Raw genomic sequence first — 139,239 nt, forward strand, 5'->3', positions numbered from 1 at the left:
AAAGAAAGACTCTGCGTGGTGTTGGGAGGCTCAGCAGTGGATGCTATGGCCGAGATAAACATCGAATTATACATTATCTTCTTTGCCAGTGCTTCGTCTTTTCGATGTGTCTAAGCCTATACTTGTGTCGGTGGACGCGTCACCTGTTGAATCGGGAGCTGTTTCAATGCTATTTCAATGCAGGTCAGCCGGATGGTCTTCTCTTCCACATATTTAACTCCAACACAAAGAAGATATTGTCAAATTGAAAATGGGCTGTTTGCTGTCCAGTTCAGGCTTGTCAGATTTCGGCAATATGTTACTGCCAACATGTCATTGTGGAATCTGACCACAAACCTTTGGATAGTTTGTTGGACAAACCAATCGCCAATTGCTCCCCGCGAATTCAGCGAATGAGGCTGCAGCTTCAAATGCTTGACTTAAATCTTGTGTACAAGCCAGGAAGTGAGCCCTCCATTGTTGACACCCTCAGCAGACCCCCTTCTCCTCGTGTGTTTGATGACGATGTTGCAGCTGAGTGCAAGGATTGGAAGGATTGGAGCTGGGTGCATGTCTTTTCGAATGGTTTTTTGTTCATCATTTCATTCAGAGTGTTGTATCTATTGATTATATTATATGGTAAGAGCTCTAGACTGTTTACTAGAACATGGGTTGTCAAAATTTGTACAACGAAAATAATAAATTGAGTATTAACAAACGTTTGTAATGGCGACCAATACTTGGATTGATGGACTCTTTGATTCTTAGGTATGCCATGTCCATGCTAGAAATTAACTGAGGGGGGGGGGGGTGACATTCCAAAGATGATGAGAGATTCAACAGCAAGGTGGAGCAAACTAGCCGCCGGAGAACAAAACAATTTCATCACAATGGCCAAAGTGAATTACAAGAAATACTACGGTATGGATATCATTTCGCAAACAATCTAGCATTCTCAGTCTAATGGTGTTACATTGTTTATAACAGGGGCCTTTGAAGGTGACGTCATAATTGAGGAGATCTTACAAATTGAGCTAGACCAAAATTACGCAATCATAAAAGAATCTCAGTTTGACCTTGATGCGACATTAATAAATTTAAGTGTGTCGGACGACAATTAAATTATGTTCATGTGGAACGAATAGAGGAAGCAATGAGACCAGTAATAAAATTTGAAATCCAGCCTCTGAAGTACGTTACTTAACATTTCTAAATGCATGTTGGACAATGTGCAGGGCATTCGCCATTCGCTTCTCTTTCGGTGCGAACGAATAGCGGAAAAGCTACGAATGGAAAGACAAAAAGAGAGTAAATAAAGGAACCGACCCCTTTTTCCCCATTCTATTCTTCCCTTCCTTGACTGTCCTTCCATTCGTACCCATTTTTGATGGACAATGTCATTGCTTTCCAGTTGTGGCTGCACTAAGGGAGGAGGGGGGGGGGAGAAATCCCATGCCAAAATGGCAACTACGAACCACCCTATTCATTCGCCTATGCATTCATTTTCTTGTGTTCATTACCATTCTCCATTTCGTTCAAGTATTCATTCTAAATACTCTTAACATCATATAATGTTGCGGGTGTATTTTGTTTCCATGGCCCTTGTTTGCTTTGTTTGTTTGTTAATTTTTTATGTTTTTCAGATAAGGGAGATGTGTACGCTTCACCTGTGTCTCACCAGATGTCGCCACTGACTAGTGCGCAACTGAGGAGGATACCAGGCAATCTAGAACTGAATACAGACAGTCTCCGTCTCACACTTGAGACTACAAACAAGTGAAACAACACACTTCTCGTTTTCGAGCTGAATTAATAAAAAATTTATAAATTTTTACTTATTTATTGCCTTCATCGCTTCGTGATATTCCTGGAAATAGACTAATGGGTAGTTCAGAATTATTTTAATACTCTTGACCTCTCCGTGCTCTACAACCAACTCCTTCAACAAGGCCTCGGTGAATTTTTTCTTCAAACTGAAACAAAACGCACGGAATCCTAAATTTTATTAAACGAACGTTATTAAATCATGATAAAAGATAAGACTAATCCGGAAAAAAAACTCAACTTACTTTTGACAGAGTGTCGGAATCCTCATGCGCTGCTTCTTCTGGGAACGACTTCGTGTCAGAGTCATATTTACTCTACTTGTCCTGTGAGGACACGAGCAACATCTTGAGCTAATTTTTTTACTTAAAACGAACCGCTTCTCCAAAAAACAATCGACATATATGTAGTTTTCCTAAATATGGCAACATCACCCCGCTATCCCCTGGCTGAGGGCAGTTGAGAAACACCCAACCAGGTGACCCAGGATAATCCTCCTCCGTATCACCTTAAGTTCAAGCTTTAATTTAGAATATAGCAACCGAGTTAAGATACCCGTTTCGGCACTTTTTTCGGCACTTTGAATTTTGGCGGTTTCGGCGCCAATTTTTTCCGTTCCGGCACTATTATTTCTGTTTCGGCACCGCCCCAAAAATTCGTAAACAATAAATTCCACTAGGTTCCTTTTGGCAGTCCTCGAGCGATTCTGTCCAACCGACTTCTAATAATCCATCTCTAACACCTGATGATGATATTGGTTCTACGCATAACTCTTTTATCGACGAAATGAATTCAAGGCAAAGACAAGGGAACAGCAGTATTGGCAATGCCTTAATCGTCTTGGCAGACTATAAAAAAGCACCTCTTCAACATTGGAATGAGGACCCTTTTAAGTTCTGGAGTATGAAAAAAGGGAAGGGGTTCTTCGTCCTCTTTTTCCAATCGCAATTAAATATTTGTGCGTACCAGCCACATCTGTTCCTTCTGAGGAACTTTTTTCGTGTGCTGGAGATCTCATTAGGGAAGCACGGAACAGGCTTTTTCCTGACAATGTGGATATATTATTGTTTCTTTATAAAATGCTTGATGTTGTAGAAATAAAAATAAAAATAAAATGACAGAAGATGGCAGTCGATAGGGTTCTTCAACATGTACTCATTTTTGTTATTGCTCCTTTTTCCAACCTTCGTCGTTCACTGTAGGAGAAACTACTTGAGAAACTAGATCTGGAACAGCGTTAGAGCCAGAGCTCCCGAGCGATCCTGTGAGGTAACTTAAATATGTTTGAATTGCAGGAATTTTCTTATATAGCGCTTGCAACAAATTTGGAGGAATCAGCTGTAAAAATTCTCTCAGCCACGTTTGACAGTTATTTTTAAAAACGTTTTAGCATGGGGATTGCTTGGTTGTTGAAACTTGTTTGGCTTTCGTCAACAGTTCACTGGGACAAGTCTCGATGGTGCTGAAATACTTGGCTTTCTCGAAGATTTCATAGTCGACACCGTATGCACGGCTGGCTTGAAGAAGGCCATTTTCACCCTTGCCAGCTTCGAAAATATACATTTTATTGCCTCTGGGAAAGTGAACGACCAGGGCCCAATGCTGGATGTTCTTAGGATCCGTGTCAGTGTTTTTTTCACCTGCGGGAGAAAAAGAAGAAGAAGCAGCCCAGCTGCCTAAATCGATGGAATCGAAATGCAAATTTGGCCTTTCTGATCTTTTCGTCACATTCTTGTAATTTCACAAGGTGAGCGTTCACAGATGGGGCGCCACTTGAACTTTCATTTTGGAACAACAAAGAAGAAGAAGAAATAAGATGAGTTGTTTTTAAAAAGTACAATTTGAATACCTTGGGAGAAGGGAACTGCTTGCAGCTCGTCTGACAACGGCAGATGCAGCAGAACCCATTTTATCGTAAAAAGAAATTTGGTCCGAAAGGTGCAATATTTGTTGGGGAATGAAACTCATTGCATCAGTTCAGTTGTGATTTCTTGTCAATTAAAATCGTAATTAGGAATTTGTATCAATTTTGATGATTTCTTATATGATGCGGTTTGCACATGTTCTCCGTTCACGACAATCGAATTCATTTTTTAAACTAATGCTACGGTCATTAAAGATTGATTAATACCTTTATTAAGAGAGGCTATTTCTTGCGATGAAATTTTCAAGAATGACGTGCGACAGACGCGATGGATCGTTTTGGCAGTGCGGATATGTTAGTTATTCAATGCTAAAAAGGGTTGGGAATGAAATAGCTGACGAAACAAAAGAAACGCAATGCGTATCAACTTGAATAAATATTATATGTCTTGGTTCAATTTTCAATCTGTAAAAGGCGAAAGGTTTCGCTTTTTTTAGGTTTAGGCGCTCTTTTTCAAAACAAAAACAAAAACACTTTATGAGGCTTACGAGGTTCACTTCATCATCAAACGGAAGCCTTGCCTGAAATCGCCTGAAACACGACGAAGGATCGAGGCTTCACTGTACTGTTATAAGAATTCAGTTTATACAGTACAACTAAATAGCCTGGTATCTCCAGCAGGTGAAATTCAGAAATTGTTCACTTAAATGAAAGTTCCATCTGGGTTTCATGATATGAATATAATAAGTTCTGGAATCTATGATTTAACAAGCGAGATGTCAATGAAAGAACAGGACTCCTCTTGACTATTCAAGATTTGCCACCAGAATTTGATTTTTATCTTAAGTAGCCTATGTGCATTATATTGCTAAATCCATTTGTCTTTCAGTGTTTCTGTTCTGATTAGATTGATGATTTGATGAAAGGTTTTAGAGCAATGCAGAGAAGTGTTAGATGCTATTGTCAAGTGCTACCCTCATAAAATGAAATTAATGTTGAGGAAATACAAGTTCCAGGTATGCGAAATATCTTGCTATCAAGTGTGATTGCCTTTTTTAGAAATAATTTATTTGCCAAATGGGGCCGTCAAATCTAAGACGTATTTATTCGAAACGAGTTAACAGCGATGATAGGACGAAGATTTACTCAAAGCCGCACTGAGCCCTAAGCCTGCCGGGTATTGCAAACAATTTCCGCAATTTCATGTTTCGTGTATTGCCGCACTTGAAATAACCATTTATTTCATGTTCAATAGGAAGGAGGCTCCCACCTAACCACAGCGTTCGAATATCCTATTGTATAGAATAAAAAATTTTGCGCGAAGATGTGATTTGTGATTGAAAGAACAGCAGGACAACAGTTGCAATGGCGGCGTGGGACAGAGGGGCTAAGCCCGCTGCACCTAAAGCCGCCCTTTTTGGCGAATCGCAAGTCTTGCCGAGCGGGGCTTACTGATCAAGCGTGATAGCGGTTTCCTCCGAACACCCAGCAATCAAACATTTCAGGTTTTAAAACCAAGGACAGCAACTTCCGATGAAATTATGCGACCTCTATCGGGAAACTCGCGCGCACAGCAAGAGATCGGAATTACTAACACAACCATACAAAAATATTTACAAATGACATTTTACTTCAAATCCACAATGAATGAAAAATATCTGCCCTTCGGGAACCTCTCCAAGGACACTCGGCGCATTGGTAACAGTAGTACATGCCGGAAACAGGCTTACTAGCGCCACTGTCCTGAAAAAAAATATTTTAAATCACCCCTAGATGACTTGAAAAATAATTTTTTGCTTTTGTGCCGAAACGGACACAGTTGGTTCCGAAAAAGACACAATTTGTGCCAAAACGGAGAATATTAGTGCCGAAACGGAGAATATTAGTACCGAAACGGAAATATTTTTTAATGAACGAGGAGATTTTGAATACAAGGGGGGACCAAGCGTTTTATATGGGTGCCGAAAACGCCAAAATAGAAAGTGCCGAAAAAAGTGCCGAAACGGGTGGACACCATTGGAAATATGCCACTCAGCCCGGACACGAAGAGATAAATTGTCCATATTCAGAACCAAGAATATTCAGGACGACCTCTTGGAAAATACATCGGTGGTATGTAGCAATTAATCAGTTTTGAAGATTACATGAAAAAGGCCATCAATTAGTTTGTCCAATGAAGCCTTTTTAAATAGGTTTTTCTAAAGAGCGAAATTTCAAAACACGGTGCGATTTTTTTTATCGGAATCAAATCCAATGGAATTAAACCACTCCTCGGGCACAAAATTTACCTGTTCTGACATGGAGCTGCGGTAAAAACCACTTTAAATAAAACCCCAAAATATAGTTTCCAAGAAATGTTTGCCTATTATAAAAAAAAATAACAAAAAAACACAAGACAAATTCAATACAATTCTACAGATCTTCAAATAGTATTGTTTTGTCTTCCTTTTTGACGATCTGAGAGGTTTGATAGGCAGTTAATTCGACTAAAAAAAACCTACTCCGTCTTCTGTTTTTTTTCACGAAATTAAGATGGTGTCGGCATTTGTCTGCACCGGTATCGGTACCCAGCTAGCAGAGTATATTTCCCAAATATTGCTAAAATATTATATTCCTACAATTGAGATGTTGGTAAAATAATTTTTTTAAATATTTTTCCAATATATTTTTGCACCCAAATTTGTTGGCTCACAATATTTTTTCAACTTGTTTTACTTATTTCATTTTTATTGGTGAAATAACAGTTTTACTACTTTTAAAATTTTGACGGAAATCTGGTTGTTGTGTTTATGGTTATATAGTCCAGCGTGGAATATTTATTCATCTTCAACTTATTAATAGACAAGTTCTTGATTATGGCCTTGAGTGGGTTTGAACCATCACACCTTGAGTCACCTTGAGTCACCAATCCAATGCTATAACCACTACACCAAGATCAGTATTACAAATATTTTTCGACTTGATTCAATAAAAGTTTTTAACTTCTAGAAGCCACGTAAACAAGGGTTAAGAGGGGATTCCCTATAGGGGTTTGTCCCGACAGGCAATAGACAGATGCAGAGGATCTCGCCAAGGATTTCCCTACGGCCAAAAAATGGATAAGTCTAGTCCCGTAATGGTAAAATATTGTTTTCCGAGAAGATTCTTCGGTCGATAACCCACATATTGGTATAATATTAGATTATTACTTTGCTGCGTCAAGGTGGCTGATAAATTGTTTTGTTGTTTTCCCAATGAATGGCTATTATGAAAGATGAATAAATCAATATTACTTTTTGTTATTTTCCCAATAACGGACCATTAAAAAAATAATAAATCCTTTTTTTATGAAAAAGCTATAGTCTTTTACATTTAACATGCGTTCAAAATCCAAAATGTTTTATATCGTATTCAATTCGTTAGTTCTGCATACAATTGCCTAAATGAACAATCCAATTGTCTTAAAATCCATATCTTGCACAAGTCTCGAACAACTAACTTACGTACTTCGAGTTTAAAACTCTACCTTCACGCTAGCGTGATATAATTTATCTTAAACGTTAAGGAGATGAAATGTTAAAACTGCTATTATTATATATCCATATAGGTAATTCTATGGAGGTTGGTTCAAACCCACTTTCAGCAAACAAATGACTTATGAAACAAATAGTCTCAATAATCATAAATGCCTACACTGATGTAAATTAAATCGATTTTGCTCACGCTGGGCTATAATCATGACAATGTGTAAGTATGCACTATCCATCCGGTCACATCGGGACTTTATTATCATCACCGTTTCTGGTGTAGTGGTTATAGTGTTGAATTGGTGACACAAAGGACGATGGTTCAAACCCACTCTCGGCTTAAAAGGCAGCAGCTATCCAATCATTTAGGATTTTGAACATGTGGTAAATGTAAAAGACTATAGCTTTATCATAGAAAACGATGTAATCATTATTTAATGATCCGTTATTGGGAAAATAAAAAAAAATTATATTAATTTATTCATCTTTGATAATAGTCATTTATTGGTAAAATAACAAAAAAATTTAACAGCCACCTTGTCGCAACAAAGTAATAATATAATATTATACCAATATGTGGGTTATCGATCGAAGAATATTGTTGGAAAAAAATATTTTACCAATAAAGACATGCTAGCTGGGTAAGGCCAGCTCCAATTAACCCTGGGGAGTTTCGTCAATGGAATTCCGGGTGGATGCTGAACCATTTTTCAGTACCACAATCTTAGGGTGGCAAGATGGCATTCCGGCAGCGATTTTCTTAGAAAATACTCCTTCGATGTTGGAGGCAATTTTCGGCCAAGAACAGGTGATTCTGGCAGTGGAAGTTCCTGGTCCACTGCCCACAAGAGAAAATTCCGCTACAGTCACGCCTCCAAGTAACGAAGCGAAAATGATAAGCATCTCATTGCTAGTATCCGGATCTCTATAAACCTCCATCAAAACTGGTTGGTTGGAACACACTAGACTACACACTACACAGATTTATCCAAAGAAGTCTTTTTAAATTCAGCTTTTCTAAGAAGTGGAATTTCAAAACAAAAATCAATGCTTGTGGCCGGAATCATACATCCAATATATGGAACTAAGCCTAAATTTAGTCTTCCGTCGTTAAAAAACCCACTGAGGAAGAATCCATCGGTTCTTGCAGAAACGCCCGAGTCATCATTCCGTTAAAAAATTGAATTTTAGTAAACATGATCAAGCAAACAAATACAAAATACCTGGATATGTTTTCCATGTGGTTTAGAATGAAAGGATAAAACCGAAGTTTTAAGTACTTCACTTTTTATTCAGCAGCTACCGCTTTAAAGAAAGTGGCATTCGCAACGCTAAGAACAATAATTGTCTCGTCGGTTTCAGCTGGCTTAATTTTTAATTTTCTCTCTTCTGACAATGAAAAATCCACAGGAAATAGATCAAATTCGTTTCTGACGTTGGAAGAGCAGCTGTCTATTTGTTCTGATAGATGGACAACCTTTTCTTATCGCTTATCGCTTATCGTGTTTTTTAAATGTAGTTTTCTGTGTTTTCGTTTTGCTCAAATAATTGGTTCTTGGAAGATTTTAAAGTGTTGTTGATCTCCTTTTTGAATTGGGACGTTGATCTGTTTCCTGGAGGAATTTCACATCCGATTTCTCCTTTTGCTAGATTCAAGGAACTTTTCTTCTTCACAGTTTCTTCTGACTGTGTTCAGAGGGAATATATCAATGATGACAGTTCCTTGCCATCGTACCCTACTTGCTAAGTTTCCTGTTGGAGATTCTTTAGTTTTTCTGATTTTATTTTCTTATTTTTTTTCTTTGTGCCCGTTATCATGAACACCTAGTCTGGCCTTAAGGAGGTTTTCCATCTCACTTTACTTGGACTAGAAAAAAATGTGGAGTATCCAGCACAAAACTACCCGCACAAGTTTGGTGGATTTGATGGAGGGCTCCAGCGGCGCCATTCCCGATATTTAGTGGTCGTCCGTGGCTGCAACTTGCTCCGTTTACCCAGTGATGGCTTTTTTCTGTCAAGCAATCATTGGTGGGTTCCCCAATGCAAATTGTAATCTCCCCCCTGGAGCTCTGTCCATTCTGGCAAGTGCGAAGCCAACTATCCCTCGACGATGCAGAAGGTCTCATCATGGTTGGCCCCATGTTTGATCATTCCGACTTCCTTGCGTCAGGAGGTCATCTTCTTCAAATAAACCAGGGGGCTACGAAAATCCATCAGCCCACCCGCCTCTCAGTCTACTGACCCTCTCTTATTCTTTAAAATACTTGTTTCCAGACGTAATACAAAATCGCACCGTCTTGGTTGTACAGCAGCTGTATGTCGGGATGGTTAACGGTCTGTTTGGAACCTTTCGCTGAGCAACGGCGTGATACAGAACCACACCATTATGAAAGTACAACAGATGATTTTGCCGATAGACAGAAATAGAAAGTTGAAAGAATGTAGTAGTAGAGGAGTGGTGGGCCCCAGATCCCCTGGATCGAGTACTGGATCTCTCTTGACAAGGTAGGGGATGTCGGCTTCACCAACCAGCTCCTTCCATCCGCCTTCTTGTAGCGAAATAAGCCACAATATCGGGCTCTTTGGTGAATGGATGCTAGAAAAGCTAACCTTAAATTGTGACAAACAGGGAGAATAATCATCGTGAAAAACGGGGAGTTGCATCTTTTTTCTTCTTTTGAAACTTTTACGTCAAAGATTTTGGCACCCCGCTGACCTTTTTCTTCTTTTGATGTTGTTGTGCCTTACTGCCGGACGGTAACGAGTGCCAAATTTTGGCGATATGCTTGCACCTCTCCGTTCAGGCTGAAAAAGAGCAAGATAATTGTGTAGGGCGTCAACCGAATTATATTATAGCATATTATATCATCGACCGACAAGATAAAAACTTCCATTTTCACATCACTTTTCACCCCACACGCCTTTTTCTCTGTTAAACAGAGAAAACGCGCGCTCATGAGGGGGCGACAACTCGGCGGGGATGGAATGGGAGGAAGAAAGGGACTAGAAAGGGCCAAAAAATAAAATCTGAAAAATTTACAATTGACTACATAAAATATGACGCGAAAAATATAAATTAATACTATTGTTAAGCTTGTGAAGTTCTTCATTTCAGAGTTTTCCATTTTAACCCGTTTTATAGTTAACCCCTTTAAAGTAATCTATTAATTTGCATGGAGTTCTAGCGTTCCCAAAATTTGGGATTCATTTAAAACCTACTCTTCCCCTGATCGGAAAATCTAAAAAAAAAATTGGCTTAATGCTACCCATAATGGCTTCAACCAAAAAAAATCGTCGCGTTCCGTTGTTAAATGTTGTTCCGTTGTCGATGTTCATAATGTTGAAATGCTGAAATATTTTAGTCTTTACAGCTGAAAATGGCCAAATTTATTTGATAAATATTATACAATATTTGAAACAATCGACAGTTTCAAATGCTGTATTCAACTTTGTAATTTTGAGGAAGCATCAGCATTATTATTGTGTGCAATGTGACATATCAAGGATGAAACATTTGAAAACCTATGTTTGTATTCCAAGATATGCTTCCACACTGCATATTTTCATTCTTTCTACGGATTGAAATCACATCAGCAGTCCGCATTCTGAATTCTTTCATGAATATCAACTGCTTTCTCGTAAGAAGAACACAAAATTCATTGAGACAAAAAATCACGACGACTTCAGCCACTCAAAAATGGTTTTTGTTTGTTCATCTTCCTTTAATAATTGGTTCTAGAATTCCAGTTTCTGATAGACATTGGCGAGTGTACAAAATACTTCTATCAATTACTAGATTAATTTTCATGGAATCTATGTCCTCCTGTGACATTCTGAAACAAGGTGACCTCATTTCATAATTTCAAATTTTTTTCTCGTTTTAAATAGGTTTTTGAGAAAAAAATCACACCCAAGATAAACCACTTGACTCATTACCTAGCACTTTCAACTCTTTGGACATTTGGGGTCTGTTTGGTGCATGCGAAGATGCGATATGAAGTAAAACATTACTATTTTTAAACAACTAAAAGTAATTGGTAATTTTACAAACCTTGACGCTTGTCTATCACCACAAACAGTGTATGAGTAAGCGAATATGTGATTCTGCCGTGGCAAGTATTTGAAACTTGCCATTGAGTGCTTTAAACCTTCATCCCTTTTTTAAGAAAGGGTCATTCCATGACAACTCGAATATTCCAGTCGCAAAAAAAAATTTATTTCCAAAATTTTTTTTACTGTTGGTTATTCTTGTTATTAGGGTTACTTTTGCAAAAAGGAAAATTTTGCCGTGTTGAGGAATAAATCCCCGAAATTTCCCTTTTTTGATTTTTTATGCGCTTTTTTGCGATTTATTTATAGTAGGGGAGAACGGGGCAATTGAGGTAGTGGGTAACTTGGCACCCACCGTTTTTCGTCTTCTTGCGACCGAGGAATTACATTTTAAAAATTACCAGTTATAGTCTTCAATAGTGCGCATCTTTTAAACAACAAATTACTGAAATAGTCCAAGTAGTATGGTAAAAAAATTAAAAAGTTTTTCTAACCTTAATTTGTGTGGTACATTTCGTTTTCTTTTTTTCCCCCTAGTTAACTTAAAATTTATAAAAAATAAGTTGCTGAAAGGAAATTTCTTCTTCTTTCAGACACAAATTTTTATTTATTTTTAGTAACAAAATTATTGCTTGAAAACGAATAATAACAAAGAAAACTTTTCTCGGGGCAACTTGTGTTGCTGGGTTAGAGATGGGAGAGAACATTTTTCGGAAAATTTAGTTGATGACGCCATCGCCAGGTGTTTTTTTAGCCAAAAAGGATAACATGGGCCGTCCTACCCCACGCACATGAGCATGTTGCCCCCTACTCTACCCACCCTCCTTCATTTTCAAAGCGCTTTTCGTTTTAAACAATTCAAATTGTCATAAACTAAAAATACGCTTTCAAAAGCTATTTTTTTCCTCTTTTTTTTAAACCTAGCGGGGATAAAAAAGTGAGAAATAAAGAAGTGAGGGCTCAAAAACGAAAAAAAGCGCCAACTAGTAGGGGAAACCGGAGCTATGTGGGACATTTTTTTTACGCTACCATTTAAATTTAAAAAATTTAAAAACCATTTAAATAAAAAAAAGAATAATGAAAAAATAAAAGTATAGGGGTGATTCCCTGGCATTTTTTTACATTTGGTTATTTTTTTTTGTTGAATCATTTAATAGTTATGTGATGAAATTCCAACATTAAAAAATGCCAAAAAACAAAAAAAAATTGGTTAAACGGAACAGAGCCAGGGGTAAAATGGAACATCGTTTTTCTCTGCAACGGCTTAATTATATTTATTAAATAATGCACTGGTGAAAAGGAAATTCATTTATCTTTCAGAAATGCTGCATTTTTATTTATTTTATAGAGTAGAAGTGGAGATACTGTCAAAAAAGTTTTTTCGATAATTTTTTCTTTGTTTTTTGTTGCCAGGGGGCGTTTTTCTGGAAATAACATTGATCTGGCAATACCTGTTTTACCCCGTTTTCCATGTTCCGTTTAACCCAAACCAAAACAACATGAAATAAACATATTATAGCATACTACGGGATAAAAAATGGCGACTGGGCTGGGTGGGAAACTTGTAAAAATTACACTTTACTAGATTGGGAATAACTCGGCCAATCTAATCTAGAATGTAAATTCCTTTTGGATTCGTATTGAGGAATGAACGAGCAAACTTTTGGGATAATTTGTTTTTTTTTAAAGGTTAGCATTTACCCATAAATCGATACCAAAGACCCCCCAAAATTGTTAAAATTTGAAAAAACCCAAACTTTAACAATAAATATCTCCCGAACGGCAGAGAATATTTAATTCTGCAACAACAGGTGAATCCGGAGTAAAAAACTGATTATGCCTGAATTATTTCAGATTTTTAGGTCCCATAGCGGAATGGGAAAAAAAGTGGGGTCCATGGATTTGGTGCACTTGAGTGGTGGATTGCTTGTTAAATAAGGATTTCCACACGTTCAAAATCCTATATGATTGTTTAGGTGCTGCCATTATTGCCGAAAGTAGGTTTGAATCATCATCCATAGAATCACCCATCCAATGCTGAAACCACTACACCATCATCGACGATGTGCATAAAGTCCCGACGTGACCAGATGGATAGTGCATACTTACACATTGTCATGGTTATAGCCCAGCGTGAGCAAAATCGACTTAATTAAATCAGTGTAGGAATTTATGATTATTGAGACTATTTGTTTCATAAGTCATTTGTTTGCTGAAAGTGGGTTTGAACCAACCTCCATAGAATCCATAGATCTAAATGGATTTATAATAATAGCAGTTTTAACATTTCATCTCCTTAACGTTTAAGATAAATTATATCACGTTAGCGTGAAGGTAGAGTTTTAAATTGGAAGTACGAAAGTTAGTTGTTCGAGACTCGTGCAACATCTGGAATTTAAGACAATTGGATTGTTCATTTAGGCAATTGTATGCAGAACTAACGAATTGAATACGATATAAAACATTTAGGATTTTGAACGCAAGTTACATGTAAAAGACTATAGCTTTTTCATAAAAAAAGAATTTATTAATTTTTTAATGGTCTGTTTTTGGTAAAATAACAAAACATAATATTGATTTATTCATCTATGATAATAGTCATTCATTGGGAAAACAACAAAACAATTTAACAGCCACCTTGACGCAGCAAAGTAATAATATTATATTATACCAATATGTGGGTTATCGACCGAAGAATATTCTCGAAAAACAATATTTTACCATTACGGGACTTGACTTATCCCTTTTTCGGCCGTAGGGACATCCGTGGCGAGATCCTCTGGATCTCTCTATCGCCTGTCGGGACAAAGCCCTATAGGGAATCCCCTCTTAACCCTTGTTTACGTGGCGTCTAGAAGTTAAAAACTTTTATTGGCTCACGTCGATAAAAGGTTGTAATACCGCTGATGGTGTAGTGTTTATAGCATTGGATTGTTTACTCAAGGTATGGTGTTTCAAACCCACTCTCGGCAAAAAACCAAACAGCAAATGAATCTTTTTTAATAACAAGTTGGAAATGAATTAATATACCACGCTGGACTATATAACCATAAACACAACAACCAGATTTCATCTAAACACAATACAAATAACGTTTGCCAAAATTTTAAAAGTAGTAAAACTTTTATTTTACCAATAAAAGTAAAATAACTTGAAAAATATTGTGAGTCAATAAATTTTGGTGCAAAAATTTATTGGAAAAATATTTTAAAAAAAATATATTTTACCAACATCTCAATTGTAGGAATATAATATTTTAGCAATATTTGGGAAATATACTCTGCTAGCTGGGTAGGGTTGTCCACTCGAATGGAACCTTTCAAGTTTCCCAGTCTAGATATTAGCCAAATTACGACCTTTGAACAAATTGCTAAATAACCAAACTGTAAGCGTATGGTAGGGTTTGTAAGGTATAGACTTCTGTTGGCGCTATATGTTGTCATTATCGCCATAGACCAAATAGACGGGTACGATCACTTTAGTGAGATTGTACTCGGGCGAATAAATCGTTCCGTATCGCTCAAAATTTTCTGCTGATCCGCAGTCGAAGTGGAGAAATGATTCACCTAAATTAACAGACAATGGCTGGTATTAAACGTATTAAATTCGGATGGAGTTATTCAATGTATTCAATTTTACGTATGGCTGCCATCTTTTACCAGAATTCAAATTTTGAAGAAACTGTGCCATGGAATTCATCGAGCTACCAGATGGGTGATGAACGGCTGAACGAAAGGGGAAATTCTGAGAGGATAACCGTTTTTTAATTGATTGTTGATTTATAATAATCATTTTTAACTTAAACAAACCTCCTCATAAATTTTGGAGTAGCCAAATATCTGGAATAGCATATGCTTCCCAATTTCCGCACCGAAATGGGAAGTTTCACAAAAAAAGACGAGTCAATAAGTGAAAAAGACACCAATTCCTTCACCGATTCCAAACAGTTGCTGCAAAAACTATACACGAAAATTAAAATTTACAACTCGATTTTTTTTTTCAAAGGTACAATTTTGTTACAAACTATCATGACATTGTGCAAATAGAATGCATTTTCATTTAGCACTTACTTGGTAGACTTGTACAAACGGTGACATGTAACAGTAAATACTTTACAACAGTCGGTCCCAGTCAAATCATGACTTCCACTTTGTCGTTTTTTTCCGGATGCTGGATGGCACCCATGAAAAACACGCTGACGCCTAGCGAATATCCAAAATAAGTGGCCAATTTCTCGTGTCCTGTTGCATTCAAGACGTAATCGATACTGGCAGGGATGTCGTACTTGCGCCATTTCATCTCATCTATAGAAATATCTTTAGAATCGAACTAAAAAAAATCTATATAACGTATTGTTATAGCCTACAAAAAGTCCCAGTATTCATGGTCAGTGTACGCGGGTTCAGAGAAACGTGTTTCCTAGAATAAAAATTCCCTCTGCTGTTTCCTAACCATACGTCTGAGAAATAAATGTACAACAATCCGCTAAAATGTAAGCTGTAAAAAAAATTGAATAGTAAGATTTTTGGTTTTAATTGAATGAATTGGCTAAATGAGAAAATATTACCGTACCTAGCGAATTTTTGGACGAACTAAACAACCACATATGGTCTTAAAGAAACAAGAACTGAGTCGCGCCGTACTGGCAGCACATTTTTCGAGCTCCTACTACACTGTTTATTCTTGTGTATTTCTAGCAAGTCTGTGTGTCTCAAATTTTGACCGTTCGTGAAACTAGTGACCGTGAACCTGAATGTCAAGTCTTTTTGGCTGGTCTGAGTTCATTTTTCTCTCATTTTGGGGGGTCAAATCTCTTGTTTTCTGCCTGCATGCCAGGATCTGGGTGACGCCATTGTGCCGATGTTAATAACGCGCTTTTTCACTTCCTCGTTTATCCGAGCCTTCCCAGCTAGCAGAGTATATTTCCCAAATATTGCTTAAATATTATATTCCTACAATTGAGATGTTGGTAAAATAATTTTTTTTAAATATTGTTCCAATCTATTTTTGCACCCAAATTTGTTGGCTCACAATATTTTTTCAACTTATTTTACTTATTTTACTTTTATTGGTGAAATAGCAGTTTTACTACTTTTAAAATTTTAGCGGAAATCTGGTTGTTGTGTCTTTGGTTATATAGTCCAGCATGGCATATTTTTTCAACTTCAACTTGTTATTAGAAATGATTCTATTTATAGTTCTATTTTGTTTTTGGGCTAGATTGGGTTTGAACCATCACACCTTGAGTCGCCAATCCAATGCTATAACCACTACACCATCAGCGATATTACAACTAGTTTTCGACTTGAGACAATAAAAGTTTTTAACTTCTAGAAGCCACGTAAACAAGGGTTAAGAGGGGATTCCTTATGGGGGAATGTCCCGACAGGCAATGGAGAGATCCAGAGGATCTCGCCACGGATGTCCCTACGGCCAAAAAAGGGATAAGTCAAGTCCCGTAATGGTAAAATATTGTTTTCCGAGAATATTCTTCGGTCGATAACCCACATATTGGTATAATATTAAATTATTACTTTGCTGCGTCAAGGTGGCTGTTAAATTGTTTTGTTGTTTTCCCAATGAATGACTATAATCAAAGAAGAATAAATAAATATTACGTTTTGTTATTTTCCCAATAACGGACCATTAAAAAAGTAATAAATCCTTTTTTTATGAAGAAGCTATAGTTTTCTACATTTAACATGCGTTCAAAATCCTAAATGTTTTATATCGTATTCAATTCGTTAGTTCTGCATACAATTGCCTAAATGAACAATCCAATTGTCTTAAAATCCAGATCTTGTACAAGTCTCGGACAACTAAATTACGTACTTCGAATCTAAAACTCTACCTCCACGCTAACGTGATAACGTTAAGGAGATGAAATGTTAAAACTGCTATTATTATATATCCATATCGATAATTCTATGGAGGTTGGTTCAAACCCACTTTCAGCAAACAAATGACTTATGAAACAAATAGTCTCAATAATCATAAATTCCTACACTGATGTAATTAAATCGATTTTGCTCACGCTGGGCTATAACCATGACAATGTGTAAGTATGCACTGGTCACATCGGGACTTTTTAATCATATATCTGTGGCTGGTGTAGTGGTTATAGCATTGGATTGGTGACACAAATGATAATGGTTCAAACCCAATCTCGGTAATAAAGTCAGCAACTAAACAATCATTTAGGATTTTGAACGTGTGGTGAATGTAAAAAACTATAGTTTTTTCATAGAAAACGATGTATTCCTTATTTAATGATCCGTTATTGGGAAAATAAAACAAAATAATATTAATTTATTCATCTTTGATAATAGTCATTTATTGGGAAAATAACAAAAAAATTTAACAGCCACCTTGTCGCAACAAAAAAATAATTTAATATTATACCAATATGTGGGTGTTCAATCGAAGAATATTGTCGGAAAAAAATATTTTACCAATAAAGACATGCTAGCTGGGTTGTCTCATTCTCCGCGAATTAGCCCGAAGCTAGAGAAAGATGTTTTTATTGTATAACTCGCCCCACGTCTAAGAAAGCAGGAATCATCACGTTAGGTCCTTTAATCAAATCACCATTATCTCCCAATTCCAACTGTTAATTTAAGATAAAAGAGGAGTGTGTAAGAACTTGAATTGTAGTGTGAATCAATAGTATACCCTTTTGCTTTTTTCCAGTATTTTGTCTCCATTTATTCTAATTCTACTTTAATAAAAGACAGTATCCATTTTACTGTATAAAAAAGATTCCACAATATAAAATTAGCTTCCAGTATTATTAATAAAGTTCTAAACAAATTTAATTCTTGGCAGTTCAAAGTCATGCTTTGAGAAAGGTATCAAGTGTAAGTGAATTCAGTTATTTCTAAATTATTTTAACATCTTTACCATACACGTCAGCAAGAATATCGGAATGCAGTGCCTTAAAAATTACACAAATGAATATTAAGGTACAAATTTCAACTATTAAAAACAACAAAAAAAAACTCATACTTCTGACCATGTTTTTTTAAATCAAATAGAAACAAAAGGAATTCGAAAATTTAACAAAGTCCCGCCACAAAAAGAAAATTCAAATTTAATTTTAAATCTAGGTTTTTTAAAATCCAGAAACGAGACCTTGTCATAGACAAAACTGATACACCAAAGATCTTTTTTAAAAAATCTATTCAACTTAATTATTTCCGTAATTATGTAATGTTTAATGTATTTTCCCAACTATTGATCCTTCCCTCCCACATCGCTTTCCCTTTTCCGCAACCTCAGCTTCCGCACCAGCTAATCAATCTACAACTACCTATCTCTGACTCTGCCGAGTCAGACCCATCACTCACCTTATTATCACCCATATGTATTCCTATTACCCTCCTGTCAAACCTTTCGGGGTACCTTTTCCCCTTATCCTATTCCCCTCAATCACCGTGCAATTGAGCCATCTCCAAATTACACCGGCTACACTACGGGTACATAACCCAGCAGCCACAACATCCTCGGGGGCAGTAGCACCAGTAGTAGCAGAGCAGTAGCATCGACAGTAGCAGCAGCAACAACCGCAGAGCAGTCACCAGCAGCCACCGGAAGCAGAGTCCAGCCGACAGTCCGTCAGCCAGCCAAGCCGCCGGTCGTCGACCACTCCGTGGTCTCCTCCCCTTGTTGTTCGATAGCAGTTACTCTCCCTCTCTATTCTCCCTTGCTATTCTCCGTCTCTTTTCTCCCTCTCCATCCATCCTATCAGTGAACGCTTGTGTAAGAGTGTGTACGTGTTCAGTGTCAATAAAAGGTGAAACCCTCTGACTTATTCTCTACATAATGTAATTTTTTCTTAACTTAAGCATTTTCTTAATAAGACTTTCAGCTCCTGTGATGGAACACTGAGAAACAAAATGAATTCTTCGATGAATAACCATCTACTTTTTGTAACAACAACAATAAAACAACGAAAAAAAAACAATAAAAAAGAAATTCGTACTTGTTTAGTTGGGAAAAAGGAGAAGTTAAATAGCTTTTGTGACGCAGTAAAAGCAACACCATCTAATCTCTCTGTGTCTTTCTCGATGACACATGTCCCAATAAACTTAGATGAAACACCTAACAAAAAGATTGCAACATAAACAACCAAAATTTTGAACTAGGAAACCAAAAATACCTAAAATCTTTTTTGCAATCGCAGAAGTAGCCAAAACTTCGAAATCATTGCAACCATCGAAAAGAATACACAGAACATTTTAAGTTTTCCCCATCTTGTTCCAATTTCTGCATGCAATCAGAAGAAAAGCAACAAACAGGAAATTCCCAATGATGAGGAACAAGAGAATTTAAAAAAAAGGGATTCCCATTGTATCCCACTATCAGATAATGTAAGAATAGAACTATCAATCGACGGGTCAATCAAAGATGTCGACAAATTTCAATGATGACATTCTCCTCGACTTTCATAATTTTTTGGGGAGTATACTACCTATCACAGACCAAATCTAAAAAAAAATATTTAAGTAACAATGCCAAATTTTCAAAATGAAAATTACGGACCAGATTACTGGCGGGTAATAAAAGTTCACACTTTTGAGAAAATCTACCATCACGAGAATAAGCTGCATTAGCTTCTTTTACAGCACAATTTTCAAATCTATACGTTCCTCCAGCCTTAATAGAAAAACCATTTAAAAGACGTAAAAACAATAATCTAACCTATTAACTATTTTTTACCTTTAATCTTTTAACTATTATCTCTGCATATTGAAACATCACACACTGAATAATTCCAGTGGAATCACTCTACTTCGCGGATGAGTAAATACAGCCACCTTTACGTGCACTTTTTAAACAATCAACACTATCGACCTTGGCTATCAAAGCCCACCTTGAAAAAAAAGTTCAAAAAACAAGATTCATCAAAACACAATACACACATACAAAAAAAATGAAAAACTCACAGAAACTTATCAGCTAGCCACGGTGAAACGATCTCATTGATCAAATACTTCTTAGCATTTACATTTATTTCATTAGAATTTCCAGCCAACTCTACATCTCACGAAGACATTTTGAAACAACTTGCCAAATAAGAGTCTACGATTATACTGACAAATGTGACGATTGCACGAAACGTTGCTGATGATCCAACGATGAACAATACGTTGATGAAGAGTACGCAAACAAAATGCTGGAAAAGTCATCTATTTAACGTTGACCACACAAAAAAAAAAAAGAACTACAAAAAAAAAAAAAAAAAAACTCCAAGAGGGACCTGCCGCCACACCGGCACCTCCTGGTTTTATTGTATGGAAAAAACTAGGCATCATCTCCGCTCCGCCAACCAGACGTAGCTATCATGCAGGGGCACAAGTGAGACGGGAATACGCATTGAAGCAGTTCCTGCTTCTTGTTTACATGAATGCACGGTCGATTCGTAACAAAATTCCTCGACTCCAACATCACATTGAGTCTCTTGATTTGGACGTGCTTGCCATCACTGAGACATTGGCGAAGAGTGCAGAGGATGGCAACTATCTGCTGAGGCGAGCCTATCCACCTGGCTATTTATTTGTCCACTCGGTGAGATGCACTGGAAGCGGAGGAGGTGTAGCCGTTGTTTATAGAGACACGTTCCGCTCCTTTGATTCGGAAGCAGTTAAAGCTGCAGGTGACTGCACATCATTTGAACTGACTGGTACGATGTTCTGCGTAAATTCGGTCTCTATTGATCTTCTTGTTATCTATCGACCACCACTAAACTGCATCAACCGATTTTTTTACTGAATTCACTTCACTTCTAGAACGTCTGGCCTCCTCTACTAAAAAGACTATGCCTATGGGTGATTTTAACATTCACGCATGCGAAAGGCCCCACTCAGACTAAGGGACACACACTGGATCTTATTCTTTCGCGTGTGACCGACAACCTAATCTCTTGTTGCAATGTCGGCGGTATTTTCAGTGATCATCTGACCATTGAGGTACTGGTTCGAGCTCATCGCCCTGTTTGGTCGATAATACAACCTTCAGGAGTGACCTGTTGGAGCTGCCGCTAATACAGGACCCTTCTGATGATGTAACCGATTTGATGGAGCAATACGATCGAGGGCTGGCGTCTTTACTGGACAAACATGCACCTCTAAAGAAAAGTGTTGTAGTGCCCGATTCGACCAGAGAATTTTTGGAGCACTGAATTGGTCGAAAATTGCGAGAAGGCGAGCACGTTCGGTTGAGAGAAGATGGATCAATCGTAGATTAGAGATTGACAAGCAACTACTGCGGGATGGCCGCGACCTTCTTACATTATTGTGTGACGAGGCCAAGACCAAACAGCTGAGTAGGATGATACTTGACTGCGGCGCTGATCAGAGGAAGCTGTTTGGTGCAGTTGGTGATCGGCTTCTGGAGAAACCGGCGAGGAAACTTCCAGAGCATGACTCATTGCTGCTACTGGCTGATGATTTCATCGCCTTCTTTGCTGACAAACCGACCAAACTTTGAGCTGAACTGGATTCGCGACTGTCTGGGCCAACGACGAAGAGGATGTTACTGCGATGGTGGTTCCTGATAAATATTCTCTCCTTGATTTTCCTCAAGTTTCTCATAGTGATGTGATTAAAATGGTTAAATTATGCCCAACTTAATCGTGTTCTCTTCACCCAATCCCGACTTCTCTCCTGAAAACAGTCATTAATGTCCTTGCTGTACCGATTGCCTCCTTGTATAACTTATCTGTTTCCACTGGTGTGTTTCCCTCAAAGCTCAAAATTGGTCTTATATCTCCAGTCATAAAAAAGCCTAATCTCTGTCCCAGACTTTTCAACAATTTCCGTAATTTAACGAATGTTGCTTTCTCTTCAAAATGTCTGGAGCGCATTGCTTCTTTTACGCTTGTACACCATCTCTCTAGCAAAAACCTCTTTGTACCTGTCCAGTCAGCATATCGGGCCAACCATTCGACTGAAACGGCTCTTCTTCGTGTCTACAACGATCTGCTCCTGGCTGTCGATGCTGGAGATGCGGCAGGGCTGGTGCTTCTGGACTTTAGTGCAGCATTTGACACCATTGACCATAGCATCTTGTTTCAGCGGCTGGAGCCAATATTTTGAATTCGGGGCCTGGCGCTCTAATGGATGCGGTCTTATATCACTGGCAGGCATCAAGCGGTTCTTATTGATGGGTTTTACCTCTGCGCTCGTCCCCTTACTGTTATGTGTGGCGCAAGGATCAGTGTTTGGACCAATCGTGTTCATTCTTTACAGTACGCTTCTTGGAGGTGTTTCTCAACAAATTGTCTGCTCTACTTTGGCAAACTGCTTTGCTGATATTCAACAATGGACGATTGGCAACAAGATGATGCTGAACGTGGGAAAGACGGATGTGCTGACGGTATCGGATGTGAAAGCTACTGTTCCTGGTTCAGTGATTGAACTGTGTGGTAAGTCCATCACATCGTCTCGATTTGTCCGTAACCTTGGAGCCACGTTTGACGCCAATTTCAACATGGAGAATCATGTCAGCGATATTTGTAGACGTGTATTCTATCACATCCATCGAATTGGTCTTATAAGAAAGTACCTGGACCAAATTGGAACAACTAGTCTTATCTCTGTTTTCGTCCTATCTCTCCTTGACAATGGCAACTCGCTTTTACTTGGTTTACCTGGAAATCAACTTGACCGGCTTCAGTCAGTCCAAAACTCTGCGGTCCGAATGATCAATAGGACGTAAAGAATGGAGCACATAACCCCCCAGTTGGCTGCACTACATTGGCTGCCGATCCGGTACATAATCGACTTTAAGGTCGCCACACTTGCCTTCCGCTGTGTTCACGGCACGGCACCAGCTTATCTGATGGAATTGGTATCACTTCAAACAGCAACGTGGAGTGGGCTTCGTTCGGAAAAGGACACACTCAAACTCGTCGTTCCTCCTGCAAAGAAAGTTCGATGGGGAGAGCGCTCTTTTTTCTAGCAGTGCACCCAGGATTTGGAATGGCCTCCCTCTTGAACTCCGCTCTCTTTCCATCCTGACTAGTTTTCGATCCAGACTAAAAACTTACTAGTACAGACTTGCCTTCCCCACCCCCTAATAACAGTGTAGTCAACCTATTGTGAGCTTCAGGGTGACTTTGACCATGTAATGAAAAAGGCGCCTTATAAATACATATTATTATTATTATTATATTATTAAACAACCTGTGCTGCAAAAACACGGCCTTTCTTTGTGTCGTGCGGTTTTCGTAGGGAGTTTTCGGTCTTCCAAAAGGTATACGATGGAGATCAAAGATGTATCCATCATCGGTGACAACATGATGAATTTCCACTGGAAAGCCTCGATAGGCAATGATTTCTGGCTATAATAAATACACCTTTAGGTTAATTAAATTTCCAGTAATACGAGTGATAATACCGTTGTCATAAAAGCCTCTGAATCTTTAAAGAAGATACGCTCAATTCGAGGCTGGAGTAAACTTTGAAATGTTTTAGTGATTAACTTAAACGGATTGGTGATCAGCGTAGATACATTTTGACCTTTGTTTAAAACTAAAAAGCAATAGATAAGCGTAATGGAATAAATCCCTATTTTTACAAATGCGTGAACATCCAGGCTCCTCGTCCCCTGACAAAACTATTTCACTTTCAGTTTGGCCATCTTAAAAATTAAAGAAATTTACATAAATGTAATTTGAATTCAATCACAAGAAATATACAGAAAATCGGTCTTACTCGTATTTTTCAACTATAATTTTTCTTTCTTACCCACTTATTTTTCTCTTCGACCCTATTTCTTTGTTCTTCCATGTTGAGGAAATTTTGATACGCCTTAGCATTAATATCAGCTTTGTATTTGGAATCTGAAATAAAGATACACACGTGCGTAACACGCGAAGAGAACAATTAAATCACTGCAAAGATAGTTAGAAAATTGAGATTACTTTACCATTCTCATGTTGGGTTTCCATCTCCCCAACACTCGAAGATATACGATGCCACCACAAGAAAATAATATTTCAAAACGCTGGATCCATTCCCAAAAACTTGATTATCAGACATGATTCTCTTTCACCATCTCCCGTTAACACATGTTACAGACTAAAGAAAAAAACACACTTTAACCCTGAAAAGGTTTTAGTTCCCCAACGTCAAAATTCAATATTTTGCTTTATGATCTACCTAACTTTCTATCCCCAACTACTCAACAGATTTTTTTTTGTTTTCTTTCAAACAATACATTTAACGCGCTTTGCATCCTCTCTGTAGTCTGCTACAGCATACACAAAACTCAGTCTAGATCCATTTTTCCCCTTGATCAAGTTGAGGGCTTAGAAACTGGATACGCCCCATAACTACAAAAATCTCATTAGTTTACGGTATTTATTGTATTGTTATTATTTAATAATCAATTTTATCTAATTTAATTTTGTTCGTGCGTTATGTTACAATTCATAAACTGTGCTATTACTATTCCTTAACTAAATTGCTTTCACGCCAACTGAATGAAAATATTTTCTTTCAACAAGTTTTGTGTGTTGGTGTAGAATATTGGTGTATGTCAATGAATCAAATCTTCTAGTCACTCGGCACAGGGAAACCTTTAAGTGTGAAGAAAAATTACAAATAAATATAGAATATAAAATATTTAGAAGGTAATAATCACTTGTCTAAAATTGTACCAACAGCCTCGGGCAATTTTTTTCCGGGAAAGCGGCAGCCATCACTTTCACAATTGAAATGTAGTCAGATAATGTTAGATGCTCCTTCCCCAGTTTTTTTATACTTCTATAACCCTATAACCCTGGAAAAGAGTAAGCTAAAAGGATTGGGTCTTTTCAGTCATGATTGCATAGACGAACGGGAACCTATATCAAAATTATAAATTAAAAATAGCTTTTCACTCATGGGTGAGGAGGCTAACACGTTCAGTTTTGAGAGCGACCTGAAGCTGTTTGGTAAAAGAGAAACAAACAGACTGGAGGTCGCGACTCCACCACCGACACACACACCAACACAGAGAAAAGTCCAACAACCGAGAAACATGCTCCCCCCTATTGCATGCCTCTGTCAACGTCGTCTCGTCCCCAATGACTATTGTTGTCAAGCGTCGGGGAATCGTCAACTTCCCAGGATCAGAATCGACTGCAAATATCTGTTCTGGGAACCAATCAATTGCTACGTTATAGAAACGTGACAATATCTATAAGAAAAACCGCGAATAGTGAATAGTTGCGCAAACAAAAAAGGAAGAGTGGCAATTGTAACATCTCAGGCCAACTCTTCCAAACTATGCAAAATAGGGAGAATACCAAGGGAGATGAAGAAGATTGTCGTACCCGTATCAGGTGAAACCCTTCCGTAAAAAAAGTTAATTGCCATTGTTGGTCATACTATGTTAAAGAAATGAAATGAAATACACCCTGTCTAAAATACAATAAACTAAAATGAGTGTAAAAAATTTGCCAAGGCGTGCTTACTTGTAATATTGGTTGTTGATTAAATAAGATTCAGCTTCGTCAATGGACCCGGGAACAGCCGTTTGATTCGAGCTTCTAGCGTGCTGCATTTTGCGCTGTTTTTTCGCATCATTATCTATAAACGCTGGATGTCTTCAAATGATGACAATGGAAAAAAAATGAATTTTAATGGATCAAAAAAATTAGAAGGTTACACATATTTTATGAGCCTCGAAAATCGAACGCATTGATTGTCTGGTATCTCGAGATAGAATCATCATTTCATTGACAGCGGCAATTTTCTCCATTTTATCTGTTTTTTAGTGTGGCCGTAATGTCCATTAGTCATTAAGTATGTTCCGTTCTACCATAACAATTGAATTTTTTGGAAAATTGATAGAAACTATATCTTCGTTCAAAAATTATGACATATACGACAATTAAACACAAAAGGTATTGCGTGTAATTTAAAATCAACGTACAACTCATTAGGACTGTTTTTCTGCCAAACATGATTGTGTTCACACACAATTTTGTGTAACAAAAAATATCCGAAACACTCACCAAGAACTCGTCGACACTCAATAACTGCATTATTTTGGAGGTCTGCCACCGTAACTGACCATGAGGTAAACTCTTCAAGGAACTCTCAATTGAACTAAAAACCTTTTGACAGACGGAAATAGTTTAAGCTCTAAAATCCAATGTCAAGCCCCATGGGGGGGGGGGGGGTGTTTTTTAATGTAAATAACCTGATTAAAACCTCCTCTTTTAAAACAGAAAGTCGAAATAATTAAAGAAAAGAGTTCAAATGATGAAGTTTAGTAATTTTAACTAACTAATGTTTAGCTGCAATCCTTTTTTGTTGCTGTTTACAGCTTGAAAAATGGATTCAAACAAATCCAAAAAGCCGATTGTGCCATTCACTTTTCGCTAAATTTTGCATAAAATTGTCTACATTACCATGCCCTCCGACGCCTACTCGCGATTTCAGCAATAAAAAAAAACCCAAACCTGGTTTGGCCTGGTTGAGAGCATTATCATGTTTTCAACCTAGGTTTCCCTGAGCAGATTAACTTGTGTACAATTAATTTTGTTAGGTTTTCAACGAACTTTCATTTAGAATTTTGCAAATGTAGCAGTAAAATTTTTGTATGATTTCTTTTCAATAACATGGTGCATAGTTTTTTTTCTTAAATGTGTTACTTGTCTTCCCTTTTTGGTAACCTCTCTCTTATATATAAGTATAACGAACAGATCAAGCTACAGGGAAGAAATTTTCCTTTATATTTGCATTTATGCATATTTTGGAAATTTTATCGAAATAATTCATGTTATCCAATAACAATTAAATTAATAAATCATTGCGTGATTATCTAACAAATTTCATCATAATAACGAAGGCCGTTTCCATATATCCTGACAGTGCTGGAGAAGACGAAACTAGAAAGAAGAGGGGAACCAGATAGATGGACCTTGGGAATAATGAGGGGGCTTATTTGCCATTTTTCAAGCAGCAAAAGCCAATAACAACGACAATACTTTTGGTAATGCTGATCAAAGACGAAATGACTTGAACAATATGGTTGTTGTCGTGATCTTAGAGAAAACTATAACAAGAAGCTATAAATAGAATTTAGCGATACTTAAGTGTATATTTTCATGACGACACATTTCACACGATAACGCCGTTACAGTTACACAAGGCAACTATTAATTTTCTCTGCTCGGCTTTTGGTCTTTCACAAGTTGGCGCATCAGCTTTACCTTCTCATCTCCTTGAGCTTGAATTCCTTTAAGAACGTCTAAGAATCTGTTATATAATGATGATAGCTTGGCCTCCGCAATCATCATCATCTGAATAGTTTCTCCATTAGAAATCTTTTTTCTTTTTGGAGCAGGAAGCTCATATTCATCGTCTATTTCACCCTCGACTTCATGATGGTCATAAAATTTACAAATAAATCTTTAAGTCCCATTTTACATGAAATTTACCAATAAATCTTACTGCTCATCTTGGAATATAGTTAAATCCAGCAGCTTCAATTTCTGCAATGTTTTGTGGATTAACGGCCACGTCGTGGCGCAGAAGTTTATCCATAGTATCAAAGTAAGGCCACGATGGAGGTCCTCCTCTTCCTGTTTTGCCATTTCTTTTCTTAATGTTCTTGTACTGTGCTTTCATGTTTTTCAAATTTTATTTCGAAAATGCGACCAGGTTCAATCCTCGTCAGTATTGACGTTTTTTTTTAGTTATGTCATGTCATGTTTTAACTGAAATTTTTGTTCAACTATTTCTGCTCTCCGTTTCCTCAAACATGGCTGACACTTTCTAATGGAACAATTTTTTAACATCAACCGGCAGCATCCAAGCACCAAGCAAGCATCCAGATAGACAGAAAATTAGAAATAGTTTCATTCTAGGTTGATTTAAAATAATTTCGTTTGTAATAACTAAATTACTTATTGACATTCCGGTAAATGTATATAATTTAAAAAAAACTTTACTCCCCTTTTTTAAAAAATGAAATCATACATTTCTTTTAAATTCAAAAAAGAAACATAACAAATCAGTTTTAATTGATCTGCAAAGCAACCAATAGCAGTTAAATTAGAGGAATGTAAAAATTGCATTTGCTGAGTTAGCCGGTGGGTCATACCGCGCCCATCCAACAAATTGTTGGCGCGCGTAAAATTCCGATTTGGTTCAAATTTGGACCATATATTCATAAACACGAAAAAAACTACCGAGTAAAAAAAATTATCTTGAACGTTTATTTAGTTATAGTCGTTTCAAAATTGTGTTTTTTTTATTTTGCCGTATGGCACCGCTCAATAAAAAAAAATTATTTTTATCATTTTGCGTCCTTGTTTTATTTTTGAGAACGAGACCATAACAAATCGATAGAGAATTTAATTTTCTATTGAATCGTTGTAAATTTTTATCAAAAATCAATTAAAAATTAACCGTAATGTACATTTGAACATTTAAAAGTTGGGCATTTTTAAATGCAAATAGCGAAAAGGGCTATCTCGATCAAAATAAAATGTATCCCAACATATAGAACGGGTTTCGAAGTTTAACATATATTTTTTTTTACCTTGGGATACGTAGCTTCAGACTTACCACGCGATTTTTTTTGCCGATAATCGGCTGCTAGCGATAATCGCTGAAAAATAATCGGCGATTAAATTTCTGTGGGAAAAATTTGATATTCCTTCAATTTTTGTCGATTATTTTTCCGATTGTTTTTAACCTCCATCTAGCGCTAAAAAATAAACTTTTTTGTGAAAATTTGACGAACAATATACACGCTAAGTGGCTACTATTTCAATGTTGAATTTATCATCCTTGGGTATAACACTTATGAGACATCAAAAACTTTTATAAAACACACATTTCTTTTAGTCATTTCCAATAGGTAAATGGTCGAATAAGACGTGTAATGAAAAAAAAAAGAAACTGCGCGAGATTTACATATCCGCCTTAAAGATTGTGTATTTGTAAGCCAATAAATGGAAATAACCATCAACTAAAGTCTATCATTTTTTATGATGAGGAAGATCCAAATGTCTTTAAAGCTTTTAAACACGCGCATTAGCTTTAAAGCTAATTCGTCTAGAATTATCATTGAAATTTCAAGGAAATAGGATGTGAAAATCCCCTTTGGATTTTTTGCATACTGGCAACTCTTAAATATGTGCTTAGTTTGTTTGTATTAAGTGATGCGTAGAAATGTCCGGTAGAGGGCCGCCAAAGACGAAGATAGAAGATCTCATTCCGACTAGCACCGGCATCTAGAGAGGTTCTCTTTTGTGGCCGCGCATATCAAAATACATAATTACAGTAAACATACCAAAGGCATGTTCTTTTGATATATTGGGCGTTAAAGGCGGCACAGCATTGTAATTAAATTGACCATAAAACATGTATGAAATGTAATTTTATTAATCTTTAAATTAAAAAAACTTTAAAAATTAAAAATTAAAATATTTATTAAAATTTATTTTCTTGTGAATTCTTGGTTAGGGATATGTCAATGTGCGGACATATCCCATACTTTTTGCCTTCCATAATCTCTTTGATTTGGACCAGAATTGTGTCTTGCCGCATGAGCAGCTGCTGCTGCTGCATGAGCATCTGCTCCATATTTATTGTTGTTTGTGGTGGAGCTGACAAAGGGGAAGATGTGGTGGAGACAGGGGAGGCAGAGGTTGCTGCATGCAATGAAAAAACAGCAAAATATTTAAAAATGATGGCATCCTTGCTTTTAACTGAATCTTACCATTGTGGTCACGCCACCAATACTTTTTCACAAGGGGCCAGATGAAATATTTTATGGCTATCATCAGTAAGAGGCCGAAAGTGCCTTGCAAGAATGTTATTTCTTATTTTTTTTTCAAAACGTCGGCCACATCACCAGAAAACTTATCAGGTATCTTCAATCCATTTCGGTTCACCTTAAGAAAAATCACACATAAAAATTTATTATTTTCCTTACAAAAGAAATACGTGTCTTACCTTTCCCAAAGTAGTTTGGGTTGCCACATCGTATTAGTAAACTACAACATGGAAGAAAATAAGTAAAGGGGACTATGGTAAGTGAAATTGATGTCATTTTAAAGAAATCCATTGAAATTTTTGCTTTCAAAATCAGGTACAATGGCAAGTTAACTAAAGTGGATCTTCAGTCCCGAACCAAAAGAAAGATTACTTAGACGCTCATGCAAGATTATTTCGATTATGAAAAATGAACTGCCATATGTGAGATGAAATATAATGAGATGAAATGAATGAATTATGAATGAATGAAATATACGACAACAACAAACAAATACTTTTCAAAATTTTTATTTAGATAAGGAACCTCGATTGCAATCCACCTTCAAGAAAATACACACGGAATGTTTGAACATTGATATCATCTTGCATCTCAGTCGTGTGATGGCCCCATCATTGGGGACTGGCTCCCGGGCAGATCTTGCTCTTCCTCAATTTTTCTGGCTAATTGAGATAGCACCACCTGCACTTCTTTCTGTAAATAATCAACACGATAAATTAAAATGTTTTTTGGGCAATGAAGGGGGATTGGGTAAGGTGATAACTTACCACAGTCAGTGACACCTGCTTGCCTCCTGAAAGCTTGTCTTCTTGAATTTAAATTTTGATCTCTCCTCGTGCTCACACCAACACCTGGCTCTCTTTTGCCTACCAGCTTCGTCAAAAGAGTTTCCCATTTCGAGATCATCCTGCGGTTTCTTTGCAGGTTACTTGAACCCTGCATGAGAAAAAAGATTTGGAAAAAAGATTTTAAAATTTTTTAAAATTTAGGGCACAAATAAGGATACTTACTCTTTGGTTTTGGCCAATTGCCAATCCCATTTTTCACGCAGGACATACTGCAACGGGGGCCAAATTACAGATTTTGCCACAGCAACAGCAGCCAAACCCAGAATGCCTTCCCCAGAATGCCTCCAGTTCTGAATCCATTGCTGTTAAAATTGCTGTTAAAAAACGAGTGCGACTGATGGGAAGGAGTAACGTCAACGTGGTCGGTGAGAGAAAGAGAAAGAAGCGGGAAGACGAATGAACAGTCCAAGATTTTACTTTTAGCCTGCGACGTTTTCAGATATGGCAAAGTGATCTATTTGATAAAGAACATTTCTTATTTTATATTTCGGTCAAATGGAAGGGTCATGGACGTTCAGGCCCCTGCTTTCAGGCCCACTTTAAAGTGGGCCTGAACGTCTAGTTGTTGGGCCTGAACGTCCAAAATTTTAAATATTTATTTTTCAGGACAGTGGCGCTAGTAAGCCTGTTTCCGGCATGTTTACTTGCAATTCGGTAGGGCGTACACGCAGCTCTACTGTATCTTCACGAACAGGAATAGGGAGATCACACCGTAAACTCCACTCACCAGCAACAAGCTGGCTGTCTGATGGAGTGATGACAGGGGATGGAGTGATGACAGGGGTAATGACGATGTTGACGACATTGACAGCCATATCCGGCCAATCATCGAATTGAATCATGGAAGTTGGAAATCCAGCACATTCGATTGGGGTTAAGGTGGACACGGCGACCGTAGTTGTGTGTTGTGAACGCAATCCTGCAATTGCACTTGGCCTTGCAGGAGGTTCACTGGTGGTTGGCTGCTGTGGTGTCGGCTCCTTTCGTGATCTCATAACCCGTTTGGTAGGTGGCTTGCCAGGGTTAGCTTTGGCTGCTCTTTTGGGGGGAATTGCAGGCACTTCCACGGTTGTAAGATGACTTGAAGTGGCACACTTCAAGTAACACTTAACACTAATCACTTCGTTGTTTTTTTTTTCATAAGGATGTAGTCCTGGGCTGACAGAGTGCCTGGCAAAAGACAGGCCCGATGAACATATTCTTGACATTCCATACATGTCACAATTTGGGGATTTCTTGTCGACGAGAAATCCTTCTTGCACTTGAAGCAAGATGTAGTTGTAGGGAGAAAGGCTGCCATTGTAAGATTGATGAAACTCGTAAGATAGAACAAACTCGTATTTCAAAGTTGGACTGACTGACGTTCGCGGTAGACTAATAAAATGGAGTTGCCAGATTTCGAGTCGATTTCGAGTCAGCCAAGGTGATTTGAAATCAACGCATTGCGGCAATCAAAACTGTTCTCACAAAAGCTCAACATTTCCTTCAGTTATCTCTTCTCAACATCCCTGGTTTCTTGTATCTTTTTCCCTAAATAAAAAATAATTATTCGTTACTATGATTGGTTCAATATAATAATCATAATAAACAACCATCAATTAAATGTTGTAAATAACAATGATCAGAAAATTGATAAAGAAGGACACAAGACGAAATGGAACCGTCGCAGAGAGTCGTAGAGTGGTTGTCGTAGAGAATTGTCCCAATCTTCAAACTCTATGCCTTTTGAGTGATAGTTATAAGTTGGTCAGTACTACCGACGAAGGACGAAATTGTTTCAAAAAAGATCGGTCCATACAAAAGAAACTTGAGATTCTGTGTTTAACCTCAGAGAACTATTGGATTTCTCCTCAAAATCTATTGACTTTATTGTCCTCCCCCTCACTTATTTATATCTACATTAAAAGATGTGACACCCTCACAGACGAAATCCCACATCGAGTGGCAAATCTTCATTCTTTCTGCAATCTGGAGACCTTAGTATTTTATCGCTGTAGTTATATCACCAAAAGAGGGGTTGATGTTTTTATGAAAGAAACTAATCCCCTCAGAAAAGTTAATATTGGGGACTGTGAGAAGATTACACAAGAAAATTTTAACGACTGGGAAAAGACTGCCATTTGGATAAAAAAGAATTGGCAAATTAACTTTTATGTAAGCGATTATTAAAATGTAAAAATGGGTTTTTGGTTACGTTCGAAATTGCGTACAAAACGCCATAAATGAACTAATAAAGTTGAAAATCTTTATTTTGTTTAGAATTTTGCTAGAGTATCTAATATGACTGGGATGGGATGTTTAGCATGTTTTAGGTTTTAAGGCACTTGTCGCACGGGAAAGGAAGACAACAGTGGACTTAATTTCGATGGCAGCAGAAGCAACACGATTTAACACTTAACAGTCGCCCTTTCCGTATTTGACCAACCGCTGCAAGCTTTTGACCGCCTTTGACCGTACTCCAAATCCTTCCGTCATACATTTATCTACAACAATATTTTACATTTATTTAGTATTTGATCTATTATAAAATTAAACAACATAAACAACATTTAACTTGTTTTTCTCAAGCTAATCATGTAGGCTAAGATGTAACGCCATGGATTCGGTAAAATGGTAACGTGAAATAGAAGCAAAGGAAAAAAATACTAATATACGGGCGGGTACCCATTGATTACTACAGAACAGGAAATGTTAAACGATTTTGCAATTTGACTTTTCTTTGTGATATTGATATCAATGTAATTAGATGAGTTGTAAAACAATATCTGTTTTCTGATTCACTAACTTTACCCACTTTTTGTGTAGCTAGTAAGTTTACTCATATTAGCTGCTCACAAAATTCCTTGTTCTGAGTCCAAATCGTTTTGTATTACAAGCTTAAAATAAAATAGAATATTTTTTTCTTTTTAATAAGGTTAGGTCGGTCACCGCCTCAATATACGATTTCAGTTTGCCTTCACTTTCAAATGTTCAAAAAGGTTACAACATGTAGTCACTGCAGATCAAGCTGAGAGTAACTGGAAGTCAGAGCTGGGTTTAGAGTACTTCTTTTACAATCATGATGACAGAATTAATTTATACGTGCTCAGCACTACTCAAATGATGAACACTTATAAGAAAAGACGTAATAAATATATTTTGCTCTCTACACTCGCTATACGTTCTGGAATCTGGATAACCATAAATTATTAATCAATCTTTACAATTTTGCAACCTTTTTCCTTATTAGGTAAATTAAAATGTCCTGCGGCCTAATCGAAATATTCATTTTTTTTCCTTATTTCAGTCGATTTCAGTCGATTTCAGTTCTACCTATGTCGGTTAGTCCTAAGTCGCCATTGCCAGCCCCTGAATTTATTATTCAAGACGATATCTTTTCCAGAAAATTGTTTTCCAATTAAAAACAGACAAGGATTTTTAGAGGTGGAATATTATTTGAAATATCAGCCAGAAAATTGCACAGAAATATTGGCAAGTTTCTTGACGGATTCATTGAGGATCCAATCTTACTGTAGGCTTCTTGTTTTGCTTTTTGTAGATTGATAATTGATTAGGGATTATTTCCGAGGAAGCAGCCAGAGATCCTAAGATGATGATTTTTAGTATATTAAGCTCTTTATTTGAAAAAAAAGACAAAGAAACGATCCTTCTGTTACCCATTCTTAAGGATTCTATCATATTTGAGGTCAACTACTTGCAGACCATTCGACGAGGAGTAAAACTGGATTCAAACTTCAAAGGTTAAAAAGCACTGCCTCTTTATTAAAATTGCACTCCAGGAAGCTGTGAATGGCAGGAGTTTTGGCACCGACAACTTTCTGTTAAATATAAAATATGGATCGTGCAACAAGATCTAAACAAAAACAACACATGCTTACTACACACTTCTGTCTCCAAAAACAATATCCGAATTCTCAATGTGAATAGCTTTGCAACAAGTATTTCTGATTTCTAGTCGAAGGTAGTTACGAATAAAAACCCAAAATCTCAAACAAAATGTATCCAGAAATTTTTTAATGACCTTTGATGTTGTAATGTTTAAGATATTATATCCAAAACCCTTCGTGAAAATATTAGAATTTCTGTAAAAAAATCAATTTTAACAAGCGATCTCCCACTCAACCGGACCGAAATACCCTCTTTTTGGTGGAGGTACTTTTCGGATCGTAATCCGGAAAAGGACTCTAAAAATCCGGACTATGTTTATTCTGTTCAGAATCGCGAGGCGATTCCAACGGAATAGAGTCCAGATTTTTATCTTTTCCCGTTCACGAGATAATCGGGATTGAAAATCGTGAAATATCACGAAAATCCAAAGTCTCCCCCTCCGAATACATCGCTTTTAGCCGTATATTCGGCTTCTAAAAAAAAACTAATTGATACAAAATGTAGCCCTTTCATCCCTATTTCAGAATCCCAGAGGATTTTTAATAATTCTTTAAGATGTCCGAGATATCACAATTTTCGTGATACCCCCATTTCGACACATTTTTCAGGTCCTATCTATATACATCGATATACAAGGCCTTGATACATAGGAAACAGGTAAAAAGCGAAGGAGTGGACAGAAAAGGGGGCGGAAAGCTGGCTTGAAAAGCTATTGATCCTCGTCTATCCTCCACTATTTATTCTTCATTAGGTCTTCGTCTCCTCTTTATTCATTTCCTTCCTTCTTTCATTTTGCTGTCTCTTCCTTATTCCTCGTCCTCTCACTTTTTTCTCCATCCTCCTTGGAATCTTCCTTTTCTTCTTCCTTGCCCTTCTTTCTTGGTATCTTCTTATTTCTCGTACTCGTCCTACTTCCACAACTCAGTTTTCCGTAGGACTTTGCCATTTTTTAACCGATGGTCCAACCTCCTAAAGACCGTCTTGTCCTTCCTCTAAGAAAAGCATGTTTACTAGCAGTAAACTTGTGTTTAGCTATATAGCTAAACAATTTTGTTATAGAATCCCGTCTATTGTATGTATACATAAAATTATTGTCGGTAGATAAACTCATTTGTTTACTAAAATCATTTGTTTTCTCTTTCTGGAGTGATTTCATTCCTTTCATTTTGGTTCATATAGTTTCACAATCTAAGGTCTGATTACGACCCTCAAAATGGTTTATAAGACCTATAGTTCTAACGTTATGTAATAAGAAAACATTACTGAAAATCACGGTTATCATTACTTATCTCTCAATAAAAACAAAATCACTTTATATTTAAATAACGTTTATGAGTGAACTTATTCATTTTAATGTCATTAGCTTCATGGCCATGAAGAAATCCGGTTTTGCACCTTTCTGGTAGTACCATTTTTTTATTCACCCATTATCTGTTTTCGTCCATAATAGGAAACACAAACTAAAATGATGAAGTGCAGAAAGAAATTTAAATGTGCAACTTAAATTGTATTATTCATTTTCACTGAAGATTTCATTATCACCCAAATATACAATGGAGAACAGTACACGGCCATCTTTAGATGAAACCAAGGTCACGATTTTAAAGAATTTTTCAAAGAAGAGAAAATCGAGTTTCAGGGAATCAGGATACATAGTAATACATAGTGAGGTAAGCAAATGCCTCCGTCATTGAGGTAGTTGAACTTCGTTTGTCCGATATGTGGAGGTAGTTGAATTGCAGTGTCGTCGACTTTGAGAAAATATTGCCCGTTAATATCTGTAATCCTGGAAAGAAGCATATCTTTTCTGCCTCAGCTGTTGCAACTGATGGAAAGACTACCCTCTGAAATAAAATAAAATACTTTATAATTCAACAAAATATCGACTTATAAATATGAAAAATATTATGGAAAACTAACATCGACTGAATGAAACAACACTGGTCACGATTCAGATGTCGGGGTTCTAGACTTTCTGTCCTTTCCTGTCTTATTGAGTAGCAAGTTGTGTAACAACAAATGGAACTCAAGGAACGTGACTTTCAAGGTGTAAAAATAAATTTCAAAACTATGAATGAAAATAGAAACTCTTATATATCGAAATTTTCCTCTGCCTTGACAAGTTTTTCTAACGTAATTTTTCCCTCGTGCGTTTTTGTAACTTCTTTACGACATTACGTAACATTTTTTAACATTTTTCCACGATTGCACGGGCGATTGTCGATTGTCTCGGGCGAAGAATTGCTTAAAAACTTAAACTCATCTTCGATCTAAACGAAAAATGATCAATTATAGATGTGTTGTCAAGACTGCTAACACTTCTTGGCTAAAAACTTGCAGGTTCATTCATTACAGTCGTGAATATTTGTTCAATATTGTAGTTGCTGTGACCTTGTCTTTAGCTATAAACTTCCTATGGCTTTTTCGAGTCATAGCAAACTTTTCCAACATCTCTTCTCGGTAGTTGTTCCGTTTATCTGGGGAATCGAGCACCTGCTCAGGCAGGAATTTTTCAGCATCAAGAATGTCTTCAAGTGAAACTAGTGTTCTATAGCTAAACAATTGCGTTTTAGAATCCCGTCTGAAACATAGTGTTTAGGTATTTTATCTAGACACAAGGAACACCCACAGTCAGCATAGGTAATACTGTAGCGCATTAAAGGAAACCGAAGAAATGTGTGCTCATAAACTCAGGTTAGTTACTGCGTCTATTACATCTCTGAGATATTTTTTTTACTTAACTACCTATTTTCATTTTGCTAAAGCACCTTTCTTGAGCCGTCGATAATCTTTTCTTCGAGATTGACTGCAATTTCTACAGCAGCAACATCCTTCAAAAACATGATTTCTGACGCCAAAGAGGACAAGAACTCAATGTCTCGCATACCATAAGCAGCCTTGACTGCACTCACGCGTACCACTATTCGAAACTCTTCAATAAATTTTGTTATTGCAGCGAACCATCCAGATGCACTACCATGCTTTCCAAAACATTTGGTAATTCAAAAATAATTTTGTTTTCTAGTTAAAGCTGTTTGTAGTGTCATAGATAGTGGTGTAGTCCCCAATACCAAAATATAACCCAAAATTCATTTCACAGATTGAGTTCTTAGAAGAATGGATTGCCATGGGAATCTGACTGGAAAAACTGTTTTTTATTTTTGTCGGAGTGTCGTTGAGTAGGAACTTAACCTACGTGATCCCAAATTTCCACAGTATTAGTGGGAAAGAACTCTTAAATTTCCTTTCAAACCGCAGTAATCCCTGGGACTCGCATTTTATCGGAAGTCACATTTCCGCTATTATGAAAACTGTTTTTAGAGGTAAATATTTAAGATTAACTTCATATAATTTAATCTAAATTGATAACATTTCAAATAGCATCCCAGCCAAGGTGGAATCCGTATGGTAGAGGACGTAATCGTACGCTTTGTAGTTTAATCGAACCTACTTCATTGGAAGATGACTCGGACCCAAGTTGGACCCTGGTAGAACATGAAACTTCAACAGCTAGGTAATTTCGCACGGGGAGCGCGTTTTTTTCGTTTTTTTTCTCAATATCAAAATGATTAAAACAGTTTTTTTCACCGACTATTTTAAATGTAATTCTATTCTAAATTCATTTGTTTTAATTTCCAAAATAGGGTTTCCGATATTGAACTTCACAGTCTACTTAACGTTTTCCTGTTATTTGACATTACTGAAGAAGAGAATTACGAAGGGAGTATTCTGCAAAATTCCTTGAGTATGAACTCGGATTCCTTCCTTTCTGTAATTGAAGTAGTCGATGAAGCAAGACAAGTTGTTATTACTAATGTAATTGAGATAGAAAACATTGTTGTTGCTCTGGATGATGATATCGATGAGGTTCGTCACCAGTCATCATTTCTTGCGTTGAAGAGTAAGTTATATTTTTTAAATTTCATAAACTCATGCATGGTAGTTTCTAGATCATTTATATTTGTTAATATAAATGTTATCTATTTAATAAGAGGGAAGGAGCTATTAGTGATGGATATTGATACTTCGTCAATAATTCAGATTTTCCAATCACAAGAGCCTATTACGTACAGGAACTGAGTTTCTGAACAAAACTTAGGAATGATATCAAAAAAGGTAAATTTAATACAATCCTCATTGTTTGGTTACAGCAACATTAATGTCGTGTTAAGGTAAAACTCTATAACCAGCCGAAATCGTCATATACTGTAGCTACAGTAACATGCCCCATTGGACAGCAACTGTGTATAAACCTGGTATAAACCTATAATCAAAATGAAAATAATTTTTAACATACACGGAAATGCTGCATGAAAAAATCGATGCTATATTGGAACGTTCAATTAGTTCACTGAAAGAAACCGAACCATTTTTATCTTATTAAAAATTTGATGGATTATGACATTTGAGGGATAATGATGTACATCAAGTCAGCAAAATATCCATGTAAAAACTGCGTCTCAAAACCGGAAGTTGTCTGCAAAACCTCTGAATTCCAACATTGGACCCACAAAAATGGCTCCTATCAATAAAATGAAATAAAGCAAAACATATAATTAATTAACTAGTTAAGCAATAAATGTTAACATAATGCAAAAAAAAACAGAAAACAAAGATTATTTTTACTGATCATTTTTTAACCAAATCATGTAAGACGAGTAACCTGAGCCCCGTTCAAATCCGGGGAACTTTTGTCTAGCGTAAAGTCGGACTGTTTTGCTATTCGCTTTCCTGTAGCACGATCTGCCCGTAATAGATTTTATCGTAGAAAATCTGCTCAGTACCTTACTTGAAGATTTCGTCATCACGGCGATGCTATAGACATCTGGTGGTGATGCTGGTTGTTGCGTCATCAAAGATTGCGTCATCACGGCGACGACATCTGGTGTTGGGCATGTTTGCGCATGTTCCATTTTGGGGGAGGAATGCGTTTAACTCGTCTGAAAAGGAAGTGCAAACAAAAGATATTTCCAACATTTTTTAAATAGCACAATTAGCTGTTTTTTTAATTAGGTTAATGAGTAATATTGTTTGAAGGTTTGGCGCTAAATATTTTCCCATGAACAAAGTAATGCAGTGGACCCTTGATACGTCTGTCTTTAAAAAAAGAAATCCTGTGCTTACACAACAACAATATCTATTATAAAATTGTGGGACACCAAAATTATAGTTATATACCCATGGACTTTTTGACGATGTGTTTTCTGTTTAGGGGTACAAATGTTCGATGGACTTGGCCATCTTTAAAAACTCCTGTGCTGTAGGAATTTTTTTTTTCTATCCTCACCTAAACTTACAAGAATCTGCAATTGTACGGCAAGATAATTCTAGACTAAAAATTTTTTTGAACATTGTTATGTTCATGAAAATTGCCGCAAAAGCAATTTTTTAAATTTCTATTGGGCAGAGATTCGGAGGCTGAGTATTACCCAGTTTATTGCACCTAACTTTGACTTTTTACATAGGTACATGAGGAGAGTTGGGGTAAAATTTACAATAGAACATTTTCATCTTTATGTGGAAACTGGGCCTGACGGCAGCTCTGGTGTGGGCAGACCAGTGGCAAAACAAGGGTGTAAAACAATGCACCTGTCCGGCTTGGTTAGGCTTTGAATACCACCGGCCGAGCTATGTGTTCAAGAAATGCATTAATTACGCTACAAAACATGTGCTGTCAAATTCAACTACTGCGTAAAAGTCAAATTGTATTAATGATGAAGAAACAAGACAAATAGGAACGAGGAATTGTTTTCCTATTTTGAACACAGCAGCCTGCATGTTTTTCAAACAAAATATGAAACCCAGTTATAAGAAAACATCTCTCATGTGCAAACTTCTCATTTCAAACAAACAGTTATAAAAAAGTGCAACAGGATCGATGGCATTGAGAGTCTGGTTTGTTACAAGCACAATCGGTCCCTCTAGGATCACGAACTGGAATTCAACCGTTTCCTGAAAAGGGATTGGCAAATAGTTGAGCGAGGGTTTGGGTTGCTGAAAATGAATTTGCGCAGATTAAAATTGTTAGATGTTTTCCGACTTGAAAATGCTCGCACAATTCTGATGGTCACCGCATGCTTTCACAACTTTGGATTGCAAGTAGATGGTTGGATCGAGTTTGCTCCACAAGTACGTGACAATAATGACGACGAAGAAAATGAGAATTTCTTCGCCGATGAAAAAGAAGTACTTCATTTGGGCCTAGAAAAGATAAGGAGGATAGCAGAAGAATTTGAAGTTTAAAATTAATATTTGAACAAATTCAAAATCAAAAATTCTTCTATGGAAATCTAATGTTCTTTTTCAGGACTGTATTTCATAAAAAAACGTTACTTCTTCAGAACAGCTACACAATCAAAACAAAGTGTAAAGAAAAATAGTTCAATGGTAAATGAAAGTGACAAGATTCTGACCAGAAATTATAAACATAAACTGAATTTCAAATTTTCTCTTTGACGGCTAACCAGCAGATTCAAACTTAAAAATATACTTGATCGACCTAATCTGGAATTATGTGGTTTAAAAAAAAATATTTCTTACTGAATTTGCGAAAAATTTCTATGGAAGCTTGTTCCATTGCCTTTGCTGCAGCAATAATAGCGTCGTTTTTATCCTTTGACGATTGATTTTTACTTTTTATTGATTCAATTAACTCATTGTCCCTCTCCCTGTAATCTTCCTCGAGATCAATCAAACGGTCAAGGGATTCGCTATTAGTAATATTTTGACAAGATCTTTTTGCGGCGGGACATGGCTCATTTGTGTTGGCTTTTTTCACTTTTCCTCCTGCCCCAACTTCAAATACGTATGGAAGAGCAGTTGTATCTGATTGGTCTAAAATTTCATCCATCACAGCAAAGAATGGCAATTGGGATCGCCGTCCAGACGAAGTCTGAGTCCCTTCTTTAACTTTCTTAAGCTTGTCACTGATTTCATTGTACCGTTCCTTCATCGATTTCCACTTAACCGAGCAGCGTTCACCAGTGACAGTAACACCATTATACTTTCCATGAGCTCTGCTACCTGAGTTGAAAGGAAAACAGTTAGAAATCGTCAAAAAACCGGCAAAAAATAAAACAACCAAATTACCTCTCCCAAATTTTCTTTTCCGTCTCGTTTTTCTTGTCAAAACGATCAAGGTCAACGGTCAACGGTCAAAACGACGGAAGTAACTGATTAAGAGATGAATTTCAGCTGGTTTCCATTTTGGCCCACTTTTTGATATTTCGGATTGTGATGTGATGGTTTTCTCAGATTGTGTGGTGATTGACACAACGGGTGTTGCATTTACATTTAAATTTAAATTGTGAGTCTTCAATTTTCCAAAAAGATAACAATTAGAAACCTAAACTTGTAGAAGCTGTCCCATCACAATGTTCTCGGAATGGAGCCGTATTAGCATCTAAACAAATAATAGATATATATTAGTGCATATGTAAGATGCGGGGACCTTTGATCAAAATAGCTGGACGTTTTTGGGAGGTTTGACATAGAACCCGTATAATTCGTCAAAAGGAAATGGTGGGTGAGCCTATGGGAGAATCACTTTGATTTTGCACAGGTGAAGGAGGTCGAGAAATCCATAAAAACGTTCTTTATACGTTTAACCAGTTAGTCATCCGATTTCCGTCTGAGTGTTCTTCTCTAAATCTCTACCTAATACCAACGTAGCGTGTATTAGATTTGCTATTCCAACTTCATCGTTCCCTTCTTTTGTGGATTCTGACACTTCAGCAATTTTTATTGTTTCAGAGTCTTTTTCTTCCGACTCAGATTCGTCTCGCCTAAGCATTCTCTGTTTCTTTTTTAGTCTGGTATTATAAGCTGGACCTTTTCTCGGGACAGTTTCTTTGATTTTTCCGTTTTACAGGAAAATCAAGTAATAAAAGTACAACGTACGGTACTTTTTACTTTTAAACGAATAATTTAATACAGTTTTGCAATAGTAACTTCCTTTATTGGATTCAAGATGTTTTTTTTTAGTTTATAGTATCAATATCCATATAATTCATTCTTTCTTCTTTACTTTGGAGGGAGGCTGAATCCGGGAACTTATTGCAAATTCACAGTACCATTACACCAAACCTTATAAATAATTTTTGCAATGCCCAGCATGTTTCATTGCTAATAATTCGTAAAACACCCCATCGATGATATTTCGATGTAGCTTTTAATTTGCCAAATATATGGTTTCAACAAGATACCTCGGGTAGTACAGTCATAGGTGAAAGTGTCTTTAGCAAGCAAATGGATCTGTATGTTTTATTTTTAAATTGACGGAAGGGATTCTACTACGCCTACTGTACCCCCAGTATTTGACGCCTTTTTCTCTTTGTCCTTCGTAGGTAAAGGAAGACTAGAATGGAAAGAAAAAGTGAAAAATACATCGGAGAACGGTAAGCACCGTAGTATATAACGTTTTAAATCTTTTTACATATCCCTTTATTTGCATTTTGTCTATTGTTAAACGTCTTGATGACGAAAAAAGCTTAAGTCCTTGAACAGTTCAAACCAGTGCTCAGTTGGAATTTTTCTTCACGACGCATGCTTTCTGTCAACATTTGTGCCTGTGAATTACTCTCTAAAATCAATTGATAATTTAAGTGAAAATCTAAGGAAAACGATTTGAACATAACAACAATTTCGTCGATGTCTAGACATCATTTATTGGCGTTCTCATCACATTTTTCGAAATTAAAACAATCATCAAAGTGCTCAAATCCATTAAATATTCATAGAGTGTTAAATCTCGAAATCTTCTCAAGGCTTGAAAAAGATAAATTTCTCTTGAATTATGTGAGGCTATAAAATGTAATTGGTCTGATGTGCATGTTTATCCTGGACAAAATCTATGTACCACATGCATTAAAGAGAAGGTGAAATTGAAAAACAAGAAAATTGTGAAGAAATCAAAAACTTCGTCCAAATTAGATGACATGGAAGAACCATTTGCGTGCGGGGAACATATTTAGTGATGACAACGAGGTTTTTTCACTAATGAGACCCATGTCTCTATCAAATCAAATTTCATCTACGCTATAAGTAACACCCGCCATCCTTGATCCCAAAAGATCAAAAGAGAGGCAAGCAGGTGTGATTCTTAAGAAGGCAGAGAAAGTTAGAGGTGCTTTTCTCAAACTTCACGAACCTCTAATCAGAGAAGAGCTGTTATAGTTAGTTCAAAATCCATCATTGGCAATTTCAATTTTACATTGTCGTCTGATTTATTATTAAAGAGGGGAGGGTATCAAAACTTTATCCCTAAATTAGTAACCTTCAATTAAATATTTTAGAAAAAAAATTAATCAAAACTTTTGATTAATTAAGATAGCGCATGAAAATTTCAATAAAAGTGTGTATTTTAAATCTTAGATCATCAAACAATGGGTCTAAAAATTAAGCAAAACAAAAAACGCATGGGAAAATGCGAATACGGCAGAATGAAAAAAAAAAAACATTTTCATTTTGCCATATTTTAAAAAATTATGGTCAAAAATGAACGAAATTTTGAAAATAAGTATTTCAGTGCAATAGAAAACCCTCTGTCCAAATTTTGCTCAATTCTAAAATATTTGCGCGCCAAGGATTCCGTGACTTCGGCTGGATTGACCCAGTATTGAAAAAACTTGAGGAAAAATTATAATGATTGGAATTTTCTTTCAATTATACAGATCTCCGTTTCGTTTGGGGAATTCAGCTTAAAATGTACGGTGTCTCCTTTCTCCAGATGAAGAAACTCAGCCGTATGGCGTCAAATATACTCTGATGAATATCTCAACACTCTAGTTTCAGTAATATTACAAGAAATAATACAACAATCACGCCAACTAATATTGGATTAATATCACAGGTGGATGAGTGGATGCAACAACGAAAGAAGAAAGCAGACAACATGCGATGCATTACATTATTTGTCACTTTATGGAATTCAAATAGGACGCCCGTTTTGATAATAGCCACGGGCACCATCTATGAAGCCAATATTTTCCATATAATGAATTTTGATAAAATTGCAACAAAAATAATTTTATAAAATTACGAAATTCTTTCATTCAATTTAGATTATTGTAAAGAGTTTATTATTCTTGGGGTAAAGGGGAAAGTGTTAGTGGGTCCGAGTTCAGTTTTTTAAATATAATTTATGCTGGAACGGGTAATATCCAGTTTATTATACTTATACCGTTGTGGATGCATGATGGACTTGTGCTCATCTGCTTCAAATGTTGATTAAGAAATAACTTCACAAAGTGTATAGCACAATCACTTCTTCATGGCATAATAAATGTCTTATAGATCTTTTTCTTAAAGACGTATGAGACGCGTGAACGCGTGTCGTTTGTTTGGTAAATCGTGTATTTATTTCATCCGAGTATTTTGACACACTTTCGTAGGTGGAGGGACTTAAGATTTTAAGCAATACACGATTGATATAATGAGTTGTTCGTTTGTTTGTTTTTTTAGTTTGAGAACAACAAATTAAAAACGGACGTCCGACATTTGGACACATACGATAGATTATTTCTCTGTCTCTCTAACGGAGAGGCATAGCCTTTACTATCAATCCACTTACTTTTAGGTGCTTTTTAATTCAAAGCAAATAGCAATATGGGATATGAGTTTTATAGTAAAAGCCATATTAATCAAGATCTTTCGATAGTTGCTCGATCAACACCAAAAGGATTTGCTGTGGAAAGACACAAGAAACCGTGACGAAGAGTTTACCGCTATCGAATTTTGAGGAGGCACACATTAAAATGCTCAAGTCGTTCATGTAGAGCGCCTGAATGATCGAATCAAATGCTGAATATTCATGAAATTACCACATGAAAAAGAATACAGTTACCTTTGAAAAGCCTCGAATAATCGTTATTGGTCAATCATGTTCTTCAATTTTATTTATTAAGTTCAGTTGGCGCGCGATTGAATATTGGCCGCTTGCCGGAAGTTAATAGGTAATGAGATTATGACGAAATAAAAAAAAGGAATTGGAAACCGTCTTGGTATTGAACGAAACCAATTGCAGGACTTGGTCGAAAACGTTGCTATTAACTTGGAATGTCTTTCGTTTATGACAATATTTCCTTAGTTTTTTCCACCAATCACACAGGAAATTTGCTTTCAGAATCTAGATCGCGTACATGCGGGTTGATTCCAAAATACCCTTTGGTCCAAAATACATGTTGCCAATCACTTTTCCAAGTCTGACAGAAATTGTAGACAAGGCAGAACCAGCACAGATTGATTCTTCTAACTGATAAAAATTAGAAATATCCATTCAACGAACGTTGGATTTCTGCAACCAGGCCTACCACACCACCAAAATGTACGCATCCAAAAAGTACATCATGAAGAGAATCGATCACATGCAGTTAATGCGCACTCTTCCCCTCGGTGAGCATGAAGAAGGCAATAAAAAGTTGACAGAACCATGTGAAGAATTAGTCAACACAAAATCTAGCTTTGGCGAATGCCAAAAATTAGCTGATGTTTAGTGTCTACTTGAACTTGAATCGAAATGGAGGATGCAACGCCCACATTATGTTAGGCTTTTCCTGGACAAAAAAGTACGCACCCTAACATTGCCTGAAAATCCTAAGGGAGCATTGCGACGAAACAGCTCTTTGCCCTGAATGTCAAGCAAATAAGGCCAAGAACTAAAATTACACTTATTGCTCATTATTGCACAAAATTACGCTCATTGCGTCTAAGTTTTCCGCCTTTTCCTGAAGATCTGTTTTCGCATCTTCTACTTCCCTCTGAACCTTTTCTACCATTTTCTTTTTAACGTTTGCTTGAATTCTCCAATTCCTCAATCTTTCTCCTAATTCTGGTTCGCAATCTTCTCAATGTCGTTATATTTCACATGTTGATTCTGTTATAGCATCAATTACTTGGCTTATCAGCTTATCCATAGTCCTAGCAGAGCTATAGAATATTTGTAGGGCCACTGCCATGTTAACTCCTCTCGGAAATGTTTTCCAGAGCTGAAGCCCAGATTGTGAATCGATAGTGAAAATCGGAGCAAAGATATCGATATTGAGGCTTGCCATATGTCCGCTTTTCCCTCCTCCCTACTACTTTGCCTCCCCCTACTCCCTCCTTTGCCTTAGGGTCTGTTGGGGTGGCCACTCCTTATCGATGGTGTAGGCTGACGTTATGACCCCAACAGAAAGGCAAAGAGGGGAGAAATGTTGTTATCGCCAGCCAAAATAACAAGCATGTTTTATTTTATTTTATTTTTTTTTTTGTTCTTCGCCATCACTAGAGTGTGCTAGTCTCCATCCGACTTTGGGGAAAAGGAGGTAGAGACTACGTCAAGACGAAAGCACGGGCGAGATAGGGAAGCTCCAGGCTTGAACTAGTCCATCAAGTCTGTTATGCCCCTAGTGGGACAGTAATGTTTTCATTGTGTAAAAAATTGTGTAAAAAATCAGTTTTTTAACTTGAAACAACATTGTGTAAAAAATTGTGTAAAAAATCAGTTTTTTAACTTGAAACAACTTTAAACTTTTATTTCATCAATCTTGATTTGAAAAACGTAACCACGTTACGCATTGTTGAAAAATGTATCGTTTCAAAAGATCATTTTTGATCAAAAGATTCTTTTGATACCTTGTTTGATCAGGGGTATGGAGAGATGGTTGCCAATTACCATGTTAAATTTCCCATAAAGGGTCGTCCGCATTTTACTAAAAGGTCTCTTTTAATGTCCATATGTCGCAACGTCCTAGATGGCGTTGATTCAAAGAGACCTCCGTATCATATCCAAACAAAATCGCTAGTAAAAAAGTAGCTTCCCGTCGAATTCCCTTATGGGAAATTTAACATGGTCAAACTTAACAAGGTTAAGTTTAAAGGTAACTGAAAAAAATCATGGGTGTGCGGAAACTATTTCCGCGTGTTTTTGCAAAAAAATTCTTTCTTTTGGGTAAGGGGATGGGAGATATAGAAAAAAAATCGGAACTGTCCAATATGGGTCCGGTCTACCCTACATAATAGAGCTGATAGAACCGACAAGCCCGACATGCTTGTCAAAAACAAAACAGTTGATCAAAAGTGTAATTTCGACCGATAGATGGCGAAATCCACAAAATATGGCGCACATTTTAAAAAACTTTAAACAACTCATCAAGTTGAGAGAATTTTGCCGTTCTGTAATTGGCGTCAAATCTCGCTTGAAAGACGAAAAGGAGTTGGTTCATATTAATTGTGTCCATGCAACGTTAAAATCTTTCCGTTGCAGATCTTTTTTACTCCTTTAATTAGTTGTGTCACGCTCGTGAGAGAAGTTGGTAGTGCTTAATGCGTACTGGTGCAACATTTCAAAGAATTAAAAGCTTCGTAATAACAAAGCTTTTTTGGCAGTTTTGTTCGGATAAGTTTTTATTTACCAATTTTTAGGCATTTCACTAGTTTTCAGGTACTTTTATTTTTCTAACTGCAATTGTATTGGATTAGTGACGTACCCATACAAATTTTTGTATTGGTAAAGTACATCATATTTTTTAAAAAAACTTATCTAATCTTGGCCATATAATTTTTGTTTATTAATTTGTTTATTTTCGTGTATACTTATAAGCTGGACGTTGTTGTTAATTTTCCATTCTTTTTGGATACGGGAGGGAAGTTGTTGCTTTTTTCAGGTTAATGGCTTTTGTCGTTTTTGAATTGCGGGTCCCCGTCGTCTCGTGAATTTGAACCTTGGGACTAGTTGTTGGTTTTTCTTTTTAGACAGCTTTTGAATTTTTCCCCAACCGAGTATATATCACTTTTACCTTTTAGGGAAGAAGGACAGTAGGCTACTATCTGTAGAGAATCTGGTCTCCAGTTTTTCTTTTCAGAGTCCAGAAACAACAGAAGTTGGCGGTTATCTTGCTGCTCAGGAAGCACCTTACAGAACGCATATCCATCTATAATTATCTATCTATCATCCAACTGGAACCGCCGAAATGGGACCAATCGGAAACCCAACTGCCGTAGTCGATCCTGAACTCCGAGTCTACGGTGTGAGTAATCTGCAAGTCGTCGATTGTTCCATGATGCCCAACGTACCTTCCGGCAATACTAACGACGCTCCAGCAGTAAAAATAAGATCATTCACTCGACTTTTAACTTTGTATTCCAGGTTTAATTTTAATGAATTTGAATTCCATCGCAGATTATGGTGAGAGAAAGGTGCTGATTTGATAAAATCTTTCCGGCGGAGTTTCTGAATATTTTGTATCAGAACCGACAAGTTGTATTTATGTATATATAACATTATTTCCTCCGGCCACTTTCTCTTTCGGGTTCCGGTAACTTCTAAACCGGATTCTCAACAGCGTTCGGTTTCTCCAGTTTCAACTTCTTTTTTTCTTGAGCTTATATTTCCTTATTATTCGTTCCGCTTTGGACCAAAATCCAGGGGTTTTATTTACAGCAGGGAGTGTCCCTGCTTCCTTCTTCCTCTGCTTTTTGGTTACTCCAATCAGGATTGGTTTACGTCGGGGTTTCACCATTTCCATCATTTCAAGATACGCTTTAGGTATAGTCTGACGAAGAAACGCCATCCACTATGTCACTTTCTTCCTGTAAATTCATCCCCGACTGCTGCTCGCCTTTTTCAACTTCATCTGGAATGTCGACTGTGTCGTATCTGCTATTTGGAAAAGCAAAAGGCCCGTTTAAAGTCTGTATAGGCGTGATCACATCCGGTTCCTGGTAGGATTGTAATATTGAGACTATGGTAGAGGTGACATCAGGCTCATCAGAATCCTCGACGCCATCGGACTCTCCTTCTGGCTGTTCATCAACACCTTTCACTTCTGGTTCCGTTATAGTAGCTGGTGGTTCAGCCGTCTCTGAAACTGTCAGGTCACTCTCAGTGCTGTTCACTTCTTCCTTAGCAGGTTCTACAGTCATTTCCTCATCTTATGGTTTGTTCGGCTTGAGAATCGGGTCAACTATCGATCGAGTGCAAAATACGACTGACTAATAATCCGGGATTGGTTTCTTCCTTTGGAGCACTCTGGCGGCCTTTTCGGCTAGGCAACTCCGGCCGGAAAGGCTCTTTGTAATGATGTCGGGGAACTGGTCTGGCCCGGAAAGGTTTTGGTTTCAAATCTTCCAGGTTCTTTTTCGTTCCAGGGAGAGGTTGGATAACATTTCTCTTCCCTGTCGGAATTTTAGTATAGATATTAAACTCTTTCGGGTGATTGATTTGATTCACAGCCGCTATTGGTTGGTTGATCTCATGTTTGGAAATCACGGCCGTGATTGAAGTGCCACCAAAGCCACGGTATCCAAATCCCATTTTTCGGGACAAAGGCTTTTCAATAGCAGAATTCATGGTTTCATGAATGAATACGAGAGAATATGGTTTGGGTCGCTGTAGTCAGCGACTCCCTTATATTAGCCTGCAAGTCCCAACGGGTTACGCATCATCTTAAGACAACACTTTTTTCTCACTTTTAAAAATATTCCTTAAATGAATCACAGATTTACAAATAATATCGTAGTGATTTACACTATTAGGTCGGAAGTAAGGCTTATTGATTAAAGCTCTTTTCCCAGTTAAGTAAGCGATAAAAATATTTTCATTTTGATATTGCATCACACATATTGATTGACCGGTATGAGTTGATAATAATTGCGAAATGCATCGAAAGTTAGGCGTCGTTCTTTCAAAAAAAATTTCCGTGTTTTTTTCCGGACTAAATATAGAGGGAAAATTTAGCAAATAAAAATTAGCAAATTGTTCCTTTCGGGTATAAAATACATAAAAATATAAACTACAAAAGAAGAAATTCCTTCGTCATTGCTGTTTAAACGTTTCATGAGGTTACCCATTTGCACGGCATCAATTTTTTTCAGGGTATCTTGGCATAAAATGATCAGAGTTGTCAGTCCATACCTATCAGCTAACTTGAGTAATTCTTAATCCGCCAACGTTCTTATCGACTCGCCCGTGTAAATGAAGTGCAAGAATTTCTCAACAGTTTTAGGTTCCACGTTATCGATTTTGATCCGATGAGAACCGTCTTTTACCAGAGGTATTTTCTCAAATTCGTCTGCAAAAACTTGACTGCGGGCAGCAAGGACGGCTTTATGAACGAAAAATGTCTTGTCTTTCACGATTAATTCAACGTCCGCCAGATTCTGTTCATTTGTCAAAGCGGCCCATATTTGATCCTTTGCAAGTCGATCACACAGTTGATAGGAATAGCCGGGATCAGTTCCTTCGATGCAAATTCGAAACACAAACGTGCAGTTTCCAAGGACTTTCTCCTCAAGTGTAATGGTGAATAGCTGCAGGCTTCCTTCTTTGCCAATATCCTCTTTCTTCATTTCCGTCATCGTTGCTGGGCCGATGCCACTATCTTGAATTCCGTACCTTACGTCTTCTACTTTCATTCCAATATGGCTGAGATTAATTGCCATGAAAAACAAAACAAAAAAATTGGGCAAGGTTCTTCAAACCTACACGGAACACTTGTTCTCCTCGAAACAAAATCATTTTCGACGCAATTGTGGTCGGTTTTTCATCGACATTCTCCAGAATCCACTCGAACGGCACAATCATCTTCGCCCATCATCTCTGATGTCATTATGACGTAATTTACGTAGCTATTATCAAAACTGGTGACAATAATTAATAATATGGAAAACTTTATTAATTCAAATTTAAATTATTAGTAAAATTAAATATTACGTCTACTCACCAAAAATTTTGAATAACAAGAATTCTCAAAACGAAATCCCAGTTTCGTGAATAAATTACTACCAGCTAGACTACCAGCCGATGATCAAAAGAAACAGGAACTAAAAGCAACAACTTAATTTGCAGCTTTTCGATACGGCGACGCCACTGACATGAATCCCCTCTAACAACTCGACTTTTTGGTTCTTCGTTTCGTCTTCCGGTAATCTTGAAATAATTTCTTGACAATTGAGTAATAATTTCTTTTTTAATGGACACTTGAGGTTGCTATGATGGGAAAACTAATGGCCTCATAATTTCTGGAGAAGGAGTGACGTGGTAAATCAATGTCAAATTTCATTGTGTATTATTACAGAGAAAGATGACACCTGCGACACTGCGTCATAAACGGCGGAAACGGAATTCCGGAGTACATTGCTGTAAAATGCAATGATGGGATGGGAACGATAAGCTGAGAGATACGCTGAGAGAACGTAAGCATCTAAGTACAGATAGACAAAATGAGACTTATTTCAGATAAGATCTTTTTGACAATTGACATTCATATGTTTGTTTAATATTCAGATAAGATACAGTATAATATGACTAAATACCAGGATTCCAGAATTCTTTTTCGAAGTCCAAAATTTTAACTTTGCATTCCACGTTTAATTTGAATGAATTTGAATTTCATCGCAGATTATTGTGGTAGAGAAAGGTGCTGATTTGATAAAATCCTACTTTTTGCTGAATGTTGCATACCAGAACGACATGATAGTAGACTTGGATTTTATAAACATGGAATGGTAAAAAACATTTTGAAATTTGAAACATCGGTGGCAAAGTTTGTGTGTTTTGTATTCGTTTGCTCAAAACGTGATGAGCCTCTTATCCAGTGTACAGCGTGTTAATCATTAAGACGCACAAAAAGGGAAGACACATTGTATATAAAACCTTAAAGGAGCAATTATTTTTTGGATATTAATACTTTTTTTCAATTATCGAAAAAGAGTGGACATTTAAAATCAACTCTTTGCTTTGGAAATGCTCTAGTTTTTTATTTCGCCGTTTTTCACATTCTTTTTAGAAAAAAATCTGCAACTCGTCTTATTAGATCATTTATAGCAAAACGACTCGCCCAGTGCATACCTTATTAAAACAAAATCTGAATTTTTTTTTTTTTCTAAGTTCTTGCCAAAGAAATCAAATTCAGATTTTGTTTTAAAAAATGTGAAAGAACTCGCATTTTTTTACAGAATCAAGGCATTCCATCTAATTCCCTTTAAAAATATAGAAAAAACAAGGAAAAATTATGAAAAATTTATTGTGTATTAAACAGATTTGAACTTTATGCTACTCTTGTGGGAATGCACCGCTATACCCACTTAACTGTCAATCGCTTTCTTTCAATTGATTCTGACCATTGGTCAATGCAAGTCAGACACACAGGCATCCAAAGGGTGGAAAGAATCTGGTTTAATGTGGAACAAAAACCGATACTTACGACCCTCTGGCTAGGTACTATGGCAACAGGAAAGGGGCAGGGAACCTAAAATTGGTCCCACACAGAAGCGTACTACGATGATGGGCCGTGACTAAAGTAGGCCATGCTTTTGGGAGGCTGTCACGTGACAAAAACCAAGAAACATAGTAAATACGTGCTCAAAACTAAAATTTTAACCCATAATAATACCATGATGACTAAATAACCTTTCCAATGATTCAACAATCAACAATCGTAATACTTAAAGACATAAACTCAACGTTTTCTTAATTTAAGAGACGAAGAGACGACGATTGCTTTCACAAGGGTGGTTGGCGTATATTCAATTTTACATGGCAACTGCGCATATGAACATGGCAACGTTGTTAACCGTGTTTTTGGCGCGAAATATTTTTAGCGCGAAAAACTGCAGAAATTGATTCTAATCAACTGTTTCGTGTTTCCACAATCTGGGGCCGTATTCTAGCCTTGACTTAAGCGCGGAATTTTTTCTTATCTTACGGTTTTTGGCTTAAAAATCCAATTTATGCTTGGATTTTCCTAAAACCGTATTCTAGCTTTTCTCAACTCACCTTTTTTTCTTAAGATTATTTTTGAACTTGTCTTTTTAGTCTTAAGTTAGCACATTTTTGTAAGCCAACTATTTGTTGGATTACAGCGGTTATTTTCTTACAATTCCGTGCTAAAGCTATTGCTTACAGCTATTGTTGTTCTAGTTTTTAGTATTTTCAAGTGTTAATTCCCTATATTTCCCTAAACATTGCTCGTAACTTCTAACTCTAACTATATAACAAAGTTTGCAAAGTGCCAAAATAATTAAAGTAAATCAATTTCATGTTAGTTATGTGTTATGGTTTATTAAAATACATCTTTTTTACATAGCCTACAACTATCAACTTGAAATTTCACTGCGTCACTTAATCTTAGATTTTTGAACTGTCTTGAAGAGCCAGCTTTTGTTTTGCCATGGAGCGATAAACATTTTGAAATGCAATGGCCTTAGTTTCACCTTTCTGTGAGCCACCACCTACTAAAAAAATAAGTTAACGTAATGCTGGAATACCTGTCTTGTCACCCTTCGCATAGATTCAGCAATACTTGTGTTAGCAATTAATATGCTGTGATACCATCACTTTAATTGGTATCCAGCTTCAAGACAAGAAGAAAACATGGTTCTAAACCAAATACAAGCAATAATTAAGTTAAAATTACAGTAATTAAAAACAAAATTCTAGTTACCTATCTTTCGATACATTCTGCAACTAAATAAATTTGTCATGACAGCTTTTTCTTTTGCTGCTGGGGCAATAATGCACGCAAATCGTTCACTGGGACAATAAAACACTAATTAAAAGTTCAAATTCCTATTAATTTGCATACAAAAGTCTTGTTTACTTTCAAACAAAATTCTAGCAGACTTTGTAAATTTCCTTATGAAACTAAACAGCATCTATTATTGTACGCAATGTCATGAAACGACTTATCTTATTGGCTGCGATACGCCCCGCCCTCTAAGAAAATAAAAAATTCTATGCTTGAAAAATCTGATCTTATGATTCGAACTTATACTAAGTTCAGAAATAAAAGTAAGAAAATTTAAGCTAGAATACGTGTTTATTGAAACGACGAACTTACATTTTTTCCTAGCTTACGTGAGAAAATTTTTTAAGAAATTTTAGTGAGTTTAAGACCAGAATTTAAGCCAAGGCTAGAATACGGCCCCTGCTCTATCAGAATCACTCGTAAGTTCAATTTTAAATATTTCAAGTTAATGTTTATCTAAATTTTGAACATTTTAGACTATGGCACCGATTCCCTTAACCACAACGATTGACGAAATTGAGGAAGCTATTTTCATGGTGTAATGAAGCCCATTACCATTGCGTTGTTGAAAGAGGATCTTGACGTTCACTGGACAGCATATGGGACTTTTTTCTTCTGCCTCGTTTGGATGGGGTACAAATTTGGGCCCCCAATTATCTATTTCTGCATGAGAAAGGCAAATGAGTGGCACAAGAAGAAGAAACCAGAGCATGGACAAAGTGTTTTGGAAGCGGCAGATCAGGTGGACAGCCAAAGCCAGTTAGCTGATCAGATTGCAACATAAGTTTTTCATTACAGTATTTCAACAATATGTGTTTTTAACATTTTCCTTTTTTTTTATAGCAAAATCCTGCAATCTTTGGACCAGAAATTGGATGCTCTAATTGCATCCAAAGGGAAAAAGGAGTAATATCAAGATTGAACATTCGTTTTGTATTACATTCAGTGGTTTACTATAAATAAAAAAAATTTCCACTCTTGTTTCTTTTCTTCTCTTTATTGGTTTTAAGCAGCTTCATTGCTGACGTACAGATAACAATAGACAACATTTCGGCAAAATGGACAGCAGTTTATTACAAGCAAGTAGTTTACGCCTTTGTTGCTCGGAACTTCAGTTCCACCCTTCTGAATGCAATGCCTAAGAACAAGTTGAGTTGGTGAAGACGAATTGTCATTCATGTTCCAAATTCTGGCAGTACTATCGCCAGAGCCAGAAGCCAATAAATCAGTTGTTGGGTTCCAAGCGCAGATGACAATTTCAGATTCATGGCCACGAAGTACAGTTGATTTGCTGGCAGGTATCTCTACTCCTGTTTCCTCTTCCCGGCATTCATTGGGGTTGGCTAATAAGAAATAGTTGAAGGGAAAATAAGTAAGCAGTTCAGGGGATCAAAGAAAAGTATTGACTATCTTACGATAGGAATGCATGGGTTCATCTCCATTGGAATTTGGTGGTTCTGTCTTTACCTTTACCTTGTGCTTTCTGATTGTTCTGTATTTGCTGTTGACGACTTGCAACATCAGGCATCACAGCATCAATGAGTGATAAGCTTTCCATGGGTTGTTCCGAACCATCAAATATCAAACCATCATTTAACAAATACATAAAAGAGTAAAAATTTGGTGGTAGATAAATTTCATCATATTTAAATTGTCACACACATCTCCAACACTGATCTCAGCTGCTGTGAAATGGAAACCCTTCTGGGGCACGTCAAGTGAAGAATCCGGATTCGGATTCGTTGGATTCGTCACTTGACGGTTTGGATTCAGAAAAGGGATTCAGGGTGCGTTCTGAAAAAAAAAAAACTTTTACGCTGACAGGAGGTGGATACGGGACATCTTGCGGCGAGATTAATTACTTGCAAGATCAATGCTAATGATTTCTTTCTAAAGTTGACAGTGACGACGAATTATATCCGGAATTATGTGAGATGTATTTTGCATGATTTTAACAGATTTTACAATCAGTAATTTTTTATTGACATTGAGTTAATCTATTTGACCCTTTGAAGACCAATCTTTAATAATTTAACTAAAATTTACATTTATTGCATTGGTAATTCTGTCTGTTCTACGTTGTATGTTCAGAAATGATTCATTGGAACTGTTATTATTCAAAAGTTTATCAGAGAAAATATAATTTTATTTATCGTAAATCATTCCGGGTAGCCTAGTTATATTTAATCAACACATGAGTTCCGGTCGGGCCACGTAAAAAAGAAGAATATGATTTATGAACGACATCCCGCTTACACACGAAAAAGACGATCTTTCGTGTTATTAAATTGTAAAGTGTTTATTGAGAATAAGATAAACTGGTCGTCAAATTTGGTAACTCGGAGAAAGCTGGCCTTCTTTACCGAAAGGTGTTACAAAAGGGCATCGAACCCTTGGGGCCAAAGATCCATCTTTCTTTATTACCTACCTGGAAGATGAAGAAATCCTTGCATAAAAACTTTCTCACAAAACAAAAAAAAAGTTACCACATTGCGCGGGGAATGAAATTTAAACCATTTCTTAAACCACTTTACAACTCACCTCAATCTATTCCTTGCTAAGTTGTAAATCTTCACTGTTTGTTATAACACCATAATCTGACTCATCTGCTGAAACGTATGGAGTATTTACTCCAGAGGGGCCTAGTGCATCTTGGAATATGTAGTTAACTTCTGTCCCTGTCAATGAAGTGTTCAATAACAACACATTGACTTAGACACTTAGTCGACTCAACCTGGCTGGGCTCGCAGGACTTGTGGTTTGGTGAAAGCTGTGGCAATCTAAATGATCAACGACAACTTCTATTAACTTTGAAATTAGAAAGGAAGTGAAATTACATATGCTCTAGTACTTCATTACTTGTGTGGTTGTGGAATCGCTGAAAGTTTCCTCAACCATGAGTGCCCATCGCCAAGCCATTGAGTGGAATGTTCCTTCAGAATGGAAAAAAAGATTTAAAAATGCATTTCTAAATAGGTGACATAGGAATACCTTTCATTTGCTACAAATTTATCAATTCAAGCAAGGAAGACGCCTTCAGCGAAGGTCCAGCCAGCACTTGCAATATTAGCACAATAAATTCCTGCATGAATCGGCAAAGCAATCAATGAAATCCATACTTAGTGAAACAAACAGTGAAATTTATACTACTAAACCCACCACGAAAGCGTCTAAATCTAAAGAAACACTATGACTCCAATTGACGTATAGCTCGATCAATTCGCCAACAAACAAGGAATACTTCGCTGTAGCGTCGGCTGCAGTGAGATTGCACGGATTTTTCAAATCCCTCTACCGGCAATCCGTAGGAACTAAATTTCCCGTGTTAGCTTATGGGAGACGGATTCTTCACTTGACCACTTGACGTACCCCTGGATGATGGTGACCATCCGGCAATGCTGAAGTAAACAACTGCAGACGACATCCAAATCAGATTGAACAATGAAGAATGAACATAATGTTTTCAATATCAGAATATTTTGGAAGGTACGACCGTACGAGTCCGCTGTAAAAGAAGTAAATGCTCTTACAAATTATTTTACTTGCAAGTTATTTATTATTTCTTCCTACAATTTCTGGTGAAAAATTTACATCAGTTACGTGTAGCAATAAAAAATAAGTCCAGCTTTGCAATCAATTATGGATGTCTCAACTTGCAAGACTGTTGAATTGCCAATTACAATTGATAAAAAAGATCTCATCAACAATTTGTGGGAGCTCATATTTATTTTGAAGCCCCAATGGGACCAATCTAATGTTAAACACAAAGTAATGGCTATAGATCTGTATAGACAAAATATTATATAAATCATAAATTTTTAGATTTTCAGTGATGGAATAACAAATTCTTTAGTGGGAGTTTTTCAAATTAATGACAAACATAATATGATACTTGTACGTGTGTTTGGAGAAAATACTGAAAAAATCATTGATCGGAATGCAGAGCTAAAAAATATGAAGGTATTCAATAAAAAAAACAGAGGTAATTTTTTAACTTATTAAATATTTGTTCCAAAAGATTCTTCATACATTGGGGTTTGGTCCAGCATTGTATGCATCTTTCTCCAATGGATTAGCTTATCAATACTTACCTGGTGAAATACTGACAGTCAAAACTTGTTTGAATGAAAAAATTTATCCAAAGGTTGCAGAAAAAATGGCTCAGTTCCATCTACAGTATGATAATGTGAAGGAACGATTGCCCACTGAGGAGAGAAATTCATTTGGTCAATCTATCCTGTGGACCAAATTAATGAATTTTATTAAACTCTGTCCTGAAAAGTATGAAGTTCATCTCTCAGTAGAATCTAGAATGCTGCTACTTTTAGATTTGTTACAGGTATTGTTCAGGTGACACTTCAAAAGATAAACTGTTGGAAGAACTGAAGTGGTTAGAAGGAACACTTGTACACTTAAATAATCATTTGGTGTTTTGCCACAATGATTTGCTACTAGCCAACATACTCTATGACAAAGATCAAAATGTCATTGCATTTATCGATTTTGAATATGCAGGTCCAAACTATCAGGCATATGATATTGCCAATCACTTCTGTGAGTTTTCAGGTATGTTTTGTTAGGTATGTAATTTGGAATAGTAAATAATAGACAAATTTAAAAAAAATAAGAATTATAACTAGTAAAACTTCATTCATCAACTACGTGAAATTGGATATACGTGCAAGATTCTCGCGAGAGAAGAATACATAAAAATAATGTAGCTACACGAATTGTATTTGTGTACGAAATGTAAATCTCGTATACCTTTTTTTAAGGTGTCGAAGATTTCAACACGTCTCGCTACCCAGATGAAGAATTTAGGAAAAACTGGGTGACTTGCTATTTGAAGACCTTTTGTGGAGGTCAAGATGTTGGGAATGAAACTGTGCAGCTGTTACTTCATCATATCGAACTGTTTACTCTTGCAAGCCATTTTTTCTGGGGAGTTTGGTCACTCATTCAAGCTGCTAATTCCTCTATTGATTTTGACTTTGAAAAGTATGGTTGAGTAGCTGCATTTTGTTAATAATGTGTGTGAAAAAACGATCAAGTTATCCATTTAATTATCCATTTAAATTGTTACAGGTATTCTTCTTTGCGTCTCAATGAATATTTTAAGAAGAAAATTTTCCTTCGTGAAAACCAAGAATGAGAACCGGTAAAAAAAAATAGCTCAGTCAAAAATACCCTATTTTCTTTGCGATTTAATTTTTGAATTATTTTTAGGTAGTGCAGTGTGTGATGGAAAACTCATTCTTTTACGGGAACCCTGATTAAACTTATTCACTCTACTTCAGGATCCATTCCACACACATTTCTCTTAATAAACACTCGGAAGGACGATTTATCATTATCAACATCGTGGTTGTTTTTGTCAACAATGAATTTTCTTTTTTTTTATTTTTAAGTGCACTTTTTCCAATAGTTGATTTACCTATTTTCTCATTAAATATTACCAATTTGTTATTTCATCCAGTTTCTTACACATAAGTGACAACTAAAACTGCCGATTGTCGAATTTTCTCTTTGAACTTATTGATCTGATTCTTGCCATAATACTTTTATAGGAAATTCAAAAAATTATAAGCCAAAATGTTATTGCGATTTGACCCTATCCCAAAAAAATAAACGTAGTTTTCGTGGGGCAATATACCTTTAAACTAAAAGAAATAGGTTTCTCGCTGCAACTTTAATTCCATTAGATATTGGTGGGCGCATTTTTTCAACAAACTTTGTTTCTACCTAATTATAAAGGTCATTTTCAATTTGAAATTAGTTATTGTACGATGTCTAAAACATGGAAATGAAAGGTGTTACATAGCTAACTCAATTTTTTGGAGCGCCACGCTAATGAACTTTTCCCGTACGGTTTTTCGTGCGTTCTCTTACTATTTTTGGTAGTACTGTAAAAAGATAGGATATTTTTTATTTCTTTTGCCTTTATGCTTAATGCTTCAGTCCCATTTTTAATATTCTCAATTTTCTAATATACATTCGCAAAACAAGCTTTAAAATTTTTGCTCTGATAGCATAGTTAATTTTATTTGAATACCGTTAATAAGGGGTGGGCCGGTGGGCTTATTCTTATTGGCTATGCACTAAATTCTGCACCCAATAGCGGCAAAGAGCAAGGAATTTTAAGCTACGGCAACGGCTTATTCTATAACTCGATACATAAGTAAGTGACCGATAAATTGTATATCGATTAAACAATCGTATCGTTCCATTTATTATTGACCAACTTTGGCTTCTTCTAGTTTATATTCTAGCACAATTTCAGCTTTTCAGGCTACCTATATTTCATTCAGTTACAGTTTATAACTGCTGAATCAAGAATAATATTAAGAAAAGACTTTTATTAAGTTCACAATGCGTTTCAAGTTTGGTAATTTTGGTCGTTTGAGAAGTGCTGGAAGTCTTTATGAAGAGAAACGTTGGCGTTGTTGTCTTTGTTGTCATGTGAGAACTGGTACCATTTTTTTAGGCGTGTGGCATCTAGTAAGTAGATTTTTCCTAGAAATTGTATTTCATTTATTGTTATGCCATAAAAAAAAAATGTAAATAATTTTTTCTTAGGCTTTGCATATGCTGTCACTGGCTGCTATTGCTGTCCTAGTGTTGCACCCACAAACTATTAACCAAAAATCTGGTCCCCGTAATGGAAATGGAATATCATTTGCTGAAAATGACATTGACCAGGACCTACTTGCCATCCTCCCAACACCGCTGAGTGCTGAAATTCATGAAGAACCTCAAGCACTTCCATTATCAGAAACAATAACAGGATCTGTTCAAAATGCTAAGCCAAATACTGATTCATCTTCCAAACTTTTGTATGGATCTTTTGTTTATAAAGATTGGTTTGGCGAGCATCCACCTCCAGATCGTCATGTCACCTACCGTAATTTTTAATCATTCTTCCAAAAATTTTATTGTAGAAGTAATCAAAATTTTTTTATATAGAGGATCTGAACATTAGTATTGGTGTCAACTTCTGCACTTTAGGAATCACACTTCTTATGATTTATGGAGCTGTACGAGGAAAATCAATGTAAATAATTTTATTTTATTAGGCACAAAACCAAAGCTCTTATATAAATATTTTGAAATACCCATTTTTAGTTACATCATGCCATTTTTTTGCCTCCAGGCATTTGAATTTTTTGTGACTAGGTAAGATGTGTGGATCAATAAGTACCATAAAACTTTTATTTATAAAAATGTTATTGGGTACTAGTTTGTCAGTAATAGGTTACTTGTCATATGTACCAGACATCAGGCAAGTTTTGATTAAAAGTCCAAATATCCCACTGAGAAATGAATTACTTGCAATGGATCCACAGGTAATACAGAATTTTTCAAAGTTACATTTATTTGCAACATAGCATGATGTAATTTAACTAACTGTGTTATTGTATCATTAGTGTCTCTCTCTCTTGATTTTGGCGGGAATTTTGTTGATGCTTATGGCCAAAGCCTATTTCATCAGCATTGTTTGGAGTTGCTACAAGTTCCTTACTATGAGGGCTGAAGGTAATAGAGATCTAAGATTATATAAAGAACATCAAGATGCACATCAAAAGATTAAATTCTTTTTTTCAGCCGTCCTTGAACGTGACAACTGTATATCTGGTATTGTCGATGGGCAAAATCTGCTTGAAATACCTTCCTCGATGTGCTCACCTGGTTCAGATTTGCCAGACTATGCCACTGCTATGACCGATCCTCGTTTCGCAAAAAAACCCATTTATCCAGTTCCTCCTCCACCTTATGCCGCCGTAGTTGATGTTGCATCCGAGTCCGAGGCGTCTGAATCTGAGGCTGTTAACGTTGCTCTTTCTCCGGAGTCCCCCAAACCCTAAGGTGATTCTTAGTCAATGGCAATTACGAACTTCTAAAAACGTTGTTAAAGTTCGGATCGAGAAATCAACAAGCATAGTGCTACCAAGAGTTCACTTCTTATAATATTACTTTTTTTTTAACACGCTTCGGTTAATGAGAATTAGGCTGCAACCGTAGTTTTTGTTTAGAAACGCTGAATTTCTTTCGTCTCTTCTGATGTATTCTACCCCTTTGATAAAGTCCCGGTATTTAAAAAAACGGGTGGCACCTACATCACATATTACCAGAAGATGCTAGAAATGTGTATAAATAACCTCTTTCGATTGACGTACTATACCTTTCCAATAAACTTAATATGGCTGTAATATCCTCTTTAAAAATTGCACCGGTAAATATTTCTTAAAATGATTATTATTTTTTACATAATTCCTTAATTATTTCATGGGCACTTTATTTATTTTAATGCTGCATACGTGAATTCTGGAATAGTGTTTTCAGCTTCGTCGATGTATTGTTAATTTATTTATTACCGTTAGTTTTTCTTTGAATTAGGGTGTAGTACCAAAAATTCTTTTTTCAATTAGTGTTATCCAAATACCGTTAAATATTAGGCAAGTGCTGATGTGTACTTGGTGTCTGTAAAAACAGTTAGATCTACTTGATAACGGAAAGGAATGGCGAAATACCAATTACACCAAGTTGTTGACTTGGTTGACTCGAATCTCCAATTTGAGGTTGAACTAAAGTTCTTTTTATGTTCAATTGCGAAAATTATTCCATTTGTTCGAATTCCCTGTTTCGATTTTAATAGGTCAATCTCTATATGCTAACTTGGCTATCCAAGATCAAAGCAATGAAATTGGTTGTTTGAAGCGTAGAATCCCAAGAATATTTTAGTTGCAACTTTTTTGCATTTCTGTTATGAGTTGTTGTTTTTATTAAATGTATTCACGATACTCATCAATTTCATAGACAAGATCTCTTGACAAATACAGCACATGAGTTAGATCCTCATTCACAGCAAAAACGAAATCAAGTTAACCGACTGTACACAAAAATGGGTTTTATAAATGGTAAACGTTCAAATTACCTGGATCATATTGATATTGCGTATGCTTAATACTATTTAAGGCCAAGGTGTGTTAGGATACTCCATGCACTTGTATCGAAATAAGCTGCTCAGTTTCAGTGTTTTGTTAGATTTTACTCTTTTACAATTAAGGCCCCACAGCAATTTAAAAAAAATCTACACTTACACAGGATAAGGGAAGCAGCTGATATCATTTCGAAATGGTTATCACTCGCACGAATTTGCCGTCTATCCGAACTGCTGCTGCTGCTCTGACGTTGGTAGCGTCGAAACACGCGGGTCATTTGACAAAAATGATAATTAAATTTGACGCGCAAGGACTTGGCCATGGTTTGCTAACTTATTCGCTTTTACAACATTTTAAATAAGACACGAGGATGATTTCTTTTTTTTCTTGAAAGGACGTAGTTTAGGAGGAGAAATGCTTATGATAGCACGTCACTGGCAAACTGAACACGAATATTAAATGCACGCTAGCGTATATCATTTAAAAATACTTAACACAAAAGATATTCATTACTGATTTAGGACAGTCATAAGATTGAATCATCGGGAATCAACCTTTTCCTGTTTGTATGATTGCCAGTAAAAGGTCACAATTTGTATCGAAATTCCGTCATTTCCATAATACGGCCATCTTGAAACGTAGTTTGGTCGTACGCCATTTGCTTAAACTTTGCATTTGTTGCGTGAAACGCGAGCAACAGTTTAGATAATCAGAATGTAAGGTGAATCAAAGATTTACAGCGTCACTGGCGTGCAATTCCTTTCGTCGCTGCCGTCGCTGCATTCAACGATTCCGTTGCAAACATGACTCTTTGGCCTATGTGGAAATGAACAAATTATAACGTCGTCGACAATATTTTTAGGCAAATTAAACTTACAGGCACTGCCCTAGGAGGCATCGGTGGCCGTTGGTACAGAGCGAAGGTCTCCTTGTACTTCGATAGGTCCCGTTGACGACTTGATCTATCCATGTGACATATCGAGCCACTTTTGTGTAGACCCCAGGGCGGTTGGCTCTTGCACAACCGTATCCGTTGCTGGTGACACCTTGTAGCGTCCATCGACCATCAGGTTCCTATTTGAATAGATTCGATCAACAAAACAAGTCAATTCATTTCCATAGCTCAACAGGTTTCAGAATGATAAAAGTTAACGGATAGAAATTGAACTAGATACCTCGCACATGAGGGGTCCGCCAGAGTCGCCCAGACAGGCGTCACGGCCTCCTCGATCGAATCCGGCGCAGAACATATTGTTGGTGAGACGATAGAGAGGAAGGAAAAGTGTCCTCTTTCGACACTCTTCTGTCGAGACTAGAGGTAATTGCACTTGCTGCAGGGTGTCGGCTGTTATTGGCGAATCACAAATCAAGAAAGGAAATGGTTTAACAAACAATACCAATGAACAATAGCAATGCAACGGTTATGTTGTAATCCATTGTTCAAATAGCAGTAGGCGGATGCTTACGGAAAACGCGTCCTGTTTCGTAGAGTTGTCCCCATCCGACGACGGTGCAAAGTCTTCCGTCGCGGATGTCGGCCGTGGGTGGAGGCAGACACACCGGCCGGATGTAGTCGGTGAAGCGAACGGGTTCCTCCATGCGCAGGATGGAAATGTCATTGACAAAACCCGTGTCAATGTATCCGGGGTGGATGAAGATGTGCGAAATGACCCGCACCTGTTCGTGTGGCGACAGCAAATTCGATCCCCGACGAAGAGCTCCGAGTCTGGCCACCCAATGGTCATCTTGGGCACTGTAAAAGGCATCATTAATTTCTTATTACATCTCGGAGAATAAAGTCAAATAAATGGTTTTCCTTGAGTGTAAAAGAGTCACCGTGAGAATTATAATTGTGAATAAAAAACTAAAAACATATAAGGAAGCGGAATCGACTTACTGGTAGAAGCAATGACCGGCCGAAACGAGCCACTGCGACGAAATGAGGGTGGCGCCACATTGGAAATCTCCTTCCTTATAGAGGGCGGCTTGCCAGGGCCAGGCACCAGGGGTCGAATTCGCTCCACCCACGATCCTTCTCGAATATTCACAATTGCAAAAATGGCGTTGAAGCAATTTCGTCGACCCGACAAAATTTTTAAAAATACAAAAATGAAGGGCTCCGCTCACTAGTACATACCTTGCTCTGGTCGAGACCAACTGGGGCCGGACACCGCACTCGAGATCGCGGCAATGGACGTGAACGACTTGACGCTTGGAGCATTTACTTGTCGTGTAATCGAGCATGGAAGCTCTGGGTCTCGCCACCAATGCTCCGCTGTCTTGGTCCAAATTGTCGAGTGCCAACTGGTCGTCGAGGTTCTCGTACTCGTTATCCTCATTTCCCGATTCCACCAGCTCAAAATATGAGGAATCTTGACTCGATCTCGAAGAGTCCAGCTTCTTCTCGGCTCTCTCCAATCCGCTACTCAAATCAGCAAATTAAATTGGTTTTAATGTAGTTGGGTGTTTCCCTTATTAAGCGACAAAACCAAAAAAAAGGAGCTGTGTGACTGGTAATGAATTCAAACTTTAGTGCGCAACAAGTTTCAGCTAGAAATTAACGTACTTTTTATGTATAAAGAACATGATTCAACTTTCAGAATTAAATGTTTAACAGACTGGTTTACATTTGGGAATTTCTGGCAAAGAATCAAAATTTCTACACGTTCCAAATAGTTTTTAGAAAAAACAACCAAGATGTAAAAAATATATGCTGGCCACTCACGTGAATGTCAGTTCTTTGCAAACAGCTTTTCCGAGGTCGTTCACTTGGAAAGATTGGCGGAGTTTTTCAACGGCGGTCTCAAAATTCTGCATGCAAAGTTTACCCCATCGGCCTTCTCGACGGACCATCAGATAACCTGTTTTATTGACGCGTGTGGAATATATAAATTGAGCAATCTTCCATTAACAGCGCTTTAAAGTGAAGGAACACATATCTGACACAATCAAACTATTTCAATATGAATAGCTGAAAGAGAAAAAGTACTATTACCTGAATTTGAATAGCTCATTTCTTCGGTGGAGTCCAAGTGGTGGGCTAAAGCGATGCAGTGCCGTTCGTCGTCTCCATTTGGGCAATCTGCATTGAAGAAACATTTCATTTTTAAAAGCCGAAATTCCATCCATGTTCCATCTCACGCACTTTTGATTTGGAAAGAGAAAATGAAAAGTTAAGGCCAAATGTTTTATACCTCGAAAGCCATTGCAAATCAAATTTCGATCGATGCACACTTTGCTGTTCGGGCAAATGTATTGGCCCGGACGGCACCACTCTGCAAAGGAAATTCAGACGCATAAGTTAATTTTAGTCGACGTCTGGACGACGATTAAATATTCAAGATCTTACCACACTGGTTCTCATCGGAATAATCCCAGCAATCGACAATGCCATCGCAAATTTTGCGTGACAGGAATTGTGCACGCAGAAAGTCGGAGCAAGTGCAATTCAGCTCGTCCGATCCGTCACGACAGTCGCTCATTTGATTGCATCGCGCCAGCGCCGACACGCATTCGCCGTTCGTACACCGAAACTGATCGTCGTCGCAATCTGTAATAGAATTTTGTTCGATGATTATTTTATTGGTTAAATTATGGCGGCCAATTTCTCAATAAATCAAAGAAAATATTTTAGTGCCTTGTAAAGATATCCCAACTGTGTTTTAAAAATAAAAAAACTAATTGAAGCATCAAGAAAGTAGTACTGTTAGAGACCTTGATCGTAAAAATAAACCAATAAAGTAGAACAATTACGTTTTATAAGGTACAAAAAATATTCCACGCGCTGTCAGCCTCGTAATAATTCTACAAAGACTAAATTAAATGGAAACCCAAGAATCATAAATAACTTGTAGTTAACCATGAGCACGAGTGCTGGATATGGCCGTTGAACAAGTATGTCGACAGCAGGTGATCTTGAAAATACCCGCCATAATTTAGAATCGATCTCTTATTCTTAGCAAGAACCACTGTAAATGAATTAACAAAAAACCTATTTACCTGCAACTGCAGTCGTGAATTCCGTAGGCCAGTTGGTGACAACCTGTTGGATGTTTGGCCCCCCGCTTGTGGCAATCTCTGTCGACGTCGTGACGCCGGCGTCCTCATTCAAAGACGTGACTGAAGTAATAGCGGCCGGGGTGCTGACATTGGTACTAGTACTAGTACTAGTGCTAGTATTTGTGCTGGTTGAATTGCGTGTATTATGATAAAGGGCGTTCAAAATAGCCGGTCGAAAAGGCATGTGAGCCCAAGGTTTGAGCCGATCGTCATCCACTTTCTTATTGCTGGCCTTATTTTTCATGTCATTATTTTCCAGTTGCTCCTGCTCGGCCAATGTTAGGGACGGGGCGGCCCCGTCCACTTCCACCAGGGACGGCGATTCGCCAATGGTCAAATCCGCCAAGAGCTGCGACAGGACGTCATGGACACTTTGGCCTTGATTCAGTTTGAAGGTGTAGATGGGCGAGTTGGTGTGGCTGCTGCTGCTGCTGCTGCGGTGTTTACTTATTATAGTCTCCTGGCCGGCGGCACCTTGAGGCGGTTTCAAGGTGCTGAACAAACCTTCGATCGGTAGGCGCGTGCCGGCCGAATTGTCCCGCTGTTGAGCCTTACTCACTTGGGGTCGGGCCACGGGTCGTCTCACCCGAGGGAAGAAATCCGTCAACGACTCGACTTGCGTCTGCCGATCCGCCAATTGCAATTCTCTCGGGTTCCGCGTGCTGCTGCCCGCCACTGCCGACGATGACGACGACATCAAATCCAATTGAAAATTGTCCGGCAGAGATTTCTGCGAGCGGGGACTCTCGACCAATTTGAGCGGCTCTTTGCCCAGCGACAGCGAAGTTTGAACGTGAAATGATTGAGGCAAGACGACAGCCGAATCGGTGATGGCCGTCCGATTCATAGTGGACACGATGAAACCGGCCACGGACAAGGGCCCCATAGGTGGTGCTGCTGGTGCTGGTGGTGGTGGTGGTGGCGAGTCGGTTGAATTCTCTTCCCACGGTTTCGGCCGTAATATCGGCTGAACTCCCGTGTACGACACAGCTGTCGGTTTCACCGTGAAAAAGCGCGTGGGCGAGATGGGTCCCGCGGGCAACTCGGCATTCGTGGAATTATTAGCAGCTGCTGCCTGCTGTTGCTGTTGCTGTTGCTGTTCCTGCTGCCTGGTCTGAGCTAATTTGACGTTGTTGAGTTGCGAGTTGAACCACTGGAGGAAGTTGAATTTAGTCGGAGTCACTGGAGAAGTCGCTTCATCCGGCGAAGCTTCAGCCTCGCCGCTAGCCACGTCCTTCTCATTTTCGTTTGCGGCACTGGCGGAGATGACGCGGCGGTCGTGTTTGACGTTTGATTGTAAATCGGCCGTCTGCTTTTGACCTTCTTCTTCGACTTGGTATCCGGCCGGAGGTTCTTCTGCGTGATTTTCGAGGCCGATTTGGTAGATGTCGGGGTCGTCCTCGGGTGCGGGTTGATGATTTAGCAGCAGCGCGTCGTCTTCAGACTCGGCCGGGTGCGGAATCATCGAGGTCGGCCTCTGCTCCAGCTGGGCTCTGCCCGGTGGTTTCATGTTCACAATTAAAGGTTTCCATTCGCTGTCGTCGTAACTCAGTCGGGGATCTTGCGTCGGAATTACAAGCGAAGAATCGGCGGCAGCCGTCCGCCGGGTGGTCTCAGTCGATGAGATTCTGGGCGGAGTATTAGTGGTGGTGGTGGTGGTTGACGTCATCTCCGGAAGGGACGGCTCAGTGGTCGGCTCCAGACTTTTGTGGTTGCTCTTCTCACTGATGATGTCCACATCCGCGTCGGTGGTGAATAAACTCTCGTCTTCGGTGGTGTTGACGACATTTTCGTCGATGTCATCGGAAAATTCAATCGGATGAACAGCTTTGTTATGAATCGAATTTCCCGCGTCGTCGTCGTCTGCTTCTTCACTTTCGACGCTGTCGGCGATTTGCAACCGCGATCGCTGACTCTGGCTCAACATGGCCGGTGATGGAATATGCCCTAATCGTTCAATAAAAATCATTCATTTTGATTGAGAATTTTTCAGCTATAGGTATCAATGAAAAGGGAATTTACTGTGAACTTTGATGGTGTCGATGTCGACTACGACGGACTTGAATGCGACTGGTTCGACAGCCATCACCTCCTGGACCATTACGTCTCGGACGGATGATTCCGTTTCGCCAATTTGCCTGTTCCAGACACCAAAAATCAAACATAAAATCAAACAATCGACACTTGCTGTGCAGAATAAATTAATTGTCGCCCAATATCGTATGTAAAAGCAATTGCAATTGAAACCTGTCTCAAAAGAGTCAGGCAGAAAGGAAAAGGGAAAACTGGCCGGCTCAATGGAGCGCCTTTTCTTTAGATAATACAAGTCAAACAACATCAGAACAATGTCGACAAACTCACACTGGTATTTTGCGGCGATCAAAGAACAATCGGAAGTGAACGACCAGACTGCCATTAGTGAAGCGCTCCACCGAACAGCGTCGAAATGATTCAGACAACGGACTAGCCTTGTACACACTGTCAATCTATATAACGAGAATAGGCCATAAAATAAAAAAAAAGCACAATTTAGTTAATAGTAATTTTATTTCAAGGCATTCTTGGCCTATTATTCACGATTTTCTTACCAGACGTCGATAGCGATCGGATTTCGTACGGAATTGGGGACTAGTCGGATCAGCGAGGTTGAGGCGGAAGTTATCCCCGCGGCTGATTCTCAAGGAACAATCAAATTCGATCTCATCTGTTTAATTACGGACAACAATTAAATTTCAAAATAAACGGCGCACCGTATAGAACCACACGATTCAATGTCAACACACATAAAAACTTGGCTCGTAAAAATTAGCGACCACACGCACGTGAGCGTATCAAAGTAAATTGATTAAATTTTCTTTGTTTTATTTTCCCCTCAAAAAAGACATGTTTCAAAGTGAAGGCCTTTTGTGGCTGCTAACTAGAAATATACAACTAGTAACGATGACTCTGTATACTTACATTTATCTCCGTCCGAGTGATTAGTCATAACTGCAGGTACAAAACACAACGGGGAAGTCCACAGTCGACCGGAACGAAAACAATTGCAAAATATCAAAAGTTCCAAGTTATTAAATTTGTTGTTCTTGGTTAAAACGAGAATAATAATCTGACACAGATTACAGAGAAACGGGACAAGGCAATCGGGTAACATAGAATTTGTTACCTCCAAGATAAGCGGCCACGGCAGCGATGCCCAAAACGGCCAACACGACCAGAGTGGCCGTGGTGATGAGCAAAGTGCTGCACACTTGTTTCTTGTCTTTCGGATCTTTCCCGCCGCTACCGGGCCGGTAGAGTTGGGACGAATCGCTTCCCCACATGGAATAAGCCGGAATGCTGCCGGATACCGGCTGATCTCTGACGGATGTCGAATAAGGGGATCCGCTGACGTAAACGCCACCCGGCATGCCGGCACCGTAAGACAGTGAACCCACAGGACTCTGTTTGGGCGAAACGACAATAATGACGTGAATAACAAGTATAGGATTGCTCAAAGCGACGACGATGTGCGTGATCGAGTTCATTAGCCAACGGCTACTAAACAAAAAAATAAAAGAAAAAGAAAACATTTGCATTCAACAGACGTGCCTGTCGGCTCGGAAGTTTGCCACTCCTTGACACTGATTAGTGTGTATATGTTAAGGTTATTTCCACACGTTTTTTAATCGTCAAGTCGACAAAAATTAAGTCAAGATCAAATTCAGCCTCGTTCATTCAATAACGGAGCTAGAACGGAGTTAGAAGAGCTTTCGGCAAGTTGCCCTTTTTTATAAATTATCCATGGTGTAATTGAATCGAGATCATTTACTGTAGAGAAGATTATGTGTTGCCGACGTTTTTTTAGAAAGATTCATTACTCTACCACAAATATGTAAAAGCGGCTAAGAAATTAAAAATAACAATTTACGGAATAAAATCTTTACTTTTCGATTACATTTGACGCATTAAACAAATAAATTCATTAAGGAAATGCGCGGTGACATTTTCAAATGCTCTTCCCTTCATTCAAAAATGAACAGACGGATGTGTACGAATGTAAAATTAGATTTTTTTCTCTCTTCCAAGAAAAAAAAGTTACATCATTTTTCTTTATATATACGCTATAGCCATCCCTATCCGTCATGTGGCTCAAAGGTAAAGGTCAATGGACAGGGCGTTTTATTCTCTCGCAAGAATCGCCTCAGGGACAGATCGTTGACCAACAGGTGGGAAAACGAAGAGAGGAAAATCCGGCTGAGCTGCACTCATGCAATGATTTTCTGATTTCATTCAAATCGGCCAGCAACCAAAAGCCAAATAATTTAGACGGAATCGCTGCTGGGAATTTATATACCGGTATAAAACCAACGATTGGGGAAAATGACAAGGACATTAAATCTATAATCTTATACACAGGTAAAAGGGAATTCGTTGGAGCGGAGGGAAAGACCAATAGTATAAATGTTATCAAAGAATCTAAAACTATTGATGAACTACTTATACCAATCCCCTCCTGCTGCTCCAGCACACACACCCCCAGCTTATTTCCACGGTCAAGGTCGGTCACAAGCCCAGCACTCGAATGATTGAATAGTTTAGGCAGATGCGAAAACTGCCCATGAACTTGACTGGGATAATATAAGGAAAGAAATTCAAAACTCGTCAGAATGCACCACACGTGCTACCTTCTTCCGCACTCGTTAGATTGGAACTGATGATTATCATTCCTCTCTCAGGTAAAAAAAAAAAAAATTTCAAATCGTTTTGGTTAATTAGAAAATCGCCGGCTGACGAGATGAAATCGTTAAAAAAGGAGAAGCTTTTTTTTCAGTTTTGGTAGCAACAAACTACAAAGCGGAACAAACTATACAAAATGTCCACGGTATACGTCAACCGCAAGAGAAGCAGACGTTGACCACACAAGTTAGATCAAGGTTGAGTAATTTTTAATATTTCTTTTTTGCGGGAAATGAAAAGAAAAGTAAAATTAAACCCCGGGAATCCAAATGACGAATCAAACAGCTGATACTCTCAGCAACAACTTGGTACTTGTGTGTGTGTGAATGTATTCTTTGTTTTTATACTTTCAAGGTCTCCCATAACATGCTCATGGATCCCTGATCACGTTTTCTTACACAACACACACACATGGTCAGGGACTGAAATGTTACGATTTCTTTTTTCAAATATCGAACCTTTGGGCCTTATTAACTTCTTTGACGGATCAGATTGTCACGATTTGTGATCTCATTAATAATGGGCGATGATGAAACAGAAATCAGATATAAAACAGACGGTGATGGATACTTACGGGCGGAGGATGGGCAAAATTCCGGGTGATTTGACGACCTTTGGGTTGCGCCGCTGACGGGCGATGACGACGTGATTTTCGATCTTCTCGACTCGTGTCGCTGCTCTCTTCCATTTCCATCACAGACATGGACGGCGAACTACTGGACATAATTTTCGACCTTCTCCGAATTAAGAATCAATCGTTTTTCAAACGTTCTCTCTGGTTGGTTCGATTTTTCAAATGCCAAAAAGTGAGAGTGAAAAACGGGGCTGGCAGCAATTCAGTTTTTTTTCCGACACCGATTTCCACGTGACCGAAAAACCCCCCAAATACAAATAACTAAAATAAATAAAAAATCAACAATCACTCGACGAGTAACCAAACAAAACGAAACAAAAAATAAAGTCCGAGCCGAGTGCGCGCGGACCGGGTTGTTGCTGCTGCTCGTGAACGAGAGCACAGACTCAACACTGAGAGGTTCACGACGAGAAGTGAGAGAGAGAGATACAACAACAACAACCGCTCCGGTGGCAGCCCCAAGACTGAATGCTTCTTGACCTTCACTCCACCTTGGTATATTTTACATTTTTACCTGTCGGCTACTATACTACTGGCTGCTGCTGCTGCTGCTGCTGCTAAGGTATATCGCGACGCTAACTTGCTGGTACAGCGCTCTACTGCGGTCGCTGCTGCTGCGCAACTGTCGGCCAAAAATAAACATCCCGAGAAAAAGACAATATAATAATGGCCAGGTGAAATAAAAATAAAAAAAATATACACCCCAAGAAGCAGCAGCAGATGTGTCGCACGGAAAATGCGCGCTGCTGGTGGTGGTGGCGGAAGCTATAGTGATGAGCAGAGGACGGAACGATTGAAGCGCTTCGCGTATTTAGTTTTTCTTTTTTAGTTAGTTAACGCTAAAGAGGATTGTCCTTCACGCCGCACTGGCAATCATCAACTTCCCTTTCGTTTTCTTTTCTCCTTTTTCCCAAGGAATAATTATAGTTGTAGTAAGAAAAAACAAAAATTATTTCTCGAAGAAAGGGAAAATCTTTACACAAATGTAAAATAAAAAATAAAACAAATTCCCCGAGGCTCGTTTGAATAACTCCCGTCTGCCTTATTATTCCACTATAGACTCGTTTACTTCTTTATTTTTGTTATCGCCATCATCTATCTGGATTAGACCACGGCCAACTGGCATGGTCCTTCTTATAGTAGAGGCATCCACCTTTCATCCCAATGTCATCGACTCTTTTTCTCACAGCCATCAGTTCTTTTCTCTTTTGACCATTTGTTCATCTTTTGTGTTGGTCTATTCTTTATTCCCTATTAAGAAGAAAGGAAAAGTAGTCACGAAAATGTACGGATAACCACGGGGCTTGGATTTCCCTTGTAGACCATTGGGTGACGTGCATTAGGTGATTGGGTCATCTGCTGTTGTCCAAAATTGATTTCCCACTGATGCCTATACATTCAGACAATCAAATTAAACGCCACACTCTTGCGTGTAAATAAATGTATTTTGGGAGACATTGCCACCGAGTTCAAGGTACTATACTTGACTCGTAATTTATCGGAATGATTATGTGTTTTCTTTTTTCCTTCGGTCGACGTCATCATTTCCGACAACGTCATCCGGTGGGTTCGGGCACCGTGTCCTCTGTCAGCATTATATATTTACAACATATTAGATATTATTAAGGTAAGATGACTATCAGTGAAGGTGGAATCCATTATTGTTACGTTTCACGAAAGAAACACACGCAAAAAAAGGATAGTTAAAAAGAAAAAAGGGGAAAAATAAAATTAATTTCTGAGATAAAACGTTAACGAACAAGGAGCGAGCGAGAACTTCCTGAAAGTGACTAGTTTGTCGGCATGGGTTTTTGAGTTTTCTCCGCCATGTGGTTCACGAGTCTCAGTTTTCCGAAGGACCGAGCGAACAGCGGCCCCCATCCAAAGGGTCGTTGCCTCCCGTCCTTGAAAATAGGCAACACGCTTGGACGCGGTACAATAACTCTTACTTTTCAACACAATACCAAAAGGGAAGAAGAAGAGAAAAAGAATAGTATTCTTCACGCATCATCTCCTTGACAGGTTCCCCCCCCCCTCCTCGTCTATTTCATTCAGCCTTTGGGGTCCGCGTTCAATTGACGGAACGATCTCTGCTGCTGGGCTGTTGGATATCATATTATTTGGATATTTGCATTCGTCTCAAGGCAGTTTTTGGCGCTGCATGAACCTCTTTTGAATTGTAAATCTATTGTTGTGCCAATATATACACACAAATCGATGGCTTCGTCGTGGTTGCTGATGGCCAAATATTTATCGATGGATTGGATATCCGAAGCCCGAGGTGCGGGCGGGGGAGATAAAAGTGCAGGAACGTTTTGTGGGTGGCTTGGGAAAAAATAATAAAACAATACACAAAAGAATAGGGTAGAGATATTCTCCACTTTGAAGGACGATCCCACAGTAGTGCAGTATAACTATAAATGCTCTTGAAAATTTTTTTTCTGAACTTGACGTTTGTGGCTAGCTACTCGTTCACATTGTTATATTGACGATACTTAAAATACACTTTCGTTTTTTCCCCTCCCCATTTTTTCTGGACTCGAGGGCGACTCATCTGCTGATCACTTCCGTCGTTTGGTTATCCTCGTTCAATGGTGAGACCAACAAGAACACACGTTTTCCGCAAATTATTTAAACACCTGTTTCAAAATGGCTATTATTGCCCAGACCGGAAAAACCTAAACTTTTATTTAGTCTCCCACTTATTACGTGGAAAGGAAATGGTGAAACTACGCCGAGCGTGTATTTAATTGGGCAACTGAGTACGTGTATACCGCGGGAATTAGGATTCGCAGAAGAACACGCAATTCTTGGCAAGCATCCGACTTGCCTGTAAATGGCTTATTATTCAACCAAATTTATTCCAGACATTGTCGTGTGTTTTTCTGCATTATTATTTTCCTTTTGTGATGTTACTATCATTGTGTAGTCCGTGTGCGCCCTTGAACCGCTTTGGAATTACGTAGTACAGCAATAAACAACAATATTTAAAGTGATATATACTTGAGACCAATGGGGTATCGTTTAAGTATACCAATAAATAGAAACTGATTCGCTCGTTCCTGTCGTCAATAATCGCCGCGCAATCGAATTTCGTGCACCATTAAATTTTCCGGATAGGGCGATAAAATAGGCAAGCAACCAATGAAATGTAGGGCGAAATAATTTGGTCAAGGTTTCAATGGGCTTCCATCATTTGAAATCCTTCGCGTGTTGTTGGTTAGTGTAGCGAAAAGGTTTCATCCAATCATCCATCCACAAAGACCAACATTGTACCGATACTGAAGGTTAAGGACAATCTACGAGGTTTTTCAACAAATATATTTCTCACGCTCAGTGCTTATGTTTTTGTTAGTTTTACGCGTTGCATAAATCAAAATTTGACTATCATCCGAAGGCCTCTTCTTCTGTTGTCTCTTATGGTACTGGGTTGCAGCAATATGACGGATCCGGTGAGGTTCGTGTGTTTGCATCCTTGCGCATGTTATTTATCTTTTTCTATTCTAAGTGGTTAACAATGTTTAGTCGACCTTGACATTTTCGATTGAACAGTTCATGCTGTGTGTTCAGAACCAACACATTTCAGTTAAAAATAAAAAATGAAAAGAATCAGAATGAATATAAAGAGTTATTTTGGCACAAAGCAAAAAGGATGTTCTCTACATTGTTAAGTTGTAAAAATTGTCAATGTATTGAAAATATCGACACGAAACTCACATAAAACATGCAAGTTAAATTTGTCACAAAAAGGTCAATTCGAGTTTATAAAATTTGTAGTTGACGCAGTTGACGTCGATTGTCAGCTAGTCAAATTCTAAAAATACTAAATTACCAGCACTTTTTGATACTAACGAGCGGAATGGACTCAGAGTCGATTGCATTTAAAAATTCTACAGGAGTTGCTATGGCTGCCAAAAGAAGCGCAATAACATCAGCCTCAGCTTCGTGTGACATTGGAGGCTTTTCGCCATAAACTCTTTCGTACACGTCCTCTAATCGAAATGGTAATCGTTTCCTGCATTTCGGTTCGCCATTTCTGTTTCCATATTGTTCATTGCCTTTCCTCTTTTCGGGCGTTTTCTCATTTATAAGTTGAAAGGGGTTAACATTGTTTGACACAGGAAGGGGATCAGCGAAATTCGTCATAACTGTTGGGCACGCGAAGTCCATGATGGCGATTGTTGAAGGGTTATTTTGTAATTTTCGAAAGATTATTAATGAATCGGCACAAAAGATTCCTCCGGGTAATTCCTATGATTTTTACAGATACATAAAAAAAAATTTAGGATTTTTTTTTTTAAATAAAGACAAAATGATTGCTTAAAATTTACCTTTCCCAATTTTGCTATTTCAGACCTGAGAATAGGAAAATCAAAATTATATCCATTATGAGCAATCAGACAGATTGGTTTCTTTAGCCTGTTCAGGAAACTGTAGATAAGATTGAAAACATCTTCGTCAAATCTGCTTTGATGTTCCAAGTTGTAGTTGTCAAGTTTTGTTTTGTTGGTGGCCTCTGGATCAACAAGTCTGGAGGGGTAAATACAAAGGTTCAAACGATTTGTGACACGTGGCATCGCTTTGGGTTGGCCATTAAGAAATTGGTGTCTCTCAACAGCACAAAAAGATAGTTCTGTTATTTTTGGACAATGATATGCAGGAAGCCCTGTGGTTTCAAGATCGAAAAACACAAGACTGTTGTATGTTTGTGGGGTATCCAAATCACAAGACATATTAAGTTAAAAAGTGGGATCAAATGTATACTGAAATTTGAAACGACTGCACAATATTCCGGCTTCAGCTCAGAAGGCAGACATGATTTGACATGAACATAGAACAAGTTATATATGCTCGCTTATCACTACTTGTCAAGAATGCTGCCCAATGCCGCTGTAGACATTATATTCCGCCTCTGAATAAAACAAGGGAATTACAAAATACTTCTAAAGATAGCACTCATAATCACTGATTCATGCTTCCACAAATTGTTATCGCAAAACAAATCCTTGATAAAGTCCTTTGTTTTGTTTGTTTCTACGGCTACACACCGCGACTATACTGAGGCTAAGCGGAAGCGGCTGCTTTTATAAAATGATAAGTACACCAGTAGCCACATTTGTTTTCGCTTATCGATACACCATCTGGAGTGGACACGCAATCCGCTACATGGATGATTTCGCCACTGTCGTTTTTTACTTTTTAGGCCGCTTCCAGCTTCCAGCCTTCCACTGACTTAAAATAGGCATTATTATATAGAAAAACTTATTTTTGTTATTTAGTAAAAAAAAAAAAGTTACCAAATTTTTTTAAAATGGCTGCTTGTGGACTGTGACGCACCCGTCATGCACACTAGCCACTAGAGACTCCGGCGTATGCGCGACATTCATGCCCTGTCATTCGAGCCCGTTTCATTCAGGGATGGGCCGGAACCCGGAATGTCGAAAACGTGGTCCTGAATTGACGACTTTAGTTTACAGATAAAAATACCGTATGATAATGGTTTAAACGAAATACTGTAAGTTTTTTTGCTTTATACAAGATGTGTCATTTGCAGGAAAATCTTATTTTAATACATGAGTTGTCAAAGTAAAAATTGATTTTTTACCTGATTTTTATTTTCCTAATAAGAAAAATAGATTATCAAGAGGCAAAGGCAGCTCCAGCCTCCACCTAATAACTAGCCTTAATTAGATAATATTGGACACATGAGAAAAAAGGCACTTGACAAGTTTTTTTAAATTTGTATTATTACGAACATTTCTGGAATTTAAATATACATATTTAGTTATTATTATTATTTTTTTTTTCAAAATGACAAGTTTGTTTGATTAATTTCTCTTAGCGGGCCTGGCTATTAACTGTTTTTCTCGTTCCAACTCGCGATCTTTAGCTTGCTCCCGCAACAGTGCTTCATGTTGTTTTGACTGTTGAAGCTTTAATGCTCTTTTCTATTCATGCAGCCACAATTTAAACAATTTAAAATTTGAATCTTGTAGCAGTATACTTGATCATATTACTTTTATCTTTTGGGATCTTTCACTTAGATCAGCCATTTCTTTCTGTAGACTAAGGAGTTTGTTTTGATAAATTTTAGTCTGGGTAACCTTTGTTTAAAAAAAAATGAATTATTGATGTGTAAATTAAGTTACAATGTAAAATGAAATAACATCATAAACAAACCATTTCATAAACTTGTGTATGCTTAATAGCTTCACTGAGACGATCTGTTTGTCTGAACACCTGTCCCATTAACATGTCTTGTTTGGCTCTGTTAAAAGAATGATAATTTAAAAAAATCCTTGATACCAAACAACCACCAAAATTATTTCAAGTTACACAATTATTCATTTACGTTAGATCTTGAAGACTGTCTTCTGCAGCTACAAACTTGGGTTCATGGTTTTCCAAGAGTGCCCTAGCAAGATTATTGATGGGGGCGTTGTTTGACGACACATCATCTTCACCAACCATTGCGTGATCAAATAAAAGAATAAATTAACAGAGTTATCAACTTTCCTCCTGTTTCACTAATGTTTTGTCCAAGATTTAATTGTTATGAAAAGCTTAGCACACTTCATGACATCAAGATGAAATTGCATGTGTTGTTTTCACCGTGTTTTCACTTTCAGTACGAAAAATTTCTGCTGTTTGGTACAAAGTTGTCAAATCACATTCACTATTAAATTTACATTTAAACAGATACCATTTGAAATCCACAGATTATTTGATGCCAGAAAATTAAATATCTACGTATAAAAAATTTTAAATCACGAATCATTACGATTAAAAGTCAGGAGCGTTTATAAAATTTCGTGATTCTGGGCCATAGCAACACAAAATTGGTAACTACTAGCGCCAAAATCCAAAGGCTATTGACTCTGGTGGTGGTTATCAAAAGGTTTCTTGTTTACTAATAATAAGAATACACGAGGCAACTCCGGCCTTATCGTGTAACAACATCCGAACTATTAATCCCGAAACTTTTCCGAACCCGAACCGAAGGAAGGTGGTGTAAGGTTGACTATGATTTACGACTCCTAAATGTGCCTTTAGATTTCGTAGTCACGCCGAGTTCGGTCACACACAATCTACTTTTCACCGATTCAGTGGTTGGATAAAAATCCCAAAATAAAAACATGGAAAATTTTCTTAGAAAATCAAAAGCCAAATTGGTATGTTCTCCTTTCTTGAAAACTTTCTAGACACTTTATTTTTACTCTCTGTACTGTTTTTCATTAATTGACTAATTCCATACTCATCTTTTGATTGGCAGTCTGAAATTGAATCACTTGATAGTGTTTGCATCATTCTTGGGAATGAATCCTGTGATTTAGACTCAGCAGTCTGTGCCTTAATTTTTGCATACTTTTTGGAACAACAGAAAAAGTTTGCTTCTGTTCACCTTCCTGTTCTCAACGTAGCTAAAGAAGAATTCATCCTGAAGACTGAAGTTGTTTATTTCCTAAAAAGGTGTATTGAATTAATGATAAATTTAAAATAAAATAAAATACCATTACTTTTTAATAGGTTTAACATTTCGTCTGAGCTGCTCATATTTCGGTAGGTTTTGTGTCTCTTCAAGGTCAATGAAAGATAATGCATTGGGTAATAATATTACTCCATTGTTTATTTTAGAGATGAAATCTGCTTCAAGTCATTGCAACAAAATAGAAAGTTGAAACTTGTTTTGGTAGGGTTTGTTTGTTGCTTGGCTGTGTGTCCTTTTGTTTGTATTAAATTGAATAATAATTGTTTTCTTGACAGGTGGATCACAATATTTTGCCAAATTCAGATTTCTTCCTAGATTCATCAGTTGTTCAAATAGTTGATCACCACAAACAAGAACATCCCTTTTCAGAGAATATTGACATGCTGATTGAAACTGTTGGTTCTTGCAGTACTCTGATAAGTTCACTTATTTTTGAAAGTGCACCAGAAATTTTAGATACCATTTCTGCTTCACTTCTACTTGGTAAGTGGTAAAATTAAGTATATAAACTGAATCAAGTAAACTTTAAAATATTTTGTACTATAGGGGCTATTGTAGTAGATGTGGCAAATTTTTCTCCAACTGCTAAAAGGGCCACTGCTAAAGATGAAGAAATCTTTAATAAATTATTGAAACTGGTACCAAACATATCCAAAGACATCCTATATAGGGAGCTTCAGTGCGCAAAGGAAGACGTTTCCAATCTCACATTTGAACAATTGTGCCAAAAAGACCGAAAAATCATCGAAATTGGTGGCATTATCCTTCCCGTTTGTGGATTTCCATTCCTTTGCTCTACATTGCTCGCAAAACATTCAGATCTTGCTAGCAAGCTGCAGGGTTTTTGTTCAGTTTTGAACTGTCATGGAACAGTGTTGATGGGCATTTCGATAGATGAAGAAACCGACATCGTTAAGCGCGATCTTGTTGTGTATTCACACCTTGCATGGTTGAAAAATAGGGTATTATTTTCATTTTAAGAATTCTTTAACTAACCTATGATAAACAATGTTTTTATTATTAGTTATGCCGGGAACTAGAAAAGGCCGATGATCCCCATTTAGATCTTCATGTCGTTAAATCTAATGCCGAATATGTTTACTACAATCAAGGAAACACTACAGCAACTCGTAAAGCTATTCTTCCCATGTTGAAAAATATTTTGTCGAAACCGGAGTCGACAAATAGTACATTTTCTCAACGTGGGGAAAGAAGCCTAAGTATCTCTAATGTGGTAAGATAAGAAGTGTTTAAATCATCATCACTCTCATCAATCATCACTACTCATAATTCACCATATCGTTTATATTTCAGGATGGAAGTCCCGAGGACAGCTCATCTAATTCAGGAATTGACACCCCAACTAACAGTTGTAATGGCGATGATGAAGAAGTTCAACATTCATCAGCGGCTGTGAAGTTGTCAGAGTTTCATGCTGGGGACGTGTTTGCAAGCAAGGAGTCAAAGAAGTATTTGTCATTTCGCCAACAGGGCGGTGAACTTCAAAGGGGAGAAAGAGATCCTCTTACTCCCGAAAATAGTTTTGCCGAAAGTCACTTCGATCAATCGTACCGAAAGTTTGTGCTCAATCATATGGATTCTGATGCTATCATGGAAAAACTTCGCAAAGAGAATTTCTTTCGAGAAGCGGACGAATGAATTTATTTTTTGAATACGAAAATCTATCAGTAAAATTAACCAACTTTTGGATCATTATTAATTACAGCTACCTAGCTAGTCAGTTGGGGCAAATTTTATCTCTTCCAACTTTGGTCGATTACGCATTTATACATGCATCGGATGAAATAAATATGTATAATTATTAAATTCACTGCCATAGTTTCATTTTGGCATTCTGCTTTAATAGTTTTGTAACACCATAAACCGATTACATTTTCCGCTTTAGCCGCTTTAATAAAAATAAATAACGTAGTCAAAGTAATGTCATTTTAGAAAGTAATAATTAAAAAAGAAAGCCTACGCATTTTGAGAATGGCAAAGAATGGCGTGGTTTCAGGAATCTTTCGATCTGAGTTCTTAAAAAGGTCAAGGGGATCAGTTGCGGACTTGCGTCAGATTACATTATTTACGACATTCATCATTAAATTGCATGAAAATGTCATCCACATTGCAGTTGGGGAAAATAATGCTTTTTTCATCAATTGAATATGTATACCAAAGCTTTCTAAAATAGCGCATTATCTTTTTTTATTCTAAATAAAAGAGCTGGCTTTTCTTTTTTCAGTGCTATTCTTCTTAAAACAGCATGACAAACAAATGTACATTTCTGCTGGTGAAGTATCCAGGCAGCTGCGCGAGATGTGTGCGCGATGAGATGCGCCTGAATATTGATCGATAGTTGGGGGTCCAAGAGCTACGCTGGGAGGCCGATTATAAGACGAGTGACGTCTAAGAAATCCATGAATGTCCTCATAGCAATTGACAAAAATCCAAGCCATACTTGAGAGACAACATAAAAAAAAAAAGAAAAAGTAAAACTCCAATGCGACAGATGAGTCAATCACAATCTAGCTGAAAGGTGTGCTATTTGGCTATCCACCGATCTTGGCCCTTAGGACAATAGCAGTGGGACCCGGAGGGGAAAAGTGCACCGGTCTTTCTCCCCCAAAGGGCCCGCGCATCTATCTGTATGTATTACGTGCCATTGGAATCCTGTTTTGTTAGTCTTACGGTGTTAGTCAGTTGGAGTGGAGGGTCGGGTCTGTGTTACTCGTCGCTGTTTTGACTCGTTTTCAATTTTGTGCTGGACACCACAGGAAATATACATCAAACTTGTATCGTGCATTCGACTCTGAAAGGAATTCACACGAAATTGTAAGTGAGCTGTTTGTTATTTTAGCCCATTTGACGATTGAAAGTGTTGCCCCTACGTGGTCGTATAGCGAAACATGGCTGATTGATGCAAACGTAGAATCGGTCGTCGCAAATGTTTGGCCTTTGGTGACATCCGAGAACAAGTAGAAAAGTAACAGACACGAAATTCTTGGTGTCGGGTCACTTTTGATTATTCGAAACTTTCTCGTGTTGATCAAACTGGCCAATGAATCAGGTTGACTGAAATTGGAAAGTGGGTCTGAGATGTCGGGAATAATGTTATTTTTATTCGACGGCCTCTCTCTTTTCCCGTGTCTGCACTTGCCGAAGATGACGACGGTACAAAAAAGGAAAACATGAGATTTGTGTATATTCTCGTTGCGAACACACTTTAGGTGGAAAGTTTGGCTTGCCTTGAACCGAATGTAGGAGACTAGCAGAACGTTCGACCCTTTTTTTCCATACAAGGAATCAGTTAGAAAGAACAAAAAATACCTTTCAGAATTTATCAAGCTCCAACCTATTTTCATCAAAAAGAACAATGGCCGTTATAGCCTGAGAAAAGTGTAAACTTTTTCTTAGTTAAAAAAAAAAAAAAAAAAAATTACGAAACAGTGGGGCGTACTTTCAGGCGGCAAGCATAGAACACGTGACAATTCATTTGTCACGAGACCTTGAACTAACCCTTAAATAATTTCATCACAACTAAACAGGAAGCGCCACGTAGCTCGGTTATTCTTTAGATTCGCTCAGAATGCGTGTCGCCGGTGATACACATATTTCTGATTTCCTCTTTTTTTATTTTCTATTAATGTCTAGGTGCTAGCTGCTGGATCGATCACGTTAAAACCTTGCAGTCTTATCCACTCCACTCGACAGACGGTTTTCATTCTTTGTCGTGCAAGGAAGGGCCCGTTGACAACTCGTACATCGGGGCACCGACCAACGCTGGAAAAAATGGAAGTTCAGTCCATCACACCATATCCCTATCAGGTAACTGAATAAACAAAGCATAATTATGGTTTTAAAATTTTTCTTGTTTTGGCCTGTGGTGGTGGTGGTGGCCATTCAAAATTTCAAATGTCTGTCCCACCGTGACCGCGTTGCAGCCATGCTTGGGTCAGTTGGACTATTGCGGTCGCTTCATTTTCACACATGAATGAACGAAAAAGAATCTACGGCGGGGAGGGAACTCGGCTCGGAACAGAAATGTTTCCGGTGGTTAAACACATTCTTTTATAAAAAGTCCCTCGGCGCTTGCAATTGTTTAACTACATCTATGGCCAGGGAAATTGCGTGACCTTCCGTATTATTCCCTCACCGATAAACTTTGATTAAAATAACGATATTGAAATCGATGACTAACCCAAAGTGGGTCGATAACTTCAACTGTTTACTTAGTGAGAATTAGGTAACCGCGGCTGTATAGCGGTGAAGCATTTTGTCGGTGGCTAACCAGCAGAATTCAACACTAGCGCGTGAGTCAGTGAACCTCAAAAAGATTTAAAAGAAATAAGAAAATCAAAATTTTGAAGAAGTAGTAAAAAAAATAAAATAAATCATCCTCATTCTCTGTGGCTTTAATTGCATTCTGTCGAGTTTAATGTCAAATACCATTCGCACTCCACAGCGATTGCCGACCAAGTCTTTATTACGCGTGTACTCTTCGCCCTCTCATCTTCTTCCGCTTTTTAACACTTTTTCTCACTCTCCTTTCGCCCTTTTATTATTCTGGTCTTTTCTCTCGTATTCGTTCACCACATTCAGAGCCGTTCATAGACCTCCCTATTGTGTGTGGTTATATAAAGAATGAGTTGAGATGGGTTGCGCAGTTCCTCCCCCCCGCTCAGTACTGTTGGGAATATGATTAAGATAGATAAGGCAGCGTGATAAACGGTCTGTGCTGGAAATATTTTTGTCTCTGGCGGCCCATAATCGTGTTGACTTTGATAAGCAGGCAGAGAAGAAGCCGAACCTGCTAGTCGAGTCGGCCAAATTGGAAGTGTCTCGACCAGAATCAAGTCCGAAAAATTACGAGAAACAACAAGAAGAGCACGAAGAAGACAAGGAAACCCACCATCATTTCGGGCTGGACTTGGAACTACCTCATCCGGATCATTACTTGCCAGAAACTGGTTAGTACCATGTCAAAACTTGTAACGGCAGAAACTTTATCTTTATCAATCACACACATTTTCCTTGCTATTCTGATTTATGACACATCGTTGGGTTACCGTTAGATTTATTTGGAGTTAGATGCGCTGTATTATTTTTTTACTACTGCAATAATTGAAAAAAACAAAAAACAATTCTTTTTTTTATTCTTCAGTGGATTTTCCCAGCAGTCCCAGCGCCATGATGAAATATCGGGTCGCCGACGATGACGAGTTGAGCCAAGAAACCGAAGATCACCGACCTCAGCACAATGGTACATTTTTATTAGTTACAAAGGTTTTATTTTTTCAGGATTTGAGTAAATGATTCAGCTTTATTTAAAAAGGCAAACCCTTAGAAAAAATATATACCTTTTTACCTTTTTTATTTGCAAAATAGACGCAGTCACGGATTCAGAGGACGAAGAGTCTTTACGGGCTGTCATTGACCCTAACAATAGTGTGCGCTTAAAAAAAGGTTTGAAAGACTTACCTTGAATATTCTTTTGATTTTTTTACGTTTCGTGGTTTTGTGTCTTGTTTAGTGTTGTTAGCTGTTGGTTGGTTTTCTTCTGTAAATGGCAAATTACTTTTCGGAAATACCATTGCCAAGAGTGTTTTCGAGCTGTAAAATTCAAGCACATATGTTGTGTTTAAGCCAATTTCCCAACACACTGCTCCTTTTGCTTTTTAGTTATGTTCTCGTCGCTTGCTCTTGATTTTCATTTGATTTTTAGATTGATCTTTTGTTTCGTTTGGTTGCTCTTGCATGACATTTTATGTAGAAGAAGAATCCTCCGACTCGGCCAATGTTAGCGACACTGAGGAATATTTCGAAGACTTCCACCTTCCCATGACACACCAGAATAGCATGTCTACTCGGCGGAGTTTCATGCGGAAAATCAAGGCAGTTGACATGCGCGTTCCCGATGCCGACAGAATTGAAGGGATCGTCAAATCTGGCCAGCTGAATCGACACGGCAGCATACGGCGGAAAATTGTTCCGCAACCGCAGGATTTCATCAACGATAGTCTTTATTCCGACCAATCCGAATCGAGCCCCGTCAAGTTCACTTCGACACCCAATCACACTTTCGCCGAATTAGACTTAGCCAACGACACGATATTCATTCCTGAGCAGCCAGAGCACGACGAGTACATTTTAATGCCCTATTCCAACAAAGAGTTTGACAAAGAAACAAACCTCACGCCATCAGCTGAGAATCCGAATGTCATGTCGACGGAAATTGCGCCGCTAGACGATGGAACCCTCTTGAAAATCAAGGATTGTCTCGATGCTGAAAAAGTCAAAGACATTTACACGTTAGGATCGACGTTGCAAGATCTTCTGTCTGCTGCCGAAGTCGAAGAGATTATCAGTAATAGCCATCGTTACAGTAATGTCATTAGTCAAGAAATCCTGATTGCCTTGAGCGAAAGCAGAACACCCGATGGCTTCGATCCGGCTGCCAATAAGAACAAAACGGAATCGGGGCCTGAAATTTCTCCAGCAGTCAGTAGTGCACCTCCTGATTTGATCGACTCCCAAGACAGTAAAATATTTATATTTTTATTTATTTATTTATTTATTTTTTTTTTTTTAGTTTTCTGTTGCAAAAAGTATCTTTTCGCGCATGTGAACTGAGCAGTCGAAGATCACCTGCCAATGCGGATAGTTCTATTTTTTTAAATTCTGTCATTATCGACTTGCAGGAAATCCTGACAGAGGTGAAACAACAAGGATCAAAAAACGATTATCTGCCATCGATGACACGGCCCGTGCGTGCGACGATGATTCAGACGATGACATTAATCTGAATGTCATCTCATCGATTGGAGAAGAAGAAAATGTTTTCACCGATAACGTCGGCCGCCCAGACACAACATCCAAGTCTGAATCACTTCTCTCTTCACCAATCGATGGCTGGGATCTAAGCCCGGACGGCATCCGTACGTCCGGAGGATTAGAATCTCCCTTAAACGAACGTAATGCTATACGAGGAATTTAATTCGCTACTCTACGGAAATTGCTCAGCCTAAAAGTTTCCATAATGTTGACGACACGCAGGAATGGACAATTCTAGGACGAAGCCCGACTTGATTCCCGAGACGTCGGTGCCAGAAGAACGAGATGAAGAACGCAACTGGCGATCTGTAGTAATAATGGGCTTGGAACGCAAGATCGACTTGAAGGTTATCGAACCTTATAAAAAAGTAACACTGCTATCCTGTTTTTTTTTTTGTTTTGTTTTTTCAACCACAGTATTGGGCTCTATAAATCAATTATTGGTTGCAGGTACTTTCACACGGTGGTTACCAAGGCAACGATTGCCAGACGGCCGTTATTGTGTTTAGCGCTTGTTTCTTGCCAGATCGAAGTCGCGTCGATTACGATTACGTCATGGAGCACCTCTTCTTGTAAGATTTTATGAGACAACTTGTGCCTCGAGTGGCCGTCATTTATTTCTAATTATCATTTTTTTAAACAAAGGTACGTGCTGACGACGCTCGATCAGCTTGTAGCAGAGGACTACGTCTTGATCTACTTTCACGGCGCCACCCCCAAAACTTGCATTCCACGATTCTCTTGGGTGAAAAACTGCTATCAAATGATTGATCGAAGGCTAAGAAAGAACCTTAAGCGACTCTATCTAGTCCATCCAACTCTTTGGCTCAAGGCAGCTGTGCTAATGTGTCGACCGTTTATCAGGTTTGCGTTGTTCTTTCACGCCAACTTTTGGCTACGTCCTGGCCGCGACTAATTCAATTTCTTTTCCTTCCTTTTATGCAGCACCAAGTTTAGCCGCAAGATCGTGTACATACCTAACTTACCGTCACTCTCCGCTGAATTGCCCATGGATCACGTCTGCATTCCCGACAGAGTCAAGCAGTAAGTATCTTTATTTTGAACGTCTCAAAATTGACTAACAATCCCCTATACCACTCATTGCGATAGCTAATACATCTCGAAAGAGAATATGAGACTTAAAAATCAAATGACAATTAATATCTTAACCTGCTGGCTCATCCTTTTTAAGGTACGACATGCTGAAAGAGAGTTTAGGCAATGGATAAAATGACTTTGCAGGTATTAGTCCCAGTACGTTTAGCACGTGGAATCTGCATGAAAATGTGGCTTTCCTGCACGCATTCCGTTTGGCTATATTTTTTGATTCTGATGTTATTACTCTCACTCGCTTTGTACACACCAAAACCCTGTTATATAGTTTGTCTTTGTATTATTACCAAGCCAACTGAAAATCTGGTTTGATTCTAAACTTGTTCGTTGTCGTGTTTTTACAGGCTGGAGTTTTCTTTAATGATCCAAGACATCAAGCGGAGAAAGGGATTGCGGTAGAATCCAGAGACAATCGCTTCAGTCCGGGTTATTTTTACGTCTCACCTGGTCATTAACAAAAATGCCAATGCAAATTGGCTTCAACGAAAAAGAATTAATGGGGTTTAAATATAGCTATAGTGTGTGGCAATAATGGAGTAAGATGTTGTACAATTGTGTCGGCAGTGTCGCTCGATTTTCTAAAGAGTAAGATGAAAGTAGAGACATCTTTTTTTTTAAATCTAAAAAAAAATACATATATTATTATTTATCATCAGTTTGGTATGAGGCGCAGCGCCTGTGTGATGGTCACCCTTTACTTTCTTTGTAATATGTGCGTGTTGCGATAGAAATTGCGAGTTATCTTAATTTGGTGCCCTGAAGGAGAGTTATCAGAAGCCGATTCAATTAAGGTCCATGTAATTGGATCACAACCGAATATTGTTTTGTATCTGCTCTTTGGTGGTGCCTCAATAAACCAAATATAATTTGACTTTCATGCGCAGCAAAAGTCTTCAGAATATGTGTGTCGCTTATGCTTGTGCGTTGTGCCCTACTTGATTTTCCAAGAATTGTTTCTCATCCTTAATACAGATAGCGTTGCACTACAAAAAACAAACTTGAATTGACCGAGTCTGTAGTGTTTGGCCTAGTTAGGACTTTATATTAAAAAAGAACGCAATGACCGGATATCAAAAGTGTGCTTGATAAGACAAATTTATAGGCGCTTGCGTAATAATAGACGTGAAATAAACGTGAATTTATTACTCTCAATTATCAACAAATAAAATGGAAATACAGCTTCAATATTAAACTGACAAGTTGAACCTTTAAACCTTCTCTCCCTTACAAGTGTCCTATGACAATTACTACCGAAATTTTTGGACAAAATGTAGCTGTAATATTTTATAGTCTTCTAGTTTAATAGACTTCACTACTTGATAAATGCGTGCTCACACAAAACACAGGATGATAATGTATTACTTATATAGTTTTTGAGAAGAAAACTTTGGAATTAAGGCTATAGTCACGCGGAAACTCAATTTTGGCAAATTTAGCGCCCATGTAGGCAGCTCCAACAGCCAAAGATGTTTGTAGCTGGAGCAAAGTAAAACGCTCAAGCGAATGCGAACTCTTTCTGGGGCCTGGCTGCGTATTCACGCCCTCCAAAAAGCCTCCTTCCATCAAACTAAAACTCTTCCAAACGGCTCCAACGCAAATAATAGGTAATCCATTGGGCTCGTCAAGAAGGTCCTGCAAAAAGACAATGATCAATTTAATATGACTAATTTTGTTATGTGTGATGGACAGTTTTATCACTTTGCTGATCGATGGAAGTAACGCGCCGACATACTCTCCGAGAGACCGTCCAGCTTCACGGAAAATGTGACAACATAAAGGATCGCCAGCGTGAGCGCCATTGGCGAGTTTAGCACACAGCCCAGCGAAAACGGCTTTGCTGAATTTCGTGTAGCAGTGCTCCAGTAATCCAAATCTGAAGGCAATAGAAAATCACGTTAGAATTGAGAAGAATAAGACTTAAAAAAGCAAAAGTATCAAATTTTGAATTCACTTAAAGAAAAATAAGTTATCAACTGTAAAAGTATATAACAGAGTGCGAATAGTCTATTCTTAACAGTAAAAAAACATAACTAGTCATTTATTTTAAAATTACCTATCGGCGATGTTGAAATGTTCCAAGATTGCCTTTTTCATGACGGCAGTGTCATGAGGAGGAGGACGCCTGTTATCTTCTTCGTCTATGTAAATCTTTATTGCCTGATCCGCTACCCAGAAAGCTGCCAAGAAACTAATATTATGGCCAGCAGCAGACTATTTTGTTTCAAGACTGTCACTATACTCACCACTTCCTTCATCTCCCAAGAGATAACCCCATCCTCCACATCTTGCTGTCGATCCATCCGGATTCAAGAGAAAAGAATTTGAGCCAGTTCCAGAAATAATCACTAAACCTCCATTTTCACTTGCAGTGGCAATGGATCCCACTGTGTCACTACAAACATAATAACTGGCACTTAAAGAAGGAAATTTTTTCATAAATCCTTGTTTCAGTTCTTCATTTGTCGCTTCATCTTCACATCCACTCAGAGAAAGTCCCTGACATGCCAATGTCAATATAAGTTTCAACTCCATTTAACAATAAAACAATAAAACAAAAAAAGAAGCATACCAAGGCCTTCAAGGGCAAGTCTAGAGGTAATCCCACTTTCTCTTTCCCTTCTTGTATCATAGCATGGATCCTTTTTTGGCATTCATCCATTCCAATAAGCTAAATATACATATATATATTTTTATAAAATTGTCCTTTAATTTTGCCACAGTTGCAGATAAAGAAAATATTCACCCAATGGTTTGTGCAAGGTCCCTGCAGTTCAATAAGTTTTTTCCCTTTGCTGTCAAACAGCACAGCAACTGAATGGCCACCTCCACTAGAATCGAATTAAAACATGAGGGCATGAATAATTGTAAGACTGATGAATATGAAATTACCCTTCGATTCCTCCAATAATAACCAGCGAATCTTGAGAGTCAGACATTTCGTCTAAGCAGTAATGAAACGTTTCTCCTTTAGCTTTCAAACAAAACGCGCGAAAAAACAAAACAATAAAGCGTCAGAAATGCCTCTACTCACTAGGATGCTATTGTTGTATTAGAAAGCAAATCCAACTATATTGGTGTGGCTGTAACAATTCTTCGTTCCTCGTTGGCTGATCACTAAGTGACTAAGCGTGGCCCCTGAACGCTTTTTACAACACAAAAACTGCTATCCACTGATAATTTTATCAACTTCTTGACAAATGCTTGTTGCTGAAGCTGGACCACAACATTTTATGAACACTTTATTGACAGAGAAATTGAATTTCTGAAGATAACCAGATAGGAAAAGAAATGATGAAACAAATATTTCGGGCCTGCCAGGTAAACGTAGGGATTTATGAATATAGTTCGCCAGACGGCCGGATACCGACTGGTGATGGCAAGCTTTAGCGCCACGCAATTATATAGATGCCGAGCACAGGTGTTCTGAATTTAGAACAGCACGCCACTCTCTCCCTGTGGCCAGGTATCACAACCTGAAATTCGAATTTACACTCGGATTTCTGAAATTTTTACCTTGAGCGCAATGAAAAAACTTAATTGACATAACGTAATACGGATGCATTATATGATTAAAATATATTGAAAAATTTTGTTAGAAAAGAGACGTAGCCCATATATCGTTATCTATTTATCACGCAGGCACTGCAGTAATTATGTCTCGTCTCGTTTCTATGCTGCTTTATGCAGTGATCCTAAAGATATTTTGAAAATTCGACCTTGATCCCTATCTCAAGTTGGTATTCTAACTTTGCCGATTCTCAGCATTCAGTAACACAATACGGATTAAGTAGCTCGAGAAACAAAGAACATAAACGATCAAAAATGGGCATTCAAGGCTATCCACACATTGGTTCGCAGAACTCACAATTTTATTTCATTTCTTTTCTGTACAAATTTGTTAGATTTCTATACTTTCAGATCCAAATGAAATTTCGGTGAACAGTCGCACTTTTAAAGGAACATTTTTGAGTGGAGTAGAATTTAAATAGAGGAGCTGATGGAATCTGGATTCGGTGTAGGAAAATCCAACGCGGCTAAAGAACAGGTTGATGCCAGACGATCTTTCCACCAAGACATCCCGAGACAAAAAGTGGATGAGTAGGACTAAACGCCGTGGATAAAACCACATCTGAATGTCCTTTGTTGGCTGTTAATTCATGCAACGCGTAGGGTGGTTCCTTTTCGTCTCCGTCACAGTGTGTGCCCCTAATGGCTGACGTCGACAAACTGTACGTCATATCTGAACACTGAGGATTAAATGTAAGGAGTCGAACACCATTATCAAATGGACTCGCAATAACCCGCCCATCAGGGGAGAAACACATTTCTTTTAAATAACCATGTCCCACATTTGGCTCCTGCTCAGAAAAAAAGAAAAATTTTAGTACAAGTGTTTAAGTATGAACAGATACAGAAATAATAAATCACCTTGACGAAATAAGTTATTCGGTTTAGGTTTGAATGGATATGCATCTTTAAATCTCCTCTACTCTCCGCATAATAAGTCAACGACGGTGGATGCCGACGAATGCCATGACGAGACCTTAAACGGAATGGGTCAAGGAGATGAACAGAATGTGCGGCTAAATCAGCCACAGCACGGACAAAATGAGCTGGATTTTCTGAATCTTCCCAAGCTACGCCCTCTCTTTGAGACTCGTCGCGCTGTCCTGTTACAAGTAATGAACTAGACGATGCTTCACCATTATCAGGTGCGTTGTTATTCAACTGGACGGCTGGAAGAGGCGTAGAATTTCTGACCATAAATTCAAATTCAGATTTATGAAATGCAAAGCGGACAAGCAAGTACAATATGCAATAATACCTGTGATACATACGGTGGCGGATTCGGAATTCAGAGTAATGGGCGTCACCTTCGCCCGATTGCGCACGACGAAAACTTTCCAGTGCCTCAAGTACTTCTTCGCTTGGAATTCTGACTTCTAAATTATCTGTTGATTCATTCGCAACAGTGACTCTATCAGAGTCGCGACGAAGATGGAAGCCAGCGGCTTCTCCAGGTCGAGTTCCCCATTGCAATGGAGCGGTAATTCGTACTTCCACCTATATGAGACGAATTTCATCGACATTTCTCTAAATTGGAGAGATACACTGATCACTTTTACCTGTGGACCTGGAGCTACGTTTGTGGTAGGTACTCTCGATTGATGGATATCTTCATCACTCTGATCAGAAGAAGAACTGCTGGAAGACGATGATACAGGATATGAAGTGGTTGGCTGACTTTCCTCGTTTTCAACCCGAGGGCGTTGTCGTGAAATAATTGGCGAGTCCACAGAAGTATCCTGAATGTCATGGACACAAGTCCATTCAGATTTATCCACGTTGCTAGTATTTCGACTGACGACACACCATCCTTGTGGGTGAACATGCAAAGAAGAAACGACTTCGGCTTCATTTCCTATTGGCCAATCGGAAATCAGTTCCTGTAAAATGCAAGCCTCAAATATTAATACATAAACATTCATAATATTCTGCATTTATACTATTCGATTTCTTTTGGATGTGAATAGATGACTAAAGTCGGTAGCCAGTGAAATAGGTGTCTGGCTTATTTGCATCAATCTATACATGTTGGGTTTAAATCCAGCAAGGTCTTGATTAAGGGTAGCAAAATCTAAATTATGGATAACCATAATATATCCACCAGCAGTGCTTAACACCATTTTGCTGTTATCAGGAGTTAATCTCATCCTCATTAGACCTTTAGTGTGGAAAACCCTCTGACTCATAAGACCTGAATAATAAAATGTATGTTAAAATATATATTTACAAACAGAAATGTTCTAAAATAAAGTAAGATTTTATGAAAGTTACCTTGTTCAGTGTAGTTATTGATATCCCAAGTAAAAACACAGCCATCAAAACCAGAAGTGACAAGTAAGCCTTCTTCTTTTACAAATTCAATATTCTTCACCCAGTTGGAATGACCTCTTAAAGTTCTCATTTTCTGCTTCAAGTTTCTGATATCCCACAATGCAATGGTAGTGTCATCGGAACATGTGGAAAATGTTCGACAGTCAAGAAATCTAAGAGTAAAAATTGTATTGTAACCTTTTTGTTTGCTTTTCAGAAGTCAACGTGAAAAGCTAGATCTATATACTTAACACAGTTCACTGAGTCTGAATGTGAATTATATACACTATGGACATCTTTTCTTGTTATAGGATCAAATACTATGAAGCTCTTTTGTTCACAAGCTGCAATGAGAATGGATCTGGAGAAATTCAGAAATCAGAAATATGTGATTGAAGTGGATTGAAGAATCAAAGAGTTCAATGTTCAGTCACTAACCCATCAGGTGAATACTCCTTCAAATTTAATAAAAAATAAAAATTATTATTTGTTCTAATTTCATTTCATTTAATTTTACAAGATTGAAAACTCCACCATGCCGAGCACTACTTCCTGATTTGGTGCTTGTTGACTGATCCCAAAATCCATATTTAGGATCACTTGAAAATGATTTGTAAATCCTTTGCTGGAAATAATCTTGAAAACCAAGCGGGAATTTGTTTCCGAGCTCGCGCTGAAGCACAAACCTACTCACTGTATGCGATGAATATGACTTATATAGTCCCATTTCTTTAACTGTTCTTGTCTAATGATGTTTATTTACACTGGACACCATACCCCATTCGTATTGTGGACAGTCAATAGTGAAATTTCTAACGAAAACGATTTTTTTGCATATATTCATACGATATTGCATGAACGATTGATTACTACAGACTGCTTATTTTCATTCGAAATATTGTTGAAATAACCCACTCTCGGCACTGCCTATTTGTACAATTTAGTTCACAAGTGATATTACAAACACACACAATTGACAATAATATGAATAGAGAATAGGAGGCTTGGGGGCCCCAACTGTCGGAGAAATCTTTTTAGTAGGTCTTGATACGGCGCTTGCATGGACTTCAGCGTCACTTGTGGGCTGTGGCGATAGTTTGAAACAATCGTTTATATTATATTAGAACAATAAACATAGCGATATTAAATCATGGCTCGATGTAGACCTTAGGCTAAATTAAAGTCTGAGGGTAGGTATTTTGTATGAAAAAAAAAAAATTTATACGGTAGCATCAGGCTACAACTAGTCAACTACAAGCTTAGAACGTCAAATGCAAAAAATGTTTTCTTAACTTTAAAGCAAAACAAATAGCAATAAATTACGTAATCAGTTATTTTTAATGCCAATAGCTCAGTAGTATTTCAATAATGCGGCAAATAGTATATAAAACAAAAGTATTAAAATATTGGTTGTGAACTTGTGACATATAAATAAATGCACTAGATTCCATTTAATTAATAGCAGTGGCAAAATTTTAAAGGTTTCACCGATACAAATCAAATACGAATTATTGTTTTTAAATTTACAATTTATTTACATACAGATAAAGTACAATTCGACATGATAGGAAATTATGAATGTCAAAGATTAGAGTTCCTTTTAAGAGTGAGTCGAGATGTTTGCTCTAGTACAAGAGTTAAGGTACACAACAATCTAGAAATAAAGGATACATGGAAATACAAAAGGAGAAAAAATACCCAACATAATCATAACATCAACACCAACCCTGGAAATAGTGGAGAAAAGCAGATAAGATGAAAAACAAAATCAAGGCACCAAATTCAAAAAAGCTATGATATTCACATCACTAACAACATAAGCTGGTCACCTCATACAAAAAAAAAAAATTATAATAATTAAGCCATACACCTTGCATCAAAGTACACTGTTGAGATTCCACTCGATTATGCACAGTTGCTAAAAATGATAAACAAGTTTCAATAGCAAGTATCATCAGTCAATTACTTAATTATAGTTCATCTTCCTTTTTTGTGACTGACGATGATGAAGACCCAAATCGTGGGACAAACTCTGCAGCATCAGGATTTAATTTGCTCGACTGTATTACAAAAATGATTATAGAATTTTTTAACAGAAAATTACTTCAGTTTTAAATACCTGTGCAGCATTATCATCAACAGTAAGGTTCTGCAGCTCCTGAGTAAGAGCATCAGCTGCTGAACCATTGTGTGTAGCATTTCCATTAGCTGTTTCATCATTTAATGAGGCAATGTAAAGATCCATTTCTGCACACACATCATCAATACACTGTTGTACAAGTGCTTCTTCTTCCAACTGCAGCATTATTTGTTCTTCAAATTCTTCTTCATTTTCCATCCACATGTACTCTGAAAAATCTCCTTCCCGACTTGGTGAATGTGGGCCATCATTCAATCCATCATCAGAATCTGCATTATTGCCATCAACAGAGTTATTGACAATCTGTTCCTCAGACTGGTTTGGTGGAACTTTCATGTTTCCTATCAGTAAAAAAGATTTTTTAAGGTGAAATACTATTCAAGAAATTGGAAAGGCACATGTGGCATGAAACAGGAAGCATGGTGTGTATGTAAGACAGCAATATTAAATATAGATTATCAAAGTTCAGCGACACAGAATCATTTGTCGAATTAATTAGATACAAAAATTTATATCGCTTACCCGTTGTAAATTACTCGATTTGCCTTAACAGGAAAAAAATTATCTAAGAGACTGAGACCAAGTGAATTTCTTTCTTGTTGACCTAAAACCGTGGCTTGGAACCAGTAGACTATGCTTGTTACAGTGGCTCATGAGTTGGTTTATGAAATCGCCAGATGGCATCACCAGGCATCGCCGAGAAAAAAAGCATGCGGACGATGCGGCGGCGCGATGTGGCCGCCGAGTAGATTCAAGATATGAAAAAGGAGGTTACCGCCTTACCGGGAACAAATTGCAACACAAGATGTTTTCATGAACTTTGTTATTTGTACTATATTTATAGTAAAAACCCTGCCCAGAAATATAAATTTTTGCTATAAAAAAAAATTTAAAACCACAATGTAAAAACTTGAAAATGTAATAAAATAGAGCGAATTTTTATACGGAAATAAAATTTTTTTGACAGCTAAGGAATGTTCCCTTTTTATTAATTATACTGCCAAGTTGGAATATGATAGCATTAACGATGTGATGATGTAGTAATAAAAATAACTGTGAGGAACAATGCCTCAAATTTCATCAAGCCACCAAAAGGTGTTTTACAAGGGACCTTATGGCGGAATGTCACTCCGTAAATTCATTATATCTAGTAATGGAGTGGTCCTAAAATTTTGATTTTTTCTAAAAAAATACTCCAGATAAGAATTTACAAGAATTTAAAAGTAGTTTGCAAATATATTTAATCGTTCTAAAGTTATTCAGCTTAAATATTGCCGATTCCGCAATAGTTCACTCAGCCGCCGCCGCATACACAACCAAACGCAATTTGTATGCGGTGGCGGCTGGGTGAACTAAAGCGGAATCAGCTTTATTTAAAAAAAAGCAACGAAATAAGATATGATAACTAGCCGGGAAATAAATAGTGGAGCAGGGCGCAAGTCCTAATGGCGATAGCTTAAATGCGTCACTGGTTCCAAATTGTCATAAAGAGACATAGTTCCATTTTTGAATTATTCCAACGACATGCGTGCCGAAAGTAAATGTAACCGATTGCTTTAAATTCCGGTAATTGTGGCTATAAGATCCAATGCTCTGATGTCCCGACGACTTATGTCCCGACGAATTAATTTCCAAACGACACAAGTACAAAATGTTAATAATGATCCGCACGGCTATCGAATACTGGCAACGTATGGGACTAGTGACGTTTTTTGAAAATACGTAGCCATCTAGCGCTCAGTTTTACATACGGTAACTACCGAAAGTCTTTGGAAGCCCGAGAGGACCTTATGCAAAAACGCTGTTTTTGCAGTCCTCTAAGTACTACAGTTTTTAATAGAATTATTTCAAATTTGGTATGTACATTGGTAGAGGTAGTGAGAACACCTCTGATTTTTTTCAGATTTTTGTTTTCATTTTCGAAAGTACTTTTGACCCGTTCTAAAAGTCTTTGGAAAGCCGGGAGGACCTTATGCAAATTAAGCCAATTTGGCCTTTTTTTGCAGTTGAACGGCTAGGGCTAGGGAAACGCGACTTTAAAAAAATAATAGACCTGCGTTAGCTTTATATCAGGTCTGATTTTTTCGTTCGTGCGAGAGAAAACAAAGGGATGGGTGCGAAAAAAGGGGAATTCTACTTTTTCGTTTTTCAACTTAATATTCAACTTAGATAAAAAAAAATGAAAAAAATTTAAAATTCGAGCTTGATTTTTTCTCTCCTCAGCATTTAAGAAATGTATTTGATGAATGTTACTATAAGAATGTAAGCAACCAAATACAAAAAATTACTTCTTGGAAGTTTTAGAAGGATTATTTGCCCAAACACGGCAGCAATCACCATTTAATTTTAGAAAAACTAAGGCTTCGAAGTTCCCATTTTTCAAATTAGTCCGTAAAGGCGTGAAAGTTAAACCTGCGCAACTAAAAATCCGATCACAGGCGGGGGACGAAGTTAAGGCACTGTTATATTCCCTAGAAATCGAAAGTAAATTTAGTGAAATATGTGTAACGGATGATATCATAGGGGATAGGATAGAAAGAATAGTTACACGAAAATTATTTTGATGGTTGGGAATCGATCTAACGAGCTTAATTCCCTGTCCCCTCACTTAGGTAGCTGTCAACTTCATCGGATTCAATCGACGTCCTTTTCTTTGTAAACCCGTCAAGAAAACGGTTTTTTTTTGTCGGTGAAGGGATGTTTGTATTTCTTAAAAAAAGAAGAATAAAACTATTAACAACTATTATATCTATTCTAAACAAATAATCAGAAAAAAATACCCTCGGTTAGGCGTGTTGTTAGTGCTCCATTGACGTCGTACCACAGATCTTAGTAGAGTAATCAGCTGAGCTTTTTCTTCTTCGTTGGCCCAAATTGTTTTAAAATTTGGGTCGGAAATAGATGCCAGATGAAGGTGATTGTAACATCTGTCCAAATCTCTTTTCGAGTCCTAGCAAAACGGCAAAAACCAGTGGTTATTAGTGAACGATTGAAATGTCCTTGGAAAATTCTGTCATTGTTTCTTGAAGCAATCTTATTGTAGGAAGAACACAGCCAATAGACATTTTCTCCTCGTTTTGGAGAACATCTAGCGCTTGTGTGAAAGGCTCCATAATCCTAACGTACTCAACTAGAAATTCTTCTTTGGTTTTAGTTAAAGGCACAATGTTAAAGTGATTGAAAACTTCTGCGAGCTCCTGATTTTTCGACCCTATCAGCTTTGTTACGCACTCAATGGCGTCAAAGAACGAGTTCCACCTTGTGGCATTGTAGAGGACAAAAAGGACACCGAGTTTACTCTTGATGAGATCCAAAGCCAAAGAGCTGCGCGGTTGCTTGTTCCATATTGCTTGAAGTTTCGCTTCAAGGCGCTTCTTTAACTTTTTGAAAGTAACATTATAGATATTGTTAACGTAAGTAGTCGCGATTAAGTTCAGTAAGTGACAGGAGCAGCTCATGTGTCGCGGTAGTTTGGTTCGTTCTTTTTCTGTAACATCAGTCACATTTATGTTGTCTTCGTCAGATTCTTCTGCTGAAGTGGTGGCTTCCTTCTCGGCACACTCCTGTGAACGACTTTCAAAGATCTCTCCAATGCCTATAAAAACAAAATTGTCGTCGTCTTCAAGATCGTCTTCAACTTCTGATTCTGATATTGCTGTGTTGGGTCCAAAGACGTTGAAAGCTTTCACAAAGTTACTGCCATTGTTGGTAATTGTGCAATTGACTTTATAAGAAATGCAAAATTCTTTATGAATGCTGTCAATTGATTTCGCTATAACATCAAAGGTGTGACACCCAATCACACGGCGTACAGCCAAACAGGCACTGCGCCTTGGCAAGTCAGATCCAAGCCAATTAATGCACCGCCATCCCCAAGAAACTTATTCTACGGGCTGTCCACAAATCGGCCGTCGTTGAAATATGAAGAGCTTTTTCTAGGGCAAGAATTTAACTTGTTTTTGTATTTGAATATTCCATTAGTAGACGCTCAGTGAAAAATGTCCTCTTCTTGACTACTAATTTGCCTACAAGGCTGCCCATCAGATCCAGAAAGCATTCTCCAGGAAGTGATTCTTTTATAATGAATTTCTGTAATAAAAAAAACATTGAAAATTTTAGAATAAGTCTTTGTTGCACTATTATAATAATGTAATATAAACCAATAGCAATAGTCCAATACCATTATTTCTGTGTCAAGATCAGCTTGTGTTAGGACCTGTTTGTTACTTGTCGTGGATTCCTTTAGATTAATCAGTTGTTTATCTAAACTTTGACATGGAGATATGGTATCGTTGGCTGTACTTTTACCAGCTGCAAAGGCTGCATTGAAGTCACTTAACCTGGCACGATGAAAAGTCAAAAAAATTAAATGTTAGTTACTAACTAGTTTCAATGGTAAATAATGATTCTGTGAGTGCACACTTACAGTGATATGTCTTCGTGCATTATTCAAGGAAGAGTGGGAGAATGTAGTGGTGCTTGATGAGGGACATCCGAGTAAACATTAGTATACTGTGCTTTTTTCATTTGAACAAATTTTTTCAAAAAACTGTGAAGTCACAAATACAACATATGGTGCTGATGCTCGACTTTTTTCCCCCAGAACTGGAAGTTTTACTTGATTACACATCGCTGTTAACATCGACACTAAAAAAATAGTTGATTGTTGACCTCTTTCACCAAAATTGTACAGCGGAATTCATTCCGCTCAACCCTAAGGGTGTAGACTTATTTTATTTAGCAACTTCAAAGAAAACTGAAGGCCGTCTAGCCTTCCTCGACCGCGGCACGCCCCCTTTTCCTCAGACTTATTTTTGCTCTGTTACAAGTAACACGCGTTGACAGAATGTCTAGATATTGCCCATCGTCTAGTGAATTTTTCGATGGCCAGTTTTTTGAGCCATGTGTTGGTTTTTCGAACAACCCAGGCTCGAGTGCGAGTGAACGCACGATCGTGAATTACGTGGCCGTTCCCTATCATCACCAATCACGTTAATTATCAAGTAAGACCCCGATCGCCCGTCGCTCTTTCTCGTTCGATTTTCGTTACGTTCCCCGCTGCTAGACAAGTACAATCTTGACGTTTTTGGACCTGAGGTGCTCGGTTTTGTGCCCCCTTTCGACGACCGTTGCGTGGGAGTCAATCAGGCCAGCAGTAGCCGGCGCGACGACAATAGAGAGTATATAGAAACGGTTTCTATTTTTATAGCGACGACGGTGGCTGCTATGATGGTGATGGTTACGGCTAGCGTTTCGACCAAGATGGTTTTCATTACGATTCAGAGACTGGCTATCGTTATGGCGATGGGAGAGACGTTCGTTTTTAGTCGCGTAGAACCAGAATTGCGACAAATGCGTTAGATCAATCGCCCCACACCGAGTACTGGAACGATTTCCCCTCTTGCAGAACAGCAGTAAAGACTTCGTTTGCTGTCGTACCGATCAGCGATCAAGCGGCTCACGAGGAGCAATACCACTCTGAGAGGAAGTAGTAGTAGGACGTTACTTCCCAGAGATCGAGTAGTTGAAGAAAAGGGGCAAGCCGCAGCTGGAGAAGCAGCAGTGCAGGAGGTAGTGGATCTAGTTCCGGCCCCTATGGAAGACTGAGTAGTAGACCTTCCCAGTATCTCGGGTTTGCGACCACTTTCAGTCCCTTAAACCATATCTCAGATGAGATTTTAATTGTATGACGACCGTGCTGATATCCACCGACATGTCGAAAGCAATCTCGAAATAGTTTTCTCTCAATGATGCGACACCAACTTTTCGCTGATATTCCCCAAGCTTGAGGGATGGGATTACTTTTTGAGATGGTGGGTTGGGTAGTTGGATTACCCGCCGGGTTCTCCTAAAAATCGTACAAGACTTCGCTAAAATCTATCAAGGCAGAACATGCGTCGTTGCTTATAGCTGTAATTAAAACTATGGATAGGCCTATCGCGCAGACACTTGTGGGCCTTTACATTTATCTGCGTTCCCTGCCGGACAAATAAGCGATTAAGAGCCAGCGCAGGCCGCTCTCCAGCAATAGGGACGCGCTTATGTTTTAATAACCAGAGAGCGTCGGAATGCGGTGATCGCGTTCGCCGAGCCGTCGGCTAATTGTTGGATGACACATAACGAGTGCGGCACAGGCAAGGAAGCGCGCTCCTTTTACCAACATATTCTTACAAGCAGTGCTGATCAAACGCCAACCGGGATAACATCCTGGCTCAAGCATCGGGAGTAGCTGCGGCGGCCGCTGCTGCTAATGCCCCGAGGCGATCGACGACTAGGCGGGTGCGTTTCGAGCCACCTAATATTTCGTCTCAATCGCGATATCAGCGTTACGAGCCAGAACCGATAGTTAGCTCGAACCTTCGCTCCATCGCTTGGCTCCAAGAAATCGGAGGTACGTTTCATTTAATCCGGCCTCTTGTTTTCTTGGATTTCTTGAAAAACAATTAAAGATCCGCACCTTGACTTTTAATTACAGTAGAAGTGCCTCGGGGCTTCTGTTGTCATTGAAGTTTGCCTAGTATCCGCTAGTATCTGGCTTAACAAGGCTCCAAGATTTTTTTTTTTTTTTTCAACAAATCAGAGCCTTTTTGGCGACGACGTACGTTTTAATCACCACCACGTTGCACGGACCGGAACCGGTCGTTTGTGATGGAGAAAGCAGGCGGAGTAGAATAGCGGGCCATCGCAGTGGTTATCGCTCCATCGCTTGCCTCCCAAAAAAGCCGGAAGTACGTTACACGAATCCGAACCCTTGGCTTCTTGAAAAACGATCCCTGAACGTTAAATCTTGATCGCAGCGGAAGTGCCTCGGGGGCTTCTGTTTTCATTAAAGATCGCCTAGTAACTGTCGCATCAAAGCTCCCAGATTTTTCATTTCAATTCTTAAACTATAACGAATCAGAGCCTTTTTGCGATGACGTTTCAATCACCGCCACGTTGTATGACCATCAGAACCGGTCATCCGAAGTGGAGAAAGCAGGCGGAGTAGAATAGCGGGCCATCGCCGTGGTCATCGCTCCATCACCTGTTTCCAAGGAAGGCGGAAGTACGTTGCTAAGATCCAAACCCTCGACGTCTGGAAAGACAATCAAGTCGTGCACCTTAAATCAATTTCAGCGGAAGTGCCTCGGGCTTCTGTCGTCATTAAACAAATTGCAAAGTAATTGTCGCATTAAAGCTCCCAGATTTTTTCGTTCCAAAAAACCTGAGCCATTTTCAGTTTTTGCGGTGACAAGTATCCGACTTGTCAGATAGGCAGAGGACATTTTGATCTTTAACGGGTCCAAAAAGCGAGCTGTTAGCGGTCATTAATTCTGCTATTGTTTACCCCTGCGCACTAGGTCATCGGCCGAGGTGCCGTAAATGAACTCGCGGGACGAATTCAAATTCTTGAAGACGGCCATCAAGTTGTGAACGTTAACGTAGACGTCGTCGTAGGACGAAATGGGCCCACGGGCAACAACTGTCGATCTAGTTGAAGCCGCTGTGACTTTGCGCGCCAAATCGAAGTAGGTTCCAATCACGTTCACCTGCAAAATGTCGCCGTGGGCGACGCCTTTTCGTTCGATCCGCTTTTAAATGTCTCTTTCTTGGGTCAATGTGCTGACGACGAAACCGTGGCTCACCAGTTGGACGACGACGGCGCAGCAGCCGGTTGCGTTATTCTTCCGGGCAGATCGGCTCAACGCCTTCGCGGATGACTTCTCGTTTGTCCAATAACCCGGCGCAGAAATGACGGCCAAAAAGAAGCCCACCGTGTTGGGGCTGCTGGTGGTGGCATTTTGGCACGACGCAAGGTCAATTGGGTAGCCAAAGGACGTCACGTCCTTGAACACCACCTGGCAACGTCGCGAATCGGGTCTGATGCCGGATCAAATGTTACTTTTTGAGTTGCGGGCCCCCAACGTTTTCGATTTCGAGCACCCAGCGTGAAGGCGCACCACAGCGCACCAAATTCAGCCTAACTTTGTGCTTTATGTTTAATATGTTACGAAAGGCCATGTTGGCCTATTCGGTTTTTTGTTCCGGCAAATCGGCTTTTTCTGGCTAAATAGCCAGTTTTTTATGCCTCGATATCTCTTGGTTCATGTGTTCATGTTACATTCTTGTCAAAATTTGTTATCATGAAATGTAATTTCCGACACGCGCACCCCCGTTATTCTCAAAATAAGTCTGAGGAAAAGGGGGCGTGCCGCGGTCGAGGAAGGCTAGACGGCCTTCAGTTTTCTTTGAAGTTGCTAAATAAAATAAGTCTACACCCTTAGGGTCTCTCTCATTTCTTCCTAGTACAATTCTAATTACCTATCGTGATCGCTGAGCGATCACTCTGGTAATTTTCAATTAAATACGTTTACATATTTACTTACACTTTGACATCTTTACTTGATGATGGTATGGCTTCAGCCATAATTGAAGAATCAAGTCAAATAACCAAAGTGATTATTTCTGCTAATCACCACCAAGACGCGCGGCAGTTAAACAAAGAGTTAGAGGTGGTGTCCAAGATACCACATTGATAGTGTCCAAGATACCACATCACTGTTAAAAATGATTACCAATTTTTGGGAATTAGCCATACCAAAAACAGGTAACTATCCCCTAATATTGGTACAATTTCAAGTTCAGTGTATTTATACTTAATTGAGTTTATTCATCCCTACACATTAATTGCGACACTTCAGTTTTAGTAACAACAAATTCGTGATCAAAAAATTTTCGACACAAAGATGGAGTGTGTGAACGATACACATTAAAATTACTTAAATCATCTGAAGACAAAGCCATATGAAATTTATCTCTCCTCTTTTTAACCTTGAAAGCTTGAAAATGTTCATCAAATGACACAGTATAAAGCATTTCACACACAGATATGATTTACTCCAGATACCTTACAATATTTACTATACGTCCAAATTGATGCAAACCTGACTGACACATCACAAGTATTATGGTGGTCCCAGCTTTAAACAATGTAGAACCAATCTTAATCCATTTGAAAACATCAACATTAACAGATAAAATCATGATATTAAGAAGTATTGCTATTTGTTCAGCACATTTCATGGAAGAAAGAAGGCGCTGTTTGAAACGTGATTGAACGGAATACTTAAACGATAAAAATTTGTTACCGGACGACAGAAACTGTTGGCATTGCCACTGCTGATGCCTTTTTGATAATGTTTTAGGGACGTTAATGTAATTCCTGATTCTTCTCTGCAGTTGTTTAAATAAACTATGTTTTGCCTCGTAACGCATACACCAAAATGCTCCAAGTGGCCCAATCTCGCGAATAATCCTTGGATAATGAACCAAATGGTGCATCTTGGGAATAATATCTAAATCAAAGCTATTCTTATAACCAACGAGGTATTCATCAATAAGAGTCTCCAATTGCGCCAATTGAAAACTAGATATTGACGAAGCAAATCTAATCTGCATACATTTAAAAGTGTGGTAAAACAAGTCCACGCAATATCATCTTCTGAAATATTAACACCAACCATTAAAGGCAGATTAACTCCAAGAAGCCACAACTGAGTAGCAGATTGTTTAAGTTTTTTGTTCAATTTTTTAGGTTTAGAGTTCTTTTTTGTTTTTTTGTCAGAAAATTTCAAATGAAGGGGTTCAATTTTTTATGGCTTATCTCTCGCTTCTACTGTACCGTACTGAAAATTTGCTAATATGTTATTTAGTTGCCCTAAAGTAAAGTACTTTTTCTTGAAAATGCAATATTCAAGAAGTGCACAAATTAGAAGAAAGAATACCTTCTAAAATGTCGTGCATCAAATCTGGAACACAGCCACCAATAACATGGAATCCCCGTAAGTCATTCAAAATGCAACGATTCTTAATACCATACAATGTGGACCAACGAGCTTCTAAATCAGGATCTTGGAGTCCATCACACTGCATGTCATGGTTTTCTTTTGTTCTTGGAATGTGTTCCATATAAAAAAACTTTTCTTGGATGTTTTCTCGTGTCGTAAGGCAAAACCTACACTTCCGAAACCCGTTGGAGAACCCAACATTAAAACCTCCTATTTGATGGCTTGCCAAATTGTCTGCTACCAGGGCTACTAGAGTTCCATGAATTATTTTCATTCTCCACCGATGACAAATTCGTAACCAGATTCTAGTTTTTTTAATGTCGTCCAAAATGGGTTGAAGTATGAAATTGGCTCCATGTTTCAATAATGTTGTGTTGTAACAAATAGCCAATACATTGATGAATTTGAAAGCAGAACAAAACTTTGTTGGTAAATTTCCAATTGTGAAGTAGAAAAAGACTAGTTTGTTCTTCTTTGTGTGATGTCCAACTTCAACACACATCTGCACCTCGTCGATGTAAACTTGTAACTGAAGGTCAAATGGGTTCTCCTGGAATACAGTTGAATTCCGGAATGCTTCTCCATCTTCAAATGTTGAATACAGCCCACGTTTCGTTTCCTTCTCTTTGTAAATCTCTGCCATCACATCAGGAAAATTTAAAATTTTTTGAAGTTGGTCTAATAAGGAAACGACCATGTACTTCTTATGTTTAAACACTTGCTGCTTTTCTTGCCGGACTCGTCTAAAGTCACTGACGCGTAGCGGTAGTACGATTTCTCTAGGGGCTATCATGCCAAAATGCCGTGTGAAATATTTGTTTTGTTTATACGGATTCTTCACATCACTAAAAATAGTACTTTTTGCGGAAGTCATGGCATCCCTAAGTAGCAAATCAGTATCCAAATCATTGTCCCTTAAGATTTCTTGGACAGCTCTAAACTTTTCCTTGATTACAATATCAATTAGTTTTTCAGTTTCTTGAATGATGAACCCGACATTAACTTGATTTAACAGTTCATCTGAATACAGCTGTATAACATAACGGGCGGCAGCATCTAGTTTAATAACAATTTTAAGTTTGTGATAACATATTGTGTTGTAAATATTACACATAGCAAGGCATGCACCAATAAATACCTTCACCGTTAAGTTGTTCATCCTGCAAATCTAAATGTAGTGGTTGTTGTTCATGCTGATAGGCAACAACTTCATCAGCACCAACTTCTCTGTCGTCAAAATCTGTGAATAACAATTAGAATGTATATTAAATTGGAAAACATGAAGCTTGTAACACTCAGAGTACCATTATTCATGATATGTCCTTGTTCATTTTGTTGGACATCTGTAGTCACATTAACTTAAAAAAAAACTGTCATGGTATTGCTTTAGATGTTGGTACAATGCATGGTAACTTTTGAAATACTCTTGATGATAACAATTTTTGCTGAATAAACATTTACTCTTAAACTCAGGTGAACCTTTGCGCATTTGTGAATAATTATGAAGAAGTAATCTTCCTGTTCTGACAACAGAACCACAATTCTCACATTCATAAACATCCCATTTTTCTTGTGGTGTGTTTAATTTAGCAAAATAATCCATTTTTCACTTGTAATAAAATCAACTTTAGCAAAGAATTCTTGAACTTTAATGGCGTCAGGTTAACCGTTAACTCATAACACCCATAACTCATAACTCATCAGGTTAACGGCATTCTCAATTAACTTTCATTCCGCATAACCTCATCAAAATTTATATTGTGCAACGCCAATGCAGTTTGCAATATTTTTACAAATCAGTTAATTAATTGAAAATTATTTTTTTCAATGGCAAGATATTTAAAGTAATTAATTTTCAACATAATTTAATTGTACTCCCATTCAATGCCATTGACTTTTTTAAGTGACAACTTAGCTTATGCGGAATGAACGTGAGGCAATTGAATTGAAGATTGAAGGAATCCACCATCTTGGATGCTGGGTACATTTGTCAAATACTAGAATTTAAGAATGGCTGAAAAATTTGTGTCAGTAGATGTAATCGGCGGCGTGGATAACAATTTAACATTTGAAATAATATTTAGTAATTGTGATGAAAAAGAAATGTCGGACACCACTTCTATTGCAAATAAAATTAAAACTAAAAATAGGTTTTTGAAATCTGAAATGGAAGATGGACTTTTTCACTTTGAACGACAGAGTAATTTCAATAAAGACAAGTGGGTTGTAATCGGGGATGACTCTCCTGTTAAGACAGACTCCATCCTTAGATGTGTAATTAATCAGAAATCTGTTAAAGTTAGTCCTTTACCTACTGATTTCACTGATAATCATGGTAAGCATAATTTGTAAAAAAAAAATTACACGCAAGAGAAAAATAATTTTGCATTTATTTCAGGTGATCATTTTGCTAATAACATATCAGGTACATCATTTTTCAGTCACATGAATTCAAAGATTATAATAATTAAAACTTTGGTACATGTTTGTTGTTTTTAGGAACTGAGTTTCATGATACTGAATCCCTTTCAAGAAAAGAGAAATCTTATGGTCAGCATAACAAAAAAGATTGCAAAACTTCAGTAGATGAATCTCTAGCAATGTCATCTCGTAACTCCTCTACTCAATACTCTACATGTGATGCAGCCTCAAGTGGTTCTCGGCGATCATTACCTCAACCAGGTCCATCTAAAAAACGTTCGCGTAATTCAACTATAGAAGTCGTTAGTTGTTAGAAAATGTCTAATATGTGTTTGTTTGTAAAATGTGTGGATTTAGATGGATCTATTGTCATTTCGGAATCCACTTTAAGTAGTGAACGAAGTCGTTCTAGACTATCATCACCCCAGCCTGGTCCTAAAGGAAGTTGTCTAAGATCTATATTCGACAGAGATATGGTATACCTTTAACCACATTTTTTTGAAAGTATCACTTAAACAGCATTACTTACATGTATTTTTTTATGAAATGCATGGATGTAGATGACTCTACGAACATATTGGAATCCACTTCAAGTAAACGAAGTCGTTCTAGACTATCATCACCCCAGCCTGGATCTTCTAATGGAAGTTGTCTAAGATCTATTCGACAGAGATATGGTATACCTTTAACTACAATTTTTTGAAAGTATCACTTAAACAGCATTACTTACATGTATTTTTTAATGAAATGCATGGATGTAGATGAATTTTCGAACATGTTGGAATCCCCTACACGTATTGAAAGAACTAGTTCTAGTCTATCATCACCCCAGCCTGGTCCTTCTAATGGAAGTTGTCTAAGATCTATTCAACAAAAAAATCGTATTTCTTCAACTACATTTTATTTAAATATCACTTTGGGAACAATCGAGCACTACAGATATGTTTTTGTTTTTCAAAGGTATGGATGTATCTATTGTCATTTCGGAACCCTCGACACGTAACGATACAAGTCGTTCTCGACGATCGCACAAACAAGGACATTCCAGACGTTCTCATACATCTCACAAGTATGAATACAAGCAATTTACATTAGCACCTTGGCAACTTACGATATATGTATCGTCTGCTGCTGGAATTATTCAAACAATTTTTAAATTTCAGGCAATGAAGATTCTTGCACCACCGACTCGGATAATAATGAAAACCAGGAAAAACAACAACCGAGTAGTAATATATATGTGAATTTTATTTATGTGATGTCAACACTAAAAAAATATTCATTTTAGGACAATTTGATCACTTTAAGATTGATATGCGAAAGTATCGTTTGCCCGAGGGATTCGGCTATCTTGTTACACACAAACATGATAACAAAATAAACTTTGCATACCAATGAATATTCGGGTGTGTGTAGAAAGTTGGCAGATTCGATCGAGTTGTTCACTTTACATCCTGGAAGGGATAGTGTTGAGAATGTCGTCTTAAAGTTCCTCTCAAAATATCCCAACACTGTGTTAAACGAGATAGAACCAGGAAAAAAACAAAGGTACTGTAACTGTTACATTAAAAAAAACTTACTTTTGCTAACATCTTTCTTTTTTAACCATGTTTAGAGATTTATTATGTGGAAAATTGATCGCAGAATGTCTGTTCAAAGGATAGAAGCCAACCAGCAATTTACGAAGAAGGGAGGAAAGCCTGCTACGAAGATTGTAAGCCGAGGACCAGGCAGTACAGTATTTGACGCATCTGTTAGAGTTGGTAAATTTTTCATGTTTGGATTCTATTAACTTAACGACCTCTAGTAACTCTAGTCTAGTAACTGAGTAACGACCCACAATTCTATTTAGATATGGTGTCTTATTCTGCCAACGTCAAAATTATGTTGCAGCTAATTGCTAAATTTGGAAGCCCAGACGGGATAAAGAAGATATGGGGGTCAACGTTTGAAGGGAGAAGATATGAAATTACAAGAAAACGGACTAAAGCAGATCTGCCCTTGTATACCTTGGACATTCTCAAGCAGTTCTGTCCGCTGTTAAACCAGTCTTATTTCGTGAGTTAATAGTTTTACTCTTTTACTAAAAACTTCATTTTTTCAAGCAACATTTCTTTTTAGATCCGTGGTGAAATGGACATGATTTTTGGTGATGGAACTTGTGCAGCATTTATTGCGAATGGGACCAGAATTGCTCCAGCAATTGTTGAAATTGCGAAAACGTCGACAAACAAACATGTTAAGGCTCTAATGATTCAATATTCAAAAACACTGCTTCAACATAACGATAATGATATAACATTCAATTAAGATTAACATATTATAAAATAAATAGTGAAAATTCATTATACATTTTCTCTAACAGATACTGTTCAGTGCGCAGCCTTGGAACTTATCCCTTTCCTCATTCCAGGAAGGAAAATAACCATGGAAGCAAAACTTCATCTCTCTGACGTGAGAGAGGTATTACATGGTTTATTTAACTTCCCTCTCAAAGAATTTAACATGTTTTAATATGATTAATTTTTCATGTCTAGGACACGGCCAGCTTTGAAAAAGTTCTCTCAACCCCTAAACGGCTGTTCCCATACATACTTTAAGTTGGGAAAACCTTTCACATCATAGCAGATAACGCCCCGTTTATGGAAGAATTGGATTCATGTTGCACTGCTTTGCTTCATTGGTTTTCTTATCTGTACGTATTTAATGTTGGGTGTAGTCCCGAAGTTACCCCTGCTTTCCTGTTTATTCAACACAACATTCTTGGCGTGGTTGATGATCTGTTTACGAAATCTGTACCGTTAAAAATGTTTTTAAATCAATTAGGAAAAGTTGTGTCTAGTTCTGATGTTTAACATCAGACCTAGTTCTAACTTTTCTTAACTTTTTCTAATTGTTTGAATACTAAATTGTATTCAGCTGCTTTCTCGTATTCTTTCATTTTATACAATTTTCGCGTTAATACTTACATAACAAATGTTGTAACAAGTATCGGGACAATAAACAAATGAATCAAGACCATAATTGTGCATCGTTATAGTAGCCTATTTAAGATTGCATGATGTTCCGGCCCACGTCTTTCCGGCCCATACATTTCCGGCCCGCTTTTTATGGTCCGGTAATGCGTGTAAATGGTCCGGAAAGGAACTGATTTTCCGGCCCGTAATAAAAAATTTATGTGTAATGATCGTAGTATGAGTATCTTAGTATCAGTACCAAATAAACTTTGCTTTATTACAGCCAAAACTCAAATATAAAAATAAATTTAATCTGAAGATACATTGCTGATAAATAGTTTTATTAGAGCCAAAACTCAAAAAGAAAAGGAAAAAGCGGAAATTCAAAGTACATCTAATCTGAAGATACATCGCTTTCAGAATCATCAACAATTTGAAAATGATTGCCGGCCTTATTGTAGATATCGTACAAGGTGGCAACTTTTTCCAGCAATAACTTAGATGGTAGATCATCGTTGGTGTACTGGTCCCATAAAGCAACAAGATCATCTTGTAGTTGTTGGCAAGCCTTGTTTCGTCTTCTAAGGTTTTCGCCGCGTTCCATAAGTTTGGCCTGGAGACTAATTAGAGTAGCTTCATAGTGGAGTTGATCGATGAGATGGAATAAGTTGAAAGCGCCGTTTTTTCCTTCGTTGATTCTGTTGTGCCAGCCTTCGACGTCGTTATTTGTCCTGTCATCTTGTCTAAACACGCTCCAGTTTACTGGGGGCCAAGTATTACTCTTAATCCAATTGCGGTCAATGTAGCTACAAAACTTTTTCATTTTTCCTCGGCACGTACGCTGGATTGACTTAAATCTTTTTTCAATTTTCTCATGAGGCATCAAATGTAGAGACATCAGCTGCCTACATTTATTTCTCACTTCTTGGTCGGTTCTGTAAGCTCGTCGTAGACCATTTTGCCGGAAAGGTATGAGCCGGAAAGACGTGGGCCGGAAGCTCAGCATACCCTATTTAATTTTATTATATATATCCCAAATTCAAAATATATAGGCTGTTTTTAGTGCATAGTTCTGTTAGTTATTACACACAAAAAGTTGTAGATTAAACTCCCAAAAACTGGTTGTAAAAAAGCTTCCCGATTTTTGGGAGTTCAAATTACCAGTCCTGTTAAAACGATTTTTGGGAGTTTCCACAACCAGAAATCGTGAATTTTTTTTAACAGTGATTGAGACTCAATTATTTATGGCCAGTTTTCAGGGGATTACTCTAATGACGGGGGCGTTAATTTCCTTCGCACTGGTGTTTAGCCAGGGGGGTTTAAAACTGCCGAGGTTTTATCTTTTTGTTCAAAAGTTGGAACAATATTTCCCAATTTTAGCATAAGACTTATATGTCCTATTGCGTAGACAATATTGTCCGCGAATTTCAGACAACTGTGTCTCCTTTTCGTTGAGACAATATTGTCCACTATTGAAAGTGGACATATTTCTGTGGCAGTAGAGCGTAAGAGGCCGTGGTAGAGCTGAGGCAGGAGGTCGCGCTGGAGAAGTCGGCCATGCAAGATGTTGCGGTGTTGCGCCTCCACAGCATTACGAATGGGACGCAGCTATGGCGAATTTTTTGAACCGGGATAATGATCTCGTCGATTTTCCTTTCAATAATCCTATGTCAGCAGCTAATGCACCTGCAAATACGCTGAATGTTCTAGTAGCCGCGCCGAATGCTCCGGTTGCCCAGGTGAATGCTGGGCAACAAGCAGTTGAACATCCACAGAACAGAGGGCCATTGGTTGGAGCCAATGAAAAATGCCCCATATGCATGTTCAATGTGGCAGATCATGGCTTGTATGGCTTCCGGCATTGCTTTTGCCTGCCTTGCCTCAATCAGTTACTGGAAATTCGCCAAGCCGCTGCACGAAATCTTAGGGTGCAAACAAATTGCCCGTCTGCAGGGAGCCTATCTTCTTGCGTTTCCATTTTAAAAACATTCAAAAAATTCCAAATCAATAATTTAACAATTGATTTGATCAACATCTCCACATCAATAATCTCCAATATTAATGCGGGTGATTGAAAATTTTCTATTCAAAAATTTGCAAACAAGAAGTTATTCGACCTCTAAAATTACTCTAAAATAAGTTATTGAATGACTGATTTATCAACGATCTCTATACAAAACGGGTCTCATTTTGGTCATTCAAACAATTTGCAACCAAAAGTTCTTTCTGTGCTTCATATCTTTTCTTCATGTTTGTAATACAGAAAGAAAAATGTGTTTTAAATTTTAAATCCCCTGTTTGTTTGGTTTTAGTCAGTTTGCGTTTTTCTATTTGCGAATAAAAAACTGCGCGACGAGCTTTATTAAATCACCGCGTTTTCTTGTGTTTATGTAAACCTCCAATTTGACTAGAAGTACAAGAAAAGAATTCTTTTCACAATGTCGAAAAATAACGACGCTGTTTCAATCTTGTATTGGGAACATAGAATGAATACAGTTTGCATAAGTGATAGCAATTAAAGAGGAGATAAAAAACTGAGAGAGAGAGAGAGAGAGAGTCAACCTGCCGTGATGCGGGTGAGTCGACGTCTGGCAAGAGAGGGCAAGAGAGAGAGAAGCTGCGACCTACCTCGGTGGAGCAAAGGTCGCTTCTTGAGATTTCTAGAACAAAGAGGGGTTAGAAAAAGGGGGTGAGAGAGGGTAACAAAATGAGGGGGCAACGTTGCAATATGTTCAGAAATTGGGCGCGAAATGGATATTTCCGACAAACAAAGTTTTTTTAAAGAATAGCGAAAGCTTCATTAATAATTATTCACCAAAATATCAAGAAAACGAAGGGAAAACAGAAATAAATGAGGTAAAACCGATTAATATTCATGCACAGTATTAGCTATTTGAAGAAAATTATTATAATGCTTAAATAAAAATGCTTAAAAAAGGCTCTACTGGTGCTTGAAGGGTGAACGAATGATTTCTACTACTTTTCCAATGTCTCTGCCTTTAACAGCAAGAAGTGTGGCCAGCCAGCCACCTTCGTTATTAAATCCCATTGCCAACATCATTTCTAGGGCAGCCTCAACGTCAGGGTCTCCATTAACACCATCAGTGGCCACCAGTCCAGCATGAACCAACTGGTCAGCAGATGATGATGATCCTTGGTCATCTTCCTCCGGTGGCGAAAACGAAGGTGGATCATCTGTGAGGATGTGAAAAATGAAAATGAATTGACAGTGCTGACAAAGATAACGACAAGACAACCCGCCATGATTGGAGCTCCACTACAGACTGAAACGTCTACAGGAAACACCTGCCCATCAGGAGCTACTGGTCCTGCTGGGACCTCCAGGCCAGCACATGCTGCAGATCCTTGATAAGACCGACCATTGAAGTAACTAATTTGCGGTTGGTTACCTTCAAAGTTAACAATAACCTTCTAAGGGTCTATTCTTGTATCTGACGTTGCTTGAGGTGAATGAAACCCCGGCAGAAACATCTGAAAATTTTGAAAAAAAAAATATAATAAACACTGTGATTTTAGAGATACAATAAAAACTTACCAGATGTTGGAATTTGATGGTTGTTAACTGTGTTGTTAACAGTTATGCTTATATTGCCACTAACAAAACAATTAATGTTTTGGTTGGAAATGGTTGATGGAATGTTGGAAATTTCTACGGGAATTCTAGTCGGCATAAACTTATATGCTTCAACTTTCCTCGCGTTGAACAATTTCCTGTACATTTTCTTGTAAGCTGCAATATTTGCTTTATTTTTAAGCCGATCAAGAGCAGTAACTTTAAATTCTATAAAAATAAAAAATAAATTACTAAAATGGTAATTAATTTAAATCTTTATTTAACTTACTAATCCCGTTGATTGTGACTGAAAGCTCCACTCCGAATTCATTCCTCATTTGGAATAAATTCGTTTCTTTTTTCCCATTTTTCTTTTCGGATTTTTGAATCAAGAATTATGGCTTGATTAAATTCTGGCGTTAAGCTGCAGGGATGCCGAATTTCAGAATAACTAGCTGTGGACAAATGACGAATGGGCATTAATGCCATTTACCATTGGGTGTGTACATTTTATTATTTGTTGTGCATAAGTCGCAAGTTATGAATGACGACTGTTTCTTGCGTACCGCACCAATAAATAGCTCTCAAGATAAACTGATTTCATTAAGAAAAAGGCAAATGAATTTCCGAGGACCGAAATCAGAAAGGGGACGGAAATATTTTAAAGAAAATATAACATTATCACGTAAAAAATCGTCAGATCTTTAGTTTAACTTTTATTCACTTGTTTAAATAGGGACTGCAAACACGTCCGACTCCACAGTACAACATTTAAATTTGCTGATGACCGACCCCTTTCCTCCCCACTTTATTCTTCCCTTCCTTGACTGTCCTTCCATTCGTACCCTTTTGGGGTCGGATACAATATTCCCAAAAGATGTCTTGATGGGTGATTCTCCGTTAGATAAACTGGGGGAGGGGTTCCATTCGTTTGCAATTTCCATTAAATTTTTGGAACTATACGAGGGTTCTGGCTGTGATTGAAAGCTTTCTTGTCTGAGAAAGTGCTCTCCTCAATCTGACATAGATTTTTTTGTTTGATTACTTACAGATTATTTGAAATAGTGAAAAGGAGACTGTTTTAATTTTTTGGGTTTCTTTCTTATTTTTGTCAGGATCAGTAACAATTTGGGGGGAATTTGATGAAAAACGAGACAGTCTCATGAAATCATCAAAATTTTGTTTTGCGATTTGTTAGAAAGAGTTCGTTGATCGTTTTTGCTAATAGCTGATGAGAAGAATTTGGAATTTGTTGTTTTGCAGTTACTGCCACGTTTTTAAGGATTGTTACTACTATTAGGAGGAATTTGTTTGGTTCTATTGCTATCGTCATCACTGCTATTTGTGTCACTAGGCTGCAAGACAAATGTTTTTTCTTTTGGTGGCTGAAATGTTTTAGTTTTTGTAGTTTTTAAAGTGGAGCATTGTAACAGAGGACTTGAATTAGAAATGCCATCAATGGTCTTGGATTTCAAATAATTACGGGAATCTGCTGTAATACCAGATATTTTTTAACATGACTTGTACTGAAAATTCTTTTACAGTGTTAGTGATGATTGATTTTTCTTTCTCTCTATTTCCGATTGTTAAGTTTGTGGGTTGCGTCTCTTCTGAAACATTGCTGCTGCTTGGATTGTCATTTTGGATATCCTCGTTTCCCAATGTGATTGTGTCTTCTCGTTCTTTGTCTCCATTTTCCTGTTTATCTTTACGCACTTTATGGTAGTGCTGTATTATACTCCAAGAACAAGCGTTTTACTTTTGAATATTTGTCATTTATAGCCAAATCTTTTTTTTATCAATGAAAAACAATTAAAGTTCGTCAAGGGTGGCAGTATTCTTTGAAGTGAAATCTAGAGGGTCACGAATAGATGCTGACATTTCATCGTGGATTTCCTTTTCCTGAAGAAGCGCAATCTTACGAGCTACTAACTTCCCGTCTTCAGATCTCATTTCTATTTCATCTGTTATCCGGTCTAGCTTGAACTTAGGATGGACACTAGTGGCAATCACGAACTTTTCGTCTTGAAACTATTAAGTGCCAAATCTATTGGATTGACTATAAAAATATATTAGATAAACAATATGTATAATATATTGTAAAGAAATTGAGAAACCTGTTTTCGATATGAGCCAGAATTCCTCTTCGGATGAAAGCCCCAAAACCATTAGATTGAATGTTTTGACTAGTAATAGTTTGAATTTTTTGCTTGATTTTCAAAACACAAGGCAGAACGCAGCCGAGGAAATTGTTCTTTTCTCCTTGTAGAATGCCAAGGTAGACGGTAATTGGCTTCATGACCAACTGGAATTCTTTTAATAGAATTTGTTCTGTGTCATCATGGATCTCTAATAAGGTTATCTAGCATATATATCGCCCATTGATATGATTCAGTTATTTTCCATACCTACTATTTCCAGTTCTACGTTGACAAAATTAAGATCTTCATTGCCACTATTAACAAAACCTTACCTGTTTGTGGTACCCTCAACCGTCGAAAATTTGGAACCTAGAAGTGGGGTTTAAAACCGCCACAAATCGATACCCATTTGCAGTACCGAAAACTGGTACCTAAATCTACCGTTTTTTGGCGTAAAAAACCACCAATTAATAATGGTGGTTTAAACCCCCAATTAACGATGGTTGGCCCTTGAATTTCGTCTTTTCGAATGGGAATATTTGTACACTTTCATCTGTATGAGCCTAATTATTAGAACAGATTCATAAACTTGGACGTTCTCTTGAAATGTTTATTGGATATCTTTCAGTCTCGGGAATCATTTTCAATTCCAAATACAGAATCCCACATTTCACAGTACAATCTACAGAAAGCATGAAATGATTTAGATTGTAAAGTGACATCATCTTTCAACTCCGGCTTGTTCTTGCTGTTATCTGGCTTGGGTTTCGTGTTTTTCGATAGCCAGCATGGCTTCGGCCAAGGCCTTTACGCAGTCCGTCGAGTGCTTCGTCGTGTAGGTACCGTAGCACATGCTGACCTTTTGGTCTCCCACGTATTTGGTGCAGTTTTTGCAGTTGATCGCCAATATGATGGACGAGTTGGATTCGGTGAGGAGTGTAAATGGTCTTCTTTTCCTTGCGTTAATGTGGAGTTCCTTGATTTGGGGCTTGTATGGCGGGATGATTCTTAGGGTGAATTGGTGGCGTAGGATGTGTTCGGTAATTGAGTGAACACCGCTTTCACTTCCGTGCAGGTGTACGGTTCTGAAGGAATTCCGTATCAGCACTTGGTTCTGCCACTTTTGAAACAGCTCTTCCTGTGTCTTCAGTCGTGAGATTGTCACTCAATTGAATGCACGCGAAATCGAGCATCCAATGATTCAATTCTTCTTTGCTGTATATAGCCTCTTTTCTTCTGAGGGTTTGCCAGATCAAATTGTCGACATCTTCCTGGGATGGCTTAGGTTTGTTTAGTCATTTGTAGCCGTTTTCTAGTGCGGCTTGCACTTGATGACCGACTGCCCCTTTCTTGTTGCTTTTTTTTTAAATAGAATTTTCTGTTCGATTTTCTATCCTGGAGTTCTGGTGACCTCGAGGTGCGACAGAAAGGGCATCGCATCACGAATTCCATTTCTTCATCGAGTAGTTTGAGTTCGCCTTTGATGAAGGTGTCAATATTTCGAGCGAGTTTGTCGGAGAGTGCTTTGTTTCAGAGGTATAGTTTTAGTATTTGCACTCAAGAGAGAATGTGGTTCTTCCGTTTTTTAATGGCCCCTACATATCTCATATAAACAGAAAAGCTTTCACTTACGGGATTTAGTGGCAGCGTGTTGCTTGGAGTGGAATCGATTGAAGTTGTTGAGATTGAAGGGGTGCCATTTTTGTCTGTTTCTTGTCCGTCGTTTTGTAACTAGAAGAATGTAAAAGGGTCAACCATGTCGATGTTGGTCTGGTGTTGGTCTACGTCACGTTTTAATGTCATAGCAAGTTGGTTTTCGATCTCCGATTGTCCGTAGAGTCAGATCATCATGTGGGTATGGAGGGTGAGACGCGATTGTTCTTCCACCACCTTCAGCCAGGCTTTGGGTGCTCCGAAAAGTCCTCCTCTTCTGTAAGGTCGTTACTTCTACAAACTCCAACCGATGATGTCCTCGATGGCGATTTCGAGAATGTGTTTGAAATTCAGAGCAGCTGCCACGGATGTTTTGAAAGTAAGGCGAAACGTTTGGTGCCTTTTGGTATGGCTAGGGACGGATTCTTTTGCGCCCAAGGCGTACCACATGACTTTGAAGAATTTGGCGTCGTCTAAGCTGATCGTTAGCCAAATGCTAGCTTTCCCGTTGTTGGTGTGAGCTGCTCAGACGTCCTCTCAGTTTCGTTGGGAGGCTTTTTGGGAGTGTTGCATAATTTGATTGGCTATCTATGGTAGGTAAAAATGTTGAAGTGAGGCCACTGGCACTGGCGGGAGGGCGTGGTGCTCTCTTCCCTAAAATTTTACGCTTGATGCATTCGCTCTGGTAATCAGCTATTTTTTTATTATTTTCTAGTGGTATTCTAGAATACGTTTCGGCGCAAGTAGGCAATGAGTGTCTTTTTGGAGATGGGGATTTTTCTCTCCTCGCTGAAGCCCGATCAAAAAGGAATCAAATTCCATCTGAAAAGGAATCAAATCTGGGAAGTGGGTTTCCAGGTAATCTAAATCGGTCGGAAATACTTAGTTGCGCTGGAAGGCAAATGATCTGCTCCAGTTGAGTTTTGGTTTGGGTCGTATTTTTCGCGTATGGTTACCGTACGAAAGATCATCAGGAAATCCCTTTCTTCTTCGGCTGATCGAAGTAAGGAATCGCCTCCACTTGCAAAGGTTTTCGTGTTGGAAAGATTCCCCTTTCCTTGGTCGTCGTCTGATAGTTTTCGCAAACCTTTTTGGTCGACAAGATAGACTTCAGGCGATTCTTCTTTGTCAGGAAGAGTTGAGAAGGTCTCTTCGTCAAAGGGAAATTTCTTCTTGGCTTCGTTGTCAACGCTATGCAAGTATTGATTCAGTTGGCGTATTTTTGTGGGCTTGAAGATTCCGTTCTCGTGAAGGCGATTTTCCCTTTGTTCAGCACCGATGAGTCGCTGGTGAAGGGGGAGACTTTGAGCACTCGAACCACGTTATCGCTGGATTGGATGGACACTTTCTTACCAACGCCGTAGACGTGACCTTTGAGATTACTGCCTCCTGGCCCCGTAGTGCCTTAAAATGTTTTTCACTCTGCTGTAGGGTTAAACGGCTCTCATCAGACTAAGGGATTCGAAGGACATGTTTTGGAGATCCGCTGGAAGTTGGCCCACTCAGTTTCCATTGACGATGGCAAATTTTGGCAATTTTCCCGTTTTCAGTTCTGGTAAACAGGAATTGTGTGATTGATCGCAGGAGATCTGCTTAGCTCTGCGTTAGTACACGTTGAGGTGTGAAGTAAAACACCGTTTGGTGATAGCAGCACGTTTTGAAACACATCTCTGATTTACCCAGAAGAAGTTGTGATACATCGAATTGTTTTAGAAGTTCTGGGTGCAAATGTTTGGTGGAGTTGCCGGTTCCATCGGGGGGTTTCAGTATCCCAAACATTTTTTGGGGAACCTTATTGAAAAGGAAACCATTTGCATTCGGAACATTTGTTGAATTTGTTGCATACTACGCAAGACACAATCTCTTCGTGGAATCGATCAAAAATCAAATTGGTTATTTTTTTAAATCGTTCCTGGAAAAAATTTCTGACATTCCTGCCTCATCAAGTTGAAGCAGTTCTTCGGGTTGGAAACATTGGTCCTCTTTTTTTGAATTGTCGTTTTTTCACCTTTTTGGGGGAAGTGATTCATTTTCTCTTATTGGTCAGTTCTTTCACTTCAATCTCGTTCTCGGACCCTCTCATGTTTATTTAGAATGTCGTCTCTTCCTACGGTTTGTCTGTGGTGACGTCATACAGTTCTTTCTCGTTTTTGAATTTTCCCAGTGTTTTGTTGAGGTTTGCCATCTTTTTCGGTTGTATTCGAATGAAGATCTGTTGGGTGGAAAGCAGGTCGGGATCGAAGGCTCCGTGGTCTGACGAGATATCCTCACTAGGAAAGAATGATGAATGTTAACAATGTATGAATAGATCTGCATGATGTGAACCTAAGATGTGTTCAGGTCAGTTGCAATTATTGTTTACATTCAAGAAATATCATTCATAAATATTGAAAATTTAGGGGTATCTACTGTTAGATACCAAAACAGTTTTACGAAGTATTCTTATTTTTGTGTGAATTTAGTATGCAAATATTTATCTATTGGCAGGGATATTATGTTACTTTGTTTGATCCAATTGATTTCATCCTTGGTCGTTTGAATCGAAGGTGTTTTGCGGTCGGAAAGCTGGAGTTTGGACTGTAAGTTCTAAAAATGATTAAGTATACAGGTTTATTTGACATTTTGAAGTCTGAGTTTAACATTTCCGTTTTCGTTGTTTCAGATCGCATGTGACATAAATGTGTAATGAAAATAAGAAATAAGAGTTACCATGTCAATGTGAAGAATTGATTTTCCTTATCTCGAGTTGTTTTGGTGATACGTGTTTTTGTGTTTTAAATGTCTTTTACAGCATTTTAAAGCCAAATCTTTCTTCAAATCTTTCTTGGATTGGAGTTATTTGTGGCAGTTTAAACCCCCTGTTTATGGTACCCCGTACCAGAAAATGGCGGTTTTAACTACCATCTATTGTATGATTTTTAGTAAACCGCGCCATAAATTGGTACTAAAAACCGAGTATAACAAATTTGAGGTTTTCTATCCCACATATTGTTATTTTTTGAAAGCAGACAAAAAATTGAAACAGTTTTGTTTACAGGATAAACGCCAATTAATTTCAAGGGTAAGCAACTGATTCAAGCAAATCGTGATAAACTGATATTTTTAAAAGTATTTTTTTTGTTATAGACCATGAGTTTTCGAGTGAGTTATCGTAAAGGCGACAAGATGGATGACGAAGCCGGTGATACTCGTGTGGTACTTGCCAACGCAGAAGAATTTTGACAAAGTCTGTCTTTTCAAATGAAGGCGTCAATTGGGCTAAATAATTATAGTGCATTAATACCATTCAGTCAAATAGAGAAAAAAATAAACTTGTAATGTTAAATAATTGAGTTTATTGTATAACACTTTAAAGGGACACATTGTCAAGAAAACAGCTGATTCAGCTAATGTAATTATCGCTTTTAGTTTAAAGATATTAGCACACACACTTAAACAATCTTGACACATTAGGAAAAAGTTGTCCAAACTCAGTTTTTGTAAAAATGTAATTTACTTCACCTGGCAAATCATAGCGACTCACAAAACCTGGTTTGTGTAAAGAAAAAGAGCGAAAATCTTTGAGGTCTGACATCGAAATCACTGCATGAAATTTGTCGTTTCGTTCACAGACTTTGTAAGTCTGAAATCCGTAAGTTTGTTGAGTTTTTCTTTAAAATCACAGTCTAGAATTTGACATGCACAATCAACTGTTTGACTTTTTAAAGTGTGATATTTTCTAATAAGTGCCATTATCTACACTACAGTAATTCACAGCGCTAAAATAACTATACCCAATTAAAAATGTGCTTGAAATCAACGGGCAGCTGTCAATCAAGTTTCTTTAGGCCCACAGTTAACACCGTTGACGAACGTGTGTATACACCTAACAACAATCTGGCAGATTTTAAATTTTTCATTATAATAATTAAGTTAGTACTCTAGGCACTATCCAGCTATTATCAAAAATTAAAAAAAAGGAAAATACCTACGATTCAAAATCCGATAAACGTTAAATATCTTAAAAAAATTCCGAAGAATCACAAATAAATTTTTGTGTTTGCTATTTAGCCCAATCAAAAAAAAATTTTGGTTTTCACGCGCCTTCCAACGCTACGCCAAACACGACCACGCTTTAAAAAATTCTTATTAATGCGTAGAAATGGATGAAGAAGATAATAAAACAGTGATGGTGGAAATTACTTTTGACAATCAAAGAAAGGCTGAGTATGAACTAACTTTCAAGTCTCGTGAAGTTATTTGTGATGTAGACATTTTAGAAAGCAAGCTGAAATTGAAGTCGAAAGAAATACTATATTTAATCCAAAATGATGGTGTGTGTGATTTTGAACAGGAAAGCAAAATGTTTAAGGGTAGATGGTCCTCAGTTGGGGAAAACTCCCCTATTAAACATATGTCTTTCTGGAAATGTCAAATTGGCGAACGAAGGAAACTAGACTTCACTTCAACAATTTCACCGGAAACCGAGCCAGAAACCAACGATGACCCTGCTATTTTTGACATAATTTTTGGTAAGAGTTCATATTCCTATGTATTATTTTAATTAAATAACATTTACAAATTTGTATTTTAAAGATGGTGCCACTGTTACTAAAGAAAAATTAAACCAGGAAAAAGAACAAGACATAAATGATGAAGAATCTGCTGAAATTATCGTTCCAACATTCCATGACTCCAATACAACTAATAGTCCAACCCCAAGAACATCAATGGAAGTTGACGAAAAATCAAATTCAGTTTTATCGAAGAAAAATAACATACTGCTTGCCCCCCAAGAAAGCAATTAGAAAATCTGGACTTCAAGAAGTGGAACATGCCTATCAGCTTTGGATTGAGTAGGCTTTCCGACGTTCCGGCCCACGTCTTTCCGGCCCTTCCGTTCTGGCCCAATTTTTTTTACTGTAATGTAGACAATTCCGGCTCACTGATATTATTCGTATTTATTGCACATTTACATTAGACATAGACAATAGACAATTTATTTTTTTTAAAGGGAAGCGAGTTTTTTTTATATGTTCCTAATTTGTCGTTGGCAAAAAGGAAGCAAATAAAAGGCACTCGGTCTGCCTCAACCCAGAGAAGTTCAAGCAGTAGATATAGGTTAAGATGGGGTCTTTTTGGCATTCTTTTTAGTCTAGAATGATAGCCCTCGACAGGACTATTAGTTGTAATGGCCAAATTGAAAGATGTCCACATTTTTGGTTTCCAAATTGAATGCTTGATCCAAAATATTTCGACATAAATAAAATGAGCAATCGTAAGAGCTCCTCAGGCTTAAGATTTAAGATTGATAAAGGAGCTTCTAATCAAAAGATGGGACAATAATTTTAAAGACATTAGTTTCCTACAAAGCCGACGTATTCTAGGGTTGTACAATAAAATTTAGACAAACCAAGCTTCTGAATATTCCTGGAAATCGCTTGATAAACATGGAAGTAACAACCATGAATTTAAATTCCCGGAAAAACTCTTGAAAACCCCTTCAATGCTGCTGGTTCAAACCTAGACTTACTTCTAAAAATTGCAAAGAACCACGAGTGCTATAGGCCTAAAAAGTTCAGCAACAGCAAATTATAAATAATAAAAAATGAGATTTTGACAATTTCATTTATTTTTTCTCGTTTGTGGTACCTGGTACCACCACTTTAACACACAAGGTATTCGCTCGGGGGTTCAAGCCACTAAACATTGCTCGAAATGAGAGAGATTCTACTAATTCAAGTGATCTTGCCTCATTGATAATGTAGATAAAAATTAGCTGATCAACAGCACTCTTCTCCTTATTTGAAATAGGTTGGACCACGGCATAATTCAGTTTTGCTTGGTGAAGTTTTGATCTTTTTTCTCTGAGAACTTCATTGCTAGATGTGGACTCTGGGAAATATCTCCTCTTTTTTTTCTTGAAGAGTTTTTGGAAATTCAAACGCCTGCTGCTCATACCACATTTTTGGCTCCTTTGACTTGGAACCTGAAGATAAATTGCTTTGAGAATGAGAAACATTGGCAGTAGACCCATCCATGTATATATTCATTCAACTTATCTTCTAAATCTGAATTAACAGAATCATCTTCGAACACTTCCCAAGCACTTACTTCACTTTCATCTAATGTTGCACTAATTTAAACTCGCTTCCATTCATATTCTGGTAGATGATTCAAGTGTGAACTGAACGATAAGTGAGGACTTCAAAAATAGAATGATAGTTAGTATTTTAGATCTTACATTAAGTAAATAAAAGCTGCGTAAAAAAAATGGGCTACGTACTATGCAGTCTGAAATTTAGAAGTGGACAGTTGGGCACCGCGTTCTGGTATTAGTCAAGTGACTCAATCACTCAAGTGTCAAGTGAACGACAAGTGAGGACAAATTGTCATTGAGGTCTAGAAAAATATAATGATATAGTTAGTATTTCAGAGTAAAGTAAGGAAATCAAAGTTGGGCTACGTACTATGTGTCTTGATACTCTAATAGAGTAGGGGAGACTGGAGTAAGGCGGGACGGTTTTCGTTTTCCCCCTATATCTCTCAAACTAATCATTAAATTTGTTTATTATTTTGTATTTATGTATCCCATACTGTAATGTACCCCCATACCTTTTATATAATTTAAAAATAAACCATTTTCCCACACAAGACCATTAAAATTTCTCATATTTGTGGGAGGAGCCTATTTTGAGGGGTAAGTGAGGACACTAGGGTGGTTGGTGAGGGACGTCCTCCGTTTTCGCCTTAAAATTCAATTAGAAAATTTTGAAAAATTGAAATAGCGTCCCACTGCATAGACTCTATAAATTAATAAATGTTTCGATTTGATTATTGTGTTAATGAAAATTTTCTCTAATATATAACAAAATCCTTATGGAACAGTAGAACATCCTGCGTTGCCAGGTCTGGAAATAAATTTTGGGTCACAAAAGGCCAATCAGCGTACAGCTTCTTTAAAACGCTCTACGCTGATTGGCCCTGATTCGTAAAAAAACAGCTGTCCGAATTTCCCGATTAGGACTATTTTTTAAACGTTAATATTATCTAAAGTAATTGATAGAAAATTATAATTTTTGTTTTTAAAGATAAAGAAATGATTTAGCTTCATTTCCATATTAAATTTACATGCCATTTGAATTTTTTTTCTAGAAACATTAAATGGCGGCGACAAATTTAACTAAAAAACCCGTTTTTTAAGTTTTATTAATAACTGATACAGTTATCGACAAAACTCAACCAAATTTTGTGCCAAAGTAGATTGTATGTATCTCAATAACATACTATTTTTTTTTTAAATTTTATTAAAAGCCACTATCGACTAGTGTCCGCATCCTCCAGTCTCCCCTAATGGTCTAATGGACACTTGGTGGCTTCAATTTTACTCTGAAATTGATGAGAACAGCGCTCTGGTATGCACAGTATCTTGCAGAATAAGCTGACAGATTTGTCAGCGTTGTCAAATGACAAAAGTGTCAGGTTTTCTTGCAAGATACTGTACCTGTACGGAGTCTAATAGCTGATACTCAAAAAAAGAAATGGTATTTACGTTTACGTAATATCTAGTAATCTACTCAGCTAATTAAATGGAGTAGAGTAGGCCTAATACTCTAATAAACTAATGGGTAATGGACGCTGGAATTTTTTTCTGAAATTTTAGAAGTATGAGGAATCGATGACAGCTTTCGGTATTAAGTCAGAACAACATTGTGACCTACAATTTTCAGATCAAATGACAGATAATGTGAAACATACACATACATTACAGTACAACAAACATGTGATACATAATGTGAAAATTTTATTCGAAATAAGAAAATCATTGATTTAAATCAATTTTATTGAAAAACACTAAAATCAGAATAAAAAATCTGAATCAAATTTGGGTAGGAATAAAGAAATCGGAAAGTCAGGCAAAATTGATTCAAATCAGCGATTTGAATCACATTTTGATTGGAATAAAAATTGATTCGGCAGATCACTACAAATCCACTAAGTAACTTCCAGTTAATTATCGTATAGTGAATCATCATTTATCACTACTATAGGGTGGTTCCAGGTTGCCATTTTGGCACGGTATTTATGGACCCGTAGTAAAACCACAACGAAAAAGCTTTGGCATTGTCCATAGGAAAAGGGTATGAATGGAAAGACAAAGGAGAGTGAAAAAAAGACCACTCTATTCTTCCCTTCCTTGACTGTCCTTCCATTCGTACCCTTTTGAGGTCGGATACACTATTCCCAAAAGATGTCTTGATGGGTGATTCTCCCTCAGAAGAACTGGGGGAGGGGTTCCATTCGTTGGCAATTATCATCACATTTCTGGAACTATACGAGGGTTCAGGCTGTGATTGAAATAAGCTCTCTTTGTCTGCGGAAGTGCTCTTCTCCATATGACGTGGTTTTCTCTATACTCTTTTGTTTGATTCCTTTCAGATTCGAAATAGTGAAAAGGAGACAGTTTTTATTTTTTGGGGTTCCTTTCTTATTTTTTTTAGGATCAGTATCAATTTGGAGGGAATGTGATGAAAAGTTTTTGAGATTTGTTAGAAGAGGGTTCGTTGATCTTTTTTGCTAATTGCCGATGGGAAGAATTTGGGATTTGTTGTTTTGCAATTACTGTCACGTTTTTAAGGGGTACTACTATTTAAAGTCATTTGTTTAGTTTTATTGCTATCGTCATCACTGCTATTTAAATAGCCGATTTGTGTCACTAGGCTGCGAGACAAATGTTTTTTTTTCTTTTGGTGGCTGAAATGTTTTAGTTTTTTTATTTTAAGATCTTTTGATATTTTCTTAGATAGTTTTCTTTTTATGTTTGTTGGTTGATAGTTTTCTTCGTGGTTTATGAGTGATCATATATTCCTCCGAGTTTTTTTCATAACTGGTATTTTGCGTCCACTGGTTGATATTCTTTAGCACCCAGGTTTAGGTACAAAAGATAATATAATGCATCAGTTTTCTTTGTACAGTTTTTCGTAGAATAGGGTCAGGACTGATGAAATTCAAAAAATAATGTCTTATACTAAAATTAAGAGAAACAATAAATATTTCAAATTTAATTTGTGTCTCGGAAAAATGTATTTTGGAAGTGATTGACATTTAAGTTTCGATCACGTGACTGTCCTAAAAAAAGGAGGAAGAGCCTAAATTTACGTGACTTTAGAGCATTAGCGGTGGTCCGATTTAAAACCTATAGGAAAAGATCACGTGATTGACAGTTTGGCTTTCCTATTGACTTTCCTATCGACAGATTGGTTTTCCTATTGTACTGTCACTGTCAGGCTATGTCTGTGAAATCTGAATTCTAAAATTTCAAAGAAAATTCCACGAAACAAGCTATGTGTAGCAAAGTTGTGCCCCAACAAAAGTGCTGATTATACTAACAAGATTTTCATTAGTGTGCCTGCCCCTGCAGAAAAAATAAAAGTGTTTGGCTTCATGCCTGATGTGGACGTAATCCAGCTGAAATTAAGAACAGTCATGTATACGTTTGTGAAGACCATTTCAATGTAAGTTTTAACAAAATTTATTAATTTAAAACTTAATAACTGGATTATTATTTCTAAAATATTAGATGGAGGTTGATTGCAAAGACCTGACAGAATACAAAAGTTGACGCCACAAAAAATTGTGATGAACAAAAATGTCATTCCCCACAGATTTGCATTGCTGCAATCTTTTGGTATTTGTTTCTTGTATTCAATTTGTGGTTTATTCAGTCATTATAATGATTTGTTGTACATGTATTTCAGCAACAACCAGTACATTCAATTTAGTCGAAGAACCAACAAAGCAACAAGTGTTACAACAACATCCAGCAGATTTTTTTATTGAAGAAGAACTTATAGAACTATTGAAGAATGAAAGAGAACACCTCAGTAAGTTATTATTGTGTATTATTGTATTTATTTGATTGTACTAATTATTTTTTTAATAGACTTTTGCAACTAAAATGTCACATGATGACATCAGCCAAGACATGAAGAAGAGACAAGGCATGAATATCGACAGTGTCACACCAGTTCAGTTCTGCATTAACATGATAATAGAATGTCGATTGAGATCTTGATGATTGTGCTGTAAGAGTATTGGAACAAGTTCATAACTTCTTGGTAAAAACTGTTAGCAGGGCTTGATTTTCGAAGTCGGTCGACAGGATCTTTTGATTTCTTTGACTTAATGGAATACAGTGCCCTGGCCTCGACAAATTAAATAGTGCTTCCAACTCTGGATAGTTTTATTTTCTTCCAGTAAGCCTTTACTTCCGTAACGCTCTTCTTTTCACTTTCTCTATGAAGCTAGCCTAACATAGCCATGGAATGTTTGCAGCCACCAGCAGAGGCCACAACGTCATGAAAAACGGCAGATTTAATTTCTGAATTTTCCAAGTCTACTTCAACTTGAACTCTATAACTTTTACTACGAACACCTTGTTCGGGGCAGCATGCTGTAATAATAGTGCAGAACGTTTCCGTTCTTTTTATTTTTACATAGCCAATCGCTGTATTTCCATAGGACTTGCGTCCATTTCTTGTTGCTTTGACACAACGGATATCAGGGGAAATGATAATTAGAATTTTTTTTATGTAATCAGTAAACATATGTCTATCGACTACAGAAATATTATTTGAATCAGCTAAAGCCGTCCAAGATACGGTGACACATGTTGTATTCTCTAGGTCGTTTGAAAAAAATATTAATGCGAGCTAAAAAAAGTTTTGAAGCTAACGCACTCTATTGGTTCCGCCGATCACGTGATCCATTTCTATTTGTTGTTCATGAACCACCGGTAATACCGGAAGATCACATGACTTTTAAGCCACCTCCCCAGTTTTTTAGGGAAGTCATGTGATCGAAACTTTAAAGCTAAATAACTTCTAAAATAAAAATTTCCGAGACACACATTAAATTTGAAATATTTATTTTTTCTCTTAATTTTAGATTAAGTAATTTTTTAAATTCTAACTGTCCTGGCCCTATTGTTCTGTCTAAATGGCTGTAACTTTAGGTATACTTTTGACTAAATGAGCGTTCTTCCTTTGCTTTATCGATTTCAAATCACTAATCTTTCCGATGGAGGACTGGTAATAAAAAATTAATATACCATTAACGACTTCTATATTGATAATCCAATTGTTACCTACATACCTGTTTGTCATAGCGAGGAACACCCCAATCACAAGGTAAAGACGTCACTAGCAAATTAATAAAGCCCCTTGGGCGCCTTTGGGATTTATATTTTGTTTAATTAGTTGCTAAAACAATGAAGTTTTTTCAAAAGTTGTTTTCTTTTTTTGTTGTGTGCCCTCTGGCTTTGAAATGTGGAACTTGGGAAACTGACAGTTTAAAACGTATCTGATCGATCTTATTGGTGTGAAGTAAAGTAAAGGGATTGAAGGGGTTTAACTTTTGTTGGTTGTACGAAGAATTAAAATTAATTATTTTCATTATACAATACTTATGTTATTTATTTTTGCAGTCGTCGTGGCAATTGATATAAGTGTGAATTTCCTTTTAGAGTTGTATATTTTCCCGGTAGGTGGTTTCTTCTTCATGCAAGGCCGAGAAATTTTCAAACCCATTTTCAATTTATCTAGACCGCCCAAGCGATCAAAAACAAAGTCGCGGTTGTTTATTAAAGAATAAATATCAGTTTAAAAAATTATTTTGTAATTTAGAATTAAATAATAAAGAAAACAATTGTAAAATCTAGTAGATCAAGCGAGGGGTCGTCGTTAAAATTTAACGTTTCATCGGAATACGTATGTTTTCGTTGGTGTTACGTTTTAAGAAAAGTTTTTCATCTTGGGTGGTCTGTTTTTGTAAATGACTAAGTGTGCTCTGATCTGTTGTTAGTCATGGACCGATCAAGTAAACGTCCTGCTGCTTGCTCATCTTCGTGGGCACAGAAGAAAAAGCACAGTAGAGATACGCCTGTTTCGGAATTTAAAGAAGAAAATTTTAGTCAGATAACTGATTCATTAAAGAGTGGGACATTTTGTTTTTATGTTGTGACATTCTGCTGAAAGATTCTCCTGACGGGAGGTACAAAATTCTTATTGTTTGTTGTATGGACGTATCCTGTTTTTTTTTTCAAGTTGACGGCCATGAGCAGCAAAGGGGAAGAGTATTTCGGTTTGTTAGAGGTACAGTTTAAAGAAATAGTATTGTTTGTCTGTTGTTGTAATGACTGTTCTTTTTATTTAGATTAGAAAAAGCTATATGTTAAAAATGGAATAGTTGTTAGGAAATGTGGCCGTGAGTCAAGTTATTCGTGGATGACTGAAAATCAATTTGATTTGAAAACTGATGCTCATTGCAGTGTAATTTATTAATTGTTCATTTCTGATGGTGTTTGATTTGGCGTTTAATTTTTTATTATTGGTTTGCTTTTTTTCTAGATCACCTTGAATTCCAAAGGAGGTGTACCTGACATGGTGTATACGTTTGTGTCGTTGGAAAGCATTGCATCAATCAATGATGGCCAAGTAATAGGTATAGTTTAAATAGAGAAGGTTTTCAAAATTGTATGGTTGTTATTGAAAGATTTTGATTTTCAGATACATTTGGATATGTTTGTGATATCGGTGGCATGACTACCAGCGTTGTTGATGAATCGTTTGGTGATTACATGTTGGTGAACATGACTATTGGCTGTACCAATGAAACCCGAGTTTCGTCTTATAATGTTTCATTTGTGATTGTTGATCTTTATGATATGTTTTTTTAGTTGCTTATTTCAGGCATGGGTTTCCGTCATGGACATTGGTTTGGGCGATCTGGAATTCAGGAAGATTCAATTGTGATTATCAAAGGGTGAAGATTGAAAGGCGAGTGGAAGGTAGTGTTGGTGATACTGATGTTGATACATCGATATATCGCTGAATCGGCATCGTTGGACTGAATATCAAGAATCAACATATATCCTGGTGTGACATTGCATTTTGTCATTGATGAGATGGCCGATGTTGCGCTCGCTACTGCAGAAAATCTTCCCACAAATTTAATTGGGTTTTGATATCCGGGATGGTTTAATTTTCCAAATAAACCATCGCTACTGCATCGAAAAAAACAATTTATTATAAATTTAGTCTTGTACATTAATATTTCTATACTAATTTGATTGTCAGAATGACTTCTCAAGATATTCTAAAGCTTTTTCGTTTGGGGGTTCACGAATACCGTAAAATCTTGTACAAGTAAACACCAAATTATGCTCTCTCGTTTGGTTTCTTCACCAAAGTATGTATACTTATGTTTGGGTTTCACAGTATTCGAAAAAATACACTCGACAACCGCACTCATAACAGAATCCATTTTCCACATCGTTGATACGTGCGATTTGACTGTCACAACGCTTGCAAATTGGTCCAAGCACGATCGGAAAAGGCTTTTTCCCTCTCTTGGCTCTATAAGATCTAGTCATTTTCAATAACTTGAAAAACAAACTATTGGAATTTTTTATAAACTTTCGTTGAGCGATCTGTTTCAGTGTTTCGTCATCTGTGTTCTGCAGATATTAAAAACATGCTTGTTCCTCATCAGTGAAGAATTTTTTGGCAATTTCGTTAGATTGATTTTCATTTCTGATTGTTATGTTGTAGTAGTTGTTTTGTTGTTGATCAATTTTTTTGGGTGTGAAGTTTGGTCCCAAACCGCTCAAAAATGGCTTATTGTTTGTCATATTCGCTTGCTGGTTTTCAGTTTCCTTTAACATGTACTCGAATATGGAATCATGATTGCCTACATTTTCGGCACTAGTGTTGAAATTTTTCACATTCGGTACTATGTACAACCAATGCGGCACTGTCAACAGTTTCGAAGGACAAACCGTAATGTACTGGGTATGCACATTTGGTACTAAGAACTACAAATTGGGCACTGAAACTGACAAGTTAATGAAAGAAAAACGAATCAGAGAACTCAATTTTTTATGAAAAAAAGTAGAATTTTATTTGAAAAATGAGACTCGGACGAGATTTTTTTGCTGTTGGGGTAATTACACAATCCAAAAAGCTTTCCATTTAATATGGTAATATTTTTTGCGCTCTCTTCTAAGTATGTGTCCTTGAAGGAGCATTTCTTTGTACATTTCGGAAATTTGGGATTCTTTAAAAAGGACATCGATAAGGAGATAAAAGGGCAATTACGACAGCGGATTCCACAATGTAAATTAAGCATTAAAATTATACACACCATCTACAATAAATTTGACTACTGCATAGTGGCCCAGTAGACTTTCGTCATCCGTCTCATTTTTAAAGGGGAAGATACGCTAGCTTTGAGTAGCCGTTGTGAAGCTCTTCGGTCATCCTTTCAAGAGCATCAATAAGTGTTTCTTTGCTAGAAATGCCTGTCTTTATTTCGTCGAACTGCTCAAAAAATTGACCATCCATTCCAGCTTCACCAGTAAAAAGATTTTCTTTCGTAAAAATATTCAAATCTGGAAGCTGAAATCGTAAAAAAAGGAAAAAAAATTCCGAATGAACATAACGAATCAAAAAAATAATTGTAACATCATTAGTAAGTATTAAAAAAATATACCTTATCCACATGTAAGGTATACATATGGTCGGCCAATTGATTGGGCAACTCCTCACGACTTCTCGAGCTGCTGGGCAGATCAAGAAGTTGCAAAGTAAAATTCGGCGGGAAACCATTAATTTCTTGCTCAGGAACTTTCCATTCCTATCTGCATGACGGACATTGAACCTCAAATAAAAAGATCATAGAAATTAGATTAAAGATAAAAAAAAAACTTAAATTTACTTAATACCATGTAATGTAACAATACTGTTTAACGATTCCCGAAATGCAAGGCCCCATGCAAAACGTGTGCTGACATGGTAGCACTTTCGGTGTGCAGAACCGGTCCAGGCACACGCTGCACGTCAGCAGCTCATCAACCGTATCAACAAAACTTTGCATCTTCAATGCGGTATAAAAAAAAACGTCTCGCAAGACCGCAAACCTTCATGAAACGAAAAAAAGTCATCACTGGACAAAACTAAAAAGTGGAAGCAGGGAAGATTTCCGCCAGCATGTTAGAAAAATTGGTTGAATCAAACAACGCCTTCTTCTATCCTGTCGCTCCCTATTATCTCGCATTCCTCATCATCAAAGAAATGGACGGGTAAAATAAACCGACCCGTATTGTTTAGATGTTAAGAAGAAGTGAAACAATTTTGAACTAGCACATTCGCATGCAAATGACATTTTATCGCAAAATCAACAAAAATTTCAGTCAATGCCAATCCTTTTGCGCCATCGATTCCTACAAGCAGCAAAAATTGAACATAGCTAATCTATTAGGCCATCACATCGATTCTATCAGGGCCCTACTGGGCAGTCATTATTGGAAATTTTCATTAAGTCAGTTACTCCCTGGAACAAGCCGGAATCCATGGTAAAAAAGTGGAGAATTTTTTTGAACAACTGAAAACTAATTGCATCATCCAGCCAAAGTTAAACGATGACGAAACTGTTCCGAATAAAAAAGCTGCTATCCAGCATTTTGCCATCATCCACAACGTTGACGAACCAGTGTCGCTGGAAGAAAATGTAGCATCGGCTTTTAAAACTGTACTGATGATGAATGAAAAGAAATTGGAGAAAGAAATAAAAAAAATAAATTGAGATCACGTCCACAAGAAAATCTTTCTGGAAGAATATGATCAAAGAGAGAGTTTTGGAATATGCATTAGATTTTGTCATCATGGACGACTCTGAGTGCGACTTTAATCCTAAACTTGATCGAGACGAGAAATTGACAATCGACTTCGCATCAAAGGATTACGTTTTTTTAGACTAATGCCTCACGCAGCAATGCAAATGTATCTGGAATGTAGTAAGGAATTAAGATTTGATCACCTGGGACAAGTATGCCTAGCATGCTCTTACCTAGTATGCCATCCCTCGACATCATTATTTGTACGGACTTTACGGTGATGCTGACACCAATTTGCAATCGGCCATGTAGATGAATTCAACCATGTGTTTGTGACGTATCCAAACCATTTTTTAAAGCTTTTGGGCGTCATGGTTGACAATATCACGTATAGTCGATGAGAGACGTTGGGAATGATTTTGGCTTTCGGGAGAAAAAGTAAACTCATAATTTGCAAAGAAGGGGCACAGATTTATCTGTGCGGAAGTGTGACACTAGTCCAATTTTTTTTTTCAATTGCCTTAAAAGGCATTGAGTCAAATGGAAATCGCAACAAAAAATTTGAACAACTTCGCCAAAAACAATTCAAATGCTCTGCAAAACGGCCTTTTTGATGTCACAGATAAATTCTACTACACGTGTTTACTTTTTAAGAACATATTTAAAAAGCAATTAGAGGACCTTTATGTCTTTGCGTTGTTTTAGCGACATCAGAACATAAGCTAATGGGACTTGCTTGTTTTGTGTACCACTTCGCATTATCGCATGAATGGCCCACAACTACATGAACGGGGCCTTAACAATGCTTAAATTTCCTTCAAGATACCACCGCTTCGTTGTTTTTAGTGGTTTAAAGTTGAGCCTTAGAAAAGAATAATAAATACCGAGCAACATCGACATCGATGTAAAAATTTTTAAAAACCTGGGAAAGAGCTTTTTCTAGTAACTTGAACCTTAAGCTGATGGAATTAGGTGGGCGAGAATCTTTTCTAAATTTGTTTATACTATGACACCAGTTTCCAATTTTGGGGAGCAAATTTTTCCTGGTACTGGTAAAAAGTTTATATAGAAGCGGCTCTACTATAGAATTGTCTTTTCTTTGTGCTTTATGCTATTGCGCTTGGCGTCTCGCAGAAGTTTAAGATGGACGTCAAGACAGTGAATTTGTTGGCGCTCAGGAATGTGTTCACGTTCAAGGACAAAAGTTTGACCAGTTTGCTTAACATACGACTACAGGAAAGTTTCCTTCTTGGCCGGTAATTGCAGCGATGAAGCACAGTGCCGTCTGAATTTGTTTTCCATTTGCCAAACTTATTGCGTACTTCGGAGAGATCGACGAGAAAGATTGATCCTCTAAAAAACAAAAAAAATTAAAATATGAAGAAAATAAATAATGACAATAGGCATACCGTTTTCCTACACCATCCAGAAACTACCACCACGTGAACATATCCTTCTCAACGTGAATATTGTTCCTCTTCCTTGAAATTGTATTGGTGACCAACTTTGAACGTTCTTGACGTTTTCGGTTTTTTGCTTGCTGCTGTCGAATGTTGGCTTCAAACACACCCCAGTCAGTTCCTGAACTCCTGGTTTGATTTGAGAGACGCGACGCCGATTCATCGTTTTCTAGTGGGGAAGGCATTGGCCAATCACCATTCACTCCAAATTCAAAATGTTCAAAATGATTGACGAGATACGACGCCAATTGATCATTTTCTGATGGGGGAGGCATTGGAAAATCAAAACTTACTCCAAACTCTAAATTTGGCGGAGGAGGCTGCGGCAAATCCAAGTCTGGGTAATGGTCAAATTGTTCTGGCGGAGGCGGTGGAGGAGGACTAAAATCGGCGAAATTTTTGGGTTGAGGAGCACTACTTTCTTGTTGCTTGTGTAGTGGGCTGTCAGACCTCTGCAAACTAGATTCGTCGAGGATTGTTGGAATCGTTTGTCTGCTACCTTTCACTGGATGATTTGGCGGCCAATACTGATCCTACAATGACAAATGACAAATTGTTTGTTGGCGAATCAATAGAAGTTATGACGGAAGTAAGGTCTTGCTAAAAGTAACGCCTAACTCCAGAACTCAATAACAGCTAAAATCTAAAAATCTAGTTTAGAATACATAACGTGATGGAATCAAATATTAGTACCGGTCACAGATAAATTTTTCAGCAATGATGTTATTAGTTGCGTGTCCGTCCAGTTTCTTAAAACCAATTTTCCCTATGTTGTCTCCCGTTTCCTACCACGTTATTATCAATATTTTTACTTCGACAATGTAAATGACTACCGATCACAGACAAATCCCTTTTGCTACATTTCCATTGAGGTTGTCTGTGGTGTCAAGTATATTACAAAAAAGTAAAGGGTACCATGGGAATCAAGTACACTTGAATTCTGGGTTTTCTTCTTCATATTTCAGAAATCTATCCTTTTTCGAACACTACTTTCCTTGCTACAATGTAATTTACACAAAAATGTTTTAAATTACAGTTCACTCCGCGAAATTATTTTGAATTGAAACTTACATGTTGAAGATCAATCTTCTTTGAAATTTTCCATTCTCCCCATTTTTATGGTAGGTCCCATAGGTTGATGGTAGGTGGTAGGGTTAAAATTGTATCGTTGCCATCGATGACACCTAACAAGGCTGTGGTATAGACTCAGTACACATTTTGGTTGATGGAGTCGATTGGTCTTTAAAATAATTTTAACTGTGGCTTTTCTTTAGTTATTTTTCTACCTAATTTCAAGCGTATGTGTCCACACATAATAAGACGTTAATTTTCATCTAGCGATTTCCGATAATTCCATCTGATATTCATTCATTTTCCAATAAGTCAGACTGAAAAGTTATGCTGTTTTAACCCCCATTCCAAACAGGAATTCTGTTCACTTACTATATAGAAGGTAAAGTGTAGAACGTTCTTCTCAAACGGATCCCAAATTCTGGAATATGCATGACAACTTCCATTTTTTACATCGAATAGTTATCATTGTTACTTTTTTAAGGATGACTATCAGAGAAGCCAAAAGTTTTAATTATTACTTTACTATTACTACTACTACTTTAAAGCATTTTTCAAACATCCCGAGGAAACCACAGCACCGAGAACTAGACAAATGACAATCGCTGACGTGTTAAAATTATTGTAAAGGATTAGCCTACTAAAGTAAGGAAAATGCTAAAATTCTCGTGAGATGACAATTCTGATCCGGCAGAAGTGCGGAATTGTTTACCCAAATCTTGACTAAAGACGAAGTCGTTGCAGCATCTACCACTACCTTAACAAAAGTTATTGAGAAAATCTTGTTGATGAAAATAACTTGTCCACACGACAACCAATTTTTAAAATACACGTTTACACTAAGACTAAAAATCGAATGCCAGAAAGCACAGACTATGGGAAATAAATTACAAAAAAGTGCTGTATTAATTGTGGTTTTAAATTTTCTCGTTACCTGATTACTTTTGACATTGGGTAATGTTTTGCAGGGACAGACACTTTGTGTGGATGGACGTTGATGACATTTCTTGGTTATTAACGCTTCATAATGAAATAGTTGGCAATACATTCTCAGTCACAACTGTTGCAGACTGAAATTGCTGTTACAGAAAAAATTTTCAAACGTGGCAAACTACGACTTTTCAAAAATGCCGTGCACGTTGGAACAGCCAATAGTTGTTTGAACAACCATTTGACAGCCACTCTTGAAACATTTGAATTGTAACGTTAACGATTTGCCTGCAGGCATTTCGTGTTCAGATTGTTTCAAGAAGGTCGGGTATATACTGTTAAAGAAAATTGAAAACTAATGTGACAGTCATGCCACAATAAAAGGTGCTAGTCATCTGCAAGTACTGCCGAAGCCGAAGCTACGCTTTCCTGGCCTTCACTTTAGAACGGGGGACTTACTCTAGGCCCTTTCATATAGTCTAGTGGCCAGCAATATGAAGCCCGAGGTGCAGAGAACTCGTATGTTTCGGCTGTCATCCGCCAGGAACGCGAGAGAGAGTAATTAAAAATGGCGACTAGGCTGGGTGGGAAACTGGTCAAAATTACACTTTACTAGATTGGGAATAACTCGGCCAATCTAATCCGGAATGTAAATTCCTTTTGGATTGGTATTAAGGGATGGCCAAGCTAACTTTTGGGAGAATTTGTTTTTTTTTCAAGGTTAGCATTTTCCCAAAAAGCGATACCAAAGACCCACCAAAATTATTAAAATTTGAAAAAACCTAAACTTTAACATTAAATATCTCCCAAACGGCAGGGAATATTTAATGTCTGCAAAAACAGATGAATCCGGAGTAGAAAACTATATATGCCTGAATTATTTCAGATTTTTAGGTCCTATAGCGGAATGGGAAAAAAAAGTGGGGTCCATGGATTTGGTGCGGTTGAGTGGTGGATTGCTTGTTAAAACTTTTGCTTGATTTGTTTTTGGTATTCACTGCCCATTTCTATTTTTACCCGGACGTTCAGTTTTTGCAATGTAAATATCCTCAGGAGAATTAAAAGAAAAATATTTACTGTAAAATGTCTTTCTTTTCTGAGTTGTTTCCAACTTTTTTATACATTCAATGATATTTAATTTACTACTCTCGCATTCATGAACTGTTTTCTATGGCAATACTTTAGTGCCATTTTCGGACATCATAAATTAAAAAAATTTTCAAACATATTTTGTAAAGTAAAAACAAAAAAGTAAAAACTTTTGTTAAATTTTTGTTAAAATTGTAAATGTAATTTTAAAAGAAAAAACTAAATGTAAAATCCAAAGTCTATTTTTAAAAGTTAATTTAAAAAGCAAAAGTTTAATGTTAAAGTAAAAATTAAATGTAAAAACCATTGGCTATTGTTATAAGATAAATTTTAAACTAAAAACTAAACTTAAAAACTATCGAGTCCGCGAGCTATCCCGCCCCTCCTGTGCTGCCATCTAGCGACCGCTACTGCAA

At 37.7% G+C, this 139,239-nt stretch overlaps 13 protein-coding genes and 3 long non-coding RNA genes across 26 annotated transcripts; 6 read left to right on the plus strand and 10 right to left on the minus strand.

Annotated features, from left to right (window-relative positions):
- Positions 1-3,370: 3,370 nt before the first annotated feature.
- Positions 3,371-3,997, minus strand: LOC124335757. 2 transcript variants are annotated; one of them, XR_006916894.1, is made up of 3 exons: positions 3,935-3,997; positions 3,653-3,793; positions 3,371-3,581 (listed from the first exon to the last, which is right to left on the minus strand). It is a non-coding gene; the product is annotated as an uncharacterized LOC124335757 (long non-coding RNA). The 2 variants fall into 2 exon arrangements; XR_006916893.1 differs by lacking the exon at positions 3,935-3,997 and having other exon boundaries at positions 3,653-3,893.
- A 25,433-nt stretch (positions 3,998-29,430) lies between these two features.
- On the plus strand, positions 29,431-31,530 carry LOC124335760. 3 transcript variants are annotated; one of them, XR_006916900.1, is made up of 3 exons: positions 29,431-30,099; positions 30,171-30,262; positions 30,322-31,530. It is a non-coding gene; the product is annotated as an uncharacterized LOC124335760 (long non-coding RNA). The 3 variants fall into 3 exon arrangements; XR_006916901.1 differs by having other exon boundaries at positions 29,431-29,602; positions 29,694-30,262; XR_006916899.1 differs by having other exon boundaries at positions 29,431-30,262.
- Positions 31,531-50,536: 19,006 nt separating this feature from the next.
- On the minus strand, positions 50,537-51,486 carry LOC124335754. Its single transcript, XM_046789197.1, has 2 exons — positions 51,443-51,486; positions 50,537-51,359 (listed from the first exon to the last, which is right to left on the minus strand). Exon 2 carries the CDS (start codon positions 51,159-51,161, stop codon positions 50,658-50,660), a length of 504 nt encoding a protein of 167 aa, XP_046645153.1. The 5' UTR covers positions 51,162-51,359; positions 51,443-51,486; the 3' UTR covers positions 50,537-50,657.
- A 2,079-nt stretch (positions 51,487-53,565) lies between these two features.
- On the minus strand, positions 53,566-54,633 carry LOC124335759. The gene is made up of 2 exons (XR_006916898.1): positions 54,164-54,633; positions 53,566-54,099 (listed from the first exon to the last, which is right to left on the minus strand). It is a non-coding gene; the product is annotated as an uncharacterized LOC124335759 (long non-coding RNA).
- A 590-nt stretch (positions 54,634-55,223) lies between these two features.
- On the minus strand, positions 55,224-56,079 carry LOC124335756 (F-box-like/WD repeat-containing protein TBL1X). Its single transcript, XM_046789201.1, has 3 exons — positions 55,911-56,079; positions 55,663-55,824; positions 55,224-55,590 (listed from the first exon to the last, which is right to left on the minus strand). The coding sequence occupies exons 2-3, from the start codon at positions 55,766-55,768 to the stop codon at positions 55,253-55,255; spliced, it is 444 nt and encodes a 147-aa protein (XP_046645157.1). The 5' UTR covers positions 55,769-55,824; positions 55,911-56,079; the 3' UTR covers positions 55,224-55,252.
- Positions 56,080-57,590: 1,511 nt separating this feature from the next.
- Positions 57,591-59,895, plus strand: LOC124335750 (ethanolamine kinase 1-like). Of its 2 annotated transcripts, XM_046789187.1 has the most exons (8): positions 57,672-57,763; positions 57,844-58,015; positions 58,070-58,207; positions 58,266-58,528; positions 58,587-58,813; positions 59,023-59,245; positions 59,333-59,405; positions 59,474-59,895. In XM_046789187.1, the coding sequence occupies exons 2-7, from the start codon at positions 57,887-57,889 to the stop codon at positions 59,397-59,399; spliced, it is 1,047 nt and encodes a 348-aa protein (XP_046645143.1). In that variant the 5' UTR covers positions 57,672-57,763; positions 57,844-57,886; the 3' UTR covers positions 59,400-59,405; positions 59,474-59,895. The 2 variants fall into 2 exon arrangements, with proteins under 2 accessions (XP_046645146.1, XP_046645143.1); XM_046789190.1 differs by lacking the exon at positions 57,844-58,015 and having other exon boundaries at positions 57,591-57,763.
- Positions 59,896-60,465: 570 nt separating this feature from the next.
- LOC124338035 (lysosomal-associated transmembrane protein 4A-like) lies at positions 60,466-62,454 on the plus strand. Of its 2 annotated transcripts, none has more exons than XM_046792065.1 (7): positions 60,466-60,745; positions 60,824-61,148; positions 61,211-61,298; positions 61,370-61,420; positions 61,485-61,590; positions 61,672-61,780; positions 61,850-62,454. In XM_046792065.1, exons 1-7 carry the CDS (start codon positions 60,617-60,619, stop codon positions 62,107-62,109), a joined length of 1,068 nt encoding a protein of 355 aa, XP_046648021.1. In that variant the 5' UTR covers positions 60,466-60,616; the 3' UTR covers positions 62,110-62,454. The 2 variants fall into 2 exon arrangements, with proteins under 2 accessions (XP_046648021.1, XP_046648022.1); XM_046792066.1 differs by having other exon boundaries at positions 61,370-61,415; positions 61,480-61,590.
- A 64-nt stretch (positions 62,455-62,518) lies between these two features.
- Positions 62,519-73,069, minus strand: LOC124338033. 2 transcript variants are annotated; one of them, XM_046792064.1, is made up of 17 exons: positions 72,536-73,069; positions 70,409-70,685; positions 70,204-70,233; positions 69,834-69,949; positions 69,607-69,731; positions 69,268-69,383; positions 67,186-69,192; positions 66,536-66,736; positions 66,381-66,461; positions 66,182-66,268; positions 65,912-66,047; positions 65,324-65,608; positions 65,084-65,218; positions 64,653-64,939; positions 64,362-64,531; positions 64,064-64,260; positions 62,519-64,002 (listed from the first exon to the last, which is right to left on the minus strand). In XM_046792064.1, the coding sequence occupies exons 1-17, from the start codon at positions 72,683-72,685 to the stop codon at positions 63,921-63,923; spliced, it is 4,482 nt and encodes a 1,493-aa protein (XP_046648020.1). In that variant the 5' UTR covers positions 72,686-73,069; the 3' UTR covers positions 62,519-63,920. The 2 variants fall into 2 exon arrangements, with proteins under 2 accessions (XP_046648020.1, XP_046648019.1); XM_046792063.1 differs by having other exon boundaries at positions 65,084-65,221.
- Positions 73,070-76,262: 3,193 nt separating this feature from the next.
- Positions 76,263-77,930, minus strand: LOC124335984 (three-prime repair exonuclease 1-like). The gene is made up of 2 exons (XM_046789487.1): positions 76,927-77,930; positions 76,263-76,846 (listed from the first exon to the last, which is right to left on the minus strand). Exons 1-2 carry the CDS (start codon positions 77,326-77,328, stop codon positions 76,424-76,426), a joined length of 825 nt encoding a protein of 274 aa, XP_046645443.1. The 5' UTR covers positions 77,329-77,930; the 3' UTR covers positions 76,263-76,423.
- A 390-nt stretch (positions 77,931-78,320) lies between these two features.
- LOC124337562 (biogenesis of lysosome-related organelles complex 1 subunit 6-like) lies at positions 78,321-79,236 on the minus strand. The gene is made up of 4 exons (XM_046791591.1): positions 78,948-79,236; positions 78,776-78,863; positions 78,613-78,699; positions 78,321-78,543 (listed from the first exon to the last, which is right to left on the minus strand). Exons 1-4 carry the CDS (start codon positions 79,064-79,066, stop codon positions 78,424-78,426), a joined length of 414 nt encoding a protein of 137 aa, XP_046647547.1. The 5' UTR covers positions 79,067-79,236; the 3' UTR covers positions 78,321-78,423.
- Positions 79,237-79,538: 302 nt separating this feature from the next.
- Positions 79,539-82,323, plus strand: LOC124337559 (exopolyphosphatase PRUNE1-like). Its single transcript, XM_046791589.1, has 8 exons — positions 79,539-79,767; positions 79,869-80,065; positions 80,123-80,155; positions 80,231-80,285; positions 80,360-80,567; positions 80,631-81,046; positions 81,109-81,318; positions 81,399-82,323. Exons 1-8 carry the CDS (start codon positions 79,732-79,734, stop codon positions 81,741-81,743), a joined length of 1,500 nt encoding a protein of 499 aa, XP_046647545.1. The 5' UTR covers positions 79,539-79,731; the 3' UTR covers positions 81,744-82,323.
- Positions 82,324-82,603: 280 nt separating this feature from the next.
- On the plus strand, positions 82,604-88,902 carry LOC124337558. Of its 3 annotated transcripts, XM_046791588.1 has the most exons (13): positions 82,604-82,919; positions 83,739-83,912; positions 84,874-85,054; positions 85,249-85,347; positions 85,473-85,550; positions 85,858-86,625; positions 86,786-87,058; positions 87,141-87,286; positions 87,369-87,490; positions 87,564-87,782; positions 87,864-87,962; positions 88,111-88,160; positions 88,376-88,902. In XM_046791588.1, the coding sequence occupies exons 2-12, from the start codon at positions 83,877-83,879 to the stop codon at positions 88,145-88,147; spliced, it is 2,058 nt and encodes a 685-aa protein (XP_046647544.1). In that variant the 5' UTR covers positions 82,604-82,919; positions 83,739-83,876; the 3' UTR covers positions 88,148-88,160; positions 88,376-88,902. The 3 variants fall into 3 exon arrangements, with proteins under 3 accessions (XP_046647544.1, XP_046647542.1, XP_046647543.1); XM_046791586.1 differs by lacking the exon at positions 88,111-88,160 and having other exon boundaries at positions 82,614-82,919; XM_046791587.1 differs by lacking the exon at positions 88,111-88,160 and having other exon boundaries at positions 82,618-82,919; positions 84,877-85,054.
- A 252-nt stretch (positions 88,903-89,154) lies between these two features.
- On the minus strand, positions 89,155-91,416 carry LOC124337560 (N-acetyl-D-glucosamine kinase-like). The gene is made up of 8 exons (XM_046791590.1): positions 91,063-91,416; positions 90,921-90,972; positions 90,775-90,859; positions 90,601-90,699; positions 90,275-90,527; positions 90,085-90,208; positions 89,730-89,904; positions 89,155-89,663 (listed from the first exon to the last, which is right to left on the minus strand). Exons 2-8 carry the CDS (start codon positions 90,965-90,967, stop codon positions 89,394-89,396), a joined length of 1,053 nt encoding a protein of 350 aa, XP_046647546.1. The 5' UTR covers positions 90,968-90,972; positions 91,063-91,416; the 3' UTR covers positions 89,155-89,393.
- Positions 91,417-91,882: 466 nt separating this feature from the next.
- LOC124338591 (DDB1- and CUL4-associated factor 10-like) lies at positions 91,883-94,968 on the minus strand. The gene is made up of 9 exons (XM_046792680.1): positions 94,426-94,968; positions 94,347-94,363; positions 94,156-94,269; positions 93,870-94,081; positions 93,539-93,789; positions 93,158-93,478; positions 92,857-93,095; positions 92,460-92,787; positions 91,883-92,389 (listed from the first exon to the last, which is right to left on the minus strand). Exons 1-9 carry the CDS (start codon positions 94,633-94,635, stop codon positions 92,066-92,068), a joined length of 2,016 nt encoding a protein of 671 aa, XP_046648636.1. The 5' UTR covers positions 94,636-94,968; the 3' UTR covers positions 91,883-92,065.
- A 451-nt stretch (positions 94,969-95,419) lies between these two features.
- On the minus strand, positions 95,420-96,718 carry LOC124338592 (polyadenylate-binding protein-interacting protein 2-like). Its single transcript, XM_046792682.1, has 3 exons — positions 96,571-96,718; positions 96,028-96,389; positions 95,420-95,968 (listed from the first exon to the last, which is right to left on the minus strand). The coding sequence occupies exons 2-3, from the start codon at positions 96,382-96,384 to the stop codon at positions 95,879-95,881; spliced, it is 447 nt and encodes a 148-aa protein (XP_046648638.1). The 5' UTR covers positions 96,385-96,389; positions 96,571-96,718; the 3' UTR covers positions 95,420-95,878.
- Positions 96,719-130,114: 33,396 nt separating this feature from the next.
- Positions 130,115-131,892, plus strand: LOC124335818. Of its 3 annotated transcripts, XM_046789294.1 has the most exons (5): positions 130,115-130,752; positions 130,814-130,929; positions 131,008-131,101; positions 131,167-131,279; positions 131,337-131,892. In XM_046789294.1, exons 2-5 carry the CDS (start codon positions 130,885-130,887, stop codon positions 131,424-131,426), a joined length of 342 nt encoding a protein of 113 aa, XP_046645250.1. In that variant the 5' UTR covers positions 130,115-130,752; positions 130,814-130,884; the 3' UTR covers positions 131,427-131,892. The 3 variants fall into 3 exon arrangements, with proteins under 3 accessions (XP_046645250.1, XP_046645249.1, XP_046645251.1); XM_046789293.1 differs by having other exon boundaries at positions 130,115-130,929; XM_046789295.1 differs by lacking the exon at positions 130,814-130,929.
- Positions 131,893-139,239: the final 7,347 nt, after the last annotated feature.

Source organism: Daphnia pulicaria, chromosome 4 (assembly GCF_021234035.1).
Source record: "Daphnia pulicaria isolate SC F1-1A chromosome 4, SC_F0-13Bv2, whole genome shotgun sequence".
Lineage (NCBI taxonomy): Eukaryota > Metazoa > Arthropoda > Branchiopoda > Diplostraca > Daphniidae > Daphnia > Daphnia pulicaria.

Bases quoted from the DNA above. Each gene is read 5' to 3' on its own strand.
- LOC124335818 (XM_046789293.1), top strand. From the start codon at position 130,885: ATGACTGAAAATCAATTTGATTTGAAAACTGATGCTCATTGCAGT. The intron at 131,102-131,166 runs GTATAGTTTAAA...TTTGATTTTCAG, and splicing joins CAATGATGGCCAAGTAATAG to ATACATTTGGATATGTTTGT. The intron at 131,280-131,336 runs GTTTCGTCTTAT...ATGTTTTTTTAG, and splicing joins GCTGTACCAATGAAACCCGA to TTGCTTATTTCAGGCATGGG.
- LOC124335984 (XM_046789487.1), bottom strand. From the start codon at position 77,328: ATGTCTTGTGATTTGGATACCCCACAAACATACAACAGTCTTGTGTTT. The intron at 76,847-76,926 runs GTAAATTTTAAG...TAAAAATCATAG, and splicing joins AAATAGCAAAATTGGGAAAG to GAATTACCCGGAGGAATCTT.
- LOC124337558 (XM_046791586.1), top strand. From the start codon at position 83,877: ATGGAAGTTCAGTCCATCACACCATATCCCTATCAG. The intron at 86,626-86,785 runs GTAAAATATTTA...ATCGACTTGCAG, and splicing joins TTTGATCGACTCCCAAGACA to GAAATCCTGACAGAGGTGAA. The intron at 87,059-87,140 runs GTAATGCTATAC...GACGACACGCAG, and splicing joins AGAATCTCCCTTAAACGAAC to GAATGGACAATTCTAGGACG.
- LOC124337560 (XM_046791590.1), bottom strand. From the start codon at position 90,967: ATGTCTGACTCTCAAGATTCGCTGGTTATTATTGGAGGAATCGAAGG. The intron at 90,860-90,920 runs GTAATTTCATAT...ATTCGATTCTAG, and splicing joins ATTATTGGAGGAATCGAAGG to TGGAGGTGGCCATTCAGTTG. The intron at 90,528-90,600 runs GTATGCTTCTTT...TTGGCATGTCAG, and splicing joins ACTTGCCCTTGAAGGCCTTG to GGACTTTCTCTGAGTGGATG.
- LOC124335750 (XM_046789187.1), top strand. From the start codon at position 57,887: ATGGATGTCTCAACTTGCAAGACTGTTGAATTGCCAATTACAATTGAT. The intron at 58,814-59,022 runs GTATGTTTTGTT...CCTTTTTTTAAG, and splicing joins TCACTTCTGTGAGTTTTCAG to GTGTCGAAGATTTCAACACG. The intron at 59,246-59,332 runs GTATGGTTGAGT...AAATTGTTACAG, and splicing joins ATTGATTTTGACTTTGAAAA to GTATTCTTCTTTGCGTCTCA.
- LOC124338033 (XM_046792063.1), bottom strand. From the start codon at position 72,685: ATGTCCAGTAGTTCGCCGTCCATGTCTGTGATGGAAATGGAAGAGAGC. The intron at 70,234-70,408 runs GTAACAAATTCT...TTGTACCTGCAG, and splicing joins CGTGGCCGCTTATCTTGGAG to TTATGACTAATCACTCGGAC. The intron at 69,950-70,203 runs GTAAGTATACAG...GTAATTAAACAG, and splicing joins TCACTCGGACGGAGATAAAT to ATGAGATCGAATTTGATTGT.
- LOC124338591 (XM_046792680.1), bottom strand. From the start codon at position 94,635: ATGGGACTATATAAGTCATATTCATCGCATACAGTGAGTAGGTTTGTG. The intron at 93,096-93,157 runs GTAAAAGTGATC...CGTCTCATATAG, and splicing joins ACGTAGCTCCAGGTCCACAG to GTGGAAGTACGAATTACCGC. The intron at 92,390-92,459 runs GTGATTTATTAT...TTTTCTGAGCAG, and splicing joins GAATAACTTATTTCGTCAAG to GAGCCAAATGTGGGACATGG.
- LOC124337562 (XM_046791591.1), bottom strand. From the start codon at position 79,066: ATGGTTGGTGAAGATGATGTGTCGTCAAACAACGCCCCCATCAATAAT. The intron at 78,864-78,947 runs GTAAATGAATAA...TTCTTTTAACAG, and splicing joins GACAGTCTTCAAGATCTAAC to AGCCAAACAAGACATGTTAA. The intron at 78,544-78,612 runs GTAATATGATCA...CTGCATGAATAG, and splicing joins AAAGATCCCAAAAGATAAAA to AAAAGAGCATTAAAGCTTCA.
- LOC124338592 (XM_046792682.1), bottom strand. From the start codon at position 96,384: ATGAAAGTTCCACCAAACCAGTCTGAGGAACAGATTGTCAATAACTCT. The intron at 95,969-96,027 runs GTATTTAAAACT...TTTGTAATACAG, and splicing joins TTGATGATAATGCTGCACAG to TCGAGCAAATTAAATCCTGA.
- LOC124338035 (XM_046792065.1), top strand. From the start codon at position 60,617: ATGCGTTTCAAGTTTGGTAATTTTGGTCGTTTGAGAAGTGCTGGAAGT. The intron at 61,149-61,210 runs GTAATTTTTAAT...TTTTTTATATAG, and splicing joins AGATCGTCATGTCACCTACC to AGGATCTGAACATTAGTATT. The intron at 61,591-61,671 runs GTAATACAGAAT...TTGTATCATTAG, and splicing joins TACTTGCAATGGATCCACAG to TGTCTCTCTCTCTTGATTTT.
- LOC124335756 (XM_046789201.1), bottom strand. From the start codon at position 55,768: ATGTTGCAAGTCGTCAACAGCAAATACAGAACAATCAGAAAGCACAAG. The intron at 55,591-55,662 runs GTAAGATAGTCA...ATTTCTTATTAG, and splicing joins TGAACCCATGCATTCCTATC to CCAACCCCAATGAATGCCGG.
- LOC124335754 (XM_046789197.1), bottom strand. From the start codon at position 51,161: ATGGCAATTAATCTCAGCCATATTGGAATGAAAGTAGAAGACGTAAGG.
- LOC124337559 (XM_046791589.1), top strand. From the start codon at position 79,732: ATGGAAAATTTTCTTAGAAAATCAAAAGCCAAATTG. The intron at 79,768-79,868 runs GTATGTTCTCCT...TTTGATTGGCAG, and splicing joins GAAAATCAAAAGCCAAATTG to TCTGAAATTGAATCACTTGA. The intron at 80,156-80,230 runs GTAGGTTTTGTG...TGTTTATTTTAG, and splicing joins TCTGAGCTGCTCATATTTCG to AGATGAAATCTGCTTCAAGT.